The 141,494-nt window shown below is 44.3% G+C and overlaps 9 protein-coding genes and 1 pseudogene across 20 annotated transcripts in view; 8 read left to right on the top strand and 2 right to left on the bottom strand.

Annotated features, from left to right (window-relative positions):
• Positions 1 to 16,141, top strand: part of ap2a1 (adaptor related protein complex 2 subunit alpha 1) — a 26,056-nt gene extending 9,915 nt beyond the window's left edge. The window contains exons 7-23 of one of the 4 annotated variants that reach the window (XM_079521442.1): positions 233 to 492; positions 973 to 1,141; positions 1,853 to 1,990; positions 2,295 to 2,477; positions 2,642 to 2,739; positions 2,895 to 3,126; positions 5,790 to 5,981; positions 6,683 to 6,837; positions 7,440 to 7,502; positions 8,049 to 8,120; positions 8,438 to 8,520; positions 8,625 to 8,715; positions 8,959 to 9,081; positions 9,630 to 9,746; positions 9,908 to 9,977; positions 10,521 to 10,655; positions 13,642 to 16,141. In XM_079521442.1, coding sequence (XP_079377568.1) covers positions 233 to 492; positions 973 to 1,141; positions 1,853 to 1,990; positions 2,295 to 2,477; positions 2,642 to 2,739; positions 2,895 to 3,126; positions 5,790 to 5,981; positions 6,683 to 6,837; positions 7,440 to 7,502; positions 8,049 to 8,120; positions 8,438 to 8,520; positions 8,625 to 8,715; positions 8,959 to 9,081; positions 9,630 to 9,746; positions 9,908 to 9,977; positions 10,521 to 10,655; positions 13,642 to 13,719 — 2,259 coding nt within the window. In that variant the 3' untranslated portion in view covers positions 13,720 to 16,141. Of the gene's footprint in view, positions 1 to 232; positions 493 to 972; positions 1,142 to 1,852; positions 1,991 to 2,294; positions 2,478 to 2,641; positions 2,740 to 2,894; positions 3,127 to 5,789; positions 5,982 to 6,682; positions 6,838 to 7,439; positions 7,503 to 8,048; positions 8,121 to 8,437; positions 8,521 to 8,624; positions 8,716 to 8,958; positions 9,082 to 9,629; positions 9,747 to 9,907; positions 9,978 to 10,520; positions 10,656 to 10,755; positions 11,184 to 13,641 lie in introns of those variants that run through there. The other 3 variants (XM_079521441.1, XM_079521439.1, XM_079521440.1) reach the window with 3 other exon arrangements.
• Positions 16,142 to 17,565: 1,424 nt separating this feature from the next.
• Positions 17,566 to 20,500, top strand: LOC306936187 (uncharacterized protein). 2 transcript variants are annotated; one of them, XM_079519676.1, is made up of 5 exons: positions 17,566 to 17,814; positions 18,207 to 18,313; positions 18,539 to 18,698; positions 19,072 to 19,195; positions 19,319 to 20,500. In XM_079519676.1, exons 2-5 carry the CDS (start codon positions 18,215 to 18,217, stop codon positions 20,484 to 20,486), a joined length of 1,551 nt encoding a protein of 516 aa, XP_079375802.1. In that variant the 5' UTR covers positions 17,566 to 17,814; positions 18,207 to 18,214; the 3' UTR covers positions 20,487 to 20,500. The 2 variants fall into 2 exon arrangements, with proteins under 2 accessions (XP_079375802.1, XP_079375803.1); XM_079519677.1 differs by having other exon boundaries at positions 17,566 to 17,818.
• Positions 20,501 to 22,629: 2,129 nt separating this feature from the next.
• rras (RAS related) lies at positions 22,630 to 32,806 on the top strand. The gene is made up of 6 exons (XM_079521301.1): positions 22,630 to 23,527; positions 23,865 to 23,952; positions 25,225 to 25,327; positions 26,143 to 26,251; positions 28,009 to 28,127; positions 30,368 to 32,806. The coding sequence occupies exons 1-6, from the start codon at positions 23,441 to 23,443 to the stop codon at positions 30,453 to 30,455; spliced, it is 594 nt and encodes a 197-aa protein (XP_079377427.1). The 5' UTR covers positions 22,630 to 23,440; the 3' UTR covers positions 30,456 to 32,806.
• A 2,547-nt stretch (positions 32,807 to 35,353) lies between these two features.
• Positions 35,354 to 39,755, top strand: prrg2 (proline rich Gla (G-carboxyglutamic acid) 2). Its single transcript, XM_079520152.1, has 7 exons — positions 35,354 to 35,760; positions 36,130 to 36,229; positions 36,530 to 36,696; positions 38,021 to 38,054; positions 38,693 to 38,825; positions 39,076 to 39,219; positions 39,345 to 39,755. The coding sequence occupies exons 2-7, from the start codon at positions 36,145 to 36,147 to the stop codon at positions 39,385 to 39,387; spliced, it is 606 nt and encodes a 201-aa protein (XP_079376278.1). The 5' UTR covers positions 35,354 to 35,760; positions 36,130 to 36,144; the 3' UTR covers positions 39,388 to 39,755.
• Positions 39,756 to 41,285: 1,530 nt separating this feature from the next.
• prr12b (proline rich 12b) lies at positions 41,286 to 74,857 on the top strand (the record flags this gene model as incomplete). The annotated part of the gene is made up of 18 exons (XM_079520713.1): positions 41,286 to 41,368; positions 51,437 to 51,594; positions 52,472 to 52,630; positions 53,128 to 55,385; positions 55,506 to 57,857; positions 58,049 to 58,267; positions 59,580 to 59,654; positions 60,603 to 61,479; positions 61,762 to 62,519; positions 64,341 to 64,457; positions 64,626 to 64,759; positions 67,016 to 67,169; positions 67,755 to 68,322; positions 68,783 to 68,902; positions 69,230 to 69,327; positions 71,660 to 71,791; positions 73,128 to 73,223; positions 74,723 to 74,857. The coding sequence occupies 18 exons, from the start codon at positions 41,286 to 41,288 to the stop codon at positions 74,855 to 74,857; spliced, it is 8,493 nt and encodes a 2,830-aa protein (XP_079376839.1).
• Positions 74,858 to 79,163: 4,306 nt separating this feature from the next.
• On the bottom strand, positions 79,164 to 97,490 carry LOC306937287 (chaperone Ric-8A). 2 transcript variants are annotated; one of them, XM_079520955.1, is made up of 15 exons: positions 97,442 to 97,490; positions 96,524 to 96,588; positions 95,893 to 95,984; positions 94,670 to 94,717; positions 94,210 to 94,227; positions 92,304 to 92,396; positions 91,565 to 92,121; positions 90,491 to 90,626; positions 90,146 to 90,334; positions 89,665 to 89,759; positions 88,833 to 88,983; positions 88,527 to 88,622; positions 88,059 to 88,203; positions 81,526 to 81,805; positions 79,164 to 80,683 (listed from the first exon to the last, which is right to left on the bottom strand). In XM_079520955.1, the coding sequence occupies exons 3-15, from the start codon at positions 95,980 to 95,982 to the stop codon at positions 80,527 to 80,529; spliced, it is 2,055 nt and encodes a 684-aa protein (XP_079377081.1). In that variant the 5' UTR covers positions 95,983 to 95,984; positions 96,524 to 96,588; positions 97,442 to 97,490; the 3' UTR covers positions 79,164 to 80,526. The 2 variants fall into 2 exon arrangements, with proteins under 2 accessions (XP_079377081.1, XP_079377080.1); XM_079520954.1 differs by lacking the exon at positions 97,442 to 97,490 and having other exon boundaries at positions 96,524 to 96,654.
• On the bottom strand, positions 83,560 to 86,528 carry LOC306936223 (insulin-degrading enzyme-like; annotated as a pseudogene). Its single transcript has 2 exons — positions 85,988 to 86,528; positions 83,560 to 85,870 (listed from the first exon to the last, which is right to left on the bottom strand). The product of its transcript is annotated as an insulin-degrading enzyme-like (transcript).
• Positions 97,491 to 102,515: 5,025 nt separating the features above from the next.
• scaf1 (SR-related CTD-associated factor 1) lies at positions 102,516 to 117,371 on the top strand. Of its 2 annotated transcripts, XM_079520952.1 has the most exons (8): positions 102,516 to 102,674; positions 103,765 to 103,843; positions 104,445 to 104,526; positions 106,297 to 109,950; positions 111,988 to 112,070; positions 112,512 to 112,823; positions 115,572 to 115,700; positions 116,120 to 117,371. In XM_079520952.1, the coding sequence occupies exons 4-8, from the start codon at positions 106,386 to 106,388 to the stop codon at positions 116,261 to 116,263; spliced, it is 4,233 nt and encodes a 1,410-aa protein (XP_079377078.1). In that variant the 5' UTR covers positions 102,516 to 102,674; positions 103,765 to 103,843; positions 104,445 to 104,526; positions 106,297 to 106,385; the 3' UTR covers positions 116,264 to 117,371. The 2 variants fall into 2 exon arrangements, with proteins under 2 accessions (XP_079377078.1, XP_079377079.1); XM_079520953.1 differs by lacking the exon at positions 104,445 to 104,526.
• Positions 117,372 to 121,904: 4,533 nt separating this feature from the next.
• trpm4a (transient receptor potential cation channel, subfamily M, member 4a) overlaps positions 121,905 to 141,494 on the top strand; it is a 47,743-nt gene continuing 28,153 nt past the window's right edge. For 3 of the 4 annotated variants that reach the window (XR_013791629.1, XM_079521543.1, XM_079521541.1), the window contains exons 1-6: positions 121,905 to 122,024; positions 123,916 to 124,244; positions 134,268 to 134,329; positions 134,713 to 134,890; positions 139,139 to 139,319; positions 140,923 to 141,092. Coding sequence is in view for 3 of the 4 variants with exons in the window: in XM_079521543.1 (XP_079377669.1) it covers positions 124,173 to 124,244; positions 134,268 to 134,329; positions 134,713 to 134,890; positions 139,139 to 139,319; positions 140,923 to 141,092 (663 nt within the window). In the remaining variant the exon portion in view is untranslated. The remainder of the gene's footprint in view (positions 122,025 to 123,915; positions 124,245 to 134,267; positions 134,330 to 134,712; positions 134,891 to 139,138; positions 139,320 to 140,922; positions 141,093 to 141,494) is intronic. The other variant, XM_079521542.1, reaches the window with a different exon arrangement.
• On the top strand, positions 137,146 to 138,421 carry efcab11 (EF-hand calcium binding domain 11). 2 transcript variants are annotated; one of them, XM_079521547.1, is made up of 2 exons: positions 137,146 to 137,281; positions 137,732 to 138,420. In XM_079521547.1, the coding sequence occupies exon 2, from the start codon at positions 137,839 to 137,841 to the stop codon at positions 138,325 to 138,327; it is 489 nt and encodes a 162-aa protein (XP_079377673.1). In that variant the 5' UTR covers positions 137,146 to 137,281; positions 137,732 to 137,838; the 3' UTR covers positions 138,328 to 138,420. The 2 variants fall into 2 exon arrangements, with proteins under 2 accessions (XP_079377673.1, XP_079377674.1); XM_079521548.1 differs by having other exon boundaries at positions 137,205 to 137,298; positions 137,743 to 138,421.

Raw genomic sequence — 141,494 nt, 5'->3', positions numbered from 1 at the left:
GCTTCTTGCGTACCAGTGGTACATGTCCTGCGGAGTGCTGACCAGCACTGGTTGGGGTCTTAACATTTTACTACTGTGTGTGTGGAGTTAAGTCTTTGATCCGCAACGATATGTCATACTCCAAAGAGACGTAATTTGAATTGTGGAGAAAAATACGGCATCCCTTCACAGAAGAATCCAGGTAATTCCTCCGTTCACTCTGAGGATAACCGTACTATCTCCTCTTTCTCAGATCGTGTCGTCAGCCTCCACCGACCTACAGGACTACACATACTACTTTGTCCCGGCACCGTGGCTGTCCTGCAAGCTGCTGCGTCTGCTGCAGTGCTACCCACCGCCGGAGGATGGCGCGGTCAAGGGCCGCCTGGTGGAGTGTCTGGAGACCATCCTCAACAAGGCCCAGGAGCCACCCAAGTCCAAGAAGGTGCAGCACTCCAACGCAAAGAACGCCATCCTGTTTGAGGCCATCTCGCTCATCATCCACTATGACAGGTGGGGCCTGCTCAGCGAAACATGATATTCACTCGGCGCTTTACAGCCATTCATTCTAATGAGTCTCTCTAGAATCTTAGCTCTTAAGCCTGCGGGTGACGAAAATAGCTGATCACGGGTGCCGGAAATTGCTGATCACGGGTGCCGGAAATAGCTGATTGGCAGCGAAGCATATTAATTAAGCATTACTCTGTAGTAACTGAACTGAATGAGGATGCTTGGAGGATCACCTGTTTGACGAGTTGGCCTATGTTATGTCCTCACATTGCAAATGTTATATTGGTGCTTGCTTGCAGGCTTATAATGCGGGACATTTCCGCAAACGGATTCAACGTGAATCCGCTTGCAGAGATCTGTCTGCCGCCTGTCTGAACATTTTCATTTGAATGGCCACCTGTGGGTCCTGGGACCCATTACATTGAAAACCTAGTTCCATCACTGTATAATAAGACACTGTCATAACTTGTTTTTTGTCCTCAGTGAGCCTAACCTGCTGGTGCGGGCCTGTAACCAGCTGGGCCAGTTCCTGCAGCATCGGGAGACCAACCTGCGCTACTTGGCCCTGGAGAGCATGTGCACGTTGGCCAGCTCCGAGTTCTCCCATGAGGCTGTCAAGACGCACATCGAGACCGTTATCAATGCCCTCAAGGTTGCTCCCATCTCTGAAAACACAAACGCACGCACACACACATGCAAGCGAGCGCACACACCAAGTATGTTTTGGAATTGTGATGTCTTGATTGTATCATATTTTGTCTAAACTTTCATAGTTGCACAATTCAATTATTTCCATTTCTTTGATAAAAATCAGACTTGTTAAGAGTACAGGTTGGAAGGGGAAGCAGTAGAGATAGACAATTTCTTTGGAATGATTTCCTTTACACTGCTGAAAAAATTTAATATAAATGTATATTTGTCGCTCGAGAATCTGATTGGCCTGACATTTTAATAGAGGATTTGTTCCAACATCATAAATAATAATAATGCAGGCTTTGGATTTGTCATAATAAATCTAAATCCATGTTTGTTTTTTATTATAATTCATACAAAGCCTCAGTAAGGCTTTAGGGCAGGCCAATATATGTTTTATCTGTCTTTCATCATCTCAGTGAGTTGTACAATATATGGATTAAATGTCAGCATGATGCCAAGACATTCAGACTTTTAGGTTTCATAGATTGGAGGACAAGTATGTGTTATTACGTGTGATTGATCTTATTTGTTTATTGATGAACACATTTGTTTGATTCACAGTATTCTTCATTGATATTTGTCATATTTAAATGTGGTAGGAATAATCATAGTATCTATTGCCTGGTGTCAGCGAGAGTTTCTATGACATATGGGTCTCTCTCTACAGACTGAGAGGGATGTGAGTGTGCGTCAGAGAGCAGCGGACCTGCTCTATGCCATGTGTGACCGTAGCAACGCCAAGCAGATCGTCGCCGAGATGCTCAGCTACCTGGAGACTGCCGACTACTCCATCAGAGAGGAGATGGTGTGTATGTGGTTTGCGCACTTCTGAAACCTGATTGTGAATTAAAATGTCTTTCCATCGACTCTTTCACTTGTGTACGTGTGTGGCACTTTTGACTGAAAAATTCACCCACCTTGTGGAAAAAGTTGAAATAAAGAAGAAATAATAATAAAGAAAGCAAGAACAATAGAACGTAGACAAAATGTTGCAGAAAACGCACAATACATGAGATTAGAATATTTCCTTCTTGTGCCAAATCACCAGAAAAGAGTCTCCATGTCTAATCCATGCCCTTTGTCTCCTAATCCTTATTGCTATTGTACAGGTGCTGAAGGTGGCTATCCTGGCAGAGAAGTACGCCGTGGATTACTCATGGTACGTCGACACCATCCTCAACCTGATCCGCATCGCCGGCGACTATGTCAGCGAGGAAGTTTGGTATCGTGTCATCCAGATAGTCATCAACCGTGACGACGTGCAGGGCTACGCCGCCAAGACTGTGTTTGAGGTATGACAGATGGATGGATGGACAGTGTTTACTAACTGTTTAGAAACATCACAGCGTGATGGATACTGGTCAGAGGGGCCGTTATAAAAAGGTTCTTTGATTCATGGGGGCTGAGGCGAGGGCTGTGACTAATTGTTTAACTTGGCACCACGCCTTTGTTTCAGGCCTTGCAAGCCCCTGCCTGTCATGAGAACATGGTGAAGGTTGGAGGCTACATCCTCGGAGAATTTGGCAACCTCATCGCTGGCGACCCGCGCTCTAGGTATGTCAGAGCCTCCCCATCAAAAGTTGAAAATCGCAAGACCGTTGTACTGTTAACATTTGTATTGTCTATACTACCTTCCTCTTCCTTTTTATCCTCATCACCCCCACCCCCCATGCTTCCTTTCTGCTTATCTCTGCCCTTCACTCCTCCAGCCCCCTGGTCCAGTTCAACCTGCTCCATTCTAAGTTCCACCTGTGTTCGGTGCCCACGCGGGCCCTGCTGCTTTCGGCCTACATTAAGTTCATCAACCTGTTCCCTGAGACCAAGGCCACCATCCAGGAGGTGCTGCGCTCTGACAGCCAGATCCGCAACTCGGACGTGGAGCTGCAGCAGCGCGCCGTCGAGTACCTCAAGCTCTCCTCCATTGCCAGCACCGACGTCCTGGTTAGTTCAGTCAACCAACAATCAATCTAATGCTTGTTTTATACTTGGTTGTATGCGCTGACTGACCGTGACTTGTTGTGGGCTTATAGATCTGATATTTTCGGTATAAATCAGGCTTTTCAGTAACGCAAGACTACCGGTTGAGAGTGGGGACTCCCTGTGCTCAAAGCGAGAACATCACTATACGATGTTATATCAATATCGTGATGAGACTAGAGTTGGACTTTTGGATATTAGAATATCGTGAAATGTCATTAAATGTTGTCTTCATGTTTTTTACACTATTTTATACTTTAGTTTAAATACCAGACCGGTGCCCGGCTGTAGAGCACTGAGTCGGTAACGATGTAAGTTGGAGATCCATGCCCCATGATCCTATGCAATACCCGTTGTATCTGTTCCACCCATCGGTCTGTGTCCCTTTTATACTGTGTCAGGCATGCCCAAATATGGAGTGCTGTGATGTCAGAACAGGCCAGCTCCATATATGGAGCCTGGGCAAGGGCCCTGTCCAGAGCCCGGGCAGAGGCCTTCTGTGGCGGTTCTGGACAACCGTGGGTCAGACCAACTCAACACCGGGCACCCCCCTGTGGGGGTGTGGAACGTGTGTCAAATTTGAAGTCGGTGGGGCAAACGGTTACAGTTACGTGGATTACAGACGTGCACGTACGGAGACTTACTTGGTGGATTTATAGATGGACGGGCAGAGGCCTTTTGTGGCGGTTCTGGACAACCGTGGGTTCAACAGACTCGACACCAGGCACTGCACTCCCTGTGGGGGTGTGGAACGCGTGTTTTGAATTTGAAGTCGGTGGGGCGAACGGTTCTCGAGTTGTGTGGATTACAGACGTACAGAGACTTGGTGCATTTATAGTTGGATTGTAAAAGAATGATGTATATTTTATATTTATGTAACGTTTTAATATGAAAAATCTTCACGTGTGTCAAATTTGAAGTCGGTGGGGCAAACGGTTACAGTTACGTGGATTACAGACGTGCACGTACGGAGACTTACTTGGTGGATTTATAGATGGACGGGCAGAGGCCTTTTGTGGCGGTTCTGGACAACCGTGGGTTCAACAGACTCGACACCAGGCACTGCACTCCCTGTGGGGGTGTGGAACGCGTGTTTTGAATTTGAAGTCGGTGGGGCGAACGGTTCTCGAGTTGTGTGGATTACAGACGTACAGAGACTTGGTGCATTTATAGTTGGATTGTAAAAGAATGATGTATATTTTATATTTATGTAACGTTTTAATATGAAAAATCTTCAAAAAAGGTAGAGTCGCAATACAATATGTCTCCAATCTGAGATAAACAAGCCCAAATTGATTAAATCAATTAATTACCAGCTGCATTATTATTATCTGTGGGTCTGCTGCTGACGTTATGCCACTTTTTAGCTGCGCTCCGCTGTTATGCTCAAATTAGTGACCCTAAAGAATTCTGAGGCAACATGGCTGGAGACAAGGCAGCCAATCAGAACTACTCGACTAGCCATGCCGTGCAGACGATGGGATGTTATGGGTTGTTGCCAGTGGTGGCAACTGTCGTGACAGAAATAAGCTAAGCAGCCTCCAAAAACCAGACCAGGCAAGCAACTGAAATATGCGGACTAGCCAACTGGAAATATGCGGACTAGGCAACCCGAAATGTCGACTAGGTGTCGGTCTCTCGCAATTTGCGGTGTTGCAAGTTTCAGAGCAAGGCCTAGACCAGGCTGCGTGCTTTGCAAGCAGCTGGTAAAAATTGGTTTTCTCTATAGAAATAATCATTTTTTCCTGCATCCAGTAGAAAAACAATTATTGAAGCCCAGTTTTAGATTATGAGACATTGTTTATAGAATTGCTGCTCCATCACTTTTGCGCCATGACAGTGTACCATTCTGCCCTAAGATGGGTCACTGGTGACAGTTATGGCATGTGCCTAGAATAATGTCATGTATCGACTTGAGATGCTTTCTCATTGCTGTCGTGCTACCACCTTTACATGAAATGATGGCATCACATTTTCTGCACTTTACGTGATCATCATTTCCCTCTCTTTGGAAGTATAACCATACAGATTTTTGTTCTCTTAGCCATTTCTTTTCCACTCACTGCTGGCTCCGGTCGCTGCTGCTGAGTCGCTCTCGAGTCTCGAACATTCACTGCATGCATTCTTCCAGAAGTGGGTTTGCCGCGTATCCTCATTCCTCCCTGACCCCACTAACTCATGTAGGTGACGTGACGTCACCACAGCCGCTTGTATGCATGCACAGACACAGCGGAGCTAAATGAAGACTGATGATAACCGTTTGCGGAATTTAACAGGCTCCGGATCCACAATGGAACCTGGTCTGAAACGGACCCGGTTCCGAATCCCAACCCTAGCTCAGACAGAACTAGGCAAGGCAGCATTCAGTCAGTACCCCCTCTGCTTGGAATGAGCTCCAGAAGTCCTTAAAACTCAGATCACTTCCATCTTTGAGTCAATTCAGGGCAATGCTTTCCAACATTTTTGTTGAGGGCAGGCCCTCAGGAAATGAGGGCCTGCCCCTCAACTGTGCTCCGAGTTGAAATAAAGGTTATGGTGATGATGATATTAGCATATTGAAAGGTATTTATGATATTATATTTTGTCCATCGCTATGGGTCAAAAATACTGTCTCTGTGTGTCCACAGGCCACAGTCCTGGAGGAGATGCCACCCTTCCCAGAGAGAGAGTCCTCCATCCTGGCCAAGCTAAAGAAGAAGAAGGGACCCGGTGCCCCGACAGTGTCGGACACGGAGGAGGGCAAGAGGGAGGGAGGAGAGCTGAACGGAGGGGGCGACAGGGGCCCAGACTCATCAGCCATGGGCGGCGGCTCAAACGCTGTAAGTTGAGAAATGATGTGCAGTGTTCATTTTGTCGACCTTTTTCCACTGACAAACTAAGCTATTATGACTAAAACTATGACTAAATATACTGAACTCAACAAATAATACTAGTGGAGAAGAGATCCAGTAGAACTCAATCAATGTTATGCTTGGCTGTGTGCAGGTGTCACAACGTGTCACAAGCTCACAACGTGTTGCAGTGCGACACATTTTGAGCTTGTAGATCTTCTAATTTCAGCACACACCAGATAGCTGGGGAGCCACCCAAAACATTAGTTTTGCATGGAAAACACTAAATTCGGCCATATCCACTTTTCCGTTTTTAGGCCAAGGAGTGTTTTTCATGCAAAGCTAATGCTTGGAATGAATTCAGAATCATGAAAACCCCCTAGTTTGACATGAAATGTAGCCTTATATTGGTTGTCTATGGTGTGGTATACAAAAATGGCCATAACTTATTTTCGCAATGTTTCCGGCAGAACATTCTGTGGACCTTAATGACCAAGTGAATAGAAAAAACACAAATAAAAAGTATGTCATGACATCACAGGTTAATCCTTAACCGTTGAGCCTTTGGGCCTGTGGCTCCCCGGCTAGGAGTATAAATCAGGCATTTCAACGCCATCACGGCCTGCCAAAATTCATTGTGTAGTGATTGTACACACAGCTCCTCGCTCATGCAATCCTGTGTTTTCCAGTCCACTCCCTCTCCATCGGCCGACCTGCTAGGCCTTCGCTCCTCCGTTCCCATTGGCTCGGCGGCGCCCAGTGCCGGCAGCCTATTAGTGGACGTCTTCTCCGAGGCGGGGCCCGCCGCCACCTCCGCCGGTGTGAACGATGACGGCTTTCTAAGGTATACGTTCACGCCACTACGAGAGAGAGAGCTGGGTTTAGAATAAAGTAGTGTGTGTTTGTGTAGCTACCGAACTACCAGATAATGTTGCTGAGATGCCAGAGGGAATGGCAAAGCAATTGATGTTCATTTTTCACTTATCTTATCTAAGTGAGCCTTATTAACATAGTTCTGTGATGGAGAAAGGAATACGCTCCTCGTTTTGTATTCTTTGTGTGTTTTCATTTCCTTCCTAAAAGAGCTGTGTAAAATAGCTGCTAATTAAGTGTTTAAGGGCCTCTGTTTGTGAGACACACTGGTCGTCTGTCTCTCGTCGTCACTTGGCTGTCGGTCTCTTCTGTGTGTTTGTGTAATCTGTGTCTGTTCTCTTTATCTTGCTATGTATGTGACTGTCTTTCTCTCTTGCCTTGTGTTTTTTTTTTTTTTTTTTTGTCTCTCCCTCCCTTCACTTCCCTGTGTGCGTGTGCAATTGCATCTGTGTGTCTGCGTGCATGCGTGTCCTCTTTGCATTTGGCTCGACTGTGTGTGTGTATGTGTATGTGTGTGTGTGCGCGCGCGTGTCTGCCCATCTCTTGTCCTTCGTTGTGATTGGACACTGGCAGAGAACTGGAACAGCCCACCGAGACCTCTGACTCCCTATTGGTCGAGGGTCCTGGTGACTCGGAGTAAGGGTCCAATAGTAGTCTACAGCGTCACCCAGAAAACTACAATCATGGCTGGCGTAGTCCAAACACACATCCATATAGTGTTTTTCTTCAGCCCAAAATATACTTCCCTAGTTTGTATTAATCTATTGTTGTCGTCATGACTTGTCTTGTGGGTAGTAGTAGCCTCATGGTGTACGTATTTACTTAAAAGTCTGTTCCAACTGCTGTATATCTACCACACTTTTTAATTAGCCGCAAAATACTCATTTTATTTAGATTTTTGTTCAATGCTTTAAATGTTGTACAAAAATAATACGTGACTTTTCTGATGCTTTACTAAAACCATCTCGCATTCTCCTCCTTTCCCCTCTTCCTCTCACTGCTTTTGCCTCCTCCTTAACTCACTCATCACACTGATTCAACTCTTCCTTTCTTTTCTTTTTTTTCTCCTCTTCTTTTGGGGCTTTAATTTCCTTCTCCACTCCTTTGCTGGTCCCACTCCATCCATCCTTTCTTCCTTCCATCCATCCATCCACCCATCCATCTTGTTGTCTGGTCTCTCAGCTCTGCTCCCCCTTCTGCGGATTCTGAAGATCCCGCCCCTCCTCTGCCCGAGGCTGACGAGCTTCTGAACAAGTAAGCCCCCTCCCATCTCTCTTACCCCCTGGCTCAGTGGTGCCACCTCTCCTTTGGGTTTCTCTAATGTCTTCAGCTAACAGTAAGATCTCTAACTGCACACCACACATTCTGCTTTGTCCTCTCATAACGGATATCTGTTTCAAATGTTGCCATTACAGTTTAACACCAGGCTTCTTTTTGTCATTGCACTCCATAGATCACAAAAACAAAACTGCAATTTTATGGTTTCCTGGATAACATGTTAACATGTCCGCATGATAGTTCTGTTGGCCTCTTGTAAAGTTCTTGGTTTGGGTCCTGCTGTCACCCATTAGGTTTGTGTGCAAGAACAACGGTGTGCTGTTTGAGAACCAACTGCTGCAGATCGGCATCAAGTCTGAGTACCGTCAGAACCTGGGTGAGTCTGCATTGAAGTCAGATTTACACTTCCACGCAAGTTGGAAATATGTCATTTTTGTCAATGAGATTGTTGTCTGACAAATTATAAATTATGTCACTCAGGGAGAATGTACCTTTTCTACGGGAACAAAACATCAGTGCAGTTCGCCGGCTTCACAACAACAGTTAGCTGCCCTGGAGATCTGCAGTCTGATATCCTTTACAAATTTCAGTGGCGGAGAGATGCATCAAAAATACCAGATCTACAAGTTCTGAGCTTGTAAGTCGGCTATTTCAGGCAGCCGACATTGTCATATATATATATATATATATATATATATATATATTATAAAATATAATGGTTTCTATGCCGTGTTGAAGCAGTGTTGCGTAATGTTGAAGCAGCGTGCAGCTGGAGTGTGTCTCAGACAGTGTTCCTTGACTGCCGAGGTCCACAGCTCAACGTGCAGACCAAGCCAGTGGAGCCTCTAGTAGAGGGAGGTGCGCAAGTGCAGCAGGTCCTCAACATCGAATGTATCAACGACTTCTCTGAAGCTCCACTACTCAACATCAAATTCAGGTACGCACACGGCGACAATGCAGCTATTCCCCATTCCTACAGTGTTGGTGGTGAGAGAAGTGATTTGCTTAATAAGCATTAATGCTCATCTCTTTGTCATGGAATATACTTCCAGGAGTGTGCATGACTCAACAAAATTATTAAAAACAGTTAATCAATTCGACAGAAGTGCACGTAAAACCATGGAAAATGTAATTGTGTAAAAAGATTAAGTGTGTATTGAACCATGGATGGCGTACGGTTCTATATTTAACAGAACTGTTACCTCCCTAATGTCAATACGAAGCATTGTCTTGTCACTGCTTGCATTATACACAAACCATAGATTTCACATTTTAAACCATCCATGACCTTAAACCTACAGGATTGTGCATTTTAAACCATGACCCTAAACCTACAGTATACCTGTCTTTTATCTACTATGTATGTATGTTATATGTACACAAACCATGTGCAGATAGATACACCGACCATCCGTCCTACAGTGTTATCCCAAGTTCATGTTTTGTCTGGGCCGTGGTGTGTGTGTTTATGTTTGCTTGGTGCAGATATGGAGGTGCTCTGCAGAATCTCACCCTCAAGCTGCCAGTAACCATCAACAAGTTCTTCCAGCCCACTGAGATGGCCTCAAATGACTTCTTTCAGCGCTGGAAACAGCTCAGCCAGTACGTGTGTTTTGCCAGAACCTAGTTGAAAATGTGCTAATATGTGTACATTTTTACAAACAAAAACATTTAATCATTCCTTTCGTATTTTCTGACACACATTCACACTGTGTTGATGGTGTTTAATTCCCTTAATAAAGTCTGCTCCCTTCTCTTGTCAGGCCCCAGCAAGAAGCACAAAAGATATTTAAGGCCGCCAATGGCATGGACACGGAAGTACTTAAGGCTAAGGTACACAGTCATGTTGACCACTTTCTAAATATTGATTCTACTCCTCCTGTCAAGCTGTTTTTTCAGCCTCATCCACTCTGACTCTCTACCATCCTTATCACACTGTAATTAAAAATGTAAAATATAAAATGTTACATTTTGACAACTTAGTTTTGTATTTCAACATTTAGTGCAAAAGATAATCCATGATGCTGCTACCGTTAAGAGTGTTGTTCGGCTTCAACACTTTGATTACCTGTCTAACTTTGGATATGTGTAGCATATGTGTTTTGATGGATTTTATGTTATGTAGGTGGGGAGGATGGATTATTGGTCTATTTGTATTGGTGATTGAGTGACAGGTCTTTGCTTCTGTTCACCTGCCCAGGGACTACAGATGCAAATTAGCTCATAGCGACGTAAAGTTATCTTTGCTTGAGATACATTTTGTTTGTATGTGGTGCCTTATACAAATAACTAATACATGGAATGAAATTAAATTAAATGATCTCTCCCTACATATTCATGGCATGCCAAACATCCATTAACTGTGTGTTTGTGTAGTTGTTGGGTCTGGGATGTGCCCTGCTGGAAAACGTGGATCCTAATCCAGAGAACTATGTGTGCGCTGGCGTCATTCAGACCAAGGGTCAGCAGGTGGGCTGCCTGCTCAGACTTGAGCCCAACGCACAGGCTCAGGTAAGGACATAAAACAACTGTTCTGTCTTTGTTTACCATACTGCTGTCAGGGCTTACCTCACTGCTGTCTGTGTCTATCTATGTGCTGCTGAAACCCAAGCCTGGTGTCGTGGTAAGTGTCTCACCTCTCTCTGTGTGGTCTGTCTGTCTGTCTCTGCTTGCTTGTCTAGCTACAAAGTCATGTCTTGGGTACCGTACTTGCTGTTTTAGGGCCCCTACCCCGCCCCTCTGCCAGACGTATTGTACACAGGACATTCAAATTCAAAGTCTTTCTGGCAGTTTATTTTGTCTGACTAAATGTTGCCTTGGTTGTCAAAGCACAAGAAGTGTGGCCACGTTTTACTTTTCTGATAAGAAGCTCAAAATTACTGTGTTCTAAGGAAGGCCATTTTGTTCTAGTCAGCGAGGGAGGCTGATGTTAGGCTTGATTCTGTTGATAGAGCATACTGTCACAGCAGAATCAATACCAACACATTATGAAGAACATTTTCAGTTTTTCCCCTCACTGGTGTGTATCTTAATGCTAATGGGATACACCAGAACTAGCTCTGGTCCATAGCTCTAATGCCTTTGCATTAGAGCTATGTTACATTTCTCTTCCTGCGCTCGCATGAAATGCAGACCAGCCTCTCGTCTGTAGCGAAAATAAAAATGTTTTCGCTACTCACCAATACAAAGGCCAATACTAATTGGCATTAGAGCTATGGACTAGAGCTCCACCACAACATAAAATTGATTATTAGGATATGGTTCAGAAACTAGCTGTCAGAAAATGGATGTCATACCAACACATTTAAGCAAAATTATACTTTGGTAGAGGTTTGGCTTTTGTAGACACCTTGTCATGATGCAAATAGTAGTAATAGTAATAGTAGTAAAAAATAGTCTGCAATCTCTGTAACTTACATTACACTGAAATGGGTCTCAAGGTCATTCTTTTAGCACATAAACATAAACAAAGGGAAACAAGGCAGATTCTGCCTATTCTAGGTGTGCTCATTTCTTAGGTGTGCGCATGCTAACACTAGATGGCGCTAAAGGCGTTAACTCATTTACTGCCAAGAATATTTAACCAAAATAGCCCAGACTGACAGCATTGCCTTCCATGTGTTTTTGTACCCTTTAAGTACCGTAGTATTCTTTTGGCCGATCCGGATCCGCAGATCCAGTCTGGATCTTCTTCCTAATTAAAATTATAAAATCAACTGGAAGCTATATTTAATTTATTTAATTAAAATGCTGTGCCCGGCTTTGTAATCTTATGTATATTGCCAAAATCTGCTTTGTTTCCCTTGTTCTAAAAGAGTGACTTTGATACCGGTTTCACTGTGTAATGGAAATACATTTTTGAATATCAATTTCTCATCCATGGACCAGCTATTGAAGAATCTGATATCTCACCACTATTTTTACATCTAACAAAGTGGGTAATTTTGCTATAATTGAATGTGTTTCCTTTAATGAAGGGAGTCCCACTGACAAGGTGTACAGTCAGACCAGGCTCCTTGTGAAGGTGTGAAACCTTTGGTAACAGATATTGCTTGTCCAAATAGAGCACATCCATGCTGTCCCATCTAAACACTTAAATCAGCTCACACTATTAACTATAGTAAAGCATTTTCAAGGTCAAACAGAACTACAACACTTCATGATTGAATAAGCTGATATTGGTAAAACATCAGTATGATCACTGAATGACCACATTTGTTGTGTTATACAGGAACTCTGGTTTGGCCCCTCACCTTTTCAGTCCACTTCCTTCCGGGTGCTTCTGTGTTTGTTCCTACTAACAACAACGTTACATGTTTAAGGCAGTGGCGCTGACAAATTCTGGTGTTTGCAGGTCGTTTCGAGGAAGCAATCTGATTGGTTGAAACAGCCTTCTAGCCGTGGATTAAACCAGCACCATTCACCACCTAATCAAAACAAAGAATTCCGCTGCTCTGTTCTCCCAGAGCGCTAGCAAACTCGGTGGCTAGGCTAGCTAGTTTCTTGGGACATTTGTGGTTGTAGTGACTACATCTGTCATTAAAAATATATATTTTTTCAGCGATTTTCTTAGTTTTAAGGGTAACTGTTGTATAATGGCAATATTACACTCGAGGGTGTGGTTTAACGTGATTATTGCCACTTCAGTGATGCTTGCGGAACTCGACTACGTCTCGTTCCTGACCGCATCACTGTATTGTGGCAATAATGACGTTAAACTACACCCTCTCGTGTAATATTGCTTAAGTAGTCCTGCTATCTGTTTGTAGTGTGAACACCCTCAACTGTTTTAATTTATTTTTGTTAACCACTAGCTTAGAGCAGTGGTTCAAACATTTCAAGGACCTCCCTTAACTCCGACAATACATATGTAACCAAATGTAAGGGTCTATTTAAAGCCCCCTAAAGAAACGCTGACAGACACTGGACCTCACTTTGAGAATCACTGGCAGAGAGAGAGAGAGATGGTTGGCCTAACAATAAAGTAGTCAATCTCAGCGCAATCATCCTTATAGGCTATGGGATGTAGTTTGGCCTAAACAAACTCTCAAATTGCAATCAGCCCTCCATGATATGGCATAAAAAAAGCTTGAACAATTAAATGAACGGCGAACCTAATTAAACGCGAAATCTGTTTAATTTTGGGTAACAAATAGGCCATGCAGTTGCTCAAGCTTGATTTATTTCACATCTACAAAGGCTAGTTAAAGATAAACAATCACACGTGTGTGAAGTGAGGGGCGCTAATATATTAAAGTCTAACTCATGTTGCTATGATTAGGTGATGTAATGGTCATGTAAAACAAACACGGACAAAACAAACATTAAACTCTCTTTATTGTTAATGGCATTTAATGTTTGTTAGCGACTAAACAAACATTAAACTCTGTCCATTGTCAATGGTGTTTTTAACTAAAAACAGACATTAAACCTGTATATAGGAGGGGCTAGAGCCCCTCAACAATGTCCTCTGACTGTATGTCTACCTGTCCTTCAGATGTACCGTCTGACGCTGCGCTGCAGTAAGGACACAGTCTCCAAGCGTCTCTGTGAGCTGCTGGCAGAACAGTTCTAAAGGCGGGGGTCCCAAATCCTTTCACCACCACCCCGACTCCCCCCCCCCCCCCCCCCCTCCCCTCCCCCAGCACCCGGACCATCGTGCTCTGTGTCCCCCTGCCGATGAAACTACAAGACCAGCGTTTCAAAACCTCCAAGATCCTCTTCGCCCGGACCAATCCCAACGCCCCCGTCCCCTTGTCCCTTGTCCCCTCTCTCCTCCAACAAAGAATCTATGAGTAAAAAAAAAAAAGAGGTGTAACCTACCTATAAGGGAAAAAGCAGCTGTCGCTAGCCGCGGCGGCCATATTAATGTCATTATTATTGTCACAAATTATGATTCCAGTTCTACTATAATTCCTGTTTATTATCATGAGCGCTATGAATCTTGTTTTTATCGGTGTTTACCTGTGTATGTGGCGTGTATGGCTGTGTGTGTGTGTGTGTGTGTGTGTGTATGAACGAACGTGTGCGTGCGCATGTGCTCCCAGAGTCGTGGCGTTGTGTTCCGTTCCGCTCCGTCCTGCCTATCCAACCCTGAGTTGCTCCTGTAGTTGTGATGACAGCTGGCACACGTGTCTGTGTCTGCGTGTGTGTGTATACACACCCACGCTGACACACATACACACTTGGGGTAAGGTGGTATATCGGGGATATTTTTTAGTTTATTTTTATTTTTATTTTATTTCTTCCTTTTTTTTTTACATAATTTCAAATGGTAGACCATATCTTGAAGGCAAATGGGAGAACTTACTCTGCACACACACATGTTCACATACATGGTCTCATTCAGTCGCACACATTTGGGTTTCACATGCTGGACTATGGTGGTGGGCGGGCTGTCGACGCAGAATTACACTAATGAAATCTGACAGAGGTCTCAAACTACACACTTTTACCCCCTGCCTGCCTAGTATCCACGTTATTGCGGAGATACTTGTAGAAAATCTCAAAGCCCCCCACATACCCGGTCTCCGCCCCCTTTACTCAATAATTCCAGTGGAAATGGCCAGTGCACTTTAGGAGGCTTCCGGAGACTTCCATAATCCCGGCACACACATTTTACCATCACCCCCCCGCTACACCATACACAGTACTTTATATAGAAACTATAATGATTCCATTTGTGTTTATTAAATATTATGAAATCGTTAATTGAGTAGCCTTCTTTTATTATTTTTTGATTAACTTGTTTTTTTTTGTGTTTTTTTTATGTGTTATTGATGTTTGTATGTTTTCTTGCTTTCTGGGTTCATCCCTGGCGAGCATGTATGTGACAGGTGGCATAGAAAGAAATGTGGATAGGAGGCCTGAGGGTGGAGAGGGGGAGTTGGTGAGAATTAAAGCGCAGTAGCAGGGTAGCTGTCCAGGTTTACAGTGTTAAAACAAATAGATGTTTTACCGGCACGTTCCTCTGAGCTCACAAAGATGTCTTGGAGCCGTCCCAAGCGTGACCCTAACGATCAGATCAAGCGAGTCCTACCGAAATGACATTCGACCACAGATTTGGAAGTCAGTTTTTCTGGGGTCCGATGGACCTCACCTCAATCTCTTGACTGCCTGTGGTGGGTCTATCCTAAGAAAGCATAGATTGCACTCCTTGGCGGTGCCCCAGCTGAGAGGGACGAGAGCCGAGCTCGACTGACTTGCACATGAAGAGTGCAGCTGCCGAGGCAATGGCGGTCTTGCTTTCACATTTCGTTTGGCTCATCCTTAATATTTCGAGGGGAGAGTCTGACAGAACAATCACTACCATAGAATAACATTTCTCAGACCTGTGCGTTGACTACGCACCAAAAAATATATATATTGGGAGAAGATTGTGATTCATGGAAAAAGAGTCTCAATCCTTTCAAATGCTGACACCTTTCCATAGGTGTGTACCCTATGGCACTTATTTGTGTGTGCATTCACATTTCAGGTTTAAGACTGATCTCAGCTTTATCCTTCCTCACATGCATATACACACATGCACACACACTCATGTGAGGGGAGAGAGCAGGCTGCCCAATATGACAGCCAACTGTCAGTTGCAACTACAGGGGATTGTCGTTAAGGGTGGGCATTGTATGCATGTGTGTGTGTGCGTGTGTGTGTGCAGGTGTGCAAGGTTCGATGTAACCACAGAGAGAAAAAAAAAAGGAAAAGCTAATGACATTTATGATACATGGTCATATTAGTTCAACAGGTATCACGTCCCGTGTTATGTGCACAGGACACTGATCATTGTAGTGGAAACAAATGTAGTCATTGTCATTGTGTGTGCGGGCGTGTGTGTGTGTGTGTGTGTGTGTGTGCGTGTGTGTGTGCGTCTATGCAGTATCCGCTAGCTAAAGCAGCCCCGTGTATCGGTGTAAAAAAAACTGTCAAATACCTGTGTTTAGATTTAAGATTTACTCTGTACTGAATAATGTGAAAGTAAAACTATGCCATATACTCTACACAGTGCTCACTGTCTCATTCTTGAGTGAGCGAGAGAGAATGAATGAGAAACATGAGAAGGATTCATTGCACACAGCAGTATGCTTTTATTGAAGACACTGGGCCAAACAACTGATTCATGAAGGAACATGATGTCATTCATCAGCTGGGGACAGGATACAGAGGAAGCTATGATGGATCTGACATAAACAAATTAAATTATCTAACTAGGTTACAGCAACTGTGTGTGATGTTTGTATCTTCAATGAATTATTTGTTCTGATTGAGCAGCTTTGACGTATTGTAATGTAAACCTAGATTGAACGTGTAGGTGCACACATGAATCCAGAATAATGTATGCTGTGGCAAGGATGTAAAGATATCCTAAAACTAGGATTAGTATCTGCAGGTACATAATAATGTAGCCCATGTATAATAACCGCTTCTTGGTTAATCATTGTCATAACCAACGAATGTGCATTGGGAATACTCAGCCTCTGTAGGTCAACCTCTGAAGACCTACAGTACTCCTCTATTGGTTCGTCCTGCCTGGCATTCTCCACCATCCAATCCATATCAAGGCAAACTAGGCCATCTTCTGCACTGGGTGCTGAAAGAAGTCTGCAACTACAAGAAATCGGATGCAAGCAACTAAGCAAGTAAATGCTTATGGTCATTTTCTATGGGCTCTTGTGTCATTCATGCAATAAAATGTGCGTCAGTGTCATGAGGGGGGGGGGGTTGGGTTCTGCAATGATGCAGCTCCTTGCGCTGCAGTGCAGATCTCACACACGCACAGCAGAGGCCATCCCAGCCCATTTAATGACGCATAACGTTTGCAATACGGAATGAACACAGTCAGGGGGATTATTGTTTATACACGACACGCATAAACACTTAGCTCATGGGATAATACATGTCTTTGCGCAAGTAGGCTACGCCTAAAATAAATGCTTTTCTGGTGAGTGGACAAGGCAGCTGCGTGTTTGCAAATACCCCTCCCGTCTGTAACAATAGTGTCTGTCGGGAGGGTGGGGGGACTGGTGAATCAAAAGGTACGATTCATCACAATAAAACGCCGAGGTCCTCTCCGGCGAACTGATGACGTGGTGGCAAATTGAGCGTGTGTACACCGTGTCGGAGGATACGTGTTACACCAAAACAGGTGACCCGCGGAATTATACGACGCCAGAGGGCGCTGCTTTTATTTCCGACTCATGCCTGTTGCAATCTCCTGTAAATGCTAAACTGGCGCCCTCCAGCTTCACGGATTTCGTAAGAGTCACCAATGCTGGTGTAACCCTGACATTCAGCTCGCTGATTGGCTGAAAATGACATCACATCCAAAATGCGACTATTCTTAGCTTCCAGAAACAGCATTACCTCATCGCTATCCCCCCTGGAGCAGGTATAAGACAGACAACAACACATACACAACGTTATTCGCAGAGAGGACGGGCAAGAGGAGACGTTCGTAGTTCGTTAGTTCGATTTATTTATTTGTTTAATCTTCTGCAAAAACGACTTTCTCCATGATCTGAATTCTTGGACTGGATTATAGTGACATTTTCAACGAGCCGCTGCAGTGATCTAACTAACCGATATTACGTTGGCCGAGGAAGTCTTGTTTGAGCAGTGCATATCTGCAGTTTTGAAGAAATTTTAATTTAAAAAAAGGAAAGTAATTCTCACTGTAAGTATCTAATCCAAAATATATTATCACTACTATTAGATGACTTATGCATGTTATATCATGCATATCATATCATATCATGTTATATCATGTTGATATAGAATGCAAGTGCAACTGAACTGCATGACAAGGGCTTCTCAGCTTCTGCAACAACCACGTCGTCTTCAACAATCATTAGTTACACTTGCAGTAGTAACGTTATTACATACTAGTAAACCATGTTGTTTCAACAATGTTATTCCATGCATTTGCTAAATTAATATGCAATGTTATTTTATTTTATTTGAAATGTAAAAGTTATATTTGATTTTGTGTTTGACAGACAATTCAATTAAAATAACTTATCTGGAATAATTGTATATGCAACTTCATGATTTTGATTTCTGTCTCAGACATAGAGATGGTCTTCTACAGAGAGAGAGACAATGAGCGGCCACCGCTACCGCTGTCTCTCATCCTGCCCCATCTTTACCTGGGTGCTGAGACTGATGTTACTCAGGTAATAATGGTGTTCTTCTGGTCAGACTTTGGGATTTTCCCTTTACAAATAGTGCTAAAACACGGCTAGGACTGGACAGACCTGGTACCCTGCTCTGTTTTTAGCAAAGGCATTCCTGCAGAACCCTTACTGCAAAACTGAATATGCATCCCTCTGCAAACTCAAAACAATGACGTCTTTTCTCGCTCATCCCCCCCTCCCCTCTTGTCTCACTGGATAATACAGGATGGTCTCAGTGCAAGAGGGATCTCGTATGTGCTGAGTGTGAGCCGCTGCAGCCCGCAGCCCACGTTCCTGCCCTGCTCCCAGTACCTACGCATCCCCATTGACGACTCCCTGCGAGACGACCTGCTGCCCTGGATCCCCAAGGCGCTGGGTTTCATTGGTGAGGATGACGCCAGACATGCATTTTTCGCTGCACGCCAGAGACCACTGGAATAGCTGCTGGTCCAGCAGTGAACAGTCTGAACACTAGTGCAAATGAAGACGTTTTCCTAATGCACGCCCTTTGTTGATAGATGTGTTATTAGTACGCTTTCAACTTGGCATCCCTATTTTGGGCATGCCGTTATAGGCAAAACAAAAGTAGCAGATGCTCTTTTCACAACACCATCGTTATAAAATAGGGCAAGTGGTTAATGAGAGTGTTACACAATTTAGCATTATGCAGTTTTGCCGTTTGGTTTTGAACTGCAAGACTGACCTAAATTCTGTCTCTCTCTTGCTCTCTCATTGCTCTCCATCTATGCGTCTCTCAGATGGCGCCATGTCTTCAGGGTGTTCAGTTTTGGTTCATTGTGCGGCGGGCATCTCTCGTTCCCCTGCTCTGGCTGTGGCTTACATCATGTATAGCTTGGGGATGGACCTCGATCATGCCTACAGGTGGGTTTTCGTTATATGTTTGTGACATTGTTGTAGAATAGCAGCATCCATTCATATTTCATTCCTAAACTAGAAGCTATCCTCACATTAGTCTTGACCTCATGTTGTATCTCCCTCTTGAAGGTTTGTGAAAGATCGCCGGCCCTCGATTTCCCCGAACTTCAACTTCCTTGGGCAGCTGCAGCAGTTCCAGGGTACCTTGAATCGGAAGAGCTCAGACAGCAACACAGATGCCCAGCCAATCACATCTGTGGACACCAATGACAATGACAGCTACAGATGCACAATTCCGCAGTCAGCAAATCAGAGCATGAGCAACAACATGAGTTATCAGGGCACCCACGTTACCAGTGATTTCATCGAGGCCGCCAGAGTTCACACTGAGAATTCACGCAACGCAGAGAACGCAGAGCAGAAATATTTCCGTTCAGCTGAGAACGCTCTGAGTTTTACAGGAAACATGCAGCAAGAACGGAGGAACACATCACCGTTGACCCTGTCACTCTCTGGAAAACTCAGGACTCTCAACCTAACACTGAACCTAAACCAGCACCAAAGAGAAGTCCAGGTGCCATGTGAGTCTCCTCCAGCCCTGAGTCCCTGTGAGCCAGCTAAACCAGAACCAAAGCCCAATCAGCTGCAAATCCCAACAGGCTTTGCCTCTCTGTCAGACAAACGCAAGAGCCTCACCCTCTCCCTGTCTCCACCGGGAAACGCCCCCACTCCTCCTGACTACCACCCGAAACCCCTGCAGAGCAACAACACCAGGCGGACAGCATGCACTGCTATTTCCCAAACTGTCCACAAGAGGGAGATGGGAGCTGTGCACGAGGCAACGAGGCTGAGTGCTGAGCATCCAGCAGCAGTCGGCTCCCCTGCACAGACGGCGCCAAAGAGAAGGGATCGGTGCGACTCACGCACCAAGTATGCCCAAAGCAGAGGGAAGGGAGAGCGAGAGGGAAGGTCCCAGGGGAAGAAAAACAGTTGCCCTCATAACACGGGAAAGAAGGGTGAGCCCAGCGCAGCCCGAAAGATAGTCAGGGACATGAGCAGGGGGAAAGCGGACAGACAGCACAGTGCCATAGTAGACCAACAGCCCTCGACGGACACCAAGCCGGCCCTGTCTGTTACGACAGAGTCAGAGGAGACCTCATTGGAGGAGCAGGGCCTCCTCTCTCCGTTCAATCTGACCTTCAACAAGCTGCTGGGATGGGGGGAGAGGATGATGCTTGGTGTGCTGTTCGCCCCCCGCATCAAAATGGGACAGGCCGCCCTGCCTTACAGATGCTGATTGGGGAGGGGAGTCCAGGGACCACTGTTAAGAACTGAAATATGTGGGGTGGGGGGGGGGGGGGGGGGGGGGGGGGGGGGGGCGAGATTTAACCACTTAAACCCTATACTTTGTTGATTTTTGCGTATTGTTCGCCTATTATGACATTCCAAGAATAGGGATGCTATAGGGTTCATGTGGCTAAACACAACCTGGGGCACACTTTTTCAAGATGTAAGTGTGTGTGTGTGTGTGTGTGTGTGTGTGTGTGTGTGTGTGTGTGTGTGTGTGTGTGTGGCGGGGGGGGGGGGGGGGGCGTGTCCTATCAGGGGAATGAAATTGCATGTCTAATATTTTTTTGTAGCTGTTGAAGGAATGCTTTATCTAATTTATTTATTGTCAACCTTACCTGAGGAAGAGCTGGACTCATGTATTTTATGACGGAGGGCAGTGTCTTCCTATCAAAATAGAATGATAGTCTATTATCTTCATTTCCTATTTATTGACTGACAATGTGTTTGAATTTGTTTTGTTATTTATGAAATGCCAATATTTTGAGGATGGTATTTTGGCACTATGGCTTGTAATGAAATCAGTGTTGATTAAAGATAACATATTTTAATCTGTCAGTACCTACAGTATGGTCTTTTTACCTTTTTCCACAACTTGCTCTGGTTATCAGTTCCGCCAGGGGGCACTGTACACTGACTGATAACTTTGAGTCAGAACAGAGGGACTGGATAGCCCTGGGAAACCCCTCAAGGACTCCTGCGGGTCCCCAGCAAAATTAGTTCGCCACTTTGACTTTATATACACAGATCTGCTATTTTTAAAGAATCTTGGAAAATGTAACATAATCTGTAATAATCGATACATACACTCAAAAATAGTCCATGTAGGCTACAAGCTCACAGAGAGGCACAAAGTGACATGCTATTTTTGAGAACCACTGTTCTAAATCTAAACTACTGTTCTAAATCCTTTAAATTCTTTAATCCTGGCTTTGATCTATATCCACAATGCCCAAGACTGAAAACAAGGAGGGAAAGATTAAACTACCGGTATTTAAGTTCAAATGTCTTTATTTAATTAGCTTGTCAAAATATGAGCCAACTCCTTTGATCAGACAGGTCTTTCAACATGGCACTAGAATATTGCCTTGGACATTAAGATTCTTTAATTTTACATATCCCATTGTAAAAATAATATATAAAAAAAAACATTATTGGGTTTGTGTGTGTGTGTGTGTGTGTGTGTGTGTGTGTGTGTGTGTGTGTGTGTGTGTGTGTGTGTGTGTGTGTGTGTGTGTGTGTGTGTGTGTGTGTGTGTGTGTGTGTGTGTGTGTGTGTGTGTGTGCGTGCGCAAATTAAGATGCAAACCTCATTCTACTTCTGCATTCATGTTCCATGAATGCAGAGAATTCGGAAGTCACAACTATTGTATTTATTTATGCCAACTCACAGCGTCATCGTCCATGTCCTTCATGAGCAATGGGTTGTGGACATGACATTATATTAAATTAAAGGTCAAATTAACAGGACCCCCCCCCCCCCCCCACCGTGACAAGCACTAGGAATTGTTAGCATACATTTAGTTTGAGTCATTTAGTTTTGAGTTGTCCTTTAAATGTACTGTAATTCTCCAATCTGTTAATAAATTCATTCATCAATCAACCAATCAATGACTCAGTTCTTTTTGTGAAAATAGCCGAACTACAAGCACTGCGCTTGTAGATCGGCAGTTTTCGTACAATGTTTGCCTCATTCTTATGTAGCCTAATATTTGACAGTTTGGTATTAAAAATGTCATTAAATTGTCACTTTACAAATGTGCAGATACCTAAACACTTATGTTGGTTTGTTTACTGTTGAAACAATGTTGCTAATTGCTTATGGGGACAAAATACAAAAGAGATAAAAGAAAGTCCGACTACAGTATGTGTGTAATGTCCACTATACATCACCAAATAAGGAGGTGGGGGAGGAGCTAAAGCCTATATAATTTGTAGTACGATGGTGTAGCTCGCCAAAAAAACAGATCTATAAGCTAACAACGCGTCGCGATGCGACGCATTGTTAGCTTGTAGATCTATTCTTTTTTTGGCCAGTGACGCCCTAGAGAAGCATGGAGGGGGGATGCGTGAGAATTTATTAGAGGAAACGGTAGAGGCCGACACGCCTCCTCCCTCCAACATACGCATGAGATGTCGAGAGAGGAGAAACCTTTGACTGAGGAGAAGAAAAAAAGTTTGCCTGAGGCGAACAAAAAAAGAAAAGCCACCCATAAGAAGAAGTAGACGACGAAAAGAAATATGAGTCGATCGTTCCGAAAAAGCGAGTAAAACCGAAGAGAAATAGTTTTCCGTGCACAGTGATACGGCGATCTGACCAAAAGAAAAGGAAAGATTTGGAGCTGCCGGGGGTTGGGGGTCGATCGAAGGGAGTTTGTATCCAGAGTCATAAAGTTGGCACCACCAGGGACGAATTTACTTAAGGCGGGTGCGGAAGGCGTTTTTCTCCGGGCAAGAAACTTGATTGTTAAACAAAGATTGTTATTATTATTAATCCTCCGCGAAAAGAAAAGACTGCCACCACGGTACCAGCGGGACGCGATCCAGATGTGAATGGAAGTGATACAAAGTAACGACGAGGAAGTATAACGATTTACAAAGAAACCTACATTGTTGCATACATTGTTGCCATCGGGGAAAATGTTTGGACTGACCGTCGCAGACTGTTTAAAAAAGACAAAAGTACACGCTTAGAACAAAACAAATAAGATTTGTAACATGCTTCAGGTTTCTACATACTTCTCTTTTTGGGCCCTATAACTTTCTGGTCTCATTTAATTCAGCATCTCGACGATTTCAAGTGTTTTTTTAAAATACTTTTAAGTCAGTCTTTTCGGCGTCTCCAGTAAAGGCCACTTTTAGATTTCGTTTTTTAACCATTAGTAATACTAGTACTAAAGCCGTTATGTCTGGAGATGAAGAGAGATTCAAACTGGTCGTCGTGGGTGGAGGCGGAGTGGGCAAAAGTGCTCTGACCATCCAGTTTATTCAGGTGAGTGTGACTATAGGGCATGGTTCACTGCTCATGAAAAAAAAAACATTTCTAGTCCTTTTGAATGAAGCAGATTTAGTTATTTTAAATCCAAAGAATTTACTACAAATGGAACCATTTTGTGCACTCTTTGGAGTGTGTGTGAGGGAATTAACATATTAACGTGAGCCTACTTGTGTATAATTATTAGGTTTAGCTCCAGTGTGTGCCTCTGCCTGCCTCAAAATGTTCTCTGAAAGTAACTTGGCCTGCAATTTACAAACCAAGACATTTGCATGTAAATAAGGGCGCACAGCGGAATGTTTCTCTCCTAAACCTCTAATCTCTCAACCTTCAGTCCTACTTTGTCTCCGACTATGACCCGACCATCGAGGACTCCTACACCAAAACCTGTACTGTGGACGGGAAGGAGACCCGGTTAGACAGTAAGTATCATAAGGAGTGGGACCATTACAACATGCATTACTCAGAGAGTGTACTGTACTGAGTCATTGGTTTGGCCTGATCGCATTGTCCCATCCCAGTGATCCCATCCCTCCCAAATGCATACACATGATGTGTGACAATATAGGCGGTAGCACTGGCTTTCAAAATCAATCAATCAAAGTGTTTCTGGCTATTATTTATTTGACCAGATGTTAGTGAGTAGTACATAACTTTGTTGCACCATGTGGCCGCTCCCTGTATGTGAGGTAAGAGAAGAAGCATGCCAGTTTGCCAGCCCAAAGTACCGGTAGAGAGAGAGTGTGTGTGTGTGATTCATACCCATGTTATGACTTGCACTTGGCCAATGTTGATGCTCTAAGGCGTGGGGGGGCCTTAACCTGACAAGCGCCTGGTCTGGGTCACCAAGTTAGTTGCTATTATCTTGTATAATTTCTCATGCCATGTCAGTGTGCATGAATAATGCCCTAATGTGTGGACCCAAATGCTCAAAGTTTGATTCTCTGCCCGAGGTGATGTCTCAAGCTTAGCCGAACATGTCAACTAAATGTAGAAACAACCACCCTATTTTTCTTTTAAATCTGAAGACCGAAATGCTTTAAAGCAGCCAAAATCGATACTATAACTATGACGAAAGCAAAAAGTACTGAGATTTTCAAAATCAATACAGACTCATTAGCAGGTCGTGTCAGAGGTTTAGGGCTTGCTGACATTGTTTTTAGTTTTTGCACTTTGGTTCTGTGTGCAGAACCATCTTAATTAGCACAGCTATTAATGAGATGAGTATGGCCTGATCTGATCTGATGTTCATCAAACCTCACAACTTTTTACTCCCTTTTGATGCCTTCTTTTGGTCAACAACTTAAAACATTTGTATTCCCTAATGCCTATTTAATTCCCATTTTTATTTCCCCTTTTAAGCATGTTTTAAGCCTTTACTGTTTTAATTGTGTGCCACCATTGAATTTAGTTTGTGTACTAGGTGTGCAATTCTCCTATGGCTTGTTGTAATGATCAATTATTTTTTCAATAATATTTGTATTAATTTTTACATTTAATGACAAAGACAAAAACGGAAAAAGACACAGACAGCTCAGCTCAGACTAATGAACCCAGAACTGAATTATTTTCCATTTGAGCCATTAGATGTATTTTTCATTTACATTTTCTACCATCATCTGGCTGCCTATTGGTAGAGAGGAAGATGAGTGCAGCGGAGGATGTTTACTTAACTGTGTGTGTGTGTGTGTTAGTTTTGGATACAGCAGGTCAGGAGGAGTTTGGGGCTATGAGGGAGCAGTACATGCGATCTGGAGAAGGCTTCTTACTAGTGTTTGCCCTAAACGACAGTGGAAGGTAATGGAAAATGTGTGCATGAATGAATGTTCCCAATGTCTTCGGTTTCTTTTTTGTTAATGATGTTTACATTTATCTAAAAATCAATCTTACTTCCGAATTTGACATTGCGTGTTAATGGGCATGTCACTTGAGGTTGAGTGATAGCAGTGTTGGGCTGGGTTACTGTAGAGAAGGAGGAAGTGAAGTGATGGTGTATGATGTGGTGAAGCTGCGATGAGCTGGCCTCTCATTGCTATTTTCAAAATGGTACTTTTTAGGTGTTAAGTCTTTCCTTTAACACCACACTAGAATTGTGAACGTTATTTTAACTCTGAGAGAGTTACAACTCCTTTTTAATTTCAAGGACCCTGATATGTATTAAGCCACATACCCCTGTTAGATTCCTGTTAGAAGATTGTTTTTTAAATTCTTAGATGGTCCAGAATTCCCTAACAGTCTATACTGTACTGTTATGTGGAACAGTGGAACTCTGGTCAAAATGTTCTGTAATTCATGTATTTCATGCATGTTCTGTAATTATACTTTCTTGTAAATGGAATAATGGTGAAGTTTAACTATTTATCATGTAGCTTAGTCCCCAGACCCCCTACATTGAGAACCACTGTGTAGTGCACTGCAAATTCTTTGGGGGATACAATGCAAATCAGTAGAGATGGAACCACTCATGAAGGAGACCTGCCAATGTAAAGACATCACTTGATTTGGAATTGATCACACAATAGGAATCATCATAACTCGGTGTAGAACCGCTGTATTCAGTAATGGATAGGTTAGATACAATATATATGTATCTACCTCTTTCCTCTCAACAGTTACAATGAGATCCACAAGTTCCACACGCAGATTCTGAGGGTGAAGGATCGAGATGATTTCCCCATGGTACTGGTTGGAAACAAAGCAGACTTGGAGCAACAGCGAGTGGTAACGTTGCCCTGATCTTTTAAAGAATAATTCTGAAGGCATTTTATTTTTACACAAAAAATCTTACACACAAAATAGGCGTAGTCTTGATTTACACATTAGAAAATGGCAGATCTGCAATGCATTGTGAGCTTGTAGATTGGCTACTTCTGGTGTGTGACACTGGCGTGCAACCATGTATAAATCAGGTTTTAGAAATGAGAGGACAGGCCTCACAGCCAGATCCAAACGCAAGGCGATATGTGGATTATGTGGGACCACTTGGTCTGGTTCATCATTTCAATTTAATCAGAAAATACTTTTTTTTTTCTTCTTCTGGCAGCTTCAGACTTCAGAATTTGGCATATTGGTAGCTGGTAACAGACTCACATGAACATATCACTTTTGCGTTTTGGGCATGTCTAAAACCTGTGACTACGTAAAACTGCTCCACACACCCATACTTATCTGTATTAAAATAATACAGATAAGTAATTCAAATTAAAATAAAGTTAAAATGACTTAGTTGCAGATCATCTGGAATGTTGAAAGACTATTTGTAATAGTGCTGTCACCATTCATGTCATATTTGCAGATTGTATTCATGCTCAAGCACATGAAAAGATGTCTGACAAAGCAAAAAAGAAAATGGGTAATTAAGTCAGTTGCCTTTACCAGCTGGCAGTGGTAATATCAGTGAGTCATAATTATCAACAACCTTAGGATATGCTATCTACTTATAGCACTTGCATATATTTACACTAACCTTTCTTTCTCCAGATTAAATGTATTGATATGTGAAATTGATGTAGCAGTTAGAGGATAAAGTGAGCATGACGCGTGTAGCCCCAGCCCCAGGGCTACACCGGAGACATTAAACCATTTTTTTCTGGACATTATTTCCATAAAGAGAAAATGGTACACTGTACAATCCTCTGTGTGTTTTCACTGTGTTCACTCTGAGTGTGTACAAGTGGAACGGGTACATTTGGTTCCATTTGTATCCACTCTGTTACAAATGGGTAAATTAACACGTCCGAGTACATCCTTAACCGTTTCCGTACATAGGACGTCCCCACACGTCCTAGGGGTCCCAATCGACACGTACATAGGACGTCTGAGGACGTCCATGCGCATCCTCAATGATACGGGGCGAGATAAGAATATTCTGATTTTTTTTTAAATCTTTTTTTTATTCGTCAGTTCGCCTTTCGGCTATCGTATGCTACGCTCTAGGCAATTGTTAGCTTATTGACTTAGCCGTTAGCGCGGCGGAAAGAATGACTCGTCTGTGCTCTCCGTGGTGTTGAACGGATCGATATACTGGCGCTTCATTTCTGCTCCTCATCCGTCTCTCCTGCAAAATATGAACGCTTTTTGGATCATATATCGTATAAACTAAAACGATCGCAATGTAAGCTAGCTATGTAATGTACACTTTTTTTTTGGGATTGTTTCCGGGTCATGGGTTCCCGAGTAAAAGCGGCCATGTCTTTCCGGCACCCCAGAGCTCCTATTTTGAAGGACTTCCGGCACTGATTGTGTTAACACTGTCTCTTGCATTATTAACAAATTAAAAATGTAGACAATGTAAATAGATCCATCTCTGGGTCTTGTGCCTTACGCCACTGTTCACTTCGTGGCCACCTCGAGGCAGCTATAGAAATCATGATGAGTTGGAGAATAAACCAAAAGTGTGTGTTCACTAGCAAAGACGCACAGGGTAATAAATAATGGATGCAAGACCTGTAATATGTGTATTCCCTCTGCTGTTCCAGATCTCTAGAGAGGAGGCCCAGGGATTTGCTAGAGAGAATAGAATCCACTACATGGAAGCCTCTGCTAAGAACCGCTACAATGTGGACGAAGCCTTCCTGGAGGTGGTTCGTGCTATAAGGTACTGCCGAGAAATCATTCTGTCAGTTATGACCCAGTTGAATATATCATTGTTCTTTTACGGCGCCGCTTGGCTCTGCAGGCGTCTTGCCATATAAAAGAGTGTGCGTGTGTGTACGGATCTAATCTAGCCAACTGCTGGGCCGATCAGCGCCAAATTTCATGTGCAAACTGCAAGTGGCTGTGGGCCTCAGAAGTACATACATTTTTTTTAACTTTTGAAGTGGTGCAACCACTTCATTTAGGAGCTTTGTATGTCTCTGGCTGCCTGGCTGGGTCTGTCTCTGGCTGGCTGGCTGTGTCCGAGCAAGAAAATAGCATTTGGTTGGTTTTCAAAATCAAGTGTCCCCTGGGTGCGTTCCTGGGGGTCTGGATGTTCCGGGGACCCCCTCACGGTAACACGGTAATCTCGACCGTTTCGGACGCGGGGTGGCTCACCAGAACCGGGCCGGCACCCTGGGCGCGGTCCTGCGGGTCTGGAAGTTCCAGGGATCCCCACACAGAGTTGCACCACAGGCCCCATGAATTCCAAGGTCTAAATTCCAAAAGGAATTAACCCTCTGGAGTGCCACAAAGGCTAACTATGTCTAGTAGTTGGCAATATTCTGAAGTATACTATAGACTCTATAGTATACTCCATAGTCTCAATAGTACTCGATCGATTTTGTCAATGAAATGAAAAATAACATCTAGTTGTTTTTTCATGCCTAAATCACTTTTAGGAATGTCTCATTTAAAGCTATAATTTGTTATGTGTCCATTGTCTCGCTCTCCTGATGGAGAGGGGTAATGATCTGAAATTAGTTTTATTGCGACCGTAGGTCGCAGATTGTGACACACTCCATATATGGCAATCTCCATATATGAAGACCACGACATGGAGAAGACTGCATAATCACCTACATCTGCATATATGGAGCCGGTCAGCAAATCTACATCTGACCTCACTGACACCAGATTAATAGTTTTAACTCGTGCTTCTCAACTGTGCCGTATTAAGAAGCTCTGTTTTTTCAGGCCTGAATACGACAATTAAAAAAAGAAGAAAAATAAAGGTCCATATATGGGCATTCCCAGACGATGCCCTAATGTCCTCAATATTATGTCAATATATGGCCATATTGTGATTTGTGACAGTCTCATGATAGCCAGTGTGGTTGCCGCGACACGAGTCACATTTGCAAATGAACCGAGTTGGTGCAACACATGGATCTCCATATGTGGAGTTGACCAGAGCCATAGAGTAAGACAGTTACGACAACTCCGTTCACTTCATGGGGCCAGTCCAATGGCGGCTCTTCTACATGGACTTCTATTGGCGAAGAGCATTGCGAAGAGTCACAAAGTCCTGGACTGGAAGTTGGCAGAATGCACTGAACTCGGGCAACAGCCCAGCTTTAATGACCTTAAATCCCTTTTATTTTAGATCGTTTTTTAGTAATATTACAACGTAAACATTGCCGAGACTTTAGTTGTCAACTTGTCACTGTACAATACTTTAAAACAGTGTCATGTTGCACACATGTCTTAAATTGCTTATATTTGCGCCGCCTTCATTGAAAACAATGTATTTCAAACTCCAGCTTGTCACTCTCCAGGGATGCATGAACAGCGCTCGAGCGCTGTTTTCTACCCCCTCAATGGCGTAACACTGTATAACTCTATGGCTCTGGAGCTGACTATCATTCATCACCTGGATCTCCATATATGAAGATCACTCACACTGACCTCATCAAACTCTGGATAGCCATACATGGTTTGACATACTAGATCTGCATATGGAGCCGGCCAGCAATACATCTATCTGACCTCACTGACACCAGATTAATAGTTAATATTAATAGCTTCTCAACTATGCCGTACTAAGAAGCTCTGTTTCAGCGAGACCTCGCCCTTTAGGGCGAGGGTGTCTTACTGATTTATTTACTTATGTTTTGACACAAGCTTTGTCAATGCAATGGTAAATTTTCTCTGCCTTATTTTGTCAAGTGCCATTGCTCTGGTTGAAAAATACATTTTGGTGCAGGTTATATTTGAATTCAAACTGAATCTAAATAATACATTCATTTATAGTTTTATCGATTCTTCTAAATAGCTACGGTAATTGTCCCAGCTCCAACTGCAAGTTGTGACACACAAAAAACTAATTCCCTCAATTCTCTTCTCTCTTACTCTACCTCCCACCCCCTACCTTCTGGTACTTTCTCTTCATCCCTCGTTATACCACTGTATCGGGAACAGAAAATTTCAGGAGACGGAGAGCCCCCCGATCCCTGCCAACCAGACAAGGAAGCAGAAGAGCAGTGGGTGTCCCTGCACTGTCCTCTAACCAACCCTACTCCGCCATCTCCTCTGCTGTTACCATGGAGACCAAACCCCCCCTTGCTCACTGGGCCCGCTTGTCCACCAGAGTGGGGAGAGAAGAGAGGAATGGGGTGCATGGATAGGAGGGAGTATTGTGTGTGTGCACGCTGGCACTGCTTAGAGAAGGGGGTCCAAGAGAGCTGAGCAAAAAGATGGAGTGTAACATTTTATTCTTTTTAATTCAAATGGTTTCATTCGCACTTTTTTTGCTCAAAGCGTTGTTTTAAATCATTGTAACCTTTTTTTTATATTTGCGGTCCTGTCATTTCTGTAAAGAGAAAAAGAAAAAAAAGGATGTAAAAGGGAGAGCTCCTGATCAAACTAGACGCAGAGAAAGAGAGTGGCAGAAGGCAACAGCATGCTGAATCAAAGGCCAACGTCACCCAAACACTTGTTTGTTCTGAGTATAGAGGCTTTCATCTTCCGACAGCTGTCAGCCAGCTGCCTTGTTCTGGCCTTTCACAACATGTTTGCCATTGCAGCGGTTCTCAAGTGGACTCGAATTCTGTCTTGAATTCACACCACCATGTAGTCAGGAGGATGCTGTATGAAATAATTTATTGTATCCTCTAATAGAGTTGTGTGAGACTATTACATCATCTCGCATGCCCTCTTTGAGCTGTGAGGTAGACATCATGACCTAAAAATCCTATAGTCCCTCCAAGGGAAGTCATGGCGTGTGATTGTGCAAAGTGCTGGGCAAGGCTCGTTTGACCACATTAACCCTGGTGTCCCTATATTGGGCATTTCGTAGGTGAAAAATATATTTTAAATTCAAAATTATCAAAAACGATGCATATCTTAAAGCTCAAAGTGTGTCGTAATGTGACACCTTGTGAGCTAGTAGATGACTATTTCTGACCATTTTTAATAGGGCTTAAGTAGTTTTAAAACATTGCAATTTGTTGGCAATGAGTCAAACTCTGAATTGTGTTTCTGTATGGATTGAATGCATACTAGTGAGAGAAGGGGCTGCACGAGAGACTTGGCGATAAGTGTTCCAAACACTGGTACTTTTATTAAGCAGTGCAGTATTCGTGACCACAAGTTCTATTACGTTTGCACACTTTCAGCTATGGACTGGTAGGCAACAGTAGTTTGACACTAAAATTATGTTTTGTTGTTAGTTTGTGATTCAAGTGATTTTGACGAGTGTGAGTACACTTGAAGTTGTGCTCTGGTACTTTTATCCCTTTCAGGTATTGGCCTGCTTTTCAAGTTATTGCTTTTCAATGCTGTGCACATCATTTCAGGCACACACTGCCACCAATCGTGCATCGATTGTTAGTATTCACTTTTTGTCTTTAAGGAATGTGCAAAAACAAGATCGACGTGGAGAGGAAGTCATAGGCAAGAACATTACAAAATAAACATTGTATGCAAAGCATTTCCTAGCCTGTATATTCAATGAGTAATGAATCACTTGCTCACTGTTAACTGACATCTATTGTGTTTTTAAAGTGAATATGTAGCACTGTGTTCTCTTGATCAAGGACAATTACATTCTTGCTCCTGTGGACTTATCAGGGATCTGACCATACAGTATAACATAATCAAAGGTTCTATTCCATGTTCATTTCCATTAAATGAAATGTGGCAGGTACATACCATAAAGATGGCATTTTTATCAGTCTTTATTTTGTTTTTGTTCACACAGTGCAAGATGAACAAACAGTCAATTGCCTTTTGGGGACAGAGGGGACTAAATTGATGTACATTGCACTGTAGGATTGATTAGTGGACACTGCTTAACCAGATGAACTGTAACGTCGCTATTCTGGGGAGGCCTGTCGGTGAAAATGGCCATCTACAACCTTGTAGATTGTCTATATTACGCAACGAGATTTGATGTAGTGTTAATTCATTAGGGTGCCCAGGATAGACTCCGGTCAAAGTGTATATAGGGTTTAAGTGGTTAATAACATTCGAGCACGGGACTGACATCTTTATGCATCTCCTTGCCTCATGTCACACCTTACTATTTTGCATCTTGTTGACCGCCATATTTCATTTAGAATTTTCAGTATCACTATTTGTGTATTTAAGTGAGTAGTTATTGGATTTATTGATTTATCCTGCTTATGATGAAAAACATTTGAAGGCCTATATCTCCCTTGTTCCCAATGTGGTTACTACAAAAGGAGAAACTATATTTTTACATCCAAAGTAGAATGAAATGAATTCCATATCTGCCTTTTTCAGCGCTTTGGACTGTTTATAGTGATTATTTTCATGACATTTCCATTAGTGTTGATATTGCTCTGTTTTAACCTACAAGAACATTGTTTTGTATTGAAATAAAACCAAAGAACTTTTGTATGTGATAAAAATATTTACTTTAAGAATTGTGACTTGATGTTGGCTTCCTTTCTCACATGGAGCTAAAACTAAATTTAAATTTAGCAGACTCTTATTGAGACTGAGTTACTTACAAAGTACACAATCAGAATAAACATGAAACCTAGTCAACAAGTGACGCTACATGTTTAAGTAAATAGATTGCAAAAAAACAATTGAGTTGTACAAAGAAACAAGAATAACCTAGCATCTGTCTAAATAACATGCTATCTCTAATAACATTCTTAGCATTTTTGGTCAAGCAAACACTTTGTATGCCTAGACTAATCAGTTCCGACATGCAAATTCTGCATAGCATCTATCAAACAAAGACGAAACAAGAGGTGATACAAGGAATGCTAGGGGTTGAGCAAGTGATGGTTGTGAGACTGGGAGAAAGTGTGTGTGTGTGTGTGTGTTTAGGTTTAGGGGGGGGGGGGGGTAAGGGGTAATTACTAATTCCACATCTTGGGAGCCAGGACTGTCAGAGACATCTTTCTGGCTTTGTGAGAGTTTCAGCATTTTTGTCATTGCTGTCAAGCTTCTGGCATTGAATAGAGGTGAGAATAAGTTCCATTGGACCACATCATGTCATGGTTTCTGGATTTGATGTTTTCTGGCCTACCGAGGATAGGTTACTGTGTGATTGATTGATTGATTAATTGAATACTTTAATAGTTTGCAAATTGTACAGAGGTTTTCAATGATTGTTAAAAGGATAACATAAAAAGCCATAGGCCTATAGGGGCTTAATTGTATCCGATGTAGGCCTATGTCGTTGTAGCCTAGTGTGCAGATTGTATCATCGTTCCAGTATTATTTTTGTGTTTTTTAAATTTGCTGTACTTTTTTGAGTGATGCAACAACAGGAACAGCAGAAAAGAGTGTTGTCTGCTAATTCCCCCACACTAGCTGGGTCTGAATTCGTTAAAATCGTGCACTTGGTGACAAGTTTTTGATTTTTGGTATGGTGGTAGTAGTCCATGGGCCCAGACCAGAATCTTCACTAATGAGGGACATTCAAGGTGGCAAATGCTATCATGTTTTTTTGAAAGGGTCTATATCCCTAGATAATATTTCAACATGATAGCAGTTCCTAAGTGGTAGCTTAGTTGCAGTTATCAGCCTTCAAAGGCACCAACCATAGATTCACAGAATGAAAAAACTGTTTTTTGAATAAAACACGTCATACAGAGGGAAAAATGAAGAATTATCTGTCTTTCACTCAATTTAATCAATGAACATCATCATAACCATCACTGTCATATCAATATCAATTATTCAGTATTCATCATCTTCATCATTATCATCACATAATCGATCAGTTTAATTTAATCTTCCTCTTCCTTCTGATTGCTACAGGTTTGTAGCTTGCACATTTCTGTGCACTTTAATTTGTTGGCAAGGCAGGAGCAGTCTGAAAGCTTGCAGGTCCGTACACAAGTTCCAGCACAGCCATTTGTGCTGGTGGCCCCCGCATCCAGTCTAAAATCAGCATAGCTATAAGAATAAGAGATGTCATATGTCATATTGCTGAGGTTTTCAAAAACCATCGCAAACGAGTTGGGCTCGTCAACTAGTGGTCTGTTTGCAATGAATCCAATGTTAAATAGGCCAGCATTGGATTCATTGCAAACAGACCACTAGGGGGCGAGCCCAAATTGTTTGCGATGGTTTTTGAAAACATTATGCCCATACCTAACATCATGCCAAATATCTAAAACTTGTCACCAAGTGCATAATTGTTATGATTTTTTATGTATTAATCCCAGTTTATAGGCATTTTAAGCTTACTGAGGCCACCGTGGACGCCATCTTGAAAATGATGCCTTTCCAGAAGTTATTTTCACCCAAAATTTTAATATGTTATTTAGCATACCCAATACTAATAGAATCCATTGGAAAATATATTTTATCAATTATTTTGGGGTTTTTTTACATATTAAATCCCAGCTTTATAGGCATTTTGCAGCTATTGTGGACGCAATCTTGAAAATGATGCCTTTCCAGACGTTATTTTTTCCTAATTCTTTAGTATGTTATTTAGCACACCCAATACTAATAGAATCCATTGAAAAATCTCTTTTATCAATTATTATGGTTTTTAACCATATACTGGCCCATTTGATATTAGATTCATTGCAAACAGACCACTAGGGGGCGAGCCCGACTTGTTTGCGATGGTTTTTGAAAACCTTATACCCATACCTAACATCATACCAAAAATCCAAAACTTGTCACCAAGTGCACGATCTTGTTGATTTTGGACGAATTCAGACCCATCTACACAGCAACTCTGTCATTTCTTGACCGTTTCGGACGCGGGGCGGCTCGTCGGAACCGGGCCGGCACCCTGGGCGTGTTCCTGTGGGTCCGGAAGTTTCGGGGACCACTGCACCACTCAATTGACACGGGTGTGATTTTTTTGGCCTAATAGTTTTCAGATCCCCCCCCCCCCATACACACACACGATTCTTAATTAGTGTTGTTCTTGGTCTTACTAGCTGCACACAGTGGTAAAGGAGGCTGAAACAACAGCCAAAAAAAGAACACGCACATCCATGCAAGTGCCTACGGCAGTGGCACGCACACGCACGCGCGCACACTCACACGGAAACTCCCTCATGTCGAGTCTGCCTCCGGCAGTCAGGTATGCTGTCAAACAGGTATGTGATGTGACGAAGACTCGGACGGAGTATTTATGGGAAACAAACAGGTTAGCATATGGACGCGAACGCGATCATGCAACTTCTAGCTGCTTGGACCCTGTGAGAAAAGGTTAGAATTTGTGCTAAATTATAATCTACAAAGATCTACATCTACTTGGAACACAGTCTGAAGACATCAAGAAAGAAAGAAAGAAAGAAAGAAAGGAATAACTTGGTAGCCTATTTACTCTCCAAGTTTGTTAGCGCTAAGCAAACTCCAATCAGGTAAGTGGGAAGAAACGTTGGAAAACGCCCCGGATTCACTAACCTAGGCCTATGCTTAAATGTAATCGTTTAAAATCAAATGTATACTAATGTGCCTGAACAGGCAGAGCTGATCTCACATAATGGGTTCTTCAGAGGGAGGGTTTATTAATTACAGGTAGCCTACTTTAAAAAAAACAGATTAGATAGAAAGTTGTTATAACTATTCACCACCAGGTGGTGACTAAACCCCGTGATCTGTGTGTGTGTCACAGCACAGAAAGGCTTGATCGTGTGTTGTGCAACATAATTATAAAGGTAGTGAAAATGGGAATTTTAGTTTAATTAAACCATACCCCCCCCCCCCCCATACCCCCCTTTCTTTTGTAGTTTTTGCTTATAGCAATGCCAGGTTCAGCAGAGATATGTTTAGCCATGCTATCCTTGCTCCACCTGGCTTGGGCAAGAGTTGTCTACAACCACAATGAAGGTAAACATGACTACGTGTGTGTGTGTGTGTGTGTGTGTGTGTGTGTGTGTGTGTGTGTGTGTGTGTGTGTGTGTGTGTGTGTGTGTGTGGTGCGCATGCATGTGCGCTGCTAGGTGAGATTATTGCCTAATGTAATCGTTTAAATTAAATTATCAGATTAATACAGTACATGAGCAAGATAAAGTCAGTTATTGGTTTTGATATGTTTTCAGTTAACCGCCCAGCTCTACCCGAGCCTATTTATCTTTCTGTGTGTCTATTTGTCTAACGTTCTCTTCTCTGTGCTTGTGGTGGTTCCAGTGTTCCTTGGGGATAGGCCAGCTGCATCCTTCCTGTCGCGCTCGCTGCTCTACAATAGCTGGGACTTTGAGCTGGTCAGAACCGACAACCTGGAGAGGGAGTGTATAGAAGAGATATGCAGCTATGAAGAGGCCAGGGAGGTGTTTGAGGACGAGACACAGGCACTGGTAATGGAGACGTTATACAGTAAAAAACAGTTTTAACCCTGGCAATGCGTGTCACATTGTGGTGTGCTTTGAGCTTGTAGAATTGCTATTTTGGAAATGTAATTGGGCTTAAAGCTGCTATAATTGATATATTTCTTTGTTAAAATACATGTTAATAGCTCTATATTCTGAGCAGTCATTGAGTGTTTGTTCTGTAACGGGAGTCTCCCTGTCTCTCCAGCTCTTTAATAAACAGAAACCGGTTGGGATGCCAATTTAATCCACTCAGGAGAGAGACCTCGTACAGCATACAGGATACACAAGTACAATTTCCAGTGTGTTTTTTACTAAAGAGCTGGAGCGATGGGGACTGTTACTGAACAAACACCTATGTTTTTACTAACCACCGTTTTGGTATTGACCTTATCACCTAAAACTGGAATATTAAGGCCTTTAGGTGCCTGGGGTGTCCGTACTCCCAGGGCAGCCAGGGGAGTGCTCCATACATACATTCTGTCACCAGTGGGCCTTTGCACGTGGAGGGAAAATCTCTTTTGCCAGTTTTCAAGCTGGAATCACCGACCAGGCAAGGGCCAGGGCAGGGGCCTACCCCCGAGTCCCCTGCCCGGGGAAGAGTGCCACCTGACGGCCAGGGGGGTGCAGCTCCTCCCCCCTGGAAGTCCCTCTTGACACAGAACCGTTCACCTTTTCGCTCTGACACCTCTGTTTTTCGGCCGTAGCTTGCCCGGTGAGTGACCCATGGGCCCGAAATTAGTGTAAAGTCCATTCATGTTGTGTAGAGAGAGAGAGAGATAACAATTTCAGCTCTGTATTTTCAGGGGTAAGACGTTCTGACGTTTGATTTAGGCTTCACTTTCAGTGATTTAGGCTTCACTTGATCTTGTTTCAAAGAACAATTGAGCAATCTGATTTCTAAATCTGACTGGTCAGCCATCTCTGATGGTGGTACCTAGCCAAAACTGGTTTCAAAGTCAAATTATTTTCTTACACTACACAGTAAAATCCTCAGTGTTAATTTATCTATTTGTTACTCAGAGTGTACAAATGTAACCAAATGGACCCAGTACATTTGTACACTTTTTGAGTTAAATCAAGGCTCAGGGTTTGACAGTGTAGGCCTACATAAAAAGTGACTCTTGGGCTAGAAGGCTCCTCAATTGAAGCCAGATGCCAGTAGCACATTTTTCACTGAGGAAATAGGCCCATTTTTAGAGTAGGTGTGTGTTGGAGAGGTTGTATGAAGTTCATGCAGAAGTGATTCTTATAAGGTTCCAATTTGAAACAGAGATAGGCCATTAACTCCTCTCTTGCTTCCATTTTCCAGGATATATGGTGGCAGTCATATGTAAACAGTCATGGTAAGAGACTTATCAATCATGGATACAATAAACATCCTACAAACATGGAAACATATCACAGTCGTTAACCACTTTGTATACATTTTTGGGGAATGTCATAGTCACAAAATTTACAACAATTGTACATTTATAACAATTGAATATTGCTTTCTGTACAATAATTTATGACCCAAATTATGCTGTAATATGATAACATCTCTTTAGTTAAAGCAGTTAAAATATGAAATTCAGGTATACACTATTGACTGAGATCTACAGCTGGAATGTGTCTGGATTAAAGATGCGTTTTAAATTTTACATGCAAAATATACATTCCAACATCATTCACCGTTAAGGGAAGGTATTTTCATATTGCAGCATGTCAACTGGAGATACGTATAGTCAAATGATGTGATGATCCATCTAATTTTGGTAATGAAGATTTGAGTACAGCCACACCACATATGTTGGCAACTAATTAAACAATTTGAAACTGTTTAGCTGACTGACAGGTGTTAGCATATTAGGGAGGCTAGTCGATTAGTGAGGGAACTGATTATATTGAATGATTAGATCAGGGGCTCCCAAACTTTTTCTGGATTGAATGACTGAACAGTGCATGGCTGAATTAATACAAGCGAATGCTGCTTCTTCTGTAGAGTCGACGCAAAGAGTGGATGTGTCGGGCCTGGTGGCAGGAATCATAGCTATTCTGGTGTCCGCTGTCATTGCTGCGGTTCTTGGATTATACTTCTACAAAGCCAAGAAAAGTGGGGGCAGAACATCAGCTAGGTGAGCGTACATTAATTAGGAGTACTGGTAGTGAATGTTTTGTGATGATGCTCAGCACTTCTGTACCTGAGCCTGTCAAATATGATTTAGTCTGCTTACTCTGCTCAGCTGACCAGATCAACATTCCTTACATTTTATGCAGTATGCAGAATTTGCACTGTATTTCATACATTTATTTGATTGAGTGTATTTGCACTATTCTTTTCTTCTACTGATTATTATTATCCTGTCGTGGTGTGTCATGGTGCAGTGCTCCAGTGAGACTGGCTATGGACGGGCGTCCATCCCCAGAATCCATACCCCTCCATCAGATCGCAGCCCCAGGTTTACCCTCATACAATGAGGCTGTGAACCGCAGTGGAGTGCATGACGCACCTCCACCCCCTTACTCTGGGTACGTACTGTGTGTCATGTATGTGCATACATGGTGTACTGGAGAGACTGATTACAATTCCTGTGGGAATATCCTAACACTCTGAGGCTCAAAGCTCACTAAACTTTCTCTTTCTTCTGCCACAGGGGGGCGCCATCGGAGCCTCCTGATCCTGCAGAAGAGGAATGATAAGAGTGCTGGAGTGTTTTTTTGTTTTTTTATGTTGCATTGGTATTGACAATTTTACTGAAGTTTTGTTTTTAGAATATGAAGTGATTTTAGAATATTTATAAGTAAGATTTTGTGAAAATCCTAATTAGATGATTTTATCTGGTACAGTGGTACCATCCTCGACCGGAGTCTTCTGTTGTGATATTTTTATTCAGGGATGATATAGCCCAACTGTGGAGCTGTATGGAAGAAATGCTTGACACTTTTGAAATTCATATAACCATCAACTGATAACAATATAAACATACACATGTATGTAATGTATGCTTCCTTTCAATGGGATTCATGTTTATGTTTCATGTTGAATTCTCAAATTAAAGACTTGGTTCACTGAATTAACAAATGATTCCTTCATAGTCCAAAACTCATAGACTTAAATAAAAAGTGTGTGTGTGTGTGTGTAGGGGGGAGGGGGGGGGGGGTAATATTTAATGCATGCATACAGATGTTTTTCATAAGTGAGCTATTACTCATGACAAGGGCTACTAACATAAGTCATAAGCATGTTTGTTTCTCTTTTGAATTGGTCGATGGTTACATTTTCACTGTATTTGTATGTATATAATGCCTCCTGTACGCCAGACTAGAAGACTGATCCGCACTATGCCTTGCCATGACAAATTGTGTGTGCGTGTGTTTGACATCAAGAGTGGGAGTAGCAGACAGAGTGTGTGTGTGTGTGTGTGTGTGTGTGTGTGTGTGTGTGTGTGTGTGTGTGTGTGTGTGTGTGTGTGTGTGTGTGTGTGTGTGTGTGTGTGTGTGTGTGTGTGTGTGTGTGTGTGTGTCCGAGGGGAGGGCGAGGGAGAGGGAGTGTGCGAACGAACGAACGAACGCGCGAGCCAGCCAGCCTAGTCATTCGCTCTTAAAAATGGCGTCTTGTGAACAAAATGACCGAAAATAGCTCTAGTAGGGCCTCCGCGGTGAGAGGCTCACATCAGGACTGCTGCTGCACATCGACCGCTGACCGCATTCCCTTGTCTCTGATCCGCTCATTATGCCCCCACAACAGGATATATAGCAATAAATACACTGTCAATTAGACTATTAGTCATTATAATATTATAGTACTATATCCTACCTTTCCCACTTTTAAATAAATAAATAAAATAAAAATAGTTGTAAATAGAATATGGATACATTTATATATTAACCCAGCTTTTTAGATTTTAGCCTTTCTTCTGTCAATAATAATAATAACTGCAAGCATGTATCAAATGTAACTCTTAGAATACAAATGTAATCAAATTGGTCTATTTGGTTACATTTTGTACATTCTCAGTTAAATTAAACCCTGAGGATTTTTACTGTGTCAAATGCAGGGGCTGTGCTATGGCGTTGAATGCTCGCTGGAATGTGTGTGTTAGCATCTAATATATTTGATCCCGCAGACGGCTTTACTTCTCCACCATCAGCTGAACCAGAGCCTCTGCCTAGGAAGACAATAGACATTGAAATATATAGGGGGCTGAGGGAGGAGGGAGGTGGAGAGGGAGGGGAGAGGGGTGGAGAGGAAGAAACCGGATTTTTGTGGTGGTGGTGGTTGGTGTGACCCCCTCCCTATCCACCCCTCCTCTCTCTGTATCCTCCATCTCCCCCTCCTCCTCCCGCCCTCCCCTCCATTCCTCTCCCCCTCCTCCGCGCTGGTCCCAGTCTTGAGGACTTCATGCTCGTGAAACGGGAGAAATAAACAGAACCCAGATAGAGGAGAGGAGAGAGGGAGAAGGAAAAAAGAGAGAGACAGAGAGGGAGTGATAGCGTGCGGAGAGAACCCAAGACGTATCCTCCTCCCTCCCCTCCCCCCTCTCACTATCTCTCCATCTTCATCCCCCTCTCTCTTATAGTCTGTTTCTTTTTTAATGGATAGAAATTATCCCGGTACAGGATTCGGTGATTTGGGCGCTGGAACGGGATGGAGTTACGAGAGATCGGCGAAAGCAAGGTAAGCAATTAAGGCAGCCCCTATTTATACCCAGTCGTACGGAGGTGTCGCGTGCCGAAACGCAACAGATCTACAAGCTCTCGTTGTCTTGTAGATCTGTTCTTTTCGGCTAGCGACACAGTGAGCTCTGGTAGCCATGCATGTGCAGCTGTGGTCTGCATAACTGGATGCATAGACTCGCTACTGTATACAATATGCTTTGCTCTAACAATGCCCATGCCGATAGTAAGGCAATGCAATGGCAATGCAATCCGCGCTCAGCTATCTCTCTCTGCATTCGCGTGTAGTCCAAGTCCAACACACAGGGGCTAGGGTTAACATTGTTTGCAAGCTCAGCCAGGTATAGCCTAAGCCATGCATATTGTCATTAGCAGGGAAGAGGGAAGGGGGTGTCTCTCTCTCTCTCTCTCTCTCTGGAACATGCGAGGAGGAATGCGATCGCATGGATAGGCTACTGAAGAAGAGAAGAGATAGACCGAGACACAAGAAGGAGAGAGGGAGAGACGAGGGGCGAAAAGAAGAAGAGGGGGGATGGGTTTTAGTGGGTGCCCCTATTGAGCTGTATATATATGATCAAGAAAAAAATATTGCACACTGGGAGAAATTCCTCTATGGTCGCTCTCTCTCTCTCCCTCTCTCTCTCTCCACCTTTTGTCTGCTTCAGTCTGTGCTGTGTGATCGTTGCTTGCAGCAGAGCAGAAGGTTGTGCTGTTGGTAGAGCTGCTTCCTAATTACCTCCACAAATCAAATACATGTTTGGCGATGCGATGCACAGAGGACCTACTGCACTATACTGTATAGATCAGCAACATCCTGGCTTTATTATGAGGGAAACATACTGGCCATGTATTGCGTTTTTTCCCTTGAATTATTTTTTGGTGCATTCGATTTCTTTGTCAACATAAAGGAAAACAAATGGCAATTTAACAAGACTCGTGTTAACATGACGTAGTTTTCGAAATGTTTATATGTATTATTTCTACTAATAATTTAGTCAATTCATAAAATCAAATACAAACAATAGTGGACATTGTCCACAGACTACAGTCAGATAAATCACACGCACAACACAACATAATGCAGACAGAAAAGCAGCAGTTTGCACGACTTGAATGATGAACGGGTTGTTGCTGCTGTGTGTGGACTGTGGATCAATGGATGTGATCAGCCCTCCGTTACCTCAGTTAACATGACGATGGCACTTAGTGACACGTGTGAGTGTGACCGAGGAACACCTCGGTGTCACCACGAACAACAACACGAACACGCACGCGCGCGCACACACACACACACACACACACACACTTTACCACCACGCAACACCACTGTAGTGTACAACACTATTACACTACACGAAAGTGTAGTGTAGTAGCACAAGCTGTCGCTTGTCGACAAATACCAGATTTACAAGCGACGCGTTGTTAGCTTGCAGATCTGTTCTTGTCGACAGGCGACACCGTCGTACCGCCGACCGTATCACCTGACAGCTCTGTGATATTGACATAGTTGATGATAGGCTGCCCCCCGTTTCATTCACTGTTAGCATTAGCTAGCCTAACCCTAGCCAACGGCTGGCAGTGTTTTTGTATTATTTATTTTAAACCTCCCATATGTGATTCAGCACATTGACTTGCAGTAGACTTCACTACTTCAGTTATGGTCACCGCGAACGGACTTCTTTAAAATGTGTATTATAGTGTAGTGTTAGTAGTGCTAAACATGACATTATCAAACAGGCTAATTAGATAGTGAAGAGGGACTGAGGGGAGGGAAGGGCCTTAGCGTAAATGCTAAACGTGCAACTTAGCATACAGCTAACCCGACTCGAGTCCTGCTAGCCACGTTAGAGTGTGTGTGTGTGTGTGTGTATGTGTTGCAGTGCGGAGCGCGCGCCGCGCGGGCATATAAGGCATATTAGCTGCACTTCAAAGGCACCCGCCGCGGCTACACATTAAGTAGTCGCCTTGACAACCAAATCAATCTTCTCTTGGTACGGTTCAGAGACTGAGAGAGAGAGAGAGAGAGCTCGGGCTGCAGCTATCACTACGATCACAGGCAGAAAGAAGTGCCCCCCCTCTCTCTCTCTCTCTCTCTCTCTCTCTCACACACACACACACACACACACACGTGCACGGTGCACTTGCTTCAATTTCACTAAAACGCCTTTCTGATTGAAAAGATGTGAGTGCAGTGACTGTGAGAGTGGGTAACAAACTGTGCAGATTATTGTTCTGTGTGCATAATATTTTCTCCCTTTATAATAGCCTACTATGCTCTCCAGTATTAATTAAGGGACATACATACTGGATATTTTAAAGCTCATCACATATTGAAGCTCATCATACTATAGCATCCTGTCCCTGTAGAGGTGTGGTAGGACGGTGAACAAGGGGAAATAGAATAAACATTACAAACAATTCTATTTATTGGTGAGCAGTGCAGTGAGCACTATACTGGGCCACTCTTGATGCTGGCTGCATCTTCTTCACACCTAAACGTTTAACCATTTTCACACAACCATATTTTGAGCAGGATATTTGCAGGTGAAATCCCCCTCACCGATTTTCATAGCAGATCTATGAACTGCTCATAGTGCTTTGCCATGTGATGCATTTCAGATCTAGGGCATAAGTGGTTAGACTTGAGAAACAAACAAATATTTGGTTTGACAGTAAAAAACAAGTTTTATTATTCATTAATTAATCGAAATCAGCACTCTCAGGCTGCTGTTGTTTATTAGACCTTGAAACATTCCACTCATAAAATAATAAAGATGACTTGTGACTTTGGCTGTACCTGAAATCTATTCACTACTCCCTTGAGTAGAGTGTTCTATCATGTATAGAGTACTATATAGTGCGTAGTGGTTTATATGTAGAGAACTATGTTAAAGTATAAGTGAGAAACCAGTACAAGTGAGAAAATCACACAACTGAGCGGTGCAACTATACATTTATTTATAGGTACTGTAGGCCTACTGTATACTGTACTTTGAGAAAGGACAGAGTTACCGTGTCTTTGAGAAAGGACAGAGTTACCGTGAGGGGGCCATCCAGAATTCCAGACCAAAGTGAAAAAATTAATACATAAAAAAATAAAACAATGACGAACGGGAGGTCGACCCGCCAAACGATGGCCGTCAATCGTCACCGCAGCCTGATGGCGCGTTTCGTCCCAGGGGGGGTGGGGAGGGGGGCGTTCATTTCGTCTCCCTTGGGGGAGCCTGGCCCCGGCATCCTGCGCCGGAAGGTCCCCCCTGTTCTGAGTTTCTCACTTGCACTGGTTTTTCACTTAACATATATACAGAGTGTATATATATATATATTGACGAGTGATGTCAGACACAGCCTTCGACAAATACCATTGTCTCACAAAAGCTGTACTTGTCAGTTTGCAAAGGCAAACACACTGCAATATATGTAATGCATTTAAACTTGTAGCACTGCGTGTGTACTCACCCAATTAATTCCTAAGACTTAAGTGAGGTATTGTCCTTTAGTTTTATATCCATTTGAAAGTTCTGGCAGAAAACGTGTCTTAACTAAAATATTGCCACTTTTCCACAAGATTCACATGGACAACATTCTCTGTCAGCGACGAGGCCGGACCTGAAATGACTGCTGGACTTAAAATATGAAAACTTCCTTTGGAACATTGGAACAATGTTTTGGAAGCACAAAAGCATGGGGCACACAATTGACAGGTGTATTGCGATTGGTGTGGGGTAATTGATCACACCTCCCAAAGGACATTTGATATGTCAGTATTTTTTATCCCACGATTTTGCAACCCATATTTTCACCCAGTGTCAATTATCTAATGTGCTACACTTCCTCTGCCAACCTGGGGGGGCAGTGGACTGGCCTCATGCTTCCTTCTATGCATGAGGAGTCCAAGCTGCTTCTTTTCATCTGACAGGGGAGAGTTTCCCCGGCCGGACGTAGCACGTGGAAGGAACACGTTATTCCAAAAAGTTCCTTTCCCATCCATCAGGCGCCCCAGCTGGCCAGGGGAGGTAGTTTAGAGACCAGGATTACTGCATGTTTTTTGTGAGGGTACCTACCCTATAGGGGACACGGGGGGAACATGCAAAATCCACACAGAAAGGCCCCTTCGCCAACCCCGCCTCGGGTATGGGCACTGATGACGCAGAGGAGAGAACACGCCCCCAGCTCCCACAGCGTCCCCAGCTGGAATCGAACCCAGGACCTTCTAGCTGTGAGGTGACAGCACTATCGACTGTTCCACCGTGCCCCCTAAAAAAATTTTCTTAACAGGCCCGAAAATTAAGATTTTACCCCTCGTGCCAAAGCGCCAGTGCTCGGCCAGCAGTCTGCTGTCACCCAGGCTGATATGTTGATCTGACCCCCCATTCCAAAGCGCCAGTGCCCGCCCAGCAGTTTGCTGTCACGCAGGCGGATGTGTGCACGCGACCTCGCCCTTTAGGGCAAGGCCGCTTCTCGCCCTCGGGCGTCTTACTGGTACTAAATACACGTTTTCTGCCAGAACTTTCAAATGGATATGAAACTAGTCTCCAAAATGACTCCAAGTCTTAGGAATTAATTATTGGGTACACTACACACGCAGTGCTACAAGTTTAAATGCAGACGAGTTCAGTCTGCTAACTGTGCACGCATAGGACCGATCTATGGCTGTGTATTTGGAATACATGAAATGTATGTAAGATCACAGACATTCTAGGGCTAACAAGTTAACAAAGGTCCATCGATCGGCATGCATACCTTCTCAATAGACCAGGGCCGTCTATTTGCTGAATAGCATATCGTTTTTTAATTCATATTATTGATTTGATTTTAAAACATGTTTTAAATGTTTCATGTAATCATCGAGCCATAATTAATTGCTCGTTTAGCACAAAGAAAGATGTGATGATGGCCAGTAGCTGTTCAAAATCAATTGGGGTTGGGGAAAATGTATATTTATATTATAAATAGGGATACCATTGTTAATGTGGTTACCTTTTGTCCAGCTATGTCTCAACCAATTTGACCACTCCCCTCAGTTGTCATGTTGGAGCCAACTTGTATAAGCCACCAGTTGTTTTATGGCTCAAGTCCAAAGTCAAGGACATCTCCAAGAGCAGAGGCACACATTTGATGGATGTTGTTGGTGATGTCATGCTTTGTTTGTGCAAATAGCAGATCCCTTTAATGCAACACGCAGAACAAATTGAATCTGCTTTGGAATGGCAAATTATATATTTGTGGATTTCACTGCCAGTGCATAACAAGATAACACAATTCCCCTTACTCTTAAACTAGCCTATGTTAGATGGAGCTTCACTCAGTTTAAGATTTTATTCTCACAAATGTGTTACTCCCATGATCATAATTTCAGCAAGCTTTGTATCAGTAACGTTATCACCTTTAAAGAATAATTATATCGCAAAAAACACATGAATGCAGTCACACGCCACACGCACACATTCTATCTTAACTTTGTAATATTACAGAATATGGGTAGGCGCCAAAATGTTCCCTCCTGTTTCAGAGACAGTAATGGATGTTTACTAATACAGACGGAACTGTCATAGGGTATAGGGATAATAATTTCAAAGCTCAAATCCAGAAGCATTTCCCTTTTAAGGGGTTATTTACAGGCAATATATATGCATGATGCCAAAAGGTTTAAGCTTCAATGCAGTAGACTTGTGTGTTTGCATGTGCCTGTGTGTGTGTGTGTGTGTGTGTGTGTGTGTGTGTGTGTGTGTGTGTGTGTGTGTGTGTGTGTGTGTGTGTGTGCGTGCGTGCGTGCGTGCGTGCGTGCGTGCCTGCCTGCCTGCCTGCCTGCCTGCCTGCCTGCGTGCGTGCATGTCAATTGTGTATGTGGTGTGTAACAGAGAGAAAATTATTATATCATTATTTGTCAGCCAGCCTGCCATATACAGTGCTGTACAGTCACTCCAACCGGCATGTTATAAAGAAATAACATTTCTCAGTGTTACATCAAGCATCACTACACAATGATACGCTAATACATTGATTAATTATATTCACCTATGAGTCAATGTCTTCCAGCAGCACTCATTCCTCACAAAATAATGTTGTTTACCCAGCCTCTAGCATCCTGAACCAGATTGCTTGACTGTGCTTATGATCTACGTGGCAGGAGTGATACGAGAACCCCATTCTGAAATGTGCTAATAATGCCAGGTTCAGTATTCTAATTAACTAGCAATGTTTCTTAAAACACACACACACACACACACACACACACACACAAAACCCACCTGTTAAGATCCATCAAGTGAACAAAGCTTCAGTATTGGAGCAGTAGTTAATAACCAATTACCGGAACCTCCCCTCCTAATTAGAGCCTGCTTTCAGTTGTGAGGACTGCAGTGCAATCCTGTGACAGAAGGATAGAAAGACAGAATGGGGAGATTTAGGTCAAAAAAGGATGGTGTGTGCTGCCGATAGCAAGAACATATAGGCAACGAAAGGGCAGGTAAAACAGTGGAGAAAAGAATTGAATGACTAATTGGATCTAGAGACTGAAGGTCGATTATCATTTTTTCCCCCTGTCCTCCTTCATCACTTTGAGAAAAGAGGCGAGGAGGAGAGGGCGCACGAGAAGGAAGCGAGGAAAGGAGACGTTATAAACAGTGGGAACTGTGGTGAGGAACAACAAGCTGGGGAAAAGCTTCACTGGTTGAGGAACAAGGTAGAAGTGCGAGGCGGGGAGGGGGGCGAAGAGAAACGACGAAACCCAGAGATGAGAGATGAAAAGGGGAGCGGAGTAGCTGGTGTGTGTTCTCTGTGAATTTGCATTGCAGCAGTAGAAAAGATCAGCCCTGAACAAGGGACCTTACATTGATTCATTTCAACAAATCGGTGTGACTCTCAGTGGATTTGGTGTCATCGTAACCTTCTCATCTTAGTTCTGAAATCTCTGTCCACATGGCATTTGAGCGCATCGGTCAGGCACAAGGAGCTGACAGTGCCTCCCTATTGCCATGGATTATTGTCTCACCCAAAACCACACCGCTTACAATTACAGCCTACAGTGAACTCTAGACCGGACACAGTGAGATGACTGCTAACCTCCGAGATAAGACGCAAAGCGAATACCATCATCACTCTGTGTGCTACTACATTACTGTACATTACTACAAATGTGTAGTTATTTCTTTTTTTATTATTATTTTTTTTCAAATTATTTTGCAGGCTTTGTATGCAAGAAAAAAATGATGACCTGCAGCACAGGCCATCAGCCACATTTGATGGCAGGGCTTGTGGTCTAGCCATATGTGGCACATGCACAACGGAGCCCAACAGCATGTTGTTTTGGTCCTCACTCTCCCTGCAACTGCTACTGCAGGTGTGTTCACTGCAGTCAAATGGTGAAAAAATAATGAAATGGAAAAGAAAACGCTGTCTGGTGCATTTGAAAACGCACCAGGAAACGTGACTATGTAAAAACACCAATAACTGAACTTGTGTTCACAAGTTATCCAAGAAATATAAGATAGCTGATGAGGGCAAAGTCCTGTCAAGACAGTTGTTAAAGCATGAAAACAGTACTGTGTGTGTGTGTGTGTGTGTGTGTGTGTGTGTGTGTGTGTGTGTGTGTGTGTGTGTGTGTGTGTGTGTGTGTGTGTGTGTTTGTACATGTGAGAATGAGCGAGAGAGAGAGAGAGTGAGACTCATGAAGACACTGTAAAATGTATTCTCTGTAGAGTCTGCCAGCGTAGTCAGAAATGGGGTACACTGTCTCACTCATTCAGAGCACACGCACGCATGACGCACGTACGCAGGGTCGCAGGCACACATGCACCCCATCCACATGCATTGCACACACATGCACGCGTGCATACACAGACACACACACACAGGAAAAGGCTGAGTCAGAGCGGCACACGCTAACAGTGCTGTGACTAAACTTAGCCTAGCTGCCGTGGTGGAGGAGATGGTGAACATTAATCTCCCTCTATGCCTTTATCTAGAAGAACGTGTGGGGCCTCACCTTGCACCTATGATGTCAAGACAAACCAGTAATGGACACAGGTTGCCTGCCACATGCATCTATGCAAAGCTGTTCTGTGCATCAGTAAAAAGGTCTTGCATTATGCAATTTGATTGGTTGTGTATAGGATGTGAACTCAACTTTGCTGCAGATCCAAAGTATATATTACAATCAGCCTTGTATAGAATCAACACGATTAAACATTATTATGGACACCAAGTACATCAAAGAGAAAGATGTAGCATATAGTGTCTGTGGGGAAAGCCGCAGAACAATATCAATGGAATATGAGTTAATTGAATTTAGTCAAAGAAATGAAATAATTCAACTAGACAGACAATGCTTATTTTGTAATGGTATAGCAGTGATTTATAATGGTTTAATACGGTTTGTAAAGGTTTGGTATCAGATTTTATGAAGCTAGAAGATATTGCAGGTGTAATGGCCACAGTCAGGCAATAGTGGAAGTTTAAAGAACATTTGCGGAACATTATCGGGTGGAAATCTCATAGATAAGTCCCAAACTGTAACTTTTCAGGATTTAAATAAAAAAATAGCAAAATAGCTGATCTACTACAAGCTCAAAGCTTGTCAATCAGCTACTTTTGCTAGTAGGGAGTTAATTTATGAAAAACTAAAAACAAAACAGTTTAAATACACCTAAATTAATTTAAATGTTCCATGGCTTATGGCACACCCCATCACTGGAGAATGATTATTTATTGTCTACTCAGGCTTTGACCTTAAATTCTGCATCTTGATACGTCATGGTATGGAGGATTTTTAAGATAATGTTTGGGTATTTCTTCTTCATTTTCATAGAGAGAATGAGAGAGGTGATAGCATGCAGCGCAGTGCCCAAGTTAGCTGTGTGAAGGATTCTTTCTTATTTTTGTATTTTATTTTTTAGCACTTACTAAAGGTAAGCCACCGGGTTGCCTTACGTTAATATCTACTCTTTCAATTTAGATTGCACTCTTCATATATACTTACACTACAGTATGCATAGTGCTGATTGGAATATAACATCACCACATCCTCATTATTTGGTCCAGTGTGTGCTGAAGTAAACAAATCCCCTTATCAATGTGTATGACTTAGAGTGTTAATGTACTGTATTCTTTGATACTTAGATTGTAGAACAACGTTCTAATCTATTCTGAAGTGGATGATAAAACACAGTGGTGCTGCAGGATTCTCTTACACCTGTTCTTCCATGATGGACAGACATCTTAGCTGCTAGCTCAGTTTGCATTACCATTTTGTTTGATGTTTTCCTGAAATCATATTACACTGATGGCGTATTATTTCACTTGCCTGGAATCTCCATATTTATATAGTATTATGGAAGTGAATGCTTTGAAGATGATTGGTTTGATGTACCTGTATATGAATACATATTTGTTGTAGGCCTACATATGTCTGAATCTGCCCGCATAATTTTTTTAATTAATTCTTTCAGCTAGATTTAATCAGTGACTCGCTTTTAATATTGAACTCTTCCTTAGTATTTTTTATTCCAAACTAATGGACCCTTCACGCTTGTATTATGAGTGCAGTATACCATATTTGTACAGCATACTAAATTGTTAAAGAGTGGTATATTGTAAAGCACACCAGCAAGTCAAAATCTCAAGGCACCGTCACACCTGTATTCATAGCGAAAATAACCAATCTGCAAGCTCTCAATGTGTCATGATATGACACATTGGATTGCTAAAATGCGACAAATCCGGATGCAAATGCAGAGAATTGAGATTGCATTGAAGATCACCCAAACCACTGTGATACCATGTTAAATCTGCCATTTGTCTCCGATACGTTTTATATAATGTGTGACAGTAGGGGATACTGCTGAAATTCATGGCTTTGACAATGCAAATCAGCAAAGAACTCAGAGTGAAATCCAAAGTACAGCTAGCAGCCTTTTGGCCATAAATGAAACTAAAACTAAAAACCTCTGTCTGTCTGTCTGTCTGTCTGTCTGTCTGTCTGTCTGTCTGTCTGTCTGTCTGTCTGTCTGTCTGTCTGTCTGTCTGTCTGTCTGTCTGTCTGTCTGTCTGTCTGACCATCCGTCCTCAGCCTGGTGTATGGGAGTTCCAGGTCCTCCCACCCAGACGCAGAGCTTCTCCACCGCCAGGCGTATGGCACACCCCACCCCCTGCAGGGATATGCAACCAATCACCACCCAGGAAGCTCTGGACAGGGTGGGGCATGGGGAGCAGCTGGGCGGAGTCTTGGTAAGGCTTTCTAAGGTTGTGTTGTGGCCCTGGCAATATCAGTTCTGATTCAAAAATTGTTGCTTGGTAACAGTAGTTATTAGTCTGCCAGCAAGCACTCCCTCTAAAAGGAGAATTTCATTCCAGAGCTCAATAAGCTTATATATCATAGGGCTATTATATTGCAGACAAATATTAATACATACCAGAACATAGACCACTGTTTTGACCAGGAGTACATTCCCGGCCATTAAAATGAATGTTAAAAAAAAGAAAAAAAAATGAATGTGAAAGTACAAGTTTGTACAATTTATAAAAAATATAGTGTAGTTATGAATGTACAAATATTGTATACATTTTTAAATAGCCAAGCACTTTTCATGGTTAGATTGACTAGGTGTAATAAAATAATGTATTTGCTAAATTACAAGGTGTAACAAGTAAATATGAATTCAAAAATGCATCCTTTTTGCATGATGTGCAGCTGTAACAAGCCAACATACTGTTGCCGTTTTAATCGAATATGTTCTTCTTTTCAAAAGACCCACGCTTTGCATGGTTTAATGGTATGCCAGAAATACTTTGGTTTTTCAAACATGCATGCATTGTGTACATTGTATGCTTTTGACTTTTCTTCTTATTTAACTGTAGCGCATGAAAGTGTGTTCTCATGCTACTGGCCAATACCCTCTTAAACCCTATATAATACTACACAAACTACACTCCCCCCAGGGACACCATATGGTCCCTTATGTTTTCCCTATACACCAAATCTCTTTGCGAAAATAGCCGATCTGCAGTGCATTGTGAGCTTGTATAGCTGCTGGTGGATATTGTATGTTGTTGAGTAAAGTCTATCTGGTTTTCTTGTGTCTCCCGTCCCGTCATGTCCCTGCAGGATTGTCTGGGCTGTTTGACACAGGCCTCCACCATGCCAGTCCCTCAGGCCCTGACCCATCCGTCATGAATCTGATTTCTGCACTTGAGTCCCGTGGTCCTCAGCCTCAGTCTGCCTCCTCCCTCCTCTCCCAGTTTCGCACACCATCTTGGCAGACCGGTGAGTGTACCTGTTAAGGTGGAAATTCCAATTTACTTACTTTACTTACTTAAATAGATACCGTAATCCGTAATAAATAAAAATACGTAAAAACAGATATGGCTGTACTTACTTGTCTGGCACGAGAGATAAAATTTACAATTTAGGCATTTAGCAGACGCTCTTATCCAGAGCGACTTACAATAAGCAAGCTAATCACATCCATACAGTAGAATGCAACGAAAAACAGTGCCTCTGGAATTTAGGATCACAGGTAAACCATGCAAGATCAGTCTAAACATACTATCAAAATGATAATATTAACATTGTGGTCAAGAAAAACAAGGCTAAGTAACAAAAACATGAGAACAAATGACCAAGGTACATGGTCGTCATATCTTGGTCAGTCGCTAGCATCAATCAAGCAATTGAGGTCATTAGTCATTCGTTTTAAATTCACTATATGATGTCATTTTATGACGCCTTCCCTACCTCCTTTCCCTTTCTGTGTCCTATAGCAATGCACACGCCAGCCCCAGCTGAGCTCTTCATCTCGGGAGCCCTCCCTGGCTCAGGCTCCTTCCCATCATCCTCTGCCCTCTCTGCCTACCAGCACCCTGCTTCCTTCTCTGGACGTTCATTCACTCCCTCGCTTTCCCTCCAGGACACGCCCACTTTCAGCCCGACGTCCAATGGCCTGCTCTCGCCCCACGACCCTTTGCTCCACATCAAGACTCCCTCCCAGTCTAGCCTGGGCTTCGACCGCCTGCTCTCGTCACAGAGTGCAGCCGCTGCGTACCGCAGCGTGCAGGACCCCACGGGACCACCCCAGTCGCAAGTCCCCACCAGCTCTGCCAGTCGTCACCTGCCCCCTCCCCAGTTTAATTTGCTGTCCTCCCAACTCCAGGACCAGTCCTCCCAACTCTATAACGCCTCCATGTTTTCGCCCACGCCGGCCCCACCGCCCCCGGCCCCTCCTCAGCCCCAGTCCCAGGCTCCCCAGGAGAGGGCCATCCCCCGCCAGGACAGTGTGATCAAGCACTACCAACGCTCCTCACCGGCCCCATCGCAGCTGTCCTCGCCATCGCCGCACCCCCTGCAGCACTACCTCAGCTGTGGGGGAGTGTCAGGCTACCAGCAAATAGCCACACACCACCGGCATGGAGGACTATCTTGTAGCCCCCTGGGGGAGCAAAGCCCTTCCTCTGATCCGAAGCCCTCTCCGCGGGCCGAGCCACAGCCCTACCGGCCCACTATCCAGACGCCCTACACCTCCTCCACCACCTCCTCTGCCCCCTCCTCTTCGGTGTCCAAGGGAGCTAAGAGTTCCAGCTCCAGCAGCGGCTACTCCTCCTCTGGCTCAGCCTCCTCCTCCTCCCGCACCCCTCACACCCCACCCTCAGCCTCATCTGCCTCCTCCTCCACCTCTTCCTCCTCCGCTAATTCTAACGCCACCACTGGGTCATCATCAGCGCCCTCTCGGCAGCAACCGCCACCCCAGTCGGTACCCCCACCACCGCCACCTCCTCCAGTGGTGTCCTCAACCCCCGTCCAACAGCCCACTCCCAAAACTTGCATGTCCAGCTATGGCTCTCCTGTCACCAACGTCAAGTCCAACGCAGGCCTACCAGGCCAGACCCCTCCCCAGCAGCAGCAGCAGCAGGCCCAGTCCTACTCACCCAACCAGCCTCCCTCCTCACACATGTCCCAACCTTATGGGGGCTTCAGTTCACCACAGGCCCAGGACCTGAGCTCCGGAAATGCAGGCACTGCGGGGAAGGGCTATGGAAACATGGGGGCAGGGGGGCGCTCCTTCTCTGCAGAAGTGGTTTACGGGACGGACTCGAGTTTTGGCTCACTGCCTGCGTCTCTTGGAGGGGCAGGTAGTCCTTCCTTGGGATATGGAGGCACTGGAGGGTCAGCTGGAAGTGGGGCTGGCCCAGGACCCGGGTCAGCTGGCGCTGGAGCCGTGTCCGCAGGATCTGGAGGCGGGGCTGCCAGCGTTGGTAACGGGGGCAGCAGTTCATACCACCTGCCTGACTCCAGCCCTTCCCCGTCCAGCAACTCTGCCATCATTCGACCTGGGTTGCACTCTCCTGCACCTGCCCGCCCTGCACAGTCCCCTGGAGGTGCAGGGGGGAACAAATACCTCTCCTCTGCCTTCATGTCCTCACCACAAGGTTACCCTGATGCCCGGACAACCCAGAACCAGTCCTACCACCCCACGCCACCCAAGCAAAAATCAGAAACCGACATGCTGGGAGTTGAACGCTCGCAAGATGAAGAAGAGGATGACGATGACGATTTTCTGATCCAGCACTTACTGCATGCCCAGAGCCCAGCTCCCCACCCGTCCCAGCACCACCCACAGCCACCCCCTGGGCAACCGTCCCAGTCTCTCCCTCAGGCCAGGGACGGCGGTGCCAAGGGCCTGGCCTATGACATGAACAAGGTGTCCGAGGAGCGCTATCACCTTCAGAGTGTTATCCGCACCAACAGTGCCACCAACAGCACAGCTCCTGGTGCTGGTTTGGACAGTCAGCTGGAGATGTCTCTGAAGAAACAGCAACAACAACAGGCCAAGGCTGAACGATCCATGTCAGGGTCAGGCAGTGGTGGGGGAAGAGGGGGAACGGACTCTCTCTCACACCCCCATCCACACACCGCACACCCCCACCAACAACAGCATGACTCCCTTGGGTCGGTGGTCCACTACGGGAGGGGAGATCCCTACGCACAGCAATCACACTCACAACACCCGCTTCACGCCTCACACGTGCCCACGCACGCTCAGCAACATGCCCAGCACTCACAGCACTCGCAACATGCCCAGCACTCCCAGCACTCCCAACATTCCCAGCACTCCCAGCACTCTCAACACTCTCAGCACTCACAGCACTCCCAACACGGCCACCCGCACTCCCACTCCCACGGCCACCCTCACATGGAACTCAAGAAACCCCCGGATGCCACGGACATACCCTACCTGCGAAAGACTCCCGATGTGCAGCAGCAGGCTCGGCAAAGCCAAGCCTCCCTGTCCCTAATGGATTCCCCCCCAGACCAACCACAGCAGCCCCACATGCTCCAATCCGTCCTGTCCCATACCACACAGAACAAGATGGACCCCCAGCAAGCCACCTCACAGCAGCCACAGCAGCAGCAGCACCCCATGAGTCAACAGGCCATGATGGGGTCAGCTGGCGGGGCACGGCCTGCAGGGGTGGACCCCCATTCTCAGAGCCAGTCCTCTCAGCTGCAACTTCAACTCCAGTCCCAGGCTATGGAGGCCCACTATGGCCGCGGAACCCAGCCAAGAGATCAGAGCCAGGGCAGCCAGAACTCAGTGTCCCCGCTGGACATGCTGGAGCGATCCCTCTCCCGGGCCAACAGCAGGGAAAGTGGAGGTGCTCCAGAGCGGAGCGGAGGAGGGGATGGAGGGGGTGGAGACAGACGGCGACAGCAGCAGCAGCAGCATGGGCTCCCGCCGCACCATCAGTCACACCATCCACAGCAGGCCGCCTCAGAGCTCCATGACTTCCTCTCTGAACCTGACTTGGGTTTGTCTGCCCCCTCCCACCTGCACCACCTCAACCAGCCTCAGCCCCACGGCCACCCCCATGCTCACCACCAACAGCAAGCGCATCCTCACCACCAGCTCTCACACCCCCACATTGGCCACCCGCACGCCCACCAGATGGCCCCCAACATGGGTGCTCCGCAGCAGCAGCAACAACAACAGCAGCAGCAGCAGCAACAACAACAACAACAACAGCAACAACAACAGGCAAGGGACCCTGAGCCTCAGCTCTCCCACTCGCAGTTGGATCAGCTCAAAGAGCACCAGTTTGACACTGTGAGCCCCGCGGGAAAAGCAGGCCAAAGCCAGACTCAGCAGCAGCAGCAACAACAACAGCAGCAACAGCAGAGATTCGTACCACTAACCTCCATCTGTTTCCCAGATTCTCTGTTACAGGACGAAGACCGATCTTTCTTCCCAGGAATGGAGGACATGTTCTGCTCAGATGATTACAAGTCAAGCTGTGCAGGAGATGCCGGGGCAGGACAGGCAGTTCAAGAGGACATTCCCCAGGGACGTGGGCAGGGGCAGGAGGGCATGGAGAGCTTGAAAGCAGGGGGTGGAGGAGGTGGTTATGATATGATGGGTCACCACAGCGATCAAGGGTATGGACAGTACTGCCACAGCCTGCCAGAGACAGGAAATGGGAACATGCACTTAGACCTAGACTCTCTGAAGACCCATGAACTCCCCTCCACTGTGAACACAGAGCAGCTCGGTCTCATCCAGTCCCAAACCCAGGGGATGGGAATGACTGGTCCAGGCGTCCCTGGGGATGGCTCAGTCAACAAAATGATGGGAGCTGCTGGAGTGGGCGGAAGTTCAGGAACTGTTGGCCTGACCTCCCCTATCTTCTGCTCCTCTCGGCCCAAAAAACTACTGAAGACCAGCTCCTTTCACTTGCTGAAGCAACGGAGGGAGCCACAGGCCCAGGCAAAGAAAACGTATGCGCAGGAATATGAGTTTGAGGACGACGAGGACAAGGCTGACGTCCCAGCGGATATTCGTCTCAACAGCCGCCGCCTGCCTGACCTGTTGCCTGACTTGGTGTCTAGTTGTAGAAAGTCTGTGGGGACCTCTGGAGTGGGTAGCCTCAGTCCACTGATGGGCGACATGGACTTCTGCCACTCCTCAGGGTACTCTTCCCTCGGACCCCCTCCGCAGCTTCTTCCCCACGACGGCCCCAAGAAAAGAGGTAGAAAGCCCAGCAAACCCAAACGCGATGGTCCGCCCCGACCGAGAGGGCGACCGCGCATCCGTCCTCTTCCGGAACCCCCTTACTGCCGAGGGCTGATGGGAACGGTAGGCGGAGAGACCAGGAGGGGCCGCGGGCGGGGCCGTGGGCGGGGGAGGAAAGAGGAAGGTATGGTGGAGGTGCATCGAGACAAAATGCAGAGCCTCCCATACCAACAACAACAACAACAACAACAGCAGCAGCAGCAGCAACATTCACAACAGCAGTTCCACCCACAGCAACACCTTCAACAGCACTCGCACCAACACCACCCACAACAGCCACAACACCACCAACCACAAGCAACGCAGCAACAGGAGCAGCACCAACTCCCCCATTCTCAGCATCAACAGCAGCACATGTCCTACGCCCACCATCAACAGCAACAACCGGACCAGCAGCCGCAACATCAAGAGCCCATCAGGCCAATCAAGGTAACAATGGATGGTACCATAAATCATATTTTAGGTTTGACTTGTCTCTCCTTTGCAAAGCTTCTACCAGAAATATCACAAAGATTACCTTTCTACCTAGTGTGCTAAATGAGCTAGTTGTTTTGATTTGCTCGATGCACATCTTTATCCTACTCTTCATCTCCTTCTCATAATGAACCTCTCACTTGTAGATCAAACTGCCCATCCCCTCGATGCCTCCATCAGATTCCATGATGAGGACAGACTCCATGTCCAGCACTGAGCCTGCACTGTCGGACGGCTCGGTGGGCTCAGCGCCAACCCTAGGGCTGAGTCCAGGGCCTCCTGCCGGAATGGACATGAACAGGACTGACCTGAGCCAGTTGCACAACAAGATGATGAAACAGCAGCAGCAGAAAGCAGCTCAGGAGGTGAGTGGCTGCATTTGAGATGTTGCTACAGGAGGGGGGAGGCAAAGAGCGGTCCTAACATTTAGGACAGCTAAATCATCAATGAAAGAAATTTGAATACGGTATCTCAATTTCTAATCATATTACAATTTCTGGTATTATGCATTTCCAAGGTTAGTACCAGTATATTTATGTTGAGGTGTTCAGAATAATTGTTTTGCTCATTAGCTGGATTTAGCTTCTTCTTTCTTTAACTGCTTCTCCATGATACATGCTGAGCTTGCCTTTGTTGTGAGATAAAAAAGGTATTATTTGAAGTGTAAATTTGATCATCAGTTACTGGAAAGTATTTACATTTTCAAAGTTTCAGGAAGCTGACACTTTTACTTGCCAAGAAATACAATACCAATACAAGTTTGACTATATGCTAATTCTTCAAATTATACAATATGTAAAAGACAGCAGGCGTCTTTCTCATAGGACTACTTGCAAAGAAAACAGAATTATCTTCCGAGTGAGAGTATGTATTTGAAACAAACAAACAAACAAACAAACAAAAAATATTAGTATTTAGGTCTAAGACCCTTTATTTTATGCCACAATAAAAAAATTATATACATATGTTGCATATGGATATGCTATCTGAGGTTTTATTATTATTTATTTGTAACTTTTTCATATTAAGTTTCATCTCCTTAAGTCTGCTGGTTGATTTCAGCACATAGATACAGATAGCACATAGTCCTTTATAATTGGTTGCCGAGAGAAGTGATTGGATTGGCAACCAAAACAGGTGCCCAAATCTTGCCTTGTATATTTGAAATTGCACTTGGTCAATTAATAGTTGCTTGACAAACAAATGCTGGTGAATGTGAGTGAGTAAATGTGTGTGTGACTATAGACTACCTACACATGAATGCTGAAGGTTTTAATTGTGCTTAATAGACATGTCTAAGCAACAGAGAGTGTAGACAGGATACACTATGAAAATGGCCTGTGAAATGAAGGGCCATGTCAGTCTGCAACTGACAGAGGTTCAGGTAAAGCTTACAAATGCCTTCCAAGATATTGGCATCCCCCTTTAGATTATGTCATCAGTAATCAGTATTATCTTTTCCTTCTCAAATTGGGTCTTGAGAGACAATAGCATTCAGCGTTCTGTGACTCTCGTCTCTCCGTCATTAACTCTTAAAAGGAAAACGTCTTGTACTAGACGTCCAGGAGGCACCTTTCTTCCAGATGACCTAAACAAACTATTGTCACTTCACCTTTGATCCCACTTCACGTTCACGTCCGGGTTGTTGAAACTAGCTTTCTTTTGATGTTGTCCCAGATGATGTGGGAGAGAGAGATGGATGAGGAACTGAATCCAGAAGCCTGGGCTACTATGCAGAAACTCTCTGGTTCTGTAAGTTGGTGTAATCCCTCCACATAACTACATGTAACCCAGAGGACCATTTATTATTCATGGCTCATATATTCTCTGGACTGAGGTCCTTCTTTTGTGGTAGAGAAAGCAACACATGCTCTTCCTTGTTCACCCCTTAGGTGCCTATAGGCACCCCACAGGGAGACAGAAACCCCATGAAGTTGCAGTTTGTTTTGCCATCCTTAAATTAAATCAGGCAATTCGAGGTAACTGATATGGCGACATATTTGTCACATTGAGAAGCCTAGGCTTAAATACAAAAAATGTTTGAGGTCTGTGCACGTCAGCTGCCAATAGAGGGCGAAGCGGAGAGTAGTGATGATTGACAGCCAGCTCTTTCTGACTGACAAAAGAGAGAAAGAGAGAGAGGAGAGGAGAAGACTGTTGCCAGGGTAGCTGTTGCCACGGTTACTCAATTTCAATGAAGAGCCCTCAGCTGCCCCCTGCTGTTTCTTTAGGGTTACTACAACCTCCATTGTCAAGGGATAAAAACATCATCATCAGTGACACACATAATGCCAATTCTGTTCAAACTGAAAAAATATATAACAAAGCAAAGATAAAATTACTGTTTGCTCCATGTAAGGCCATGTGTCCACTAAAGCGTTTCTCCCCAGCTGAAAACACCAGGCACTCGCCTAAAAAATACTTAAAAACGCCTGAGTTGAAACTATTTCAGCTCTCGGCAAGCAGTTAAAAACTGCACACATGAACGAACGTGCGAGCGCAAATTCTTCGTCACGCTCGTGCAAACGCTCAGTGTCTTGTCTCGCTGCCGGAGTTTTTAATATGCTGCGCTAAAAAAGAAAAAGAAAAAACGTCTTGGTGAACACGGCCCCTAATGGTTTTCTGCCTCCACTATGTGGGGGTCGGCCCCCTTTCCCCTATGTGAGCCCCTCATCCTGTACTGTTGGCTTCTGCTTCCAGGTGGACGACAAAACCCCCGAGCTCAAACCCGGCTTCATGGCCTCCTTCCTGGATTTCCTCAAGACGGGCAAGAAGCAGCCGGGGGACCTAGGGTCCGGCCCCGACGCCGGGGAAGACGAGGAGACGGGGTACCCCTCGTCCTCTCTGAAGGGCGGCATCAGGCCCCTGTCCCCTCCGCACCCGCCCCAGCAGCAGCAACAGGCCGCGTACGGCGAGGGCGAGGCAGGTGGCCTGGGGCTGAGCAGCTGCCCCAGCCCCTGCAAGCGGCTGGACGAGGAGCTGAAGAGGAACCTGGAGACGCTGCCCTCCTTCTCCTCGGACGAGGAGGACTCGGTCAGCAAGAACCAGGACCTGCAGAAGAGCATCTCCTCGGCCATCTCCGCCCTCTACGACACACCGCACTCGCTGGCCGCCGCCATGGCGGCCGCCGAGGACCAGGCTCCGCCCTGCACGCCCTCGCCCCCGGCCACCCCGCAGGCCCCGCCCCTCAGCCCGCCCCTCCCCCACACGCCGCCCCTGCTCCTCGTGGACGTGGACGTCGAGGAGGAGGAGGGCGAGGCGCAGGCCTACGCGCAGCGACACGCAACACCGAGCCGCGAGGAGGAGGAGCCGGAGGCCTGCTCGCTGCCATCGGACGCGGAGGAGGCGGAGGAGAGGGAGGAAGAACAGCGAGAGGAGGAGGAGGAGGCTGGCGAGTGTGCAGAGGATGAGGAGGAGACGGTGAGACAGGATGATGAGCAGAATGTGAAGCAGCAGGACAGAGACATTGATGACGACGAGGAGGAAGATGAAGAAGAAGAAGAAGAAGAAGAAGAGGAGGAGGAGGAGGACAGAGGGATGTCTGCTTTTCAGATGCTGGATGTTTCCAAAGTTGAAGGTGGTCTGTCTGTCTGTCTGTCTGTCTGTCTGTCTGTCTGTCTGTCTGTCTGTCTGTCTGTCTGTCTGTCTGTCTGTCTGTCTGTCTGTCTGTCTGTCTGTCTGTCTGTCTGTCTGTCTGTCTGTCTGTCTGTCTGTCTGTCCATGGCGTCATGTTCATAGCAGAAATCTCCACGGATGTCGAGTATTCTTGATTTGAAACTGGCAGTGGTTACCAGGCAACTGATCTCCTTTTGTCATACCCCCCCTCCCCTCCCCCGCTCCCCCCCCCCCCCCTCTTCAGATTCTCCATCGGGACCCCCCCTGGCCACTGCACCTCCCTCGCCATCGCCGTCCCTCTCCCTCTCGCCGCCCACCTCCGCCTCTGTCTCTCCCCTCCCTCCGCTCTCCGTCCCCTCGCCGCTTCCCATGCAGCAGGACGTGGAGGAGGAGGAGGAGGAAGAGGAGGAAGTGGAGGAGGGGTGTCCGGTGCCTTCTCCCTCCCGCCAGCCGGCCCCTTACCGGCCTGCCGCTTCGGCGGCGGCCTCAGCCGCCTCCCCGCCTCCCTCCACCTCTCCCCCGGCCCTGCCCTCCTCGCCCCTCTCCACCCTCCCCGCGGCCGCGTCCGTCCCGCCTCCCTCCGCCACCCCTCCCCCGTCCTCCTCCGAACAGGATCAGGAGCCCGAGGTCGAGCAGGAGGCAGAGCAGGAGGTTGAGAAGGAGGTCGAGAAGGAGGTAGAGCAGGAGGCAGAGCGGGAGGCGGAAGTGGAAGAAGCGGAGGCGGAAGTGGAAGCGGAGGCGGAAGCGGAGGACGGACAGGCCTCGCCTTCCTCCCCTTCGTCTTCCTCGCCGTCCTCCTCCTCCTCCCCACCCCCGTCGCCCCCGACGCCAGAGGATGCCCCGACCCCCCAGCGGCTCACCTCGCTGCACCTGGCCAAAAAGCAGTCGGACGCCGCTATCGCCGGCGAGAGCGAGGAGGAAGACAGCGAGAGCGGCGGCGAGGGCATCTTCCGTGAGCGTGACGAGTTTGTGGTGCGAACGGAGGACATCGGCACTCTCAAGGTGAGCGCCGCCTTGTGAGTTTGATTGCCAGTTGCCATGACTGGAAATGCATAGAGGACTTCTTAAACATAGCCCAAGCCCAAGCTAAATTATGTATATCCCGCCTCAAATGGAAAAAAACTAATGGACACTTAAGGTCTGTACAGGTAAATTAACACATTTACAGTGTAGATTGGGGCCTCAAAGATAAGAAATCATATCAAACGGGGATCCTTGTCAAAATGAATTTCAAACTGGTGGTCCTCCTTGACATTAAAAAGGTTGAGAACCAGTGGTATAGAGCAGGGGTTCTCAACCTGGGGGTCGCAACCCCTCGGGAGGTCGTCAAATTATTTTGGGGGTCCCCAGATTATATGAAAAGATATTTTTTGCAACGGAATGGAGAAATGGCTGGAAAATGACAAATGAAGAGTACATACCATAGTACATGCAGAAACTTTCCTTATATCTGGTTTCAGTATTTATTTATGATGTATTTTCTATTATTAAGGTTATTGTAGCGGCCATTGTATTAGGGGTGGGGCGGGGTGGGGGTCATGAGACAAAGCATTTCCGGGGGAATATATGCATATGCCTGAAAGGTCGTCGAGGCTAGGGCAAGTGCTATGGCAAGTTCTACGGGCTAAGGTGGAGTCTGATGAGGTGAGTTTTCAGACTACGACGATTGATGTTCTGCACATTGGCACCAATTCATCAAGCAATTTACGTTCATATTTTGAGCGTACCGAAATTTCCGACCATTCCCACGTTAGGTGTGGAATTCATCATAATTGTTTTACCGTGACTTTGAGCAGGGGAGTTACTAGCGCAACACAGACAACGCGTCTGCGTGGGGGCCCAGAGGCAAGGGGGGCACACGGACGCCCACCCGTGCCGTCTGTAAAATAAGATTATAAACACATACAGAGATGAACAAAGTTGAGTTGAACAAGTTGAGTTGAACAAAGTTTGGCGGAGCCTGGTGGTGGCTGCTGCTACCACACACAGCCACGCACACACCATAGGCACACATGTGCCCCGCCTCCAGTCAGAAGTGTCTGTCAGAAGTGTCTGTGGCGAGAGTGCATGCAGTGGGCTTTCCCAGTCTCGAGTCCCGACAGCCAGGTACGTGCACAAATCACAACTGTAGTGCCCCGCTGTTTATAAACCAACACACAGTTTGGGCTTGTTTTTACAGGCTGCAGCTGTTGCTCTGATTACAATCGCGACAGGTATACCGTCACAACTGCTGTACAGTGCCCCGCTGCGCTGTTTATAAGCCAAAAACAGTCCGTTTGGGCTACTTTCACCGGCGATCGCGATGCTGTCGGGGGCACTCGCTGATCAACCTGCGTCGGGGCCCACTGACATCTAGTTACGCGTCTGACTTTGAGCACAGTCTACGCCCATTCTACGTCCAAAGCGTAAATGTATTTAGCATGCTTTAGTCTTTATGCTGCAGCTGAATCAATTAATAGTAGTCACAAACATATAGAGTATGTTGACATCTAGCAAACTGGGGTGGCCTGGTGACTCAATTTGTTATGACTTATTCTTAACAATGCTTTGAGTTGCGTTCAGTTCCTGCCTCTAGACCAGTGCACATTACACCACTGAAAGTTTAAAATTCAAAAAGCATTAACATTAACAAATGGCTGCGGATTCATGTTTTATCCTAATGGTGGTAATTAAACAAGCAACTGATGCAATGTTATACATACAACCATCGCAGGCCAATTTGAACAGCAATTAGCTTTCACTTAGCAGACATTAGCGCTTTCAGCCACCAGCAGTACTTCCCTTTGTTACTCATCATATAATCTTTATGTATCTGCCTCCCAGATGGCCTTGCAGACGGGCAGAGAGCCCCCACCAATCTGGAGGGTTCAGAAAGCACTGCTGCAGAAGTTCAGCCCAGAGATCAAAGATGGACAAAGGCAATTCTGTGCCACCAGCAATGTAAGTCTTCCAAGGTGACGTCTCCTTTATGATAGCACACTCTCTGCAAACCCTGTAAGAAAGAACCAAATTGTGTTAGCGCCGTCATTATCCTTGTATACATTAATTCAAATGTATTTGAAATTATGTGCAGTGTGCATACAGACTTGTGCTCCCTTCCTCCCTCAGTATCTGGGCTACTTTGGCGATGCTAAAATGCGGTACCAGCGATTGTATGTGAAGTTCTTGGAGAATGTCAATAAGAAGGATTACGTTCGAGTGTGCTCACGGAAACCCTGGCATAGACCTGGCCTTACTCTGAGGTACGTTTGTCTTTGGGAAGTTTCATTTTTGGTTTTCAGCTGGCATGTCATTTTGATTATTTCTCATGGGAGCAGCATGGTCTGATAATAAATTCTAACCCAAAACCTTGTGAGGCAATAAAGCTTTTCTATCCATCTGCAACATCCACATTGCTTGTGCTGAACTCAAAACCACTATTATTGCCAGTATGTATGTAGGACATACCAGAACAGGTGCAAGAAAATGAAACCTAGAACAATCTATGCAATGAACAATGTGCAAACTGCATGTGTAACAGCCAGGAAATATTAATATAGAGTTGCAGTAACAAAAATCACACCTGTGTGAAGTGAGGGGCGCTAATATATTAAAGTCTAACTCATGTTGCTATGATTAGGTGATGTAATGGTGATGTAAAACAAACATTAAATTCTCTTTATTGTTAATGGCATTTAATGATTGTGTTAGGGACAAGATGACGTAAACTTTCCCTTCATTGTCAATGGTGTTTTTAACACAAACATTGAACTAAAAACAAACATTAAACCTGTATATAGGATGGGCTAGCGCCCCTCAAAAATGGGCCCAATAGATCAGCAGTACTATGATTTTAATTGCAGAGGAGGTGGAGAGATAGGGTGGGGGAGCGTTGACGTCAGAGTCGTTGCATGTTTGTTGAGGAGGTTAGTTCATTTTTGAGGAGCTCTAGCCCCTCCTATATGCAGCTTTTGGTGTGTGTGCACAAACTTTGTCCAACACAAACATTACATTCCCATTGACAAGGAATGACAATTTTACATCATAGTGTCTGAGCATAGTGTCTATTTTATGTCATGATGATGTACGACGATAATGATTATGTACGACGAAAAATCACACGGGTGTGATTTTTTAATATATATACTCTACAGTAGTAGTATGTGTGTCAGTTAACACTTTTATTTTCAACATTTCATACAGCTTCTACAGTCTAGAGAATCCCTGTTAGAGGCCTATAGATCCATTAAGGCAGGCAAAAGGCAGAATGCATGAACTGGCAATAATAATCTTTCATTGCAAATGCCTAAATGTACATCATACTAATTACTAATTGTGCTGTCGCTCAGCTGTTCTGCTCCCCAATTTAGCCGTTATGCCAGTTCTCCTTGAACAATGAACTATACAACAGAAAGATGCATGTGGTATTGGAGAATGTAGACCAATCTTGATTGATTGGTTGAATACTTTATTAATAAAGGTATACAGTGGTACGAATTATACAAAATGTGCTAAAAGGATAACACAAAAAGTGTTAGTGTACAACAATAATATACAATAATATGCAAAATGAGGAGCCATTTAATTTAATTTATTTCACCAGCTAGAAGTTGGCCCAATGAGTGAATATGACTATACAGTATGTATGAGAATGACTACTCAGACCATATGTCACTGTTATCTCCCCACCAACAGTACAGCCAGAGTCCCTGGCACAAAACCTTTCCAAATGGGGGTCTGCATGCAGCCTAATACATATCAATTTGGGGGTCCTTGAAATGCAAGATTTGATAACCACTGACGTAGACAACTGTACATGTCTCCTCTGATACACACATAGGGTACACATGCAGAACATGCCATCTCCCCAGGGCTGTCCTCGACTGAAGAGGCATAGGAACTTAGTTGATTATTGGTAGTTGATTTAATCAAGAAATCTGTAGAATTTACAACATACAATCATGCAGACACCACCCTTTCCAGGCTTGCGAGGTTGAGAACTGAACACAATGGCTACTGGCTATTGAAAATTAGAGTTTACAAGAGATCTGCCCATCATTATTCAAGAAATAATTAATGGAATGGCATGGGAAAAAAGCATACAAAGTGACTAATCAATTAACAAAGTCTTGGTGCTGACTGATTTATCAATGATTTAAACATGAGGGGACAGCCCCTCTTCGCTGAACAACCAGTAGGACACAATACCCTGCTGGTTTCCCACTGGAGAACACAACATCTTCACAGAGTACTTTACCCCTTCAGCACGCGGATGGCCACACATTCTACTTTACCCCTTCAGCACCCGGATGGCCACACATTCTACTTTTATTTTGTGACACATTCGTGCTGTCATTCGGATAAAACCACTTGATATCAACTTGTGTGTGACATGACATTTAGGTTTTTAGTTTATTTATGTATTTGTAAGGTGGTCTATTGGTTTCAGAAAACAAAACCAACAAAATAAAAAACAGGAATACATTTGAATTGAAAAATGTTAACTTGTTCACTGACAGACGGCAGTCACTTCCCAAGCCGCCGCCTCCATCGCTCAGCCAGACACCGCCCCGAGTGGAGAGAGAAGAGAGGGAGAAGGAGCGACAGCGGGAGAGAGAGCTGAAGGAGCAGAGAGAGAGGGAGCTGAAGGAGCAGAGAGAGAGAGAGGGGAAGGAGCAGAGAGAGAGAGAGGGGAAGGAGCAGCAGGAGAGGGAGATCAAGGAGCTGAGGGGGAGGGAGTTGAAGGAGCAAAGGGACAGGGAATTGAAGGAGCAAAGGGACAGGGAGTTGAAGGATCAGAGAGAGAGGGAACAATGGGAGAAGGAGGAGAGGGAGCAGAGGGAGAGAGAGCTGAAGGAGCAGAGGGAGAGAGAGCTGAAGGAGCAGAGGGAGAGAGAGCTGAAGGAGCAGAGGGAGAGAGAGCTGAAGGAGCAGAGGGAGAGAGAGCTAAAGGAGCAGAGGGAGAGAGAGCTAAAGGAGCAAAGGGAGAGGGAACAACGGGAGAAGGAGGAGAGAGAGCAGAAGGAGAAGGAGGCGAGAGAGAGGGAACGACGGGAGAAGGAGGAGAGGGAGCAGCGGGAGAGAGAGAGGAGAGAGAAGGAGAAACAGGAGAGGGAGAAAGAGGAGAGAGAGCAGAAGGAGAAGGAGGCGAGAGAGAGGGAACGACGGGAGAAGGAGAGGGAGCGCAGGGAGAAGGAGAAACAGGAGCGGGAGCAGAAGGCGACAGAAAGGGATCGGGAGAAGAGGGAGAGGGAGCAGAAGGAACGGGAGAGGAGGGAGAGGGAGAAGGAGAAAGAGAGGGAGCAGAAGGAGAGAGAACAGCGAGAACGGGAGAGGAGGGAGAAAGAGAAGGAGAGGGAGCGAGAGCAGAAGGAGAAAGAGAGGAGGGAGAAGGAGCAGCGGGAGAAGGAGAAACTGGAGAGGGAGCAGAAGGAGCGTGAGAGGAGGGAGCGCGAGAGGGAGCAGAAGGAGCGGGAGAGGCGGGAGAGGGAGCAGAAAGAGAAGGAGCGAAGAGAAAGAGAGAAGGAACGAGAAAGAGAGAAACAGCGTGAGCGGGAGAGGGAGAGAGAGAAACAGAGAGAGAGAGAGGAGAGCCTGAGGGAGAGGAACCGGCAGGCCTCCCATGAGAGGAGAAGCGACAGCGACCGAGGGAGGCTGAAAGAGGAGAAGAGGAGCAGTCCGGACAAGCAGGAAGACCGCCCCTCCAGGGCCCGTGCTGTGAAGGAGAAAGCCGAGCCCCCGCCCAAGAAGAGGAAGAAGTGGTTGAAGGAGGTTCCCTCCTCCTCTGACTCAGACTCCTCCCCCGACGTGCCAAGTGATGACGAAGGTGAGAATTTGCTCACAAACGTTCTTGGGTGCTATAGGGTCTGACGAGATATGTTTGTTTTGCCAATGTTGAAAAATCATGAAAACATCACCAGTTATCAAGAATCAAGGTTTTATTTGTCACAAACGTTATAAAAGTACAAGCAGCAAACATATTTCTTCTCCCTAGCTATTAATTCTGTTTGACTAAATTAAATTGTGTAATATCTGTCTTTTGCTTTGTTGTTATTATATTGTGCTATTTTTGTTTCTTGTTCTCTGTATGCTTGTTTTCTTTTATCTGGTCTTGTACAGCACTTTGGTTGACCACTGGTCTTTGTAAATGTGCTCTATAAATAAAGTTTAATTTGATTTTGATTTATTGTTGGGACTTGTTAAACAGTAATGTGATTGCAGATTGATCCATGTTCTGCAGAATTTTAAATTGATGTCTTTTCTCCCTGTCTCCCTGTGTCCTGTAGGTCCAGTGCGAGGTGGCATCAACAGTCGTGCCATGAGGGAGATGTTTAGGAGCTACGTGGAGATGTTGGTCAGCACAGCCCTGGACCCTGACATGATCCAAGCCCTGGAGGACACAGACGGTGAGAAGAGAAAGGACCCCCCCCCCATAAAACTCACAGTCACACACATTTTTAAGACTAAGACTTTTTATTTATTAAAAGAACAGATTAATGGGGGACATAAGATTATGATATGTAATAAAGTTAGGGCATAAAAGATGACATTTTGAAAAGCATAATGTACTTTCACGACACCCAAACGTAATGATTGACAAAAAAAGTGCACCATTATGTTATTTTTTATTTTTTTTCTACCTCAATATGTATGGACCAGCGACCACACCAATATATCAGGCACTAGTTTGGCTGGATAGATGACTGAATCCTCTGAATGTTCTTTTGCCTTAGATGAGTTATACCTTCCGCCTATGAGGAAGATTGACAGCCTGCTCAACGAACAGAAGAGGAGGCTGTTGAGGAGAGTCAACATGAGTGCCCAGCACCAGGTAGTGCACTGTCCTTAAACGTTTTGGTATTTCTTCTTTGTTTTTAGCCCCACTAGTGGCTAAAAACAAGTGTGTCAGTCTGTCCAGCCATCCACCACTTTGATCCCAAACAACATATCTTGAAAACTACTGGTTCCAGTTTGCCAGGGAAAAAAATTGCCCGTGGCAGATTAGTCTTGCTCCGCTCAGTTGTGATTGGATTTCGCTGAAGTTGTGGGGCACCAATCAGGAACCAGTATGAAAATGTGGGGCGGGTTTATCACCAGAGGCATTTTTTTATCCGCCCCTTGGAAATGCAGGTTCCACAGATTCCAGATATTTAGTCTGGACATGACAGTATCTTAAAATATAATGGGCACATTGTCATAAGATTGTAAGTGGTCAGCAAGAAGAATCCTTGTGATTTTGGTGATTCCTGTGGCTTTTCCTGTAGCGCCACCCTTTGGCCAACCTTCAAAATCACCACATGGAGTCAGCGGCCTAATTGAACTGGATGAGATACCACTTCTTGGCTGATTTCCTGTGTGTGTGTGTGTGTGTGTGTGTGTGTGTGTGTGTGTGTGTGTGTGTGTGTGTGTGTGTGTGTGTGTGTGTGTGTGTACGCGTGTGTACGCGTGTGTACGCGTGTGTACGCGTGCGTGAGCATGTGAGGCGCACTCATGCACACGCTAATCTCACAAACTACTAGGCGGATCAGCTTCAATATTTCTTGTGCACAGTGGCAGCAGGCGATAGTTGTCAATGACAACTACGGTATGACATTTATGAATTTACGAATTTGAATTTATAATCACAGAGTAATCGATCGTCCCTCCAGGCGATGCAATAAATGTCCCGCGATGCTATGGACCAGAACTAGCCAATTACAACGCTCCTGTCCCTCCGCCGCAAGCCAAGGCTTGGTATGCACGGTCAGACCAACGGAGCATCGTGCAGACATGCTCAAGTTGACATACAGTACTGTATGTGTATGATGAGTGGTCCACTGTTGTATCATATGACCCCAGCTGTGTCCGGTCTGTGTATGCTACTGTATGTCTGGACTGTAGGCCAGAACACTGCAACGTCACGTTTGTCTCAGTGATGACAACATGTTCTCTTCCATGTGTTCAAGAAAGATTGGGCCCCAATAACATTCTCACTCCGGTTGCACCGCAATGATGTAATGATCTTTATTATATCCCTTCTGCCCACCCGCTTTGAATGTTATCAATGATGTAATGACCTTTATTATATCCCTTCTGCCCGCTTTGAATGTTATCAATGATGTAATGACCTTTATTATATCCCTTCTGCCCGCTTTGAATGTTATCAACCGATAATCACCCGTATGTTCTTATCTGGACCATGCATTACAGACAATATGAACATTTCCACATACTGCCTACCGGCTACTGCGAGTAGGCGACTAGGAAATGCAGAAGTGAAATGACTGCCGCCGAAGCAAAAACATAGTGAAACTGACTTACATGGCCGGTTAAGACTCATATGAGGTTAGGGGACTTACTGGTTAAGACTAAGGTTAGGTTTCTGGTCCAATGTCTGAGGTACGAGCCGGTTAGGTTCCTGGTCCAATGTCTGAGGTACGAGCCGGTTAGGTTTCTGGTCCAATGTCTGAGGTACGAGCCGGTTAGGTTCCTGGTCCAATGTCTGAGGTACGAGCCGGTTAGGTTCCTGGTCCAATGTCTGAGGTACGAGCCGGTTAGGTTCCTGGTCCAATGTCTGAGGTACGAGCCGGTTAGGTTCCTGGTCCAATGTCTGAGGTACGAGCCGGTTAGGTTCCTGGTCCAATGTCTGAGGTACGAGCCGGTTAGGTTCCTGGTCCAATGTCTGAGGTACGAGCCGGTTAGATTTCTTAGGGTTAGGGTTAGATTTAGAGTTATAAGTTACAAGAGTGACCAACAACATCAGTATGTGGAATTGAAAATGTCCATACTGGCTGCATTGCAAAATGCTGATAAGGGCTGATGACGGAGACTAAATCATCTGATAACATCCGAAGCCGCTATTCTGTCCATTGGCCTGTGCACCTTTTCATAACCGCACACACACACATACAACCACAAAAGCATTGTCATCACATGCCCCAGAGGGACAGGAAGAATGTCCATGCCTCGATCTTGGCAGAGATTGGTGCCCACCACCCTTTCTATAGGTCTTGCTGACTTACTAACAATTGATTGATTGATGTTTCTTATTGCCAAATTGTGCATATATATGAGAATATATTTGTACATATTAATCAGAAGAATAAAACACAAAAGAGGCAAATTGAGTGCCATGTGACTGCAATGTGGAATGTCTTTAGCATACTATACGTATCTGTCCCTAGGAGCCTTTACATATATTCCCCAAAATGACGGCGGATGCCCTGGACTCTGGAACAGTCAAAGTGCACCTTGCTGGTGAGAGTTACAGCCGCAAAACCCTCAACCGGGTCAAGAGGAGTACACCCAAGCAGCAGGTAAGCAGCACACATGGCATACTGTAGTGTATATTCCCTCACATTTTAATAACCACCAGAATAATAAATAAGCTTTCTCTTGCAAAGTGATATATTATTGGGTCATTTTAGCCCTTATTGTGAAAATTGTATTTAAATCAATTAATGATAAATACCGTAGTCATAATTTATTTTATTTTATTGTTTTTTGGGGGGATGGTGGGATTTTTTTTAATGGAAATATCTTATTTCCTTGTTTGCTTTCCCACAATTCATTCCTGCCTGAAGCTTAATCATACTCTCGCCAAAAAGTCCTTTTCAGATGAAATATTAGTGAATATGAGTAGCTGACAGGAAATATGGGCCAAAGCTGTTTCCTAGCAACGCAATTTCACTGGCAAGATGTATAATATAGACACAAAAATAGGTGCTTTTTCTACTGTTATTGTATTTTAAGACTAATGCAATTGCAGCAGAATTAGTGGCAATTTAGTTATTATAATACTGGTTATTAGATCTATTCTAATAGCATATTACTTTCGGTGTAAATAATGGCCTTTAGGTTAAAAGATTAGACTTCAATGTACACAGTGTATTCCTCAGTGTCAATTAATCCATTTGTAACTACTGTATGCAAGGGCACAAATTTAAGAAAATTGAGCCATTTGTAACCCCATTAACCTATCCAAATCCCCCTCCCAGGCAGCATTTCTGGTCAAAACAGCGCTCATAGCACGTCACTTCGTGCCATGCTACAACGTTGTAGATCTGCTATTTTTGAAAATTTGTGAAAATGGGTCCAAATCTTTGAATATATTCTTTTAAAGCAAATGTTTTTAACTCAAATGTATTTATATTTATAGAATCGGCCTCGGGTCTTAATTCACCCTTTGTCAAGTCCCGCCTGTGGTTGTGCCCCTATTCGCACCCATTGGTTGCCGTTTCGTGGTTGGACAAAAATCCTCTCTCTCCATCCACTACCATTGAAATAACATGTTTTTCAGTTGCTTCATATTGATATTATGTGCACTCAATTGTTATTTTAAACTTGGTGTCAGTAAAAAGCAATATCACAGGTTCAGCATGGTGACTGGGCATATCATGTTTGTTTTTAGTATTTTCCAAAAAATATGTTTTAGAAAATTCAAAATAAACAAGGCGGAACCAGGCAGAAAGAGCCTGCTGGTTAGTCAGGGACCAATCAGAAGGCTGACAAAGGGTGAATTGGTTAAATCGATGTACATATACTAGAACATTTTGGAAATGCTCTGTTGTCTCTTGTGCTCTTCAAGTGTAAGACTGAACATGTCTAAAAATCACGCCTTTTTATGTTCCTCCGTCCCGCGGTGATCCTCAGGACCTGAAGCTGACGACGGAGACGTGCCGGGTGTACAGTCTCTACCATTCCCTCCACCACTACAAATATCACACGTTCCTGCACTGCAAGAAGGAGGTAAGGCCAGTCGCTCTGATCGCGCTCAGACAGGGGTCATCGCCATGTTGGCTTGTGGTGGACATTTTTGTCAACATTCCATTTTTGCAATACAAAATGACAATAATATTACCAGAAACACATAAATAGGTAGCCCTGAATGACCGGTCTGTACAGGTCTGTAACTCTGAGAGTGTTCAAATGGAACCAAATGGAAGGGGGTCTTTGCAAATAAAACATTTGAGAACCACTAGTACTAGTTGGACTCCTAATGTGCCATAGAGTCGTAGTAAATAAGTGTCATATGGCTATATGCCTCCCAATGTATGAATGAATGAACCATTGTAAGCGCTTTGAGTAGGCACGTAGTGCATAGAAAAGCGCCATAAAAATGCAATTCATTATTATATTCTGAAGAAAACCTGGAGACTTGACATTCAGCTAAATCGTCTCGTATACGTAATAATAAGTCAACTTTCCGAGGGCGAGTGTTCCAGATGTCCTTCTGATGGATTTTTCTTGGCTGTCAATATTTCTATCATCCAACAAATCGCCCTGAAAGTGATCCAAAGGATCGTACGCTATTATAACTCTATGGGGAAGACCATTTTGTTTACCCCAGGCTAAAACCTTGTGGGCATTTGTGTAGACAGGAACGTCTAGCTTGGTGTGAATGTATTGTAGAAAGAAATTTGAATCCAATAGAGCGAGATGTTTGCTCGACTGAAAAACATTTATTTTTTAAACTCAGTTATTTGTTATTGAGCAACATGACATGTGCAATGAAATATAATTACTTAACAGCCAAACCTCAGACTTCTGAACTGACCACAGAATGGAAGTGCATAATTACTCTCATTTACATACTTGTAAGTATGACTAAAAGCATTTCAAATGCAGATTGTGTGTGTGTGTGTGTGTGTGTGTGTGTGTGTGTGTGCGTGCGTGCGTGCGTGTGCGTGTTTGTGCGCTCGTGCGTACATGAGTGCCTGTTTGTGTGTGTGTGCCTGTTTGTGTGTATCTTTGGTGTATCTCATTTTCATTTAACCATTATTAACAGGCTCTTTTCCGTTTTTTCACTCCCATTTTCCTCTTCCAAATGCCTTGAATAATTGAGGTTTCTGTTTTACATGAAATTGGCTCTCCCAATGACTTCAGTCGTATCTTCTGCATCACAGGGCATTCTTTCTCTAAATTCCTACTCAATTGTCTCTTTCTGTATCTTTTTGCCCCAGTACCTGACTGGACAATATCTATAGGCTATGGCTGGCACACAGATATGCCCTTATAAGAACTGGAGGTGTCCGACGGCATAATGCCCATAATAGAGAGGGCGGACACATGAATACACTGATTCACGTGTCGTGAAGCTTCAGCTGTGTTTTCTGCTTGCACTGTGCAGTATAAGTTAAATTCTACCGAGTTGTGACCGACTTATGTATTATTATTACGCAATCCATTTGGTTTTATTTGCGCAGAGTTAAATGGACATTTTACTGTGTGTGGTGGTCTGTTGACAGACGGACAGCATCGAACAGGCAGCGGAGGACCCTGGTCAGGAAGAGGTGGTCCAGCAGTGCATGGCCAACCAGGGCTGGCTGGAGACCCTCTTCAACTCCTTCATCGAGCTGCTCACTCTGAGCGCCAAGGCCTGAGGGACGGGGACACCCCTGGGGTGGGGGATGACGGACAGAGATGATGATGTTGATGATGACGAGACCGCTAAACACGGATATTCAAACAGTTTGGGAGAGAGAGGCCTCTAGAAACAGTATTCGGGAAACCAAGATGTCCAACTGCAACCAAACTGCACAGGATGTGGTTTGGACCTCAACTTAATTCCATGCCCTTTTTTTGGTTTGTTTGTTTTTGTTTTGGAAAAACAATCGTTTTAAATGGAATCACGATATGAATTTGTTTTATTATTCTTTCCCTTTGAAGTACCTCTTGATTTAACCACTTGAACCCGAGCATCCCTATTCTGTGGGGAACATTCGCAGAATATAGCTGATCTTGCGACGCGTTGTGAGCTTGTATGGATCGGCTATTTCTGGCGAGGAGATAATAGTGTAGAAGGGGGAAAAAGAGTGGACCAAGTACAGCCCTGACCCCAGTCAACTAAGTATTAGTTTACCAAGTATAGAGGGTTTAAGTGGTTAAAGAGAAATGTGGGAGGAGTGTGGAGCAGTGAACTTTGTGAATGTTTAAAGGGTGATGGCGTCTAGTCTTTACCTTATCGGGAGCAGGAGAGGACGATGGAGAATTCGTCGGCACTACAAGAGATTTTTCTCGAGATCTGCATACGTGGACATGCATACATGCACACGCACACACACACACTCAAACACACACACTCAAACACACACACACACACACACACACACACACACACACACACACACACACACACACACACACACACACACACACACACACACACACACACACACACACAAACAGACAGACGTGTATCACACATATCACACACACATTTAAACACTATAAATATGTATTGATAATAATGGGTTTGTATAATTTATACCAGGACATTTTTGAAAAAAGAAAAGAAAAAAAAGTACCTTCCCTGCTGGGACTGTTTGCTGTCATTATTTTGGAATAACGTTTTATTGGGGGTATTACATGAAATGGCCCACCTGCAATCCTTTGCTTATGTAGACTTCCAACAGGTGCAGAAAAAAAAGAAAGTGTTGAAGTCAAGGGAAGGCGGGTTTGAAAAGACTATGTAATGTTCCCTTATTTCTGTCTGCTTTAATAAGAAAAAGATTGAGGGGAAATGTATTTAAAGCTAAACTAAGTGTGTTCTTTCTATTAATTCTTCAAAAGACAATGAGAAAGAAAGAGCATTTTAAGCCTGAAAAGAAAAAAACACACACCTGTCTTTTTCTGAAAGAAAGTGTGGCAGGCAAAAGGTGTCAAACGCATACAAAAGTCAGTGTTTACTTGTTTGTCCTTTTTTATCTGTTTGTTGTTGATTATGATAATTATTATTATTATTATTTGGGAGCTTGGCCTCTATGTGAGGAAACTCCTGCAGAGATTTGTTTTTGTTTTGTTTTTTTGTTTGTAAATAATGTACAGCTACTTCAATCTCTAATTCCCAGTTCCTCTTCTGTACATGAACTTCCTGTATTTGACAAAAGGAAATAAAAATGTTAAAATGACGAACGCGATGATGAAAAAACAACACCGGTGTATGTCATTGCTGTGTTTTTAATTTGCGGATGCAAAGACATTCGATGGGATGAGAGAACGCTTTGAGCTTGTAGATATTTTCAACATGATTTAGGGCTAAACAAATACCTCTAGTGTCCTCCTGTGCAAAGGGTATAGAAAGCCAACTCTCGCAAAAGAAATAGTAGGCCCATATGTTCCAGAGGTAGTGGCTATCATTTTGTCATCAAAATTACAATCTATAAGAAAAAATCACACCGTGTGAACTGAGTGGTGCAACTTCCCTCTCCCCCTGTCTCTCTCTCTCTCTCTGTGTAATTAGCAGGCAACACTATCTCGCTCTCTCTGTTTCTGGCACAACAGCGCCACTTTTTCCCCTTACTGCTACTCATAGTCACATAGGTGAGGACATACTCTAAGGGACGGACGGACATTGCTGTTCCTTGGAGTGGTTGCACCACTCAAAAATAGATATATAATGGGATGCAAAATTAAAGCTTGCTGAGTCACAGTGCTGAAATTATATAAGGTTTGAAATGGAGAAATTACTTTTATTTTGAAACCTCAGAAGTCTCATTGTGGTATGCCAAAAATGCTATAAATAGTACATAACAACTGAATGAATATGACTATTATGAATTGCAATGAATGCGTTATAATCAGAAGTTCATGCAACCGGCTTATTCTATGCAGGTGGATAGAAACTCATTACTGCTATACTGTTATTTACAGCTTTTGTGAATATTTAATATTTATGCATGCACCAAATCTCTATCCCTATCCCAGAACGCAGTGCAGTATTAATGTTTCATGGAAAATGTCACAATGCCGTCGGCTCGTGAAATCCATTCAGAGCAATAATAATAATAATAATAATTCAAATCGTGAAATGAATGAATAATTTTTATTGCCTCAGGGACAAAAGCCAGCTGAGAGAATAAAGCAAAGCTGAATTCCATCCAGCAAATAAGAAGCTATCTTATTGAAGCCTGGCTGATTCATTCCCACTTCATCGCGCGACGACAGTGTGGCACGTCAAAAATAGCAGACCTACAAGCAGTAGTGGACAGTAACTAGGTGCATTTACTGTATTTAAATCAGTGGTTCTGATCACATTGTTTCATGTCAAGGACCCCTGTGGTATTTGGCTGGGGACTCCCATCTGAAAAGCTTTTGTGCCAAGGGCCCCCAGAGCAGAAAGAAAAAAATCAAAACATTCAAAACATTTAAAAAATAGCAGATACGGCCTGGGCCATGGCTCAGTGGTCCAGGCACCTTGGCTGGTAATCCAGTCTGGCAGTGTGCCACGGGTTCGACTCCCGATCCCGACAGCCTTTACTGCATGTCTTCCCCCCATCTCTCTCCCCATTTCCTGTCAGCCTACTGTCTGTCCCTCCATAAAAAATATAAAATAAAGGCGAAAGCCACAAAAAAAGAACATTTAAAAATAGCAGATACAAGTAAGATAAAGTAGTTAAAATTATTGTGAGGCTATATGTTAACTACTTTTGGACCCCCTGGCACCCTTCCAAAGGACCCCTGGGGATCCCCAGACCCCCACCTTTTCAGATGAGGTCTAAATTTCAACGTCTAAAGTACTTTGTAATTTGTACTTTTAATATTTGAGTATTTACTCAAGTATATTGGGGGCTTGGAGCACAAAGGGCGTACGTGATATTTTCTGAATTTTACAAGAGAGCAAAAACAGACTTCATTGATTGTAATTATTTAATCAAAAACATATTTAAGCAATCTATGCTTTTATACTGATTTGACATACTGACATACTGACATGATACTGACCATGACACTGACTGTTGTGACCTTAGGTGTGTGTGTGTGTGTGTGTGTGTGTGTGTGTGTGTGTGTGTGTGCGTGCGTGCGTGATACTGATAGAGTAGTGATTAACTAGCAGCTGGTGTGAGTGCCACTGAGTGGTGTCTGAATGGGAGTGGTTGGCACCCTGGAACTAGCTAGTGATTGGCTCCTGTGACCAGGCTGTGGACTATAAAGCCAGTTGTGCTCCAAGAAAGCCTATTTTGTCCACCAGACCACCACTGCCTACACGGTCTGCTATAGTTTAGGTCAGGTGTGCGACACCATTGTGCGACAGAGTATAAATTAGGCTTGAGTCAGAGTGTGTCTGTGGATGACGAAGCACATTCCATCTCAGTGACATCAACACAAGGGTATAAGCATATGGTTTCATTCTAATGCTGCTGCGTTCTACAGAAGTCTGTCTACCTGAAATTCAAAATCCAATATGCTTTATCTCTCTTTTTCTTCCAATGAGAATCGGGTATATATACATTTTATCTAAAGATCATTTAAAGATCCATTTTAGCTCATTTGAAGGTTCATTTGTACAAATAAGCTCAAATGTTTTTTACACCAGACCCTTGCCCCCCTCCCCTGCCCCCCAATGTTTTCAAATGTCATTTCATAAATGCAGTCAGACACCACAAAGAAGTGGAGGACAAATCTAACAGCCTTTCATGAAAACATGATGGACTTTGTTCAAGAGCAAAGAAATAAAGGATCAGAGAATGTAGAGACACACACACACACACACACACACACACACACACACACACACACACACACACACACACACACACACACACACACACACACACACACACACACACACACACACACACACACACACACACACACACACACACACACACACACACACACACACACACACACACACACACACACACACACACACACACCACCTTGAAGCAATCACAACGTACACTTAAAGGTAAGTGGTGGTATTTATTCATGCTTATAGAAGCAGTACAGGCGGGTTCTCTGGAAAATAAAGAGTAGGGGAGAAATGTTACGGTTGCCATGGTGAGCAGGAAAATAGTACAACCTGTGCCCATTTGTCTCCCCCTTTTTCCTCACTGTTGCTGCCTGCCTCTTACTTTCTACTGTGGTGCAGAGTGCCTTGTTGCTGAGGGCTTTGCTTTAAAACAGTGATTCTCAACCATTTGAACATCAAGGACCGCCCTGTTTCGTATGCATTAGGCCTCTCTGAACCCTATTTGATCATTTATTTTAGTTTTATCTACACTGTAAAATCCTGTTTATTTAACCTGTGAAAGTGTACAAGTTACAGACCCATTACCAGCAGTCATTTGGACCCCTGGTGGTCCCCGGACCCAACGTTGAGAACCAGTGGTCGAATAGGAATAGGGAGTATGTAAGTAGGCTATTTAGACCCTACACTATGTGTGTGGTGAGGCAGCTCCAGACTCCTATACAGTTTATGCTTAATGTACAGAGGTTAAAGGTAGGCATATAACAATATATCATAAAATGATTCAAATGGATTCAAACTGGTGTCAATTTAAATCGCAATTAAAACACAATTGTAATCATGATGCAAACAGCAGAGTGCGTAAAAAAACAGAAAAAAATACAGGAGTTTTGTAAGATAATTGATTAAAAAAAGAGGATAAGAGGAAAATTAAAAGAGAAAGAAAATACTGGATTTGTGTAAAGAGAAATGATTCGATTTGAATCGTATCATGGGTTGAGTGAATGGTTACATGCCTAGTTAAAGGCGTAGCCACTTGTTGTTAGCGACAAAATAATAAAGCGTAGTATGGGTAAGAATGGATATAAATGACCAACCATCCACGCTGTCTTTCTCTCTGTTAGGGCTCATTCAAAATCCGTCGTACGACGGTGTTACGCGCCGAAAATAGCCGATCTACAAGCTTGTGAGCTTTTAGATTGTCTATTTTCGGTGTGCAACACAGGTCTTACAAGGACATATACATCTGTCTTCTCTCTTGGAGTGTTTGTTGGCTGGTGCTCTGCATGCCGTCTGTCTGACTCACTTTCAGGTTTCCGCCTCGCTTTCTACCTTTCATCTATTCGTTGCTGTCGGGCAGAAACCTTGTATCTCCATATTCATTTATTTTTTATTTTACAAGTGTCGCACAAAAGTAATGAAAATAGCAGATCTACAAGCTCACAACACATGTTTGTAGATATTTTCACTATTTTATATATATTTGGACATACAAGGTGTCCTCTTTCTTCTCTCCTCTCCCCTCCTCCTCAGACCCTCCCCACATATTTAGCCCTGTGTCTTCTTCACCTCCCTCCCGTACTACTGATCCATGTCCCCCACGCTCTCCCACCACTCCTCGTCTTCATCCTCCTCCTCCTCCTCTTCCTCTTGTTGCATGGTGCAGCCTCTCATCTGGCCACATAAGGGCGCTAGCCTCCCGTCGCCCGTCATCACCACCGACTGAATGTTGCTGTTGCTATAGCAAGGAGAGAAAGAAAAGGACTGACGATGAATGGATTTGTAATCATTGTGATCCCAGGGATAAAATATCGTATCAATTGGTTGGCCTAGGACTAGGTTAATCCATATCAAACTGGGGGTCCTTGAAGTTCAAAAGGTTGAGAACCAGTGTCCTAACCTTTTTGACGGAATGGCAGACTCACATAAATAGTTCTGCGAGTGTGTCTGTGCGACACTGTGACCACTGGACGAGTCAGTGCCAAATGTCTAGTGCATGTTCAACTTTCATTTCATAATGGAAGTGAACGACAGACAGACAGATCGGGCTGAAACCTTGCCCATAAATGGAGTTATATGATGAATGATGCATCATAGATTATGTCAAGATCCACAAATGAATATGCATTTGGCCGCAGATCCTGTCTGAAAAGGCTTTTGTGCCAGGGACCCCGATATATTTTTAAAATTTAAATTGTTATTTCATCCCACGATTTTTGTAACCAGTTTTTTTTTCACTTAAGTGTCAAAATTGTCTAATGTAATCCTGGGCGCTACACTTCCTCTGCCAACCTGGGGAGAGCAATGGGCTGACCTCATGCTTCCTTCATTGCATTCCGAGGCCAAGCCGTTTCTTTTCACCTGTCAGGGGGGAGTTCCCCGGTTAGACATAGTGCATGGTATAGCTTATCACGTAAAACGAGTATGCTTGGGCCTTTACCCATACCCTAATCTTAAATCTATGTCTAACCCTACCCTTAAATCTACCCCTTTACTAGTGAGGAAATAGTAGGCCTATCCGAAGGCCATTCTATCTTATTTTTGGGAAGTTCGCGCCTTAAGAAAACACAACATGCGCACCTGGAGAGCCTGCTGAACATGTCAATGAGGTTTCGCGCCTCGAGCTCCTTCTCTTCATCCGTCATGCCCTCCATGGGGTCAGGATGCGCCTCCTCCACACGCCCTGTCACCATGTTGATCCTGTCCTTGGCCTCGCGGTACTCCTCTGTGTCCGAGTCGGAGTCACTGGAGTACTGATTGAGGGCGCCGGCGGCCACCCTGCTGCCACCGGCCAGAAGGCCCCGAGCAGCCAGCAGGCCTGCAGCGTTGCCGTAGCCCGTGTACTTGATGAAGCGTCTCACTGCGGCGACACAAATGTTATTATTAGACGATTACATGACATCATGAGCAGGACAAAACAGGTTATGGGGCGTCAGGGCGGCACCAGTGTTGATTTTGACAGCAAATGTTTTAGTCATATTTTAGTTATCTGAAATGTTTTATCTTTAGTCTAGTTTTAGTTTATTTATTTTTATTTTGGCAGGACTTGATGGTGTCGTAATGCCTGGGATCTACAAGCTCACAATGCATCACAGCATGACATGTTGTGGGCTTGTAGATCTGCTATTTTCAGAGCGCAACACCCGAGCACAACCAAACATAAAATGACTTATAGGGATCTCTTCTCCACTCGTCCCTCTCAAACATTTTAGTCTAGTTTTAATTTGTTGATGAAATTGTCAGTATATTTACTTAGTTTTAGTCATCATAGGCATAGCTTAGTTTTAATTTAGTTTTCAACGAAATCAACACTGGGTGGCACAGGGGTAAACTTGCCCACCACTGTGGAGACTGGTGTTCGGTTCCTACAATGTGCCTCCGGCTTGCCTGGGCACTCAAATACAAGCCGAAATACAAGGTGAAAAGGAGTAGCTGGAAAATATCAGTGGAGACATGCCGCTGCCTACACCCTCCCCAAAACATACAGGGTTGGCAGTGACAGGAACTATCTCTAAATTGGCGAGAAAATAAAGGTTGACAATACAGACTATACTACTATCCCACTACCAGAATCAGAGAGGCAACGTCGCTGTGTGCGTCAGCTCATCACGGGCTGACCAGAACTCAGCTCATCACGGGCTGACCAGAACTCCACCTGCCTCCAAATTTGCCACAGACTCTTCATCACTTCTCTGTCTATGATCTAGGCTTATTGTCTCACCCTCAATGCCTTCACATATTGTACAGTTAATACAAAACACATTATTCAGGCACATTTCAGCCACCACTTTTGCCCATTAGGACCACTCTACTCAACGTCATCAAACAGCGACACGCACCTATGGTAACATCAGTCTACAGGCTACAGGTTTCAGCGTTACACATTTTTTCCCTTTTTTTGCGCTAGAGCTTCTCTTCTAGTAATACTAATAAGAACAGATTACTTACTTTGTCGCACTTTTGCAAAGTAAGAAAATGTAATATGTAATATTTCTCAAGCAACAGCTGGGTCTTTAAAGATATGGCTGTTACTTGTCGCCTAGAAAACATAAATGTCAAAGTTTGAACTTTGGCACTTAAAAATGTTTATTCAATGTGGATTGAATTGCGTTTTGCTAGACTTCACAGTGATGATTATTATAGTAAAAGCTAAAAGGCAACTTCAGGTGTCAGATGAGCATTGCATTGCAATAAAAATGCAGGGAGTGGTCTGAATTGGTTACAGATTGCAGCATGTGTATGAGGGTAGACAACTTTGGTGCTTTTCCAGCAGCAAGTTGTGGGCATACAATAGCAAATGCACTCATGGATGTACTGTCTGCAAAGATGCCTACCAATCTTATAGGTGTCTAGTAGTAGGCCTAAGAACTTTAAAATCGACTTTTTGTGATATTTGAGTGAATCGATTTTTTTTCCACCCCTAATTGGACCCCTGCATCTTGTTTTCTTTTTTGATTATTAATGGTAATTTGTTTTTTGAAAAAAAGAAGAAATAGAAGCTAAGATCAAACAAACTGTATGGTAACCCTTGAGACAATGATTGAATTTACTAAAAGGCAAAATAATAATTATAATAAGTTTAATGACATACATATGTCCTAAATCACTTAAACCCTATACGTTGTTGACGGAGGTTCCCCATCCCCCATTGGCATCCATGAAGTTTATGCGTGGTTTTCCAGGGGAAAGAGAAGCAGACTCCTTTTGAACTTGGTCACGTCCTGCACTAAAGTAGGCTGCGGCAGGGACGGGGCTGGAGCCAGGTCCACATCATTCTGGGTAGGGAACTCACCCACAATGGGGCAAGAATCCATCTCCCTAGAGAGAACATGTACCGACACTTTGTGTCTCTTGGGGGCATCAACTGCCAGCAGTTCTCTGTAGAACAACATTAGTTTTTCTTTTGTCAGAGTTTTCAGATAAGACACCTCAATGTTATCTCGGTCAAAATTATACTGCTGCGACATTATCTCGGCCCAGTATGTGTCGCACTCCGCAGCCAACCTCTTGGGCTTGTCCAAACGGTGGCTAGCCAGAGCCTGGACGTGCTTCTGGAAAGTCTCCTCGCTCATCTCCTCTATGGACGTCCCCATGGCGTGCAGGAAGGCCTCCACGCGGCTCTCCAGGTAGTGCGGAGCCTTCTCTGACTGGATGATGAAGCGGAGGCCCTGGACTTGACTGGCCCTGCGGGGCCCGCTGAACACGATGTAGCCCAGCTGTTCTTTGGTGCGCAGTATATTGAAGCATGGCTCCGAGATGATCTGGCAGAATAACTCCAGCAGCATGTTCTCGTGAGTGGTCTCCATGCCCACCTGGTAGTAGATTTCAATGCCACAGTTGTTGTGTACCTCGTTCCTCTGCTGGTACACATACCAGCCACCGTCTGGAACCTGTACTTGCCTGTAGCGCCTCAGCTCGCTGGGGAGGAGGGGTTTGGTGTGAACACACTCAATAAGAGTGTTCTCCAGCATCTGTACAATGCCAAGAGCATGCTCCTTGGTTATGTTGCCATGGAGAAGGGCTTCGATATGTAATCGTGACAACAGTTGAGCTATGAAGACCTTGAGGCGTGGGAGAGTGACATCCTCCAAAGTGTCTCTGAGCTCATGTTTGGTCCAAGCGACCTCAGTCATTAGCAGGTGGAGGTAGTACTTGGCATGCTTGTGAGGCTGCTCTGCATTGAAGTTATTCAAATCGCGCATGTACGCTTCCTTGATGATGTCAAAACGCTTCTCGTCGATCTCAAAACTGGCCATCTTCTCAATTATTTTCTTCAGAAGGATGTGTTGCTTGTCGTTGTAGCCCTTTACAGACAGAAACATCCCATAGAAGGCATTTTGGAGGCCATAGCTCAAGCCAGCTAGCTCAGCTGCATAGGCATATTCGTTGAGGGAGTCCTTGAGGAGCTCCAGGTATAAATATGCCATGTTTAAGTGCAAGGGGTCCATATACACAAGCGGGCTGAAGAAGAAGAAGTTTAAACAAGCCTTGGGCAAGAAGAACTTGTCATCCTGTTTGAACCACACCTTGCTCATGGCAGTGTCCTTGATTAAAGTGGGGAAGGCTGGGGAGTCTTTCTCCAGAGGGTATATTTCAAATTTATTGGGGATGAACTCGTTCTTCATAGGTAACTTGAACTTGTCGTTGAGGTTGGTGTTTGCCCATTTCTGGATGACCTCATCAGAGATGGCCTCCTGTTTGTACTGTGTGCCATACCACTCTTCAGTCCTGTCCGTCTGCCCTTCAAAAGACTTTGACACCACCGCCACTCTGATATGCTCTGGCCTCAGTTTATCCAGCACCATCTCTATGAGATTAGGTTTGAAGTCCTCCAAAATATACTCCGCCGCCAGAATCTCCTCCAGTGGGTAGTAGTGTGTTAAACCAGCCACTTTGGAAGTGTAGCTGTCGGGCTGCTGCTCTTTGTCCTTGAACCTGAAGGCCACTTTGTTTAAATCCTTACACTCCTTAAAGACCCACTCCTGAGGTCCCTCTGTGTGCAGTTTCTGGATGTACTGGAACATGTGGGAGATGATGTCCTCTACGTGCAAGAGCCCCTCCTCCGTTAATTGCACTTGGATGACGAAGAACATGAATCCTCTCGCTCCACTGTTTGGGCCTCCAAACAGTGTGTTCACCCAACCTTTGGCTTTGAGCTCAGACAGCAGACTTCCTGGGCCCTCGTGACCAATCAGATGTCCTAAATAGTGCCCTGGGCTAGATTTATAGTACTTATGCAGGTCTGGGATGGGAAAGGTCACAGACAGGATCCTGATGTCTTTGATAGGCACCACTTTGTAGAATTGTCTGAGATGTTCCTCCTGGAAGGGATGCTCAGGAAATTCGGGGATAGGCACGTTCTTGTTCTCCACCTTTCCAAACAGACCAACCACCATGGAGGTCAACTCGTCGAGTGACTCTCTTCCTAACACGCAGAGTCCCATTATGTTGGAGGAGTAGAATGTGGAGTGAAATTTCAGGAGCTCCTGGCGCATGTCAATGCCATCTTTACAAGGCCTTTTGTCAAGGGTCAATTTGTTACCTGTTCCAAATTTACTAAAGGGGTGGTCAGGGTTGCCAGTGGCCTTATCCAACTGACTCAACCTCCAGCTATCATTCATTAAGTTATTCTCATGCTCAGAGTCCACAGCGTTCACCTCCCGGTCCTTACAGCTCTCATCAAACAGAGGGCACAAGAAAAACTGGGCAAACCTATCCATGGCTCCTTGCAAGTGCTCATGGGACACATCAAAGTAGTAGTTGGTGTGTTCCCCACTGGTGTAGGCATTGGAGCTGCCCCCGTGCTCACTGAGGAACTGACTGTATTCATTTTCCTTGGGGTACTTCTCAGTGCCAAGGAATAGCATGTGCTCACAAAAGTGTGCCAGGCCCGATATGTTGGCAGGGTCTGAAAAGGAACCTATGTGTACATCCATTGCTGCTGCTGATTTGTCTGTGGTTGGGTCACTGATCAGCACAGCCTTTAATCCGTTGGTGAACTCCAGGCCTCTGTATAGACGCTTGTCCTCAGGAGAGTGAATAATGTCACTCACCACCCTATTTATTACAGCTGGGTCGGTCATTCTGAGGACAACGCTAGAATTTAATTTTAAGTACGTATTCCTCGAAGCCTTTACGATATCTGGAAAACGGAGCAGTTTGCTAATGTACATATACTATTCCAATGGAATATTATATTATTATTTAATTAGAAGGTCTATGTGGTTGTTTTGCAAGTTAAGCATTTATTCCACAACATCATGAAAGATCTATTGACCATTGAATGCCCACAAAGTCTGAACATTTTATATATGAGGTCCATTTAAGCTGACACTTGCCTCATCACTATGACATATGTTATGTCAGTCATGCCCGAATATGGAATTCCATGTTAGTCTTGCCCAAATATGGAGTTTATGTGAGTCTTGCACAAGCCTTGCCCAGAGTCGTATAGATGAAATAGTTACGACAACTCAGTTCACTTCAAGGGGCCAGTCCAATGTTGGCTCTTCTACATAGACTTCTATTGGGGAAGAACCGGACGTTTACGGAATGCATTGGAGTCTATGGGCTAGAGTGACAAACGAGTTACATGAACCATGTGACCAGGCTGTTTTCTGCCCCTTCATTGGCAGAACTCTCTTTCAATGGCTCTGGCCTTGCCCAAGAAGTCCATGGCGTCAAGAATGGCCTGCAACAATATCGGGTATAACCATAGCTACCTGATATCAACAAGCATGGATGCCATGAGAGGCCCTGTAACAAATCCCCTAACATAGCCAATCAGTGCAGCTGGTGAATGATCTGGACCACTGTCTGGAACACATGTAGGGTTAGTAGACCCACAGTTAGCCGAGCACTCTGGCCTACTGGACAGGCAGGCCTCTCAAGTCGTCCTTGGAGCAGAGCACTCGGTTAACTGTGGGTCTACGATCATGTCCATAGTGGCTACTTGGAGATATGGTAGGCTACTTCTTTTTGCCATTTCAGATGTGTGTGGATTGGCCATGAAAAAGACCCATGCAAAAACATAGCCTTTCTTTTACAGCACCACCATTTTGTCCAAATATGGAGTTTCCGCACAAATATGGGGTTCTATACTAGACTGGCCACCAAGATCAGAATGATCTGACTCCATCAGACACAGACGCGCAAAATTCACTGACTGATCACAATTTTTGCAGGAATAAAGAAAACCTTATATAAAATAAAGCAATACTGCCTCATCAAAGTTGGTATTGTGACTTTATATATTGTCAGATACTTGCACGATAGGTGATGTAGATAGCTGCTTTAGCAGACAGTTTGAGGGTCCAATGGAGTTAGCTGGTTTTGTCAGAAGCACTTTTGAATACCTTTCAATAGCACTGATTTATGAAAAGAAATCGAAGAAAGCGACGATATCTATCTAACTTTCTAGCCATAGCTACAGATTGCACAGGGAAGTCACACCACTAAGGTCCAATTTCCGATCCCTGTGGCATGAAGCATTAGAATGCTGTGTGCAAACTGTATTGATGTAGTGAACAGGTCTCAGATGCAGTGCAGGGAACAGTATGCAATACACAGTATGAACAGTATGCAGTAGTAGACTATGTAGTGCACAGACGTACCATTCTCTTTGCAGAGCACAAAGAGCAGCTCAGCAGCACAGTGCTTGACCTCTGTGTCCACATTGGTCATCAGACGGACCAAGCGGGCCTTCAGCGTGGCCCCCTGCTCAGGTCTGAGAGCCACGTCACGCAGTGGGGGCAGGATCTGTAGAAAAGGTGTAGTGGTGGGGAGGTGGAGAGAAAGGAGGATCAGAAATACAGATCTAGAGGTCACAATCTAGCTATATCCAAACCTGAGTTGGGGATATAGCAGAGATTTTGCAATTCTTCGAAACGTTGGTTTGTCTTAAGTACCAAAGAGGTGTAGTTTGTGGTCATTGGCAACGGCTTGTTTTGCCATGCGAGGCAATTATCATCGATCATAGATAAGCCATGCTTCTATATCATGTATAGATAATAGCAAAACACAGAGTCAAACGCTCATGTGCTCATTTTACCACCATTATGTCTAGAAGTGATGAGAAGTACCTGGTGACGCAGGTAGTGGCGCGTCTCCCTGTGTGCACGGCAGCTCTCAGTCATCAGGTTAAGCACGGGGATCAATTTCTCTTTCAGCTTCTGACCCTTTATAAGAGGTAGGCAGAGTAACAAAGTACATTTATTTGAGTGCTGTAGGCCTACTTAACTCCTGGAAGGAGGAACATTTGCTGAAAATAGCAGATCTACATGCTCACATGGTGTTTGTACTGTATTCACTGGGCGTGAAATCTAAAAGTTTGACAACCACTGTTAGACCTTTACACCCAGGCCACCAGACAGCAGACAGAAACTCACCCTGTCCAGACGTCTTTCCATAAAGAGCAGCATGGTGTGTACAAAGTCCATGTTGACTCCCTCCCACTCCAGGCAGCCGTCGGGCAGACGGACAGACACCAGGACATCCAGACACGTGAGGGGCACTACCGACAACATGTTGACCGTGTGACTGTGAGGAGACACCAGGATGGATGGTTAAACATCACGTCAACATCACCTCAAGCTTATGGTTAGATATAGACATTTTGACAGCGCATTTTGATTTAGTTTTAGTCTTTTGAATAAAAAAAGAATTGCATAGTTTTTCGCTTTTAGTCATCTGAAATGCTGTAGTGCTAAATCTACAGTTGTATTTTGGACTTGGACTTGGTGGCATCGTAATGCCTCATTTATACTTAGCTAAGTTAGCTTAATGCCAAAAATAGCCAATCTAGCTCAAAACAGTGTGTGACACCTGCTCGCAGCCAAGCATAGAATGACTTGTCTTACGGTAGGATCTCTTGTCCACTAGTCCTTTAATTGTCCACTAGTCCCTTAATTGTCCCTGGAAATAAAAACGTCTGGGTTTCTGAGGCTACTTAATTGCTAACATTTTCATTTATTGACGAAATTGTCAATATGTTTAGTCATAGTTTTAGTCATGGATAGCTTAGTTTTCCGTCAGTGAAAAAGGGTAGTCGTTTTAGTCGACAAAATTAATACTGGTAGATATGCCAGCTGTTGGCAGGCAGCCAGCCGATACACAGTCATTCAACTCTCTGAGTTACAAATGGATAGATTAACACTGAGGATTTGACTGTGTACTATATCAACTATCAACAGTGCTGTGTGCCGTGCAGCGTGCACTGACCCCTTGAAGTCATCGGAGAGGTCTTCTCCGTCACAAGACAGCTGCAGACAATGGCACAGGACAGCCACTAGCTGGCGATATTGTGCTGCCTCCTCCTGGAGAGAACGGAGTAGAGAGATGTTCTCTCACAAATACTAAACAGAACATGTTCATTTTGTTCTAGTTATAGTGATCCTTGCAAAGAGGACACAGTACAGTAGAGGTGGCAATATGAACTGAAGAATGTACGACTCATGCTTGTCTAGCACGCACATACATGGTACACTTGTTTTATTTGCTTCCTTAAATAAAAAACAGAACAGATATTGTCTTGATGGGGTATTGGTAGATAACAACCAATCTGCATCTTGTTATTGAATACATCTGTGCTTTAACAGCATATGGCATATGGCATTTAGAAGTTAAGACATGTGAAAAACATTGTCTCCCATGTATATCAACCAAAGATGTGCCCCCTCTACTTTTAATTTGTCTGCCTCACCTCATCTGGCTCCAGCCTGTGGACCCTGGAGGTGATGGTGAAGAGTGTTTTGAGGATTTCAATAGCACGCTGTGTGACGTCCTTGGAGATAGGTGGAGCCTCTTGGTCAGTGAGCACCTCGTAGCCTTCTCCCCATCGCGCGTCCAGGCACTGCTCCAGGACTGAGGTCAGCATAGACACACCCCTGTCCTGTGAAACCAGGGGGAGGGCAGGAGAGAACGGAAGCATTTGAGGAGATAGGATTAAGGTGAATAGCCTGGATTCTTATTTTGCCGGAAATCGATTCAATATCTGAGCAAAGGAATGCCTTGGCAGTGAAATGACAGCACTGATCTGTCTTTATACCTGCTGTAGTTGTTTTCTGAGCTCTGGCCTCAGAGCCGTCAGTAAGAAAAGCAGCCGCAGTTCATAAAACTGCCCAGTGGATGTCACCCTGCTCTCAATCCCCAGCTTCAGTTTCTGAATCAGACCAGGAAGGATCCTGATGTAGATGGTGAAGATGACAGGGAGAGATGAGGATGGGATCAGAGCGCCAAAAACATGGCGAGAGAGGATGCTGACACTTTAGTATTGATTTTCTCAACCATTCGGCATACAGGTTAAATCATGGTTATTAATAAAAAGTCATTCATAGCTCTAAATTACAGTAGGCTATGCAAATAGCACATGATCCACCAATACTTGTGGCTGCAACTCCTTCAAACCAATGCTGTGCAGATGAACAACATTTAGGTGGTGTAAATGGCACGCACAAACGCTCACAGTAATGGCAACTATTATTGTTGCAAATCACAGAGGTCTATAATCCATAATTTCTTTTTCAACAAAATCTGGGTTGGTCTCACTGCCATCTATTTCATTTTCAAACTCTGAATTGTCCACCAATAGGTTAGTTTCAGTCTGTTCAGTGCAAAGCTGTCTAGCAGTTTATGTAATAAACTCCCTGTAGTTGACTATTATGCGTCCTATTATTTATCCAGCACCTTGGACAGCTCTCTGTAGTTGACACCCTGCCATCTATTATCAATCCAGAACCATGGACAGCTCCCTGCAGTTTACCTATCATGCCACCTACAGTACTACACTGGCATTTTGGTGTCTACTAGTAGTGTATTGTTTCGGGGCAGGATTGTTTTGGTGCTTTCAGCACACTCTGGTGGACACATTTGGAGACACATTTCAATTTGCCCTTGCAGCTGGTGACTCATAGTTGGTGCTGCGAAGTGCTCTTTGCTGTCACAGAGCACAGAGCTCATCTCAGTAGCGTATTTGCGCTTCCAAGCTCGTTTGCATGAATCAATTAGTGAATACGATCTGTGTGCTCTTTGCTCAGGCAACAAAGGTGTAAAAAGAACACACAATCTGCCTTTGCAAAGCGTGTTGGTGAATCTGGGGTTTCTCCGTGTTCAGTCTGCTCACCTCAGGGTGCTCGCCCTCTCTTGCGCCCTGTTGCTGTTGTAGATGACGTTGCACAAGACCTTCAAGGCCTCCTTTCTACACACCTCCCCGTCCTCTTCTTTCTCCTCCTCCTCCCTCCTTTCCTCTCTTGCGTCCTTCTTCCCACGAGACAGTAGGCCTGCCACACCATGACTTTCTTCACCTCTCTGATTACAGCTGTAGTAATTGCCTGAGGTCGATGTGGCAAGAGAGCTATGACCACCGCTAGCTGCCCCAGCGTTGGCCGGGTTTTTGTTATCCACCACGACCACCTCGCAAACCCTTGGCCCATTTCTCGATGTCTTATTGTGCAGGTACATGTAGCTGCCGCCATTCTCTTCGTCATCCTCTTCTATCTGGCGCTGCGGGGCAGGGCTGATGCCGCCCAGATGAGCCAGGGTAAGGAGTGCGTCATCGGTGACCAGGGGCTCCAGGGCGTAGCGGTCTCGGGAGAGGATGCGCAGCGTGCACAGGCACACCCGCAGCACACATGGCTGCAGGCGTCTATGGATGAACTGCAGCAACGCCGCGGCCATTATCTGGCAAAGTAGAATGATCACAGGATAAGCATGCAGGACAGAGAATATGAGGAAGACATTTAAGGAGGGAAAAAGAGTGACAGATTAAACCCACAAAGAGAAGCCTTGTAAGTAGAAGTGAAAAGCACACAAAAAGTGAAAGGAGTCAAGGTGTTCATGCATTCAAATTCACACAAATCTACCTTTCGAAGTATGAGATCAGACTCCTTCTCTTCCTCATCAGAGCTGTCTGAGTCTGAGCCGGGAACATACACCCTCACTTTGTTCTTCCTGAACTGGAGAACGGAAATAAGATTTTAATGATGGGGAGAACAAAGGCAAACATGAGAAACAACATCAAAGAAGGCTCATAAGTTATAACAGTTGAATACAACTGGATGGCCGGTAGAGTTAGCCTGGTGCTTATTTGTCATATGTGCAAGGTCACGTTAACACAATGAGCTGGCTGAGTCACATCAAATTATGCAATCAGCTTTGTAACTTGTATATTAACCCACTGAGCAATAGTCGGCTCCTAGACAACGTCGTTTCAACGTCTATTTATAGTAGTCTAAAAATAGCCTGGCTAATCAAGATCTAAATAGAGACCGTCTATGAATAGTCTAAGCCTAGACCGCTATTATTACCCCATTTTTAGACGGCAATTTAGACGTATAATAGACAAAAAATGCTCAATGGGAAGTTATTGTTGTGCAATCAGTTTTGAAACACACCGATACTACAGATGTACGCACGCACGCACGCACGCACGCACGCACGCACGCACGCACGCACGCACGCACGCACGCACGCACGCACGCACGCACGCACGCACGCACGCACGCACGCACGCACGCACGCACGCACGCACGCACGCACGCACACACGCACGCACGCACACACACACACACACACACACACAGTGTGTGTGCGTGTGATTTTTTATTTAACAGCTCCCATTTCTGCTGTGAAATGTGGGTAATCTGGGTTATGAACATTCACGAGAAACACTATCTGCTACCGAGGTGCCCTTGAGCAAACCACTTAACCATATAATGAACTGTAGCGCCCCTATTCTGGGGATCTCGTTATCAGGGACATGGACACTATTTAAAGTAATAGGTCGACAGAAAAGAACATGGCGGTTGAGTTCAATGGAGAAGTGACGCCCTGTTCTATTTGGTTCCTCAAGCATTTATACAGTATAGGTGAATTATTTCCATAATTTCCAGCGTTCTACACCATCCTATGGCAAAGTATAAATCAGACATAAGTGTTATTGTTGTTGGCCCCAATGGCCCTTAAATTAAGCCCTTAACATTGGTTTTGGTCTATTTGCGTTCCAGCCCAGACTTTGAGGTTGAGCTCACAGCCGAGGTGACTGTTGAGGGACCAGCATGCTGTATTTTGTCCTCCGTTTGCATTGTGACTCCTTCAGAGATGTTTATGTGGTAAACGTGCCATTGATTTGGTTTAATTGGGAGAAAATCTTTTAAGAGTGACATCAACAAACTTGGTTCGAGCCCCGATCCTGACAACCTTTTCTGCGAGTCACCCCCCATCTCTCTCCCCATTTCCTGTCACACTACTGTCTACCTATCAATAAAGGCATAACAAGGCCCCCATAAATATCTTAAAATAAATAAAAACATGTATTGGGCTATTATAGTACAGACCCCTAGAGTACCCTGGTCAAGAAAGTACATACAGTTTACTGTTTAAATGGTTAACCACAAACCCCTAGTGGACCTGCAGAGTGGTAGAAGACAGCACAGTGGAAGGATGTGATAGTAGTGGACAGACAGTTCCCGGGTGTCAGCGTGTGCACGAGTATGCGTCACAATGTGGCTGAAAAATCACACCCGTGTGAACTGAGTGGTGCAAATCCCCCCCACCCCCCTCTCTCTCTCTCATTAGCAGGCAACAGTGCAATACTATCTCTCTGTCTGTTTCTGGCATAACAGCACCCCTACTGGTACTCATGAGTCACACATGAGTCACACACAAACATAGGTTAACACGAGTCACAGACATTGCTGTTCCTTGGAGTGGTTGCACCACTCAAAAAAACACATGCGTACTCAGAGCTTTCCACGGCTCACATATTACCTCTTCCAGGTGTCGTTGCTGCAGTCATGTAGCCCATGGACAGTGTTGTAAGGCAGTCATGTAGCCCATGGACAGTGTTGTAAGGCAGTCATGTAGCCCATGGACAGTGTTGTAAGGCAGTCATGGAGCCCATGGACAGTGTTGTAAGGCATGTAGAGGCATAAGAACAGATGCATGAATGACTTTAAACAAGCGGTGAAGACAGCAGATGTTGTAATGTAAAACGTATGGAGGAATACCAAGAAACAAAAAAGAAAATGAGAGGGAGGGAGCAGGGAGAGGAGGGTGGAGATGAGTGGAGGGCGGATGAGCAGGCTTTAAGTCTATTTAGAAGGTTAATCTGAGCCTTTGTTCTCCAGGCTGACAGAGGGCAAGAGGGTTCAGGGTCAATGGATCTCTTTTAGACGCAGCCATGAGGACAAATTGCTAAATCTAACAAGTCTTTCGTTTTTCGCCTGACCTTTCGCCTGTCCCGCTCCTCGACATCGAAGAAGAAGCACTCGGCATACTGTCAGAGAAAGGCAACACTCATACTGTCAGAGAAAGGCAACACTCAAGTTAAACTTTATGCAGTAGTTCACACACAGATAAACTACAGTAAATGTACTTCACAGGGAAAATAATCATAATTATGCACAGTTATAGAAATATGGACTGAATGGAAAAGCAAAGCACTGTAATGTAAAATGCATTTTTCTGTAATGCCAATTCCACAAGTAAACAAAAAAGAGCCCAATAGTGATACAGCATCTGTGTGTATGTAAACGTGTGTGGTTGAGGTGTGGTGCTGGCTGGATTTAACAACTTGATTCGAACCCTGGTTCAGCCAAGTGTGGGATAAGAATTAACCCCTCGTAGCCCCCCCACACACCCCACTCCTCACACCCCTTATGCAGGGGTCTGAGGAAGAGGTGACCAATCAGTTCACAGTTAAAAATTGTATGAGTCATCAATATGGCTCTTTTTGACTATGAAGAGTAATCCAGAAACTTTACAGAACCCATGAAGTTCTCCTGGTTTCCATTATAACCAGAACCACCCCTGAAGAACGAGGTAGGTCATAAAACAAACCCTAATAAAATAGCAAAAATAACTGCTCATAATGTTGCATCGTGGTGCTTTCTTTTTTTTGTAACTTAATTTTTATTTGCAGAAAAACATAGAATTGCAGAGAAAAACATAGAATTGCAGATCGTGGTGCTTTCTAAGCTTGCAGATCGACTATTTCTGAGACATTTTGAAAGTAAGTTCTAGGTTCCGAGTAGGGCTGTCACGATTACAAATTTAAGTTGACAATTAATTGTCACAAAAATGATTGCGATAACGATTTAATTGTGTTTTTGGCATTGAACAAATATGAATAAAGAATACATTTTGGTTTGCCTGGTAATCAAAAAATGCACACGGCAGATATGACAAATAATTGAACAAAGAAATTACTGAGATATGAATTATTTTTATACAAAAAGGTAAAGCCTATTGCTGAAATTGCTGCTCTACAAGCTTACAACACGTCACACGTTCCGAGAACTCAGGTTTAGTACTGCCTCCTGAGCAGGGCCCAAATATAGGTACTGAGAACCTTATCTGAAACTGAGCCGTAGTGCATGGAAACAAATACAGAACCTGAAATACACAATACAGTTTGTGTAGTGGGAAAGAGCCAATAGGACAGATAGTCACCTGGGTATTGTATCTGTTCAGTTCCACCTGAACACTGTCCTGGTCTCCCTTCTCAATGTACCGAATGATTCTCTCCAAGTCCAGTCCCATGCCTGAAACAAACAGAACAACATAGCAAACTAACAAACAAACAAACAACAAACAAACTTACTAACATTCTACCCTGTTTCTTAACTCTTAATTGTCTCTAAGCCATTGCACCTCTCTTTTGTCTTTCTAGCAGAAATATGACTAATTCCTGTAGTCCTTAAATATAAAAGAATCACACCCGTGTGAAGTGAGGGGCGCTCTTATCTTACAACATCGAGGGAATTTGGTATATGATTATGTGATGTAAAACAAACGGTGTCAAAAGAAACATTAAATTATCTTTATTGTTAATGGGATTTAATGTTTGTGTTAGAGACAACAAACTTTCTCTTCATTGTCAATGGCGTTTTTAAAACAAACATTAAACCAGGAGGGAAGGTCGCTCGTGGTAAGAGCATCAGCTAAATAAATGTCCAATATGTAAAAATGTTAATTAAACAACAAACAAGAAGATATTAAGTTACAAAGACAACACATTTTGTTTTATTGCAACCCTCAACCCTAACATCTCTTACTTACAACTAAATAATCATTCACTGACCTGGTGTATGATGGATGGGTGACACTGGTTGCTTGCTGCTTCTTATTGGCCTCACTTCCCCCAAACTATAACAATTTACAATTACAATTTACAATTTAGGCATTTAGCAGACACTCTTAATCCAGAGCGACTATAAGATGCTCACTAGTGGTGGAATAGACCAGTAGTAAGTTGCCCCTCTGAATTTAACTACACTCCTCCTCCTCCTCCTACGTCACTGTCTACTAAGCCTTGGATTTACACTGGGTGAAGCCTGTCCTTTCATGCATTCTGTACTCAGTGTACTGCACACCGCTACCAGGAAATTCAATATGAAATTGCAGGACTTTTTGAGTTTTAAAATTTCTGGAAAAAAACTATTTTCTTTCTAATATATTATTATTTTTCCTTACAGAGTATTCCTTAGAGATTATGTTTTCAGTAATTGCCAAGCTCAGGCATGTTCTGATTTTAGATATTTAATTAAAAAACAGAGATGTCATTTTGGTCAACTGTGTTACGGACAAAAACTGTAAAGTTTTAACTTTGGATAAATGTCCGATTTTTAAACAAATCATTGTTCTTGGAAGAATATGCGTCCGCTTACCTACATTTTCAATTATAATCCCCAATTATTAAAGGAATGTGTTTTTTTCCATTAAACCTCCTAATTTCACAGACATGAAAAAGTAATAACCTAATCATGAACAAAATGAATTCATGATTATTATTTTATGTTAGCAAACTGCATATTCCACCTCTTAGTGTATTTAATTAAGACCATTTGATATAATTGACATAAACAAATGAACAAATACAGACTAGTTAACATGGAACATGCACTTGCCGGTTTATTAACACCGATTTTACACACATTGTAAAATTAAACAGTGCTCCTAACCTGCAAAAAAAAAAAGTATCAAAACTTGCTTAGCTTACCACTAGATGACTTTCACTCTATGCTTTCACATCGAGTGACATGTAACTGCGGACTACACACTTGTAGACAGACGAGTCCTGATGGAGGGCGTCCCCCTGGGATTGGCCCTAGCCAGGAAAGTCGGTTGCCATGCATGTTCTGGTAAGAATCGAGAACACTACGACCATGTGCTACATCAACAGGAAAGGGGGACTGAAGTCTCTACGCCTGCACATGTTTTGCACACAGGCTGTTGACGTGGTGTGACAAGCGCCTCTTGTCACTCACGGCCTGTCACGTCCGGGCAGAGGCGTATCTACAATAAGGCGAGGGAAGGCGGCCGCCTGTCCAAATCCATTTCTGGCCTTGCCAAAATCCATACAATGAGAAAAAAGAGGACAAAAACAAGACATGAGAACTATTAAAATGGACAGCTGATTGGCCGTCGCGGTAGAGCGCGACCCTCAATCACCCATTGGAATGTAAATGCAAGCCTTTCAGCCTTTGTATCCCACTCGTCTGGCAGGTATATCTCTTTGAAAACCTAAGATTGTGCGCGGGGAGACGACAATTAACATATCTTGCCTGGCCAAAATGTAATTCCTGGATACGCCACTGCGTCCGGGACTCCTGAATACAGGGACTGGGGTGCATTCCGTTACCACAATTGGTCCTTAGACGCAGAGGAGGCGGCGCAGATATGGGACAGGTTCGGGACACCCGAGGTGGACCTGTTCGCCTCAGAGGAGAACAAGAAGTGTCGACTCCTTTTCTCCCTGGCAGGATCACCAACCCTAGGCCTGGATGCCATGGAACACCACTGCCCGAGGGTCTGCTCTACGCATTCACTCTATTGGACCTGATTCCTCCCTGGGTCTGGCCCGTGAGGGGTCGAACCTGAACGCAGAGGGCCTGCCCCCGAATGTCGTCACGATGATTCTGGGAGCCAGGGCCCTGTCTACTATAGACAACGGTACAGCACGGCTTGGAACATGTTTGAACGTTGGTGCTCGGCTAGACCTCGTCGGGTGGTCCCATTCCAGGCCCCGGTGGTGCACATTCTGACCTTCCTGCAGGAGATCTTGGATAGAGGCCTAGGCCTCCGTTAAGGTCAATTTGGCAGCCATTTTGGCATACCACGTCGGCATAAATGACAAGACGGTGGGAGAACACGTGCTGGTTTGCCAGTTGAAGAGAGGGGCGTCAAGCGTGTCTGTCCGGTTTCGAGGTCTCTGGTCCCGAAGGTGAACCTGAAGTTTCTCTCGCTTAAGAACGCTCTATTGGTTGCCCTGACAACTGCAAAGCGTGCTATAGTGACATGCATACACTCTTGGTTAGTCCGAGCTGCATGAGATTTAGTGGGAACTCCAGGTTGTCTATTAGGCCGAACCTGTTTTTTGTGCCTAAGAATTTCCCCTCTGTGAGTGCTCCAGTCGACCTAGCAGCGTTCCATCCGCCTCCGTTCTCCTCGGTGGAGGACAGGAGGCTGAATCTGCCCGGTTAGGGCATTGAAACTGTATGTGGACAGAACTGCTCCCTTCAGGAAGGGTGATAAGACCAGTTGTTTGTGGCATGGGGTTCTCAGATCAAGGGAAAAGCTATAACAAAGGTAAGACAATGTATTATGGAGCCATACAGAGAGGAATACAGCCCCCAGAGGGTCTGCGGGCTCACTCTACTAGAGGCATGTGTGCATCCTGGGTATGCCTCCTTTTTTGCAGGGTCGGCATCTCGCCGGCCACAATACCGTCACTGCTTCTCTGCAGCTGATAATCGTGACATTTTCCTGAAAAACGCTTTTGTCTTTTATAATATTTATGGAAAACAGGGTAACTTTTAGTTGACAGTGACTTCTTGGACACAGATAAAATGTGTTATTTTCCATATAATAGTTGATATATTGCCAAAAATATTATATCTGCCATGATTATCTGGTAGCCTATAAAAATTAAATGATCAAAACAATTTTTGATTAAGATCATTTTATTGCTGTTTAACTAATTAGAACGTGGTTGTTATTAAATTCGGACGGTAACTTAATTGACATTTTAGTGATATCCAGCCATTGTTGTATTAATTAATGATAATAAAAGTACATGCAAGTTAAATCCCTTGGACTTCAAAACTCCCGCAATTTGATATTGATTGATTGATTGATTCAAAACTTTATTGGAAGTTTGCATATATAGGAAAAGCACGGCACAACACAGTAAGCTACAGTTCAGATACAATACAAGCAAGTTCTACTATAATGTTATATAATGTAATAATGTTAGCAAAAATCGGAACTTGCCATATAGGCCAGTAGCCTATGTATATGTCATTGGGACCGGACTGTAAAGCCATTGGATCAAGAGCGCAACAAAACAATGGGAACCTGCTTTGTTAGTTTTTTAACTATGGTAACAAGTAAGCCATGGTAACTAACTAGTTAAGAAACTTTGACAGCTTGTGAGTAAAGCGGACAGTGTCCAGACAGTTGAAGAGTGTCAGAGTGTGTCACACAATATCAGTAGGGCAACAGAAAACACAAATAATGACAATGATAATAACAACTGAACCTTATTCTGCTGAAGAAATACCCTAGACTATAACCAGAGTGCTTAGAGTTGCAGCATGTATCCAGAGATTTACGCACAACGCAGTGCAAATAACAAATATTGGATCCAAGTTACACATAACAAAGGTTTGGAAGTTTGGAACTACACCCAACTGACAATATAGGTCAAGGGTAAAGGCTTATTGGGTAAGACTTATCCAAGTCTTACCCAATATTATAATTTTTTATTTTGAGAAAGAAATTATGAAAAATAGCCTATAGATTTATTTAACTATAATGTATATAAACATAGGCTATACATGTATTAGGTGAGTGAGTAGCCTACAAGCAAGCAAGCGTTACAACTTATAATGCTGAATGTCGACTGTGGAAATCAGCCATGCAGCTTTGAGAGAGAGAGAGAGAGAGAGAGAGAGAGAGAGAGAGAGAGAGAGAGAGAGAGAGAGAGAGAGAGATGTGATGGGTCTGGGTCTCCAGATGACAGTAGCCTAAAGTGACAACTTTAGAACTTAATACCTAATTGTCCTAATACCTGAAAAATAAATAATAACAAAAGGTTAAAACAATTAGGTCAAAAGTAGGTCAAGTAATCAACAAACTATACTATAAAAACATTGGCCAAATTGTTAAATAATGTATAAATAACTTGTGAAAATAGATGCTCTACAAGCTTATGTTATTTACATAATGAACTGGTCCTTAAAACAAATATGGTATAGTTGGTCAAATATCCTATTAGCTTAATTCCTTCCCTATATGGGAGGCTATGGCTAAACAATTTGAGTAGCCTATACAATATCGACAATAAAGATTGCGTTTACAATGTTTAGGCCTTAACTATTTAGAAAAAAAGTTTACATTCTCATTTCTCACTCTCCATATACAGACTTAAGATGTTTCAATCAAGTGTACAGTCTAGTGTACGACCCAGAGAACGGAGGACCAGAAACCGTCGACCACCACAGACAACATTAAGGCTGTCATTCCTCGCAGATGACCTGACAGACGTATACATGCCAAGAAGTAAGTTCATATTGTTCTTTTCAAACATATGTAAAAGGTCAAACGTGATTTGTTGAGTTTTAGAATGAGTAGCCTACCCTGATTGATTTAATACTTTATTAGAAGTTTATTTGTGTGAAGTAGTTGGTAGTTATGGACCTTATAGGCTATAGGCCGATTGGTTTTCAAATGTGTTGCACCCATTTTGAGAAAGACAGTAAGTCATCATCATTTTTCGACCGCGGTCGAGATCGTGGATTTCACAATAACACGCCAGACTTCCCGGTCCTTCATTGCCATCCCCAGTTCCTGCTTACTGATGCCTGTGTCCCTAGAGATGACATCAGGGAACGACAGTTTTCTACCTCTGGTCTGCTTTGAGGCAGGACTCCAGAGAAGAAGGGAAGATATAACCTCATTGTCAGCTCTGTAGCAGTCGGACTAGTGAAGAAACACGGGGAAGGTTGCCGTATATTAGATTAGTCGATGGGTGGCTCTTCCAAGACAGATTTTGCGTTCTCATTAGAAGGCGGGTGTAAGTTTAAGTGCCATCCAGCCGTTTCTATAATTTCTTTGAAAGTGTACATGTCTCGGAGCCATAGAGTAGAATCTGCTCAACAGTCGTCCTAAATACTTTTACTTTTAAAACATTTTACTAAACTGGGATGACCAGATCTTATGCATGTCATTGCAGGCTGACCAGGCCATACCCTTCCTAGTTCCTTTTGGAGAGAAGATATATATATGAACCCAAATACCTGTAGTCATCAACCTGTTTCAGAGGAGTGTTGTTAAGTGTTTTTATAATGTGATAGCCCAAGTAAGGCCCTGAAGTGTAACCTACTTAAACAGTTGTATGCATTTATCAATGAGGTGTAGTGTATAGACCTTGTAGACCAGGCCCATTATTGAAAGTTGCTGTACTTGTCTTCTACCCTGAGCCATCCTACCCTAATAACATAAGCGGGTGTTAAATCATTCTGTGCCCGGGTGCCCCTAAAATAATCCAACATGGGGCCTCAATGAGTCAGTGGGCCCCATGAGATATCCTCAATTAATTAATTAATATACAGGAACTTGGGGCCTCTGAGCAGGGGTTAAATCATTCGGTACCCCTAAAACAAATCCATCATAGGGCCTCAAAGAGTCAGCCCCATGAGTCTATTTGATCCAACATGGGGCCTCTGTCTTATATTATTTTCTAACAACCTAACTTCTAGTTTTAGTGTAGGCAGGCCAATCACCACTGTGCCCATTCAGTAGTGACCCGATAGGGACACTACAAATTTCTGCTTTTGTCTTTATGCAGTGGGGGTCTAAAATGAGACGTTTTTTCATGAGACTCTGTTGCACACACCAAGATTATGAGCCCGGAGCCCCTGTATGTGCGTGTGTGTGCGTGCGTGCGTGTGTCTGGGGGTGGGGTCCGGTCGAGACGGTGTGGGTACCTACCAGATCTTCTCGGCTGAACGTAGTGCAGTAAAACTACTTTTCCCATCATCCCACTCGGCCGGTTCGAGGAGAAGTAAAATGGCGGCGACTAATGGGATGGCCCTCTTTTTATGCTTTTAAAAATGGGAAAAATATGACCCATTATTCTGCTGTAGACTTTTATCACACATCCGAAACAGAAGGGACAGGAACGGGACGATTGTGGAGCTCATCTAGCAGGAAGCATTCTCGCATGGAAGGTAAACAACATGCATGATGTAACGTTAGATCATTCAGGTGGAGGCTCCTGGCAGCAGCCAGGCAGCTTGTGTTGGCTAACACCGTTAGCCACCAGGCTAGTTTAAAAAAAGAAAGAAAGCCTTGTTGTTGCTGCTGCTGCTGGCAAATGTTAGCAGACAGCTAGCGAGTAGGCTAATTTAACTCTGAGAGTCTGAAATGTTGTTCGACCGTAAACTATGATTATTGCATTTGAGCTACAGTGCATGCCGCCTGTGTGTACGTGCATTGTCAGAAGAACAACGCAGTCACAGTGGCTAACTCCCCCCAACCTTATTGATTGACTGAAATTCTTAATTGAGCATTGAAATACCATTGGCACCTCTTAGTCAGAGATACCATAGACGCACAAATAATCAAACGGATAAAACATACACAATGAATCGATCCAAAAGGCTTATTATTTACATTGTGCGTCTTTTATAATGTAACAACCACCAGAAGACCGTTTCTGCCAGAACAGGATCAATAACCTCTCTCACGAATTATGTTATCTGTCTCACATCTCTCATCCACTGCCTCGCGACCAAATAGGAGATAAAGGATTAAATGTAATACTTGTTGAAAAGCGTGGCGTTTAGTTTGGCTTTGAGTTGTACTGATGGGTGGTGGTGTTGTGATCATGATGGACGAAGAGGAGGAGGATCATACATGAGCAGGAGTCCAACAACAACAACGCTGATGGGAAGGCATGGTGGTAGAGGTGGTGCAGTCATTGAAATAAACTCTCTGACCAGAGTTGATCTCAGCATTCATTCATTCATTCGTACCCCACAGACTGAAAGTTTGAGTTGAGTGCTAAGGATGAGTGGGAAAGCAGTAGGAGACTTGGATGTTTCCTGGTAGGGAGGATGAGCTGCTAGACACACACACCTTCCGTAGATATTCATTCGTTTTGTGGTGTTACTTGTGTAAACGGCTGTGCAATCTATAGTATAGAACAAAAGCAAGGACTGAGCCTGGTCATCAGCAGGCAAAACTGGATTGTTTACATTCTCCAGCCTTCTGTGCAAATATTGGTTAATATTTTATTTTTATTCTGTCTTCTCTTAGGAAGCCGCGGTAACAACAAGTTCAAGACTGTCTTCTGAATTAGTCTCCCTGCCTGTTCCTCACATGACTTATTCGACAGGTAAATGAACGATCTTTGCACAGTTGATTGACTGGTATAACTAATTATTATCGGTAAAGAGCCCGTCTGGGAATCGGAGGGTCACCACCACCAGTTCGAAACCCCGCCTCGCCTGTTCTGTTTGTCGAAGTGTCTCTGAGCAAGATACTGAACACCCAACAGCCCCATCCCAGGACCAGAATCAGAGTCAGTTTTATTGGCACTTCCATAATTGGCATAATACACACTCTGCATACATGGGAGCAAAATACCGTTAGTTCTCCACAACTCATGGTGCTTGTCACTGCATTGCATTTAAAAAGCAAGCAAAGACACAATTAAAATAGGCAAGGGCATTAAAAAACTTAAAGAGGAGACTCAGGAGAGCGAAAGGAGCAATAAAATATGGAAAAAACAACATTGGTCAAAAAGTCCCAATGCATTCAAAGTGCAAAATCCCCAGTTGTTAATTTGTACTAGTGTTGCATGTCAGAAATAGCAGATGTACAAGCTGTATAATTTACGGCGGTCTACACCAACCTTTACCAGGCAAAGTACAAATCAGACTCAAGTGAGAAGGTTATTGGCCCTTAACATTGGTTTTGGTCTATTTGCGTTCCAGCCCAGACTTTGAGGTTGAGCTCACAGCCGAGGTGACTGTTGAGGGACCAGCACGCTGTATTTTGTCCTCCGCTGTTGCCCAGGTTAGTACGAGGAAGAGAGGTAATACATTTTCTTAGCACCCAACCCTGAGTTTGCATTGTGACTCCTTCAGAGATGTTTATGTGTTAAACGTGCCATTGATTTGGTTTAATTGGGAGAAACTCTTTTAAGAGTGACATCAACATGTATTTGGCTATTGGCAAACTTAAGGTGACGGACACTCGGTCTGAAGACTCAATTTACCCAGCAATCAAGTATAAAGAAAATGTTTACTTGAACATGTTGGAATTGTTGTTTCAGGCTGACTGAACATTTGTGACGCTTAATTGATTGTAGCAGCGCAAATTCTGCAAATACACATTCACACATGTCCTCCTAATACATAATATTGAGTTGGATAGTTCCAGTGTTGGTAAACATCATGGCCAACAGGAAGTGACTTTTTGGAGCGTCCCCATTCTTGACAGTTGGATGAAATATTTTGTCTTGAAGGTTGAATTTGATTGTGGCAGTAACCAATCCATTACATTGAAAAGATCACCAGTGACCAGCACCCTCTTACATTCCTTTTTAGGCTCTTTCATTGTTTGGCACAGGCAGCAGCACCATACGGACGCATGATGAATATTGATTCTTATGATTATTCATTACGTTGAGAAAGGCTCTGGCCAGAAATACATCCTTAAGCTGCTGACTATGCTGTGTACCGCAGTGTTGATTTTGACAGCAGATTTAGTTTTAGTCAATCTTTTGAATAAAATTCCATTTAGTTTTTCATCTGAAAATGTTTGAAGTCTAGTTTTAGTCGACTAAATATCACAAGATTTAACTAAATGTACAGTTGCTTTTGTTGACTAAAATGCATTTTGGCAGGCCTTGATGGCGTCGTAATGCCTGATTTTACACTCACGACATGTAAGCTTGTAGACTTGTCTTTTAGTTCTACTGGATCTCTTCTCCACTAGTCCCTCCCTAACATTTTAGTCTAGTTTTTATTTTTTGACAATGTCTTAAGTTGTAGTCATCATAGCTTAGTTTTTATTTCGTTTACATCAGTGGAAAAATGTAGTCGACGAACATCTTTCGTCATAGTTTTAGTCAACGAAATCAACACTGCTGTGCTGAACGATAAAAGAGCCTAAAAATCTGATAAGACACTGTCAATTGAGACGAGTGCTCGCATTCCCTTTTAACACAATCAGCGCCGGGATTTCTTTCAAAATAACAGCTCAGGGTGCCGCGTAAAAGCGGCCGTTCCGGACAAAAACCGGGAGAAATATTTTTGCTTGCTTACCTCGCTATCATTATGATAAAGTTGCTGAATAATCCCTCGTGTTCATATTTTGAACGAGAGGCATGTTGAAGTCAGAAATGAAGAGCTTAGTATATCCATCTGATCAAAATCACGGAGAGCTCCATAGTTTAGGAGATATGAGGCATTCCTAATTTCTTTCTGAGCCGTATACAGGGAAGTGAACTGCAACGCGCATGCGTGAAGAGCAAGGAATATGGTGCCGAAAAAGAGCCCAACCCCCTAAAAAAAGAAAAGAAATCTAAATATTTTTCTCTCGCTTGATATCAATGAAAATGCGCTAGGACGTGTACACACGTCGTCGCAATCAGTCGGTTGGATTAGTTATGACGTTTCCACACATCGTACGGTCTGAGTTAAGATAAGTGTCCTTATCTGCTACCTTGTGTCTACAAAGTTGACCATTGGGGCTGGAATAGCCCCATAAAGTGTTGTGATGACATTAACTGCTAAAGCTGTCCAACATCTTAATGAACATTTTGGCCTGTTTCCCTTCCAGGGTTCCTCAGGGTTCCAGCGTGCTCCGCTCCAGAGTCCCTCTGCTACCGCCGGGCCTCTTGATCACCTGCCCCCCTCCCCCCCTAGCCCATGGACTTATCTCCAGCCCCCGGCTTCAAAAGGAGGCCTGTCAACCCCTCCCCTCATGGAGTTACAGAGATTGCCAAGAGCCCTCCTTCCTCCCCGCCTTCCTCCTTTCCCTCGTCTCCTTCCTCTGGTCCGTCTTCACCCTCGTCCACGTCCACGCCCTCCCCAAGCGCCACGGCGACCGGCTACCACAACGATGGGAAAAGCCACGGCAAGGGGGCAGGGGTGGCCAAGGTGTCCTCAACCTCTGCGCCCCTAGTCCTCCCCTCCGCCTCCACCCCTCCCCATACGGCTTCCTCCTCTGATCCGTTGTTCCATCCGACGTCCCCCCATTCGGACGTGGACGGACAGAAAGACGGCGAAGAGAAGGAGATCTATGACCCCTTCCACCCTACTGATGGAGAACGGGAGGGAGGGGCCATGGAGGAGGAGGAAGAAGAGGAGCAGGGGGACAAGTATGACCCCTTCGATCCCACAGGCTCCCCAGTGTCAGACGCTGAGGAGGCGAGAGAGTTGGAGGAGAACGGAGAGGACGGGAGAAGTAAATCAGAGACGGAGATGGCTGCGGAGAGGAGAGGTGATGAGGAAAAAGAAGAGGCCCCCCCAGATTCCACAGATGCTCTCCCGGCTGCTCCACCCTCCCCTCGCCCTCCGCTGCCACACCTGAGAAGAAGGCTGGATCGGGATCCCAACAGAACGAGAGAGCGTGGGAAAGAGAGGGAGAAGGCCGACTCGGAGCACTCTGAGATCGAGGAGGGTGAAATTGTTGGCGCGGCTGAGAGACAAGGTGGCGGCGGTAAGCGAGGAAAAGGGGGACTCCTCCCACTGCCGCCTGGCGGGCCCTTCTTCAGCAGAGCAAAGCCTGAGCGGATCCTCCGCGTGCTGGAGGGCGATGCGTTTGTGTCCGTACGGGCAGAGGGTGACTGGCCAGCGGACGCCGAGCCCGAGGACGAGCCCATTGCCGTCGGTGTCGGGGACCTGAGGAGGAAGCTGGTCAGCCAGCGGAAGGTGTGGTACAAGTCCTGCCCCACCTCCTCCGTGTCTCCGCAGCCCCAACCGCTGCTCTCCCTCCCGCTGCCGTCTCCGCCCCCCTCTTCCCCTCCTCTCCCGCTCCCCGCCGAGCCAATCGCCAAGAGCCGCAAGTCCTCCAAGACCTCAAAGGACCGGGACCGCCGCAAGCGCAAGGACGCGAAGGCTACGGAGAAGGAGGAGAAGCGGAAGAAGAAGAAGAAGGAAAAGGAGGAAGGCAGTCGGGACAGGAGCAGGGAGCGGAGCCAGAGGGACAAGGACCAGGGACAGAAGAACGCCAAAGAGGAGAAGGGGAGGCGGAGCAGCAGAAGCAACAGCCGGAAGAGGAAGAAGAGGCGGCAAAGCAGCCCGGAGCCTACGCGATCCCGTAATTCCTCGGGAAGGGCTGTGCACAGACGCTCCTTCTCCAGCCAATCTGAAGAGCGTCGTGAGAAGGATCGAGACCGAGATAAAGAAAAAGACAAAGAGAGGGAGAGGGAGAGGGATCGAGGCAGAGATAGAGATTGGGATCGAAGCAGTGACCGAAGACGAGATGATAGAGACAGAGAGCAGGATGGATACTCCAGCAGCAGGAAGCGGGATAGGGACAGCGGCCAGCACTCGCGCAGCAGGGAACGGGGTGCCTCTAAACGGTCCCAAAGAAGCAGGGAACCGAGAGAGCGGGACAAGGAGCAAGAGAGGGAGAGGGAACGAGAACAGGACCATGATGACCACGACAGACAGCATGAAAGGAGACGAAACGGTCGTCCTGTAGTCCCTCCATCCATCCAGGAACTTAATGGTTCAGATCTCTTCGCCATCAAGCGAACCATCACAGTAACAACCACCACCACCACCACGGTTCCCGGCTCCCCGCCACGTGCCCCGGCATCACCTCGCAGCCCTGCACAAGACTCTGAGAAGCCCCACAAAAAAAAGAAAAAAAGGAGGCGGCGCTCAATCGAAAATGCAGACAATGTCGTAAGCGGCCGCAGCCGATCCAGGTCTCTCTCCCAGCCTAGGTACCATGGCTACGAGTCAGACCGTTATTCAGACAAATTGGAGATAGATTTGCTTTCTTTGGACGGGGAGGCTTTGGACTCGGACTACCCTTCTTTGGAGGACACACCGCCCGCCGCCATGCCTCCGCAGCCTGCTTCCCCGAGTCCTAAAGCCAAAACCCCTCTCAAACGGCATCACCCCAAGAAGAAGTCCCACACGGATAAGAAAACGGTCCAGTCCGAATCATTGTCCTCCGTTCGAACCAAAAGCAAAGCCCTTGCCTCACTCTCACCCACCCAGGCTACTTCTGCCTCGGCCCCCATCTCCTCTGCACCCCCCCCGGCCAAGCGGGGCAGGAAGCTGGGCAAGGACAAAGAACGCGGCGAAAAAGCCGGAAGAAAAGAGTCCGGTCATACTGGCAAGTCTAAAAAGGAGGGCGGGGGAAGCCGTAAGGTCAAGTTACAGTCCAAAGTGTCGGTGCTTGTGCGGGAGGGTGTGAGCAGCACCACAGGGGCCTCGGCCAGCTCTGGGAAGCTGGGCATGGACCTCCTGGGTTCAGGAGGTCCAGCAGGAGGTGCTGGGGGTCCTGTGGTCGGTGGCTCCAGCTCCATAGCGGTTGTCTTCCGCAGAGACAATGAGAGCAGGTCTCCATTTCTCAAGCCTTGCTCAGAGCCACTGTCACTGGGAGGCCGCAACAAGGAACTGGGCAAGCGCAGCTCCTTGGCCGCACCCCCTTCTGTTTCAGCCTTGTCCGGCCCCACGGCGCTGAAATCCAAGAAAGCCAAGCCAAGCTCCACCACCTCTACCTCCTCCTCTGCTTCCTCCCCGTCCTCATCCCTGGCCACAAAACGACGGCGGCGGCTGGGGAAGAAGAGGGAGAAAGGCGGCGCCGGTGTTTTGGCAGATGGAGACGGAAGCCAATCAAAGGCCGGTTCTGAGGGCTGGGGCGGAGCCTCAGCAGATATTCAGACTGGAATAGGGGGTGGGAACAAATCTCTCAGTCCTCATACGGGTCCAGCTGGCCCTGCACCCTGCTCCTCTTCGTCCTCTTCATCTTCTACCAGTGTGCTCCCGCCCTCTTCCTCACCCCCACACACGCCTCCCCCCACCATGCCCCCATCGCGAGACACCAGAGAGTCGTCACCGGACTCCCAGACAGTGGACAGCAGTTGTAAGACTCCTGAGCCCTCTTTTATTCCTGAAGACTGCCCCACACAGACCACCCCCAACCTGCCACCCTCAAGCCCTCCTAGCCTCTCCACTTCCCAAGGGTCGGGTCTCTGCATTTCCCTTTCCGCCTCCAACACAAAGCCCCTACCCCCAGACGACGGACCCAAATCCCTAGCATCGCCCCCTTGTTCCTCCTCCTCCTCGGGGTCCGCTCCCGCCTCACTGTCTGTCCCTCCGTCTTTGTCGGATCCCTCCTCGTCCTCCTCATCGGTATCGTCTTCGTCTGCCAACAAGCCTCCTCCCCCACCACCTCCCCCTCCAGCGGCGGTGCCCCTCCCCTGGAGTCTGCAGACCGGAGTGGACTGCACAGCTGGAGGAGTACTGGCATGTGAGTCTCTTACCTCTTCTGACTTCTGGCTAAAGTCAGTGGTTCTCAGCGCAATACAGGTCCATCTCAATGAATTACAATATTTTGTAAAAGTTCATTTTCTTCCGTAATATAATTAAATAAAAATCACACCCGTGTGAACTGAGTGGTGTAAGGTATAGCCTGTCTGACGTAATGAAATCATGTCTGACGTAATGAATGCACAAACAAAGCCAGTAATGAAATCACACCCGGGTGAACAGGGTGAACATAGCAACCATGCTCATTTTTTCTGCACAACAAAGCCAGTTGTAGGAGTGGTTTACACCACTCAAAAAGTGAAACTTTCATATATTCTTAATTCATTGTGCATAAAGTGAAGTATTTAAAACTTTTTTTGTTTTAATCTTGAAGATTATGGCGTACAGCTCATGAAAATCAAAAAATCCTATCTCAATGAATTCGAATATTTTACGAGTTAAATATTTTTTTTCAAAACAAGAAATGTCGACCATCTGAAAAGTATATTAATGTATGCAGTTAATACTTGGTCTGGGTTACTTTTGAACAAATAATTTCATCAATGGGGCGTGGCATGGAGGTGATCAGTCAGTGGCACTGTTGAGGTGTTATGGAAGCCCAGGTTTGCTTTGATAACAGCCGTAAATTAATTTGTATTGTTTGGTCTTATGTCTCACACCTTCCTCTTGACAATACAACCTAGATTCTCTGTGGGGTTCAGGTCAGGCCAGTTGGCTGGTCAGTTAAGCCCAGTAATACCATGGTCAGTACACCAGTTACTAGTAGTTTTCTTTTGGCTCTGTGGGCAGGTGCCAAATCGAGCTGGAAAGGAAAATTACCTTGTCAACATACTGAAGCACAATGTAGTTTTCACTGTCAGTGGATCAACACCAGCAGATAACACAGCCTAAATCATCACTGTTTTATCATGTCCAGAGTCTCACAACCATCTATTAAGATATTTTACAGCACTGTGTGCCTCCGTACATTGACAAGCTTTATGTTGATGCTGATCTTCCTTTTCCAGCAGCGTGTGTTGAGACTCGATTTGGCAACTGCCCACAGAGCCAAAACCATTTTTTTTTGTGGTCTCGTAAAATATTCTAATTCATTGATAGGATTTTTTGAGTTTTCATGAGCTGTATGCCATGATTAAAACAAAAGGTTTTAAATACTTTACTTTATGCACAATGAATTGAGAATATATGAAAGTTTCACTTTTTGAATTATATTACAGAAGAAAATGAACTAATTCCTTGAGATGGACCTGTATATTTACTAAAAATCACACCCGTATGAAGTGAGGCGTGCTCTTATCATTGTACATCATCATCACTTAAAATTGTCCATTCATTGTCAACGGGAATTTAATTTGTTGGACAAAGTTTGTGGACACACACCAAAAGCTAGACATAGGAGGGGATAAAAAGCAAAGATTAGCCAGAGTCCCCCAGGGCTCTATACTAGTGTATTTTCTGTTATTGTGGGCAAAGCTTTTGCTGAAAATAGCTGTCAAATCCGTCGATCTTCCATTTTCAGCGAAAGCTTCCCCACAATACGGATGTTTATGTTTAACAAAAGGGTTTTGCCATAGTGGTGTCTGGTGTGCATTGGCACTGCCCTCGCGATTAAATTAGATTACCATTCATCATGTAATGATTTGATTCTACGATGCATCACACTTTTCTACCGTATATTACTGCACAACATGGCACATTTTCCATGAGTCAACAGTCAGATATACTGAACAACATATTTTATTTAGAAACTGCTTTGTAATCAATCACTCCAGTCTCCTTGACATAAATGTCTTAACATTAACTGAGATATAATATATAAATGGTACAGGCAGGCTATAATCGATTATGTCACGTTGCTGCATCGATGCAGAATCACAATTCTTTTTCATACCCTTTGGTTTCTTAGCTTTTATTTGTAGATATAGAGTAGAGAGCTTAATTAATGTTCCCTGAATCTATTCTGTTTGAGGTCTTTTTCTTCATTATGTAAGGCTCTAACACGCTTCTTCTGATTTAGTGACGGCTCTGCTCTTCAAGATGGAGGAGGCCAACATTGCCAGTCGAGCCAAAGCTCAAGAATTCATCCAAGCAACCAGCCAGGTGTGTGTTCAATACGGATTTTGTTGTATGCCCAAACAAATTGCATTGTCCCCCATGCATTGTCCTAATGCATGATGTCTCAGTTAGCCAAACGATTGTGACTTCTTTGTGTTCCTGGCTGTCTTATAGAGGGTATGCGTGTGACATCATCTTGAAGTTCATAGATTAGGCAGATGTTGACACATTTAGGGGTACTTGAAGTTCATAGATTAGGCAGATGTTGACACATTTAGCGGTACTTGAAGTGCATAGATTAGGCAGATGTTGACACATTTAGGGGTACTTGAAGTTCATAGATTTGATAAAACTTCTCATCACAAGTTCCTGTTGCATTTAAAATAGGCAGTGGCAGTTTCATCCTTATGCTAGACCTTGTCGTACGGTGAGGCACTATAGGGGAAAACGTTCAGAAATAAAGTGCTGTGCTTCTCTGTCTGGCAGATCCTCTCCCAGGCCAATCAGAACCAGACGCACGGCCCTCCGTCTTCATCCTCCTCCTCTTCCTCCCAGATCCCGCCCCCTCCGTCTCTGCCCCCGCCCCCCGGTCCGAGTCCCGCACAGTTCATTCTCCACGGCTCCCTGCCGATGGGGGGCTGCACCAAAACGCCACCGTCTCACCTGCACTCGGGCATGTCCATGGGTGGTGGGTGCGCAATGACCCCTCCCCCTCCACTGCCTGCGGGGTTGTCTGGGATGTCGACGGGGACGTCTAGCGAGACCGGATGGGACAGCGAGAGTAAAGACCCTGATAAGGTAACGGTGGACTGTGTTCTGAGTTCTGACCCGTCTGAACTCTGTGTTCTGAGTTCTGACCCATCTGAACTCAGACTGTGTTCTGAGTTCTGACCTGTCTGAACTCAGACTGTGTTCTGAGTTCTGACCCGTCTGAACTCAAATACATATTGAGTTCTGACCCGTCTGAACTCAGACTGTGTTCTGAGTTCTGACCCGTCTGAACTCAAATACATATTGAGTTCTGACCCGTCTGAACTCAGACTGTGTTCTGAGTTCTGACCCATCTGAACTCAGACTGTGTTCTGAGTTCTGACCCGTCTGAACTCAAATACATATGGTTTTCTTTTAAATATATATATATATATATATATATATTGTTGCTGTCGGTCAGAAACCTCTTTTTCTGCCCGACAGCTTTCGCTAAGCTTTTGTGTTTTTGTGTAAATGAATGATGCGAAGCCTGCGGAGCTATAGGCAGTCAACTTGTGAGCGCGCCTACCTGATCAGGTGACTAGTCTCATGCACTCTTTACCTGATCAGAGCGGCTATTTAAACCTATCTGCCTACCTGCTCTTTCCTGGCTTCTCTCCCGATGTGCGGTCGTGCGCCGCTGCTGCTGTCTCCCTGCCTTGCTCGCTGCTAAAAGTTTTTGCAAATCCCACCGCCTCCCCAGCATCCACCTGTATACAGGCTCTGTTTCTAGATCCCCCTGCATGGGGGTCTTATTCATTCCCTGTAATTCTACTTGGCTTAACTAAAATGTTAATTTACAGGGAATGAATAGGGACAGAGCCCTGACCCCAATCTATGCTTCATATATCTATGCTCAATTATGCTCAATACATATATATTCTAAATTCACTCTAAGAGTTGTCTGCCTGAAATGCCCTACTTCATCATACTACAGCGTCACACAAAACTTGTCAAGTATCCAAAATAGCAGATCTACAAGCTCACAACGTGGCGCAACATGTTTTAAGCTGCTATTTTCGATCTGCTATTTTTGCTAGTTTGGAATTTGAATCCTGAAAAGTAACAGTATGATCGTGAACACCCTTTACTTCTGTGTGTTGGTTAAAAGATTATTGAACCAATGAAAACTATTAAAAAGCGCTTCTGACAACTTCATTGGATCCTCACAGTAGGTGGGTTTCCATCAAAACGTTTCGAAAATAGGAAGGGAATAAGTAAGTAATTCGAAAAAAGAAAAGCGTATTTTTCTTGTTTCCATCCACAGATAAAATGCGCTTCTTTGGAGATATTAAATAAGCAGTAGATGGTGCTATTTTGCCAGTCAAGTGAGACGCGCAGAGAGGCGCATATTATCTGACATTTATTTTACCGTTTGATGTCTGAAATCTGATAGCATCTGCATCACACACTACAGGATAATCTTACACGATTATTGTATCATGTCACACACACACACACACACACACACACACACACACACACACACACACACTTCTCTGATTTGTTCTTCACCACGGACGGTGCATTTGGCGTTCTTTTAGGCTATTCAAGTTGGTCTGCATGCTGTCTTTCAAACAGGCTGTCTGTTAAATAAATAGGCGTGTGTTTTTGTCGGGTATAGTTTCGTTTTCAAAGTACAGGGACGATCGGGACCCCTGCCCTGCGACTTGACAGTACATTTCCATTTTGGCCGTGTTGATGTCGCTTCTGTTGTTGACTACTATAGTCTCCTCTCGTCCGTTTCGTTCCGAGCTGTTTAGGAGACATATCACCGATCTAACTTCATGATCAACGGCGAACACCGGGGAGAGCAAAAGAGCCTCAGCCTGCAGACAGAGGCTTTGAGACTCGAGTGTGTAAATTTAATAATTTATGTATCCACCATCCAACCCACCCTCCCGTTCGATCGCTCCACAAGTGCACTACTCACCATCGCGTGTTTTTTTCTTTTCCAACTGTTCAAAAGCGATATAATGCGAGTTCAATGTTTTCTAATTAGAAATCTTTTCCGCAAGTGTTTCCATACCCCATTTGCGCATTTCACTTTTTCGATATAGCCCCAAAATCCGCCACCTTCAAGCGAAAAAGTGTTTTGCGAAAAATGCAGACTTATGCGCATTTTGAGGTGTTTCCATCCAGGAGATTTTGCGAAAGAACCTTAATGCGCAAAAAAAAGGCTTTATGGAAACGCACCTAGTGTCTGCTAAACCAGCTAACTTCACCAGAGGGGAGCTGCATACTCAGAGCGGAAGAAAACAAAGTTTTAAACTTAGCATGGATGCAAGAAAACAATGAATTCTATTTCTAAAATCTATCTAGTGTTTTGTGTTTTCTGAGGAGAACAATGTGACTAGAAATTGGTTAATATATGGCATTTCTCTTGCTAGTTCTACTGAAACAACAACTCTGTGCACCCCTCTTTGCAGAAGTTATTGTAATATTTAAAGTTCTGCTTATTGTAGGCCTATAATAAGCAGTGTCATGAAGCATCCGGGCATTCATTCACTCGTGATGCATTTTGAGATCCATTGTCATCTGTTCTTATCAATGATGGACAAAACTTAACTCCACTTGAGCTGGAGTGAGGTAAATTGGTGATAATATAATGACACATGAATCTGACAACATGCACAATACCAACTTTTATGAGGCAGTATTGCTTTGTTTTAGTGAAGTTTTCTGTATTGGATTTAATCCCTCCCTTTTTGGACATTTGCTTTGAAACTCGACGCCATTTGGATGTAACTTGTATATTTGTGAATGAACGTGCTTCTCTGTCCACTATGCCCCCAGTACCTTAAGAAGCTCCACACCCAGGAGCGTGCTATTGAGGAGGTGAAACTGGCCATCAAACCCTACTACCAGCGCAAGGACATCAACAAAGACGAGTACAAGGACATCCTGAGGAAGGCTGTGCACAAGGTGAGGCTGAGCTTGTTTCTTTCATTTATTTATTTTATAGAGCACATTTAAAACAACCAAAATTGACCAAAGTGCTGCACAAGTTAAATGAACAAAGCAATACATTAAATAAATGCAATGTAAATGTAAACGGAGAACAAACATATACATTTTTCATATAGTTCTCTCCAGGTAGATCTGTGCACACACTTGCCATCCTCTATTCACTACTTAAATCCTCAGTAAACTAGTACAAATGTGGTCAGGATGTTCTTGGTCCACTCTTTTTACGTCCACTTTTATTTTCCACTAATTTTCAGCCTTTCCGATATGAAGACTGTTGGGCGGAAGCAGTCTTGAGAGACTAGCTAGCAAGCATAATTTAATGTCTTTTGCAAATTGTTGAGAAATCTTTTGATGACCGTGTTGTTATGTCTCAGATCTGCCACAGCCGAACGGGAGAGATCAACCCGGTCAAAGTCAGCAACCTGGTCAAGCTCTACGTCCAGAGGTACAAGTACTTCCGGAAGCACGGACGTAAAATGGATGAAGAGGAGAGGGAGGAGCGAGAGATGGCTTATTGAGCTTTACTCCTCCAACTGAATGGACCCGAGGCTGGCATCAACCCTTCCCCCAGACCCCATCTGCCTTTTTTTTCTTTTTCTTTTTTTTTTTAAAACAAACTTATTTTTTACTGCCCACTTCCCCCAAGAAAACCCCTGCACGTGATTTGGGTCCACTGAGACCATTGAGTGACTGGTTTGCCTTTTATTGATTTTGTTGAGTTTATTGTTTTAACCACATAAACCCTATGTACTTCGTTCGCCCCCCAGAGTAAATGTTAAAATAAATGGTAAATGGTGCATTTACAGTATATAGCGCCTTTATCCAAAGTGATTTATAGTGTGCGTTACTTTCGTCACCCATTCGCATACATTCACACTCCCGACGGTCGAGGACACAATGCAAGGCAACAACCTCATCAGGAGGAGTTGGGGGTTCAGTGTCTTGCTCAAGGACACTTCGACACTAACCCAGGGGGAGCCGGGATAGAACCGGTAACCGTCCGATTCCCAAGCAGCTGATCTACCACCTGAGCGAATGCCGCCCACGGCGCCCCAGGGATCTGCATCTGGCCCCCTATCTTTTTAGCTGATCTATAAGCTCACAACGTGTCTGTCGCCAACTTGGCAATGTTTGCAAAATGTTTGCATATTAAGAGTAGGGTTCATGTGGTTAAATATGCCCTGTCCACACTTGTCGACTCCATATAATCTTGAACCTCGCCCTGATGTGCCCCAGCTCTCGCCCCTCCCCCCTGTCGTCTTTTCACGTCTTTCACCGGTCTTGCTGTAAATACATTTCACATAGAGGTGGAAAAAAAAGCTCGGTCACATACCCATGCAAAATACGGACCCCCTCCCCCCAAGCTCTCCAACGGGGAAACGAAGTTTACACATGGACACACACTTGCACACACACCGAAACATGTTTGTACATACTGTAAGTACACTACAGACAAAACACATCTCCCCCCTTGTCTCTTCTTATCTCGTGTCTGTCCTTTTCTTCCTCGTGAGTGGTATGCAAGATGAATTTGTCTCCATGTCAGGTTCTATGTGGGATGTCTGAATGAATGGTGGCGAAGATGAAGACGACGATGATGGTTCAAAATATAGATTTGACACTTGAGCCCTGTCTGTAAATTCTTTGACCCTTAAGTGTGTATGCGTGCGTGCGAAGAGTTGCGCAAGATAGCTCAAAAAATATATCAAAAGTGCAACACTGTTATCCATATTGCAAGTGACTCCTTTTTTATATATAAAAAAAACTGATAGTATATATGATATGTAGAATGTCACCAATACACAATCATGCATGTCGGAATGAATAGGTAACGGAATACGACAAAGTAGACCCTGATTGATTCCACATTCTTCAGTCCATTCTGGAGAGTCCTAGATCACACATGACCTATGAATTGATGACCAATATCTTTAAAAGAAGGTCATTAAACTCATTTTATTTAAGCTCTATTCTTTTTTTTAAACAAAATAGCTGATATACAAGCCCACAACATGTCTCCATGCATTGTGAGGTTGTACATCTGCTATTTTTTTTAAACATTTTTTGGCTTAGTTATAATTACAAATATTATATTATATGCTAGCAGTTTCTTTGTTGGGCACCCTCCTTTTTTTCCAAAGCTCACAACGTCCGCTTGTAGATCTGCTGTTTTCACTGAATGCACTAGGAACACTAGGGTTCATGTGGTTAAAATAGTTTGACGTGCCCTTTTCCAAACAGACCTTGGGCTGGGGTCTGGAAACGGCGTGGCCTTTATCTCACGTCCAACTTCCAAGGAACCCAACTTGTGGTGTTCTTTGATCTATGTTTGGGATTGTTGTCTTGTTGAAACAATCCCAACAGCCAAAAGTAAGTTTCAAGTAAGACACTTGGCAGAATGAGTTCCATTGATCATCTTCACAAGATCAAGCCCCTTGTACTGCTGGCAGCAAATCATGAGTCTCCATGTTTGATAATGGATTTCAGTGGATTTTTCTTGTATGCTTCCCTAGGATGATGCCAGCCATCCTCATGCTGGGCATGGCCACAAGTTGCATGCTGACTCGTCAGACAACTTGAGTTTATTTCCAGGTCTCATTAAGGTTTGGATGCATTTAATGACATAGGCTAGAATAATTTTATATTTTTGATTTATTTGGGGAAACATAGGGAGTGCCATTATTGTGAGAGGAAAAAATGTAAAGATCAATTTTAGGTAGGATTGTTAGGAATTGTTGAGAAACAGGAAGCTGAGGTTGGAGAGATCATCATGCAGAATGACAGGTCTCCAAACCAACCATCAGCACATCCTGGAAATGGAGTGTTTGTTTTTTTCACACCTAGGGTATTTTGGGTGAATCCACTGATCAATAATAAAGACATGGAGGAGGTGAGGTGGCATTAGGCTACTGTGCTATCAGACCACCGCCCATGATGATGTAATCTTACCAACTACCATCCCTTGTTGCATCAGAACAGTACAGCAAGAAAACTCTGCATTCCAGAACAGTTGCATCTGATGAAGACATCTTTCGTACTTGGACACTAGATGGCACTGTCTGACAACAATGCGCAGCACTGTACCAATATTCTTCCTGTCTGTGGTAACCATTTTCTTAATGAAAGGGAGGTCATGTATTTAGCAGAAATATTGTACAGTATTTATTCCAAAGAGGGAGGAAGAAGAGGAGAGATCCGACTACAAATGTAAAACCGCTACTGTAGTTTCCTCTTTGAATGTAGGTAGGCGCCGCGGTAGCATTGCTGTGCTTTTTTTAGGCACTTTAGATGTTTCACAAATACATTTGTCCTAGACAGTAATTTGATCTCTTTGGCATTAGTGTGTCAATAAAATATGTTTTTATTTTGCAAATAGTGAAATATTCCAGTGAGATACCGGTAGTTGTATGCTGTTAAATAAAGCAACAAAGTATTATTAGACACATGTTAAAAGCTCTATAATAGTTGACACCTAAATTGCCATATATAGAATCTATTTGACTGAGTAAACTATCTATAATGTAGATTATTTACTCAGTAACAGTGTCTCCCCATCTCTCCTGCTCTTTAGTAAACAGAAAATACATGGGTTACAAATCCAATAAGGAGAGAGTGACCCACAAAGATCATTTCAGTTCCAATTGTGTCTACTCATTGTTATAAATTATGGTAAATGGTGCATCTATAGCTATAGCAGCTTTACATAGATTGCCAGGTTCGAACTGGCAACCTTGCGGTTACCATCCGGCCACTCTACCCCTCAGCCACGCCACCCCATGTTTAATCACTGTTATGTTTAATCACTTTCAATTTCATGTATGACTTCTCTCCTCACTCTTTCAGCGCCACACCAATGACACCATAAAGACAATACAACATGTGCCAATTGATGTTATAAATTAACATTTGGTTAAATATATCTGTGCCACTACATGGCATACTTTATTTTAAAGCATGCTCACTTTACAGCATTCTTTCACAAGTTCAGTACTGTGCTACATCAAAGACAGAGTTGTTACGTTGAACACATTTCATTGCATTACCAGGAAGGGACAGACAACATATTTTGAGTTGAGTATAATGAAATTAAATGTTTTTCTGTCATGTGAAGTGCACTCACAGTAACTCAATTATGTTAAACCTTAAAATGTACCTACTTTTTATATTGTACGGTATAAACACTAGGTCAGTGTGTACAGAAGCCCACAGCAGCATCAGAGTCACTTGTGAAAGCAACTATTTGTGAGACAGTGAGTGATGATGCTCCCTCTGGACAGGGAGGCGACAGAGAGATCAGAGACATTACAGGAAGCAGCCCAACATTTAGACAACTGCGGAAACCCATTTCCTGCTGCTGTGACCCATGTGCAGATACTGAACTGCTAGACCATGTCATTACTCCACACGCCATCTCATTTAACACTCAATAAACCTGGCTTCTCTATTTATATTTTTCACATTTTCTAAAAGGTTGAAATAGCCCAACTAGCTATTATAGCTGTACAAGGAAAGCTCACAACTGAGTTAGAATGTATAATCTTACCAAGTGAGTTCAGAGCGACGTGTTGGAAGAAATGCAAAGGGTGTGTGTGTGTGTGTGTGTGTGTGTGTGTGTGTGTGTGTGTGTGTGTGTGTGTGTGTGTGTGTGTGTGTGTGTGTGTGTGTGTGTGTGTGTGTGTGTGTGTGTGTGTGTGCGTGTGCGTGTGCGTGCGCGCGTGCGTGCGTGCGGGGGTGTGGGTGGTAGTATTAGAGTTTCCCAGGCTTATTTATCTTCTTCCTGACTTGTTTGTTCATAAGTTGTCAGGGGGAGGTAGCTATTTAGCAATCCACTGCCCCTGGTTCTTTGGCTACATCGCCTCTTGCCACTTGATCTGATAGCCAATCTGATTGAAATATTTATTAACAGTTTGTAGAATTACAGTACAATTCAAGCACAACTCAATACAAAGACTGTTAACTGTGAGTGGACGACCCAATAAAGTATTACACTTGTTTACAAGAGAGTCCACCTTGTTCAATTCATCAAAACATTTAGAGACATAGAAATATACACTTCTATATAGCCAAAGAACAGAACAGGAATTCATCATAAAGGAGGTAAAAAGGGAAAATAAACATATATTATACACAATATACAGTGAGGGGAAAAGGGGAGGGTGGACAGGTACATGGGTATCTTGGTGGTGTATCGAATCTTGTGGACCAGACCCATTGCAAGATGCTGGGGTCGTCGACCCTAAGCCATTTCAGCCTGTCAAAGTGAGGTGGGTTCGGGGGGTGAGGCCAAGTAGGAGCCTGTCTAGTTTGTTTTGGGAAGTCTGTAGTCTGTGTTTGGGATGGCTAGGACATTTGATAAGCATACAAGCTTTTCTGACCCTGTGGTGGTGGTGTGGCCGGGCGTGGTGCTGGAGAGGGTGTGGATGAAGTTCCCAATTTGGAAAATGTTGTCCTCCTGTCCATATTTCCTAATCGTTGGTATGAACTGACCGGATGTTTATAGTGTGTTGACTTCCTTATATTCTATTGTTCGATCCCCGGCGTGTTGTCAATAATATCCTGTGCCTAGAGTCACATGCAAGGCATGCACCTCTTCATAGTCTTTGTTTCATAATGCTTCATTCATGGTGGTATGCTATTTTTTCCCTGTATTATTGTAATTTGTTAATTTCAATGATACATAATAAGGAATGTCACAGAGGCACTGTTGTTTCAAACCACATGACTCTTGTCAGCACAGCTGAAACTGTTATTGATTCTCACATGCATTCTGATTGGTGCATTCTGAAGTGCCCTTGAGCAAGGCATTGAACCCCTACCATGAAATGTTCTATGAGCAGGGTGTGGCTGTAAACAAGCATCTCAAGCTTAGTCCACTTCCCTGGGTAAACAAAGAACTTTGCTTAGTTACTCTGCTTTGAACTAAGCCCGAGGAAGCTCGCAAGACCGAAACGTTGCTTTTTTCATCTGAATAAATAATAATATGATCCAGTTTTCATCTGGGAAGTATGCTTTAGTTTCCAGAGTTAGATAATGGGAGTGTCTTTTTGTAACTTCCTTTTGTTCAGGAAATGACTACTAGTGGCATCAAGGGAGCAAGGGGCTAAAATATTATTTTTTGTTTCAAGATCAGTTTACATGGATGTAATTCTAAGGGAGAATGGGGCTGGAAATGACAGATTTAGTCCAACAGAACACTATGTTAAGGACAATAGGGAATGCCCGTGGGAATATCTACAACACCAGGACAACTCCCACTCAGAGCTGATCTTGTTTGACAAGGTATAAGCCAACAGCTCACAATCACTTTTGTATGGATGTGTGACAGTTTTTCCAATGAAAGAACCATTACTCTGTTATTATATCTAGGACCGAATCTCTCCATGAGAAATTTGATTTGGATCAAATCTGGTTCATATTTGGTTCATATAGGCCTTTAAACAAATAGCATTATCCTATAACATATTGCATTGATGATATGGCCCTACAGTGTCTTCAGGCCCAACTTACAAGGTTAGACATTAACAATGAATAGTTACATTTTAGTCAGTTGTATTGGTTTATTGTGGACCAATTTAAATGGACATGACATGGATGATTGATGGAGGTGAGGACAGTGAGTGCAGGTCAACATTTAATGATGCCTGTCTATGTCTGCACATCAATTTGAACCATGGACCCAATTCACAGATATGCCTGTATAGTTAATTTCACTGGTAGGTAGTCTTATCCTGGCTAAAAAATAAATAAAGTTGCAGCTGAGGAAGACAGAAGCCATGTTTAAACTAAGAGAGATGACCATGCATTTTCCAATCCCGATTTCCAATTCCAACATTTTGCATTTTATTGGAGTCGCATATTGGTTTTAAAACTTATGCTACACTGTTAAATAGGCAAGGCAACCCCAGAGCGGTAGCTTGCCTTGTCATCGATGTGGCGACAGTACCTGGCTGTTACACCCTTGCTGCTGAGTGCTGAATGTCATTCCATCATTCACTTTCCAATTTATTGTCTCACTCAACTATCAATGTCACTATTAAAGGCTTAATTAAATGTCAATGTCATGATGTTAAACTGCACCTCAAAGGCCCTTAAAACCAGGCTCCAGACTTCCCAAAACAAACTGGTCAGGCTCCTACTTGACCTCGCCCCCCGAACCCACCTCACCCCTGCCCACTTCGACAGGCTGGAATGGCTTAGGGTCGACGACAGAGTACAGCATCTTGCAATGGGTCTGGTCCACAAGATTCGATACACCACCAAGATACCCATGTACCTGTCTAGATACTTCCTTAATGTTAACGAAGTCCACACCCACAACACCAGAGGGAGTGCAACGAACCATGTACAACCCAGATTCGGCACAAACAAGGGACTAAATTCTTTTCGCTCCTATGCCACCAAAATGTGGAACGCCCTACCAACAGTCATTAAGACATGCGAATCCCTTGACTCCTTCAAAACCGCTCTCAAAGGGCATCTACGGACGGCTGCAATTCGAAACTGGCCCCTGTAAAATCGGAATCCCTCAAACACGGACGCAAGGACAACACAAGAGACGGTCGCGGCCACACAGCCAACTCAAGGTATGGCCACTGAGCCGACTTGGGGACCCAACGCAAGGACAACACAAGAGACGGTCACGGCCACACAGCCAACTCAAGGTACGGCCACGGAGCCGACTTGGGGACCCAACGCAGCTCCTCCAAGGAAAACAAACAAATTAACGGAGCTGAACGTGAATCCCCCCCACCGCCCACCCCTTTTTTTCCCTCACTGTATATGTTTCTTTTCCCTTTTTACCTCCTTTAATATGATGAATTCCCTGTTCTGTCCTTTGTCTATATAGAAGTGTCTATTTGTACGTCTCTAAATGTTTTTGATGATTTGAACATGGTGGACCCTATTGGAAACAAGTGTAATGCTTAATTGGGTCGTCCACTCACAGTTAACAGCCTTTGTATTGAGTTTGTGCTTGAAATGTACTGTAATTCTGCAAACTGTTAATACATTTTTCAATCAATCAAAGCCTAATAGATCTATTTCTAACCACACCCATTATTTAAAAAAAATCCCATCATGTCAGCTGATGTCTGATAAGATATTCAATGCAATTGTAAACTGACAGGATTCTCTAGTTTGACGTGACATTTCTCCCATTCCCGATTCCGAGGAACGGGACACGTCGGGGCGGAGCAGCACACCACATAAATCCATCATAACAACTAAACTCCGTGCGAGCACAGCGTCTCTGAAGAACGGCGCACTGGATCCAGCGGCCAACTTTCAACCTCAGGACTGAGTGAGGAACTGTGGATGGGACTCGACGGTCTCCACCCATGACGAGTCGTTCTTTGACAACCCGGTCTATGACAAACCGTTCCTAGGAGGAAAAGTCAACGAAAGGCAGGGAAATTGCGCGCACACACAATGAAGGAGACGGAGAGAGACAGCGAGGGAGGAGGAGGAGGCAAAGGGACGAAGAAATCAGAGAAGGATCAGGTATGAGTAGGACGAAACAATAACAAACTTTGTCATGACTCATGTGTAGGCTATCATCAATAAACACTGCAAACACATGCGAACTACTCGCATAAAATAAGCTATCATGTGTGGTGGAATGGGGAGCATTGTTGGCCGTATGTTTTCTAGTCGCTTCATCGCACGCAATTGATAGTTTCTTAACTTTTTTTGTGCGTAAAATCTGGTGTTTCGTCTGGTGACCAGACTGAGAAGTAGCTGTGACCGATGCGTTGTGCTGCTGCACCTCTGTTCTGTCTCTCTGCTGTGACAACAACAGGTAGTAGGGGTTAGTTTGGAGGAACTACAGTCTGCCTCTATGGGACTAACCTATTAGCCAGATCCGCTATAATGACTACTGTCCTCTGCCAAGGAAAGGACTGGGGCCTCTGCCTGTTGAGACCTGAAAGATATCTTGTCGTCGTCAATGAAATGCCCCTGGGCTGTCAGAGTGTGAAAACTCTTCTCGGAACACAGGCGACTAGACCAACACATATGCCATTATAGGCTAGTAGGCTACATGATGCAGGCATTTGCAATTTTGCATAATCTTAATTCAATGTAATTTAAATGTATAGTTCAGAAATTTAAGTTATTCATTTCAGACGATGCAACCTGACCTGTGCATTGTTTACTGGCAGACAACTACCACTACAGAGTACAGACATATCGACAATCGACATACCAAATGAAATGTCATGTGATGTTTGTTAACCTCAACATCAAAGCTGTTCCTTGGGATATTTAAACACGTGTTCTAAAAGCGTTTCCTGAATGAATGACACGCAGTGTTTCACAGTCACCTGTTGCATTGAGAGTTGGCGAGTTGCTTCTTTAGTGCTTGCTTTTATAAAAGCAATGAGCGCGTTACGCGCAGTGCGTGTTGCAGTCATCTTTCACGCATGGGCTCACGGGACAGGGTCAGGTCGGACAGCAGGCATAATCCCCTCAGAAAACACAATCGTCCGTCCACAGGTCACGAGCTGTACATTATAGAATACATTCCACAGCACTTCTCTGAGGGACAATGCCACAACCTTGCACAGAGTGCTTGCAGATTGATCTGATTGTTAATTAGCAGGGAGACCCCAAATGCATATATGGCTATGGCTTTACTAATAGTCAACTTTATGATTAAGTAGGCTACAGTGGAGTCAGTCAATCTAACACCAGTCACCAGAGGAAAAATAAATGCTTTAATTAATGATGGGGTGCCATAGTTTTGTACTTTTTCTGTTTTGTGTCTATGGAGTTAACATTACTCTAATACCGGTAAGTGTAATAGACCCCCAGGTGTGGTTGTAAACGCTTAGTATGTCTTCCCTGGTATGTTTGGTTTCTTCCTGAAAGGTGAAAGCCTTTGAGTCAAAGGGCCCAATAAAAATACACTGTGGGCATGGCTTAATTTGGCTTAATTTCAGGTGGGTGGTGCTAAGGTGAAAACCAGGTGCGTCATTCTAGACTACGGTCTGGTCCCGTAAAGACCCACCCGACGCCTGCCTCTGATTGCCCCCCTCCTACTAGTAACCAGTAAGACGCCCTGAGGGCGAGAAGCGACCTCGAAGTCGCATGCACGCAATTGGCCTAGGGCGTCGGATCAACAAATGGAATGAATTCTGTACTGGCCATATATGGAGCGTGTCTTGAGTGTACAGGGTTTGATCAACATATGGAATGTCAGAAGCTATATGTGTCAGCTCTATATATGGAGATCTAAGGGTGGCAGCGGGGGCAGTGTCTTGAGTGTACAGGGTTTGATGAGGGCCCAGGTAGGGCCTGTTGAGAATTCTAGTTTTTGCCGGTTGCCGGGCGAAATAACTTTGGGGTGGACCCATCTAGAGTCTGAAATTATATATATATGGAATGACAGAACAGGTCAGCTCCATATAAGGAGATCTAAGGGTTTGAGGTTTGGGGTCAGATGTAGAGTTGCCGGCCAATATTGATGACATCGGGGATCTCCATATATGGGCATTCCCATATATGGGCTTAATATTGATGACATTGTCTTTGGCCACTAACCGTGTTGTTTCCATGTTGTTCTGTGTTTTTGAGTGGTGCAAACCATAACCAGCTTTGTCTGTATCTATGTGTCTATGTATGTGTGTACCTGTACGTGGGGCGACGTACAGGTGAGCATGGTTGCTATGGTCACTGACATTACGTCAGACCACAGCTGATCAGGCTATATAAGACCTTGCACCACTCAGTTCACACGGGTGTGTTTTTGAGTGGTGTAAACCACTCCTACAACTGGCTTTTGTGTGCAGAAAAAATGAGCATGGTTGCTATGTTCAAAATAATTTCTGACGTAATTAAATCACACCCGGGTGAACTGGATGACCGTAGCAACCATGCTCCTTTTTTCTGCACAAAAAAAGCCAGTTGTGAAATCACATCCGGGTGTGATTTCATTACGTCAGACATGATTTCATTACGTCAGACAGACCTTACACCACTCAGTTCACACGGGTGTGATTTTTTCTATTTGAATGAGAGAGAGAGAGAGAGAGAGAGAGAGAGAGAGAGAGAGAGAGAGAGAGAGAGAGAGAGAGAGAGAGAGAGAGAGAGAGAGAGAGAGAGAGAGAGAGAGAGAGAGAGAGAGAGAGAGAGAGAGAGAGAGAGAGAGAGAGAGAGAGAGAGAGAGAGAGAGAGGAGAGAGAGAGAGAGAGAGAGAGAGAGAGAGCAAGGATAGAGAGAGGTTAAGAAAGTACAGGGAGAGGGAGAATCACTGCAGTTCTAGGAAAGTCCAGCTGTGATTGACCAGTAGTCTAAGCTGGGTTGGAAACGCAGAGGTGAAGACAGTGGCATACCACGGCCACAAAGCACAGGCGTGAACGGCATATTCCGCCAACTCTGCATACGTCCCGTAGTCTATAGGTGGCTGCATAGTCCACTGCATAGTCCACTGTATAGTCCACTATGGACTAGTCACTAGTCCATAGTCCACAAAAAAACAAGAGAAACGGTTGGATGGCACTTACACCCGCCTTCTAATGAGAGCGCAAAATCTGTCTTGGAAGAGCCACCCATCGACTGATCTAATATACGGCAACCTTCCCCGTGTTTCTTCACTAGTCCAATTCAGAAGAACACAGTTTTCCGGCCACTGCTACAGAGCTTGACAATGAGGTTATATCTTCCCTTCTTCTCTGGAGTCCTGCCTCAAAGCAGACCATAGGTAGAAAACTGTTGTACCTTGATGTCATCGCTAGGGACACATGCATCAGTAAGCAGGAACTGGGGATGGTAATGAAGGACCGGGAAGTCTGGCGTGGCATTGTGAAATCCATGATCTCGACCGCGGTTGAAAAATGATGATGATGAGTCCACTTTTAGGAGATCACCTTATCACCTTTTAGGTGATAAGGTGATCACCTAAAATTGTGTGGGCCCAACTGCGATGGCACTTGCTGTATGTCACAACGTGTCTAACCAGAAGTACAGAAAGCACAGTACACCGGCGCTTCCTGTACTTCTGGTTATGTACATTTGACAGTAGTGAGAGATGGACATAAAACTGGTAAGAAATGTAGGAGGCACTAGAGGAAAGGCAATAAGAAATCGGCCATCTAGGAGTCGGCTTTATGTCGAAGTGTCCTTGAGCAAGACACTGTACCCCTAACCACTCCCGATGAGCAGGTTGCTGCCTTCAATGTTGCCTCCACCATCAGTGTGTGATTGTAATGCAAAGGTGCTTTGCAAAAGGCACTATAGAAATTCAGACCATCTACCAAATCAGTATGGTTCATCCTGCAAATTGCCTATTAGATCTTGAGATATATCTTCATTCGTCAGTGGTGGTGCTGCTGCTAGAGGAAAAGTCATGGGGTCACCAAAATCAGTATAGGGGCCAACCTCTGGGGATTAGGATGTTGCACAGCACATTTCATTGCAAAACAGCATGTTGCGCCCAAGTCCTATACTTTAGGTTCTACTGGTTACCGACAGACAGTTGAGGATGAAGACGTTTAGACGTGTGCTTAAAGAACCGTCCAGAATGTTCGCTGATGTTCAAAATAAAGATATTTATTTACTGTCAAAAATCCTTTTTTAAACTAGCCTGGATCCAGCCCATAGACCCTGCCCACTCTCTGAGTGGACTGCGTCAGGAGGCTTCAGATTCTGATAATCAGGCTAGGTTTAAACTGGGTGTAGATGAGAAATTAATCAAGATTGAGCAACTGCACGGCATATTTATCAGCTTAAATGTATCAATCTTTTATAGACAAGCTGTCAGGTGGACTGTCTGTGTTTCTCCTCTCCAGCTGTCTCCTCTCTCCTGCCGGGCAAGGCTGCTGGCTGACTCTGTCTGGAGAAGCGGTGCTTACGCTAGACCAGAACTCATAATGTTGACAAGGTGTATTAATAAGTCTGCATCTGCCTTTAAGAACATACAGATCCATGCCATGCTGATTATACTGAATATGATGTAATTAGACAATAGGTTTAATATACTGTGTTTTTGTTAGGCAGAAGAGGAGGGGGCATTTGGTGGTAGTGGGATGTGGGTGCCTCAGTGGCCGATAGTGACCAGGGCTGCAGGGCATAGCGAAACCAACAGCTTTGACGAGCAGCTCTGAATTTTGTCTTGAATGGACAGCTGATGAAAGGTGGATCATGGCCATTAAAGTGCATTCTCGTTTTTAAAGCTCTTTTCTCTGCCATAAAAACGTGCTCTTACTGACCAGCACCTTTTAAAGATCCTGCTCACCTTTTTGTAATTTCTCATAGGGATTTCTGTAAAAAGGCTGTTCATATAATGTGAACTACTCTAGCCTATCCTGACTTCACCTTTCTCTTCTCTCACTGTGTTTAGCACAGCCTCTTGACAGTTTAAGTGGACCACTTCAATATTTGCATTGGCAATAAAGATAACACACGTCACACAGACACTGCACATGTGCACACATGCACGCTCATCCAAGACTAAGGGCCTCTTTACTGCACTTGCAGTTAACTCATCTGTACATTATGAAAATGGAATACCCCAGGAGCTTTAAAGGACCACTTCACCACTTTTCAACCTGCTTTCATATAATTGGTCCTCACTAATGTAATAATATTCATGATCAAATGCCACAATTATTTTTCTACTCGGTCTGTGTCTCATGGGAGGGCTGTGGGCAGTTCAGAAACCGTCCACATCATCGACGGGGAATTCTAGCCCTGAAACATGACTGCCATGATAATCATCATGACAGTCATGACGCAACTGCAGCCTGTTTTACGCGATTGCTACATTTACAGTCCAAACGTGTATATAAACATTCCGTTTTCAAATATAAAGTACTCACAATTTGTCCCACGGGTGTTAGAAATTTGCTGGTACAGCGATTAGCATTGCTGCATCCCGCGTTGTTTAATAAAAAGCATTTTTATCCGAGCGCCCCGGCTACTTTTCTCAAACGGGGTTCGTTTGGGAAATACAAAGTTGCACACCGGGAGCGCACTCGCCTATTAGTCTGTATTGGCAGTGCTGTCAGCGTGAGTATATCGAACACACCCAGTGTCTCAGACTGCCACACTCCTCCCGACCGATAGGGGCGCGTAGTTGAAAGCCAATGGCAAAAAAACAGCTCGGATAAAAATGCTTTTTATTAAACAACGCGGGATGCAGCAATGCTAATCGCTGTACCAACAAATCTCTAACACCCGTGGGACAAATTGTGAGTACTTTATATTTGAAAACGGAATGTTTATATACACGTTTGGACTGTAAATGTAGCGATCGCGTAAAACAGGCTGCAGTTGCGTCATGACTGTCATGATGATTATCATGGCAGTCATGTTTCAGGGCTAGGGGAATCCAAACTAATAGAAACTGCAGGCTTACTTCGTGAAAAGTTGCAATGCGATAATGGAAGCCATCGTTCTCACGATAATAAAAATCTTAATCTGTTAAAAAAAACTTTTCTGAACTGCCCACAGCCCTCCTATGAGACACAGACTGAGTAGGAAAAAAAATGTGGTATTTTGTCATTAATGAGGACCAATTATATGAAGATAGGTTGAAAAGTGGTGAAGTCACCGGATGGGTTCCCAGCTGAATTCTTCAAGAGGTTCTCTGCGCACCTCTCTCCACAACTAGCGGCCGTCTTTGCTGAGTCCCTTGAGCGGGGCACACTTCCTCCCACCTTAAGTGAGGCCTGTATAACACTCGTAGCCAAAAAGGGGAAAGACCCCATAGACTGTGCCTCATACAGACCAATTTCATTGTTGAATTTAGACGCTAAGGTTCTAGCAAAAGTCATAGCACGCCGACTAGAAGAAGTTCTCCCCCAAGTAATTTCTGAAGATCAGACTGGTTTCATTAAGAATCGCTACTCCTTCTTCAATGTCAGGCGGCTTTTTAATATACTATATTTGCCATCTGGAGAGGTGCCTGAGTGCGTCGCGTCGCTGGACGCAGAAAAAGCATTTGACCGTGTTGAGTTTGGGTACTTGTTTGCAGTTCTAGAAAAATTCGGTTTTGGACCAAAGTTTATTGCTTGGATTAGGTTGCTCTATGGGTCTCCCACCGCAGCTGTACAGACCAACGGTGTGTTCTCTCAGCCTCTCGCCTTGGGCCGTGGGACCCGCCAGGGTTGCCCACTAAGTCCGTTCCTCTTTGATCTGGCAATCGAGCCTCTTGCGATTTCTTTGCGCCAAAATGCCGACATTGTGGGCATTCAGAAAGGTGATAAAGAGCATAAAGTGTCCTTGTATGCAGATGACCTGCTGCTGTTTGTCTCTGACCCATTAACCTCCTTGCCAGCAGCTATATCATCACTTGACCAATTTGGTCGTATTTCTGGCTACAAAATAAACTTAAATAAAAGCATAATATTTCCAGCCAATGAAGCTGCATCTGACCTAGATTATAGTCACATACCCTTTAAGGTTGAGAAGGGTCAATTTACCTACTTAGGCGTATCGGTTACGCGCAAATTTAAGGATCTTTTCCCAAAAAACTTTGTCTCTCTTGCAAACAGAGTTAAGGAGTCATTACAGCAGTGGTCGCCTCTTACAATGTCCCTCGCTGGCCGCATAAATTCAATCAAAATGAATGTTCTTCCTAAATTCACATACCTCTTTCAATGCGTCCCAGTGTTCATTCCAAAATCGTTCTTTTCCTCTTTAGACTCAACAATTTCATCATATATTTGGCAGAATAAGAGGCCGCGTGTGAGCAGAATGTTACTTAAAAGGGTAAAGAGGGATGGAGGCATGGGGCTCCCCGATTTTCGTCATTACTATTGGGCTGCTAACATCCGGTGTCTTGCCTTTTGGAATCATTTCTACCTTAAGCCTAATTGCCCGGAATGGACATCTCTGGAGCTGAAGTCGTGTAGGGATTTATCACTTCCAGCTATTCTTAGTACACCGCTTGGCCGCCCCCTGCCTGATTCAATAACTAACCCGGTGGTGCGTCATACGCTGAGAGTGTGGGCCCAGTTCAGGAAAACTTATAATTATAGAGACCTCTCCCTGGTCAGTCCTGTTGCTTCCAACCACCTTTTTGTTCCATCAACGCAAGACATGACCTTTCAGAGTTGGCATGGAAAGGGCATCAAATGGTTTAAAGACCTGTTTATAGAGGGGAGCTTTGCATCCTTTGATCAAATTTCAAAGAAATATAGTCTACCTAGACCACACTTCTACAGGTTTTTGCAGGCCCGACATTATGTGAGCTCTATACTACCTGACTTCCCTAATAAGCCTAATGCTAACCCTATTGATGAATTTCTGTCTTTTGACCCGACGATTAAGGGCGCCATTTCAATATTATATGATATCATTTCAAATTCGAGGCCAGCGCCCTTAGATAAGATAAAGGCTGACTGGGAACATGATCTGGGCCTCACACTGTCTGATGAAGTTTGGGATTCTATTTTTTCTTCTATACATAAGTCTTCTCTTTGTGCACGACATTGCTTAGTGCAGTTTAAAATAGTCCATAGAGCTCATATGTCTAAGGCTAGACTGGCTAGTATTTATCCTGACGTAACTCCTACCTGTGACAAGTGCAAGAGCGGTGATGCAACTTTGATCCATCAGTATTGGATGTGTCCTAAATTACAACCATTTTGGGGGAATGTGTTCAATACTCTATCCAACATTCTACATCAAAATCTAGACCCAGATCCCTTAGTGGCTCTCCTTGGCACTGCTGGAAGGGATGACCTTCCTCTAACACGCATAGAGTGTCGTATGGTCGACTTTGCCTTGTTGCTCGCTAGGCGTGCCATTCTGTTCAAATGGAAGGATGCTGCCCCGCCTGTGCTCCGTCAGTGGCTTCGTGATATAATGTCCTGTCTCGAGTTGGAGATGTTAAGGTTTTCAATTGCCGGCTCTGAGAAAAAGTTTTACAAGACCTGGGGCCCGTTTATGACATTCTACCACAACACACAAACTGCATAGTGTGCCGTGCCTATGCCTCGGCCAACGCCAAACCACAACAGAAACAAAATCTGCTCTATGAAAAATCTGCTTTTTTTATTTTATTATATTTTTATTTTTTGTAATTATGTATGCATGTATTTTGTGTATGTGTGTATGTATATATATATATATTTATTTTATTTCCTCCAGACTGTTCCGACTATCCTTGGGATTGTGGGTGGGGGAGGGTGGGATAGGGGATTGAGTTTTATTTTTATATTTTATGTGTCTGTCTAATACTTGCCCCTGGGCTATTGTCGAAAAACCTGAATAAAAAGATTTTGAAAAGAAAGAAAAGTGGTGAAGTCAAGTTGTCTCTTGAGTTTTAGTTTTGTGAACTATGCACATAATGAACAACTCTTGTGATTGCAACCAGCGAGAACGACTCCAAACGATTCCAAAGCCTCCCAGTTAATGTCAATATGCATTCAATTGTTAATTGCAAGACAAGTTAGACCGGTAACCTCCCTGCATTGTACCAGAAGATTATCTTACACCCTGATTTTACTGACAAGTGAAGTCTGGATGCAATATGGAAACCCTGGAAAAGAATGAAGGCCTAAGGACAGAGTGCAGTTAAATCCAAGTCCACATGATGCTTAACCACACGCACGCACGCACACAGGTTTCTCAGCTAGTGTGTTGGGATGTGAACCTCACTCTCATCTAGAAGAACTCTCCCTCGTGTCTCAACTTGAATCCGTGTCACTGCATTCCTGACATTCCGCTCCAGTGTTCCGTTTCTCCCTCCTTCATCTCTACTGCCCACATCCTTATTGGTTCCACATGGCAGTTTGCTTTCTTCACTCTCTCACACAAACACCAGCTGATCCTTGCTTACCTCACCAATCTCTTCATTCCCTATACACACCCACACATGCCCAAACACAATGTGTCAAAAGCCACTGTTGTCATTCAGATGTATTTATAGAATACACAATACTGTGGACATGATGATTCACCTCTGGCTGGGAGGACACGATGAGGAAATCCCAGTAGCTTAATGTGTTGACATACCATAAAGATTTACCTTGCTTTCTGTTCTGATAGTCTCGTGCACATTTTGCACGTTTCCACTGTACCAACTAATTAGACACAATCGTCTCTTCTTTCAACAGAGCTAGTATTGCCATATGTTTGGGTTGTTTTCCAAATAGGAAGAGAATCTGAAGAAATGTTGTTGAGAACTTCACATCACATGTACATCCATGCATGTATGCTTATTATCATGTTATGGCATAAACACCTGGTATCTGCCCAGTGTAACCACCATGGTATGTTATTACTATTGGCTATCACGGAGCAGATGTGTTTTAGGGTTAGGTTTATGTCCCAGAATTCCAAGCTATAGCCCAAACCTCAAAGCTAAACTGATTGGTAGAAAATGTTTTTCAATTACAATTGAAAGTAATAGCTAGTTCTTTATAGTTCCTCCACACTGCCTGCTATTTGCCTCTCTTTTCAGCCCTCTGGGCTCTGGATATTCATGGCGGGTCAGCCAAGCTCAATGAGAAAAGAATATCTCTAATTGCTTTGCTCCCTTATGACATTAACATTTATACATTCTTTCACTTTGTACAGAGATGGATCCCAAAGATCATCAAGAAGAGAGTGTGCACAACCTTCGTCGAGGACTCCTTCAGGTTGGCTCTCCTACCTAATCTGTATTTATATTGTAGTTAGTTATAGCTGTGTTTTATCTACAGTACAACTGCATTGTTTTTTTAACTTCTTACTTATAACTTAGTTTTTTACTACATTCTATTCTCACCATGTTTCTTTTTTATTGACAATCTGAATGAATGTATTGCAACTGGAGCTGTTGAACAGAACAAATTTCCTTCTGGATTATTATAGTATCTAAAGTACAACTGTCTGTCTGTCTGTCTGTCTGTCTGTCTGTCTGTCTGTCTGTCTGTCTGTCTGTCTGTCTGTCTGTCTGTCTGTGCAAGACCCCTGTGATATACATAACGTTTGTTTCTTTGTGTGTCTTTCCGTTGGGCTGCTGTATCTTCACTTCTGTCAGCAATGGGGCGCTGTGCCAGTGTGGCGGCCCGCGGCAGAGTCATGACTCCATTGCAACGGGGGACTTTTTTGGGGCAGCCATTGTCAGCCAGTGGGACAGTGCCCAGCATTCATCAGAGTACCCCACAGACGCCTTTGGAGAGCTGGAGTTTGCCGGGGCCGGACGCAGACACAGCCATGTGAGTAGCATGATGACCGCAAGCACACTGACACTGATACTGTTTTCTAAGGGGGCCATATTAGAAAATATGAAAACACCCAAAGGCCAACTACATAATGTACCTTCAGATTTAAATGATTCTATCGTTTAAATGTGTGTGCTGTGAACTAAAAGTGTATCTCAGCCTTTTTTCAGCCTTAAGTCACATTACCAAATGTAACCAAGCAAGCAAGGAATACTGACAAATTATACTCTGGGAAATGCCCAGGTTAAAAAACTTTAATGTAAAAATGTCCCATACTGTTGGGAATACAATTCAGGTATGAAGCTGTGGGCCGTATAAAATTGCCCCAGGGCCGCATTTGGCCCGTGGGCCGCACTTTGGACACAGCTGTAAGACTATCAATACTGCAATGTAGTAGTCTTGAATTCAAAATGTATGCAGAAGTATTGGTATCATCATGTACTTAAAGTCCCAAAAGTACAAAGTACTCATTATGCAGAATGTCCAATTTCACAAGTTGTCAAATGTCTCAAATCATTTGAGATAGCAGATCTACAAGCTCACAATGCGTTGCGATCCGACGCATTGTGAGCTTGTAGTGTTTTTCTCTATTTTCAAATGGCCGAAATGTATACAGGCTAGGGCTGAAGTATGTTTTGTAATAATAATCAACATCTACAAAGTAACTACTAGTATCTCTAAAGTTGTCAAATAATTGTAAAGTACCGGTACAATATTTGCCTCTGAGATGTAGTGGAGTAGAAGTAATTTGGAAATACTCCAGTAAAGTAAAAGTACCTAAAAAGTGTACTTAAGTACAGTACTTATGCACACCAGTGGTTTTCAACCCTTTTCATTTCAAGGCCCATTTTTTATGAGGCACGGAGTCAGACCACCATTTGGTGACATTAAGCCTCTCAGACCCAAAACTAATGAATATTTTGTCGTCGTAGGATAATATTTTGTCTCCAATTCCATGCTTTTGGCAAACGTTTATCAAAACAACAATTCTTCTACATTCTCTAATTGTGTAGACTTCTTGTAAATGAAGTAATGCAGATGTTTAACAATAATGTAACTATTGAGAGCGTAAAACCAAATGGACCCGTATGGGTACATTTGGTTTCGTTTTACGCTCTCAAGAGTTAAAAATCTATAAGGGTCCATTTGGTTACCAACTCTCCATCATTTTGCTGGGGACCACCTGGAACCGTCTCAAGGACCACTGGTGGTCCCCGGACCACTGGTTGAAAACCACTGCTTTACACCACTGCTTTAACCACAGCATCTGCATTCTGTGGGGGAACATTAGAAAAGGCAATAGGCAATCTACAAGCTCATAACACTGTGAGCTTGAATGTTTGCAGAATGTTCACATCACATGCCCAGAAAATGGACACTAGGTTTCATGTGGTTAAATGATGTTCCGGATTGGAGCTTTAACAGACTGTATGTTCTTCCTATTTTGTTGACCTTCATGGAAGCTTATGCCATCACTCAACCATTGAGCCAGTCTTAGAAAGATATAAATAACGACCACCCCGCCGCCAACATATATTCAGAAACTTTGCATTGCCACTATTTACTATTAGAAACCATGTCAGTCTTCTACCCCACTCAAAATCTAATTAGTATTTTTCATATTTCCATTTTACTACTACTTAATGCCTAAATTGAGTGTCTGCTAAAAGATTTAGCAGATGCTCTTAATCAGGAGCGACTTAAGGCGGCCTTACACTAGCCGATAATCGGGCATTTTTGACGCTCGGGGGGTGCCCGACCGCTCAAAGCGCGATCGGGATCGGCCCAATCAACATCAAGAATGTTTGATATTTGCTCTGCCCCGCTCCGATTATCCTGTAGTGTGTGTGGTGCTATCAGATTTCAGATTGAAAAAAATCGGCTAGTGTAAGGCCACCTTTACAGTAAGCAAGAACAACACATCATCAAGGATCATAAGTAAGCTAAGAACCTAGCATCCGTCTAACAGTAGAATATCACAATGAAACTATAAGTATACACTATAGAATGCTATGTCTACATAATATGCTATCTAACTTATCTAAATTACATAATTTAGCCTTTTTATATCAACACCTATGATTCTGATTCCTTGCCCTATGTATTGAATTAGAACAGAATGTAATTTATTTGTTTTAGTCTACCTTATGTAGCATCAATATGGGCAAATTACAATAACATTATGCTACAATGTAAATGTATAGAGCTTAATGGGTTGTGTTGGAGAGAATCCAGATCCATGTTGGATAATCCACTCCGGTGTTTCCACGGGTGCTAGGAGTTTTCACTTGCCTGCAGCTGCTGGAACTATTCATTGCTTGCAAGTGTTTTGTTTTTTTTGGTTGGAGAATCTAGTAGGAGCAGGTCTGTGGCTTCAAGAATCCAGTAAGTACTTTCACATTGTAAAGATATACGCATTAGCATATTGTGCACTGCTTGCTATATTATGTGAGTTCTTGTAATAGCCACATAACTGCTAAAGTAACTTTTGAGGGAATACTCTCTCTCTCTCTCTCTCTCTCTCTCTCTCTCTCTCTCTCTCTCTCTCTCTCTCACTCTCTCTCAGTTGGCTAAGTAAGCAGGAGAATACATCCAATGTACATCTACAGTGTGTTATGTACAATCAGAATGTTGTTTTCATGTTAAATGCTAGGCTAGGCTAACTTCCTGGTGCAACTTGTTGCTATGGAGATAGCACAAAGGCAGCCGTGGAGGCTCAAACAACTTGCCTAGCAGACAGTGTGTTGTTGTCAATATCCGATTTCTGATACAGTTAACTCACAGGGAAAACACCCAAAATGTGACACAAATAACATGATATTCCTTTCTTTGCAGAACTGCACAAGTCTCGCTGTTGAGTGAACGTTATCCAGAGTCAGCCTGATTGAGGCTATTTCAAGTTTGAATCCAGTGGCAAACAGAATATTATACCCCTTTCCTGGATGTCTTATGTCAACAGACTGTGTACTAGACAGCAGAGAGAGATCACTGACGCTGATAAGAAAAGATTGACGACGGTGTTCGCCCTGTGCGATGTGGACAAGGACGGGTACTTGAGCAGGGAGGACCTGAAGATGGCCGTCATAATGTTGTTCGGTTATAAACCTTCAAAGTCAGAAACCAACATGCTCATTGGGCCAGATTCCCAGTTCCAGGGAGTGACTCTGGATAGATTTGTGATGCTCGTGGCGGGAAAACTGTCAGAGGAGGACCCCTACCTGAAGACCAGACAGATCTTCAATGCCTTCGACGCGCACCAGAGGGGCTTCCTCCGGATCGAGGACTTCCAGGCAGCTTTCTGCAGGGTGGCTCCTCGTCTACCCGAGAGGACCGCTGTGGAGGCGTTCCGCCAGGCTGACCATGACTCAGACGGTCATCTCAGCTTCAAAGACTTTGAGGCCGTAGTTAACTATGGACGAGCAAACATCTGAGATAGGAAGATCATCCTGGACCTGCATGGAGCATCATTGTTGTTGAATTGTTTTAATGTGGTATTATTGTCGTGATTTCACATGCTTTTTCATTAAACAAACATTCAAACATGCAACTGTCGACTTCAGTGCTTGGCAGATAACTACAGTCCATGTATTTAAAGTGTTTTTGAAATACATAGAACTCACAGGAGACACGTTACAGTTTTCAAACTGATTATCTCAATGCAAATGAGTCAAGCAGAAGTAGGAACCACTCCCCTCTGTTTAATACAAACGTCCTTTGACTTCATCAGGAAAATGGTTCCTTATTCAATGGAACCTTTTTTCTTTTAGAGTTCATTATTATATTATTATATAACAAACTCTGAGATTCTGGTCCTCCTGACTGTGTCTGCTTTTGTGTTGCAGTAATTTAATCATGTGGCAATGATCTCAAACATCTGACAGTAATTTTGTTTCAGTTGAACATTATTACGACACTATTTATATACAGTAATGCCATCAAGTGATGTATTGTTTGGATTAAGGTTGGTGAGGGGTGCGTTAAGGGTTGGGAGAGGGTTAAGGTTAGGTTTAGGTGTGCTGCCCCGTGGGAGGTTAGGGTTAGGGTGAGGGTTTGAGATATCGGACCAGGGGTGACTATCAATCAAAATTGCATGAGTACATTAACATTTCTGAAATGTCACAATGTAAGATTTTGCAATGCGTCAAATATTTGCCTAATAAAAAACAGCCAAATGAAGTCATCGCTTGTTTACAGCGCTGTGAATCATTCTTGTACTCTCTCTCTCTCCCCCCTCCTGTGCAGTTTTTGCGTCTGTCATGTGACACACAGCCTCAGATGGTGTACACACTCATGACAACCCACTGGGGCATCCCCCCGCCCAACCTGGTGGTGTCGGTGGTGGGCGGAGATGGCCACGAGAAGGTGAAAACCTGGGTGAGGGAGGTGCTAAGGAACGGTCTGGTCCGGGCCGCACAAAGCACAGGTGAGTGACCATTGCTCGGCTTGCATTAAGGTCCATGAGAGATTGAGAGTCATTTATGAACGGATGTGGCAATGTTAATGTTGACAGTTTTTGTTCCGGGATCTAAATGATGGAAACAGGAGATAGGCTCCTGCCCTATGGGCCTCATGGCTCGGCAAGGTTTACTTATATTCGTAGATATCTGTCAAAAGAGTAAAACACAAAAAAGAGCTTATTTCCATTGTGGTCCTTTGAAGGACCACAGTATGCTTTGGACTTTCCTCATCGTATAAAACAGTTGATATGATAAACTGACTACATAACCTGTAAAGAATGCTTTACAGTGCAGCATTTAGGTCGGAGAGGTTTATTGTCAGTATCAGCTAAGAACGCAGGAGTCTATCCCTGTTCCAATGCGCTAGACCCCTGGGAGATGGAATGCTGAGGTGGAGCACCACCAGCTCCAAGCACATACCGCACTTGCCCCACACAAGCCATGCTACTTGTACGCTGAGTCCGGGTTTCAACCCATGAGCCATCGAACCCAAATCCGAGAGTCGTTGTATGTAATTGCAGATTGATTCACCTGACTTCTGTTGATGCATAGATCCATATACAGTAGATGCAGTAGATGCAGTAGACTAAAGGTTGTGACACACCGGGCTGAAGCCAGGCTGTCTATCCGCCAGGCCGTCTTACCATCCATAGTGTCTATGGATGAAAATAAGAGGGGAGGCATTTGACCAGGGAACATATGCGTGCGTGCGTGCGTGCGTGCGTGCGAGCGAGTTGTTGAGTCTGAGGTAAGCTTGTTTGTTGTGTGTACATGTTTGTAGTGTGTGGAGAGAGTTCTTGGAAGTTTGCCTTGGGGATGTAAACTTCTTGTGTGTGTGTGTGTGTGTGTGTGTGTGTGTGTGTGTGTGTGTGTGTGTGTGTGTGTGTGTGTGTGTGTGTGCGCGCACGCATGTGTGCTTGTGTCTGTGTTTTGAGATGAGCTGTTCACCATGTGTTTACACTTAAACTGTTTATAATCGTTCCCATTCTCCATGAAAATCTCTCCCCACTAATTCACTTTTCTTCCTCTTCTCTTTCTGCCAGTCTCTCATAAGGCAAGGCAAGTCTATGTGTATTGCATGTATTACATGATTTCAACACCAATGCTTTAAACAAAACATTAAGATTAAAGGAATCACATTATAAAACCAGTTAAACAGTAAATAGTTATTAAAGAGTAAAGACGATAGAACATCTAAATACTGGTATAAGAGTATATATCATTACTGTTCTTTCCCACCGCTGTAAATGTTTCTATACTATTATGTCTCCATGTACTGTTACATACATTGCCTATTATGTTTTATGGACTACATACATCATAAACATTTAACATTTGAGTAGGCCTACATATGGATGGAATGTGGAATGTACTGTATGTACTCAAATGGTAAATATGAATTACTATTAATCGGAGTTGAGTTAAATTAACTTCCCCCCCCAAAAAAAGGTCTTCATCTGTGAGGACTTTGCTGGACGGATTTAGATGGTCAAAGGGCCATATGTTGACCTTCATACTGTTACTGTACATGTGTTTTCTCGCCCTAACTCACATCTCTCTCCCTCTCAGGGGCGTGGATCTTGACGGGGGGTCTGAGGGAGGGGGTGGGCCGTTGTGTGGGCGAGGCCGTGAGGGACCACAGGGCGGCGGCGTCCTCCCTCTCCCAGAAGAAGGTCGTCGCCATGGGCGTGGCTCCCTGGGGCCTGGTGCACAACCGACAGCAGCTGGTCAACGCACAGGTATGCAGCAGCAAGCACTGAGCTATGCATTCACCTTTCACAGGTAGGCAGCAGCAAGCACTAAGCTATGCATTCACCTTTCACAGGTAGGCAGCAGCAAGCACTGAGCTATGCATTCACCTTTCACAGGTAGGCAGCAGCAAGCACTAAGCTATGCATTCACCTTTCACAGGTAGGCAGCAGCAAGCACTAAGCTATGCATTCACCTTTCACAGGTAGGCAGCAGCAAGCACTAAGCTATGCATTCACCTTTCACAGGTAGGCAGCAGCAAGCACTGAGCTATGCATTCACCTTTCACAAGTAGGCAGTGGCAAGCACTGAGCTATGCATTCACCTTTCGTGGTATTCATATCGCCAGGGACGTCGCTGACGATTTGGTTGCCCTACTCGCATATTATTTG

This window comes from Electrona antarctica (genome assembly GCF_951216825.1).
Source record: "Electrona antarctica genome assembly, chromosome: 14".
Lineage (NCBI taxonomy): Eukaryota > Metazoa > Chordata > Actinopteri > Myctophiformes > Myctophidae > Electrona > Electrona antarctica.
Note: the sequence above shows the minus strand (reverse complement) of the source record. Positions and strands in the feature narration are given on the sequence as shown.

Excerpts from the sequence above, each read along its gene's own strand:
- rras (XM_079521301.1), top strand. The coding sequence starts at position 23,441 with ATGTCTGGAGATGAAGAGAGATTCAAACTGGTCGTCGTGGGTGGAGGC. Across the intron at positions 23,953-25,224 it reads GAAGGAGACCCGGTTAGACA|TTTTGGATACAGCAGGTCAG; the intron begins GTAAGTATCATA and ends TGTGTGTGTTAG. Across the intron at positions 25,328-26,142 it reads GCCCTAAACGACAGTGGAAG|TTACAATGAGATCCACAAGT; the intron begins GTAATGGAAAAT and ends TCCTCTCAACAG.
- prrg2 (XM_079520152.1), top strand. The coding sequence starts at position 36,145 with ATGCCAGGTTCAGCAGAGATATGTTTAGCCATGCTATCCTTGCTCCAC. Across the intron at positions 38,055-38,692 it reads GTCATATGTAAACAGTCATG|AGTCGACGCAAAGAGTGGAT; the intron begins GTAAGAGACTTA and ends CTTCTTCTGTAG. Across the intron at positions 38,826-39,075 it reads GGGGGCAGAACATCAGCTAG|TGCTCCAGTGAGACTGGCTA; the intron begins GTGAGCGTACAT and ends GTCATGGTGCAG.
- scaf1 (XM_079520953.1), top strand. The coding sequence starts at position 106,386 with ATGGACTTATCTCCAGCCCCCGGCTTCAAAAGGAGGCCTGTCAACCCC. Across the intron at positions 109,951-111,987 it reads AGCTGGAGGAGTACTGGCAT|TGACGGCTCTGCTCTTCAAG; the intron begins GTGAGTCTCTTA and ends CTTCTGATTTAG. Across the intron at positions 112,824-115,571 it reads AGAGTAAAGACCCTGATAAG|TACCTTAAGAAGCTCCACAC; the intron begins GTAACGGTGGAC and ends CTATGCCCCCAG.
- LOC306937287 (XM_079520955.1), bottom strand. The coding sequence starts at position 95,982 with ATGGGACTGGACTTGGAGAGAATCATTCGGTACATTGAGAAGGGAGAC. Across the intron at positions 92,122-92,303 it reads CTGATCTCATACTTCGAAAG|ATAATGGCCGCGGCGTTGCT; the intron begins GTAGATTTGTGT and ends CTACTTTGCCAG. Across the intron at positions 90,335-90,490 it reads TCAGAAAACAACTACAGCAG|GACAGGGGTGTGTCTATGCT; the intron begins GTATAAAGACAG and ends CTGGTTTCACAG.
- LOC306936187 (XM_079519676.1), top strand. The coding sequence starts at position 18,215 with ATGGTCTTCTACAGAGAGAGAGACAATGAGCGGCCACCGCTACCGCTG. Across the intron at positions 18,699-19,071 it reads CAAGGCGCTGGGTTTCATTG|ATGGCGCCATGTCTTCAGGG; the intron begins GTGAGGATGACG and ends TGCGTCTCTCAG. Across the intron at positions 19,196-19,318 it reads GACCTCGATCATGCCTACAG|GTTTGTGAAAGATCGCCGGC; the intron begins GTGGGTTTTCGT and ends TCCCTCTTGAAG.
- efcab11 (XM_079521548.1), top strand. The coding sequence starts at position 137,839 with ATGTCTTATGTCAACAGACTGTGTACTAGACAGCAGAGAGAGATCACT.